Here is a 123,387-nt window from a genome sequence, read left to right on the forward strand (position 1 = left end):
TGGATTTAGGTTACACACAGGTAATCCAGGATGAACTCACCTAGAGATCCTTAACTTAATTTCATCTGCAAAGACCCTTTTACCAAGTAAGGTTGATGAGGGAGCAAAAGGACAAAGCTGAGGACAAAGCACAAGCTGACATGGTCCCACCCCCAACTCCCTGGTGGGATATGTTGACATTCCTCAGGCACTTCTGGCTGCCCTGAAACTAAGGGAAAGGAAAAACAAATGGTTAACTGATAAAGATCACAGTTCTTTAGGACGTGAGTTTCCACCAATTTACAAATGTCTTAGTGATAATCAAGAAAAATAATTCTTATCAATAACATAACTTTCAGAGACCTATAACTCAATTTCCTAGAACCCTAACATCACCTTTCCCTCCATGAGTGATGTGGGAAACAGAGGCAAAAGGGAATGTAAACAAAACTAAATTTCTTTATGACTGGAGGCCCACCAGCAAATACTTGAGATAGAAAGTCCTTTTGGAAACCTCCATTTTCCTTACCTCCCCCAACCCCAAGTATATAATCAGTCACCGCTCACACTTATAATGCATCGCTTTCTGCCACATGTCCTGTACCCACGCTTTAATAAGAATTCTTTCTTGGCCATTGGCTCTGGACCCCAACGTCACCCAAAACTACCTCAAGGACACATTCACAGATCTTGGGGGTTAGGATATGGACATAGCTATGGGGTGCCATTATTCAACCCACTACAATGTGTTACTATGTTTAGTCTTACCTTAATAGATTTCCTTAGAATTCTCATCCTCTCACTACTATAAATGATACCTAGGTACTGACAACACGCAAATGTTTCTCTTTAACATAGACTATCTCAGCGCTTTAGGAGATTAAAGACAAAATTCTTTATCTACCCCCTAAAGCTTGCTCATTCCATAGTTTTTTAAAAAAGATTATCTATCTATCTATTTGAAAGAGAGAGCATGCTTGTGCATGCATGGCACACAGAGGGAGGGGCAGAGGGAGAGGGAGAGAATCCCAAGCAGACTCCCTGCTGCTCCTTGAATATACAGACTTGTACCCAACCCATAGCATTTATGTTTTAGTGTTTTCTCTGTTTATAAATTTGCTTTATCCAAATATGTTCAAATGTTGCTACTCCTTCCTTTTGGTTTGCTCAAATATTTTCATCTTAAACTTTTCCTAACTATTCTATTTAAAATTGCAATTCCCAAAATAAAATAAAATAAAATTGCAACGCCCAGTGTGCCTGGCTAGCTCAGTCAGAAAAGCATGCTACTGGGCGCCCGGGTGGCTCAGTGGGTTAAAGCCTCTGCTTTCAGCTCAGGTCATGATCTCAGGGTCCTGGGATGGAGGCCCACATCGGGCTCTCTGCTTGGCGGGGAGCCTGCTTCCCCCCCTCTCTCTGCCTACCTCTCTGCTGACTTGTGATCTTTCTCTCTGTGTCAAATAAATAATAAAAATCTTAAAAAAAAAAAAAAAGAAAGAAAAGAAAAGCATGCTACTCTTGATCCTAGGGTTGTGAGTTCAAGCCCTACATTTGGTGTAGAGATTACTTAAATAAATAAAAGTTTAAAAAATGTAATTCCTTTGGCACTATCTCATTTTTAACCTCTCTTTCTCTCTACAGAGGTTACCTTTATCTGGAATGCTATATATTTCATTTACACATTCATTGGCCACTTTCCCTGACTAGAAAGTAAACTCCTTGAGGAAAGGAAATTTGGGCCATTTTGTTCACTGATGCTTCCCTGGAATAGAACCTGGCACTTATAAAGGGCTCACTAGGTCACACTGAGCTGCTAAATGAAGAAATACAGTGTTTGGCCGGAACAGGAAATAGGCACTCTCATAAATTTTTTGGTGGAATGGAAAGTGATTCATCTTATGTGAATTGCAAATATTTACACATAACCTCTGGCCCAGCACTTCTTAAAGGAATTTATTACAAAAGTGCATGCACATCTATGCAAAACTGAGTATATATATTATTCCAGAATTGTAGAAACCTGAAAACATCCTAAATATTCACTTACGTGCTATTAAAGTATGACACTTTCCCTACCACAAAACACAATACCACCATACAAAAGAATAATAAATATGTATTAATATGGGATGTCTTCCTTGAAATAATAGTGAGTAAAAAAAAACTAGATGCTTTATAGTATACTAACATTTGTGAAAAATAAAGATGAGGGGCTTTATATACATAGATATGTTGTTGTAAATATAGAATTACTCAAAGTAGTTTACATACAAAACTAGTCACAGTAGATGCAGATGGAGAAGAGAAATTGTTGAGAGACTTTTTTTCACTATAACCTTGTTTAAATATTTAAGATGAATGAGATAATTCCTTCAAAAACAATTGTGAAATTAAAAAAAGTTGGCAGAAAAGAGAGCTAGGAGGAAAGTAGCAATCATTTCTAAGCTAGTAGCTTCAAGCAGTGATGAAAGTTGCTGAAATATGACTGCGGGAAATAAGTGACAATTGGAAATGCAGATGTAAAATATAATCCTGAAACTTTTAGTGATATAAAGATAGAAAATGGAATGTAATGAAAAAGAAACTTCAGTGTGCAACAATACTAGTTTTGAAATACTGCAGATTAAAAAAATTATTTATTTATTTATTTGTTGGCGAGAGAGAGCACAAGCAGGGGAGCAGCAGGCAGAGGGGGAATCAGGCTCCCCACTGAGCAAGGAGACTGATGTGGGAGTCTTTGGGACTTGATCCCAAGACTGGGATCGTGACCCCAGCTGAAGGCAGATGCTTAACTGACTGAGCCAGGCATCCAAGACTGCAGATTTGTGAAGGACTGACTGCATATGTAGACTATGACAATGAAGAGAATATGGTCCTCTAGGATTACTTAAATAGAGGAGGGCACTGATAGAAGAAGAATGATGACAGAAGGATTCACATCAGCTAAGACTCAAGGAGAGTAGAGCCTATAAAGGAAAACCTGAAAAACATTTCAGTGGTGTCAGCTCTCTCACTGAACATCTGTGTTCTGCCTTAACCCAAGCATATCTGCCTGGTTCTCAGTCACTCACTTGGAGAGAACTTCGTTTACATTTCCTCTATTCACTACCCATGGCCTCTTTTCTTGTTCCAACTTAAAGATTTTATCCAGTTTGGTGATGTGATAGCCTATATATAGGAAAATGACATAAGACTGAATTTTAATTCAAGCACCATCCCCCAAAGTTACCACATACAGAGGAATAAAGTAGATACCTTTTACCTTAAAGGTTGAGCATATACAATTATATGGCAGAGGGCTTGAGGATACCTGAAACTTGTTATCTCAAAGCTGAATCTATTATGCTATGTAAAGTTTCTAAATATTTCAGAAATGGAAAAGAGACAACGCTTTACTTTCAAAAGTTGAATTATACAGAGAGCTATCTATGTCTAATATGACTGGGTTGCTCTAGTTCGCCAGCATCACATCCCTGCACAGTTTCCTCTGAACATCTTTTAATTGTGGTTGATACTTCTGGTTGAATTGAACAAGTACATCTCCGAACATTTACCCTACCAATGACTACCAAAGAACAGAAAATAGTAAATGTCTGGGGGCAAGGTTATAGACAAAACAGGTACCCCTATAGCAAAATATGCCCCGTTTAATATGTCATACTGATTTGTTATTCTATTCCAGAGCAAATGGTTGCAATCTTTAGCGTTTATATAAAAATGCTAAAGTTATTTATTATATAAATTAAAATTTAGTTTTTCCCTCTTAAAAATCAAAGCTCCAGGAAGACATACCCTATTATCAATTTGAAGAGAAAATGAGGCTTGTAGGATTCAGATTCCTCCACCATCTCAGGCAGCCATGCTGAGATGACCTACATTCAGGTGATCACGCAAACACTCATACTGGCAGGGATTCAGACGCTGTTGTCCCACTCGTTGCACACAAGTACCTCAACCACACACACCCATGATGTGACCCTCCAGCCTCCCTAAGCCACACATAATCTTGATCCACAACTCCGTCACACTCATCAATTTTACCCACTTGCAGTTTCTCTTTCACTCAACTATCCTCCCTCCCCCCTCAACCAGTCACACACGTAATCTCACCACTGTCTCACATGGGACCTCTTTTGTCCACTTTCACATACATGACTGGGCTTGAAGTTTCCTCCCTTTAAAACTCCCCAGGCTGGGGCACCTGGGTGGCTCAGTGGGTTAAAGCCTTTGCCTTCGGCTCAGGTCATGATCCCAGGGTCCTGGGATCGAGCCCCGCATCGGGCTCTCTGCTCAGCAGGGAGCCTGCTTCCTCCTCTCTCTCTGCCTTCCTCTTCATCTGCTTGTGATCTCTCTCTGTCAAATAAATAAATAAAATCCTAAAAAAAAATTTTTTTTTAAAACTCCCCAGGCTGGTTTGGTCACAGATGCTCAGGTCCACGTTTGGGGTTCTTCTTTTAACAAGGTCCGCAGCATCCTGCCTCAAGAGCATCTTGTTTGTATTCCTAGGGCAAAGCGGAATTCTGAGCATCATCCCCCAGGGCACTTAAGTGCGGCCAGCCTCGCCTCAGTGACTAGACCTCGGCCAGGTACATCGCGAAGTCCAGGACTGCATTTCCCATGAAGCTTAGGGCCCAGTGTGTTGCAGGGTGAGTCGTCAAAGTCTGAGAGAGCTGCCCTGGGGGCTTTGTCAACGAAAAGCTGCACCAGGTAAGTTAAACAGGTAAGGAAGACTTTATTGAAGACTGTCGCAATGGAGAAGAGAGACTGAACCCAACTCAGTATTATTATTTAATAATAGCTGGGATTTTTATCCAAGGGGCACGGTGAAGAAGTCAGTGGATAGAAAACTACTAAGAGGAGCTTGGTTAAATATCAAAAGCAGGGGGATTCTTGCTGAACGAGGGTTAGCAGGTCAAGGACGAGACCTAGTCAAGAGAAGGGCTCGGAGGAGGCTGACTACAGTTTGGTCGACGGAGTCCTAATCGGCTGAAACTCGCAGAAGCCTCCGGTGCTCTGCTCAGCCGGAAGACTCAGTTTTGGCTGAGTCCAGGCTCTTTGCTACCGGAGAGTCCAGATATCCAGGAGACCGCTTTTTAGCAACCGGTCACTACATCTGTACTACATCTCCCAGAGGCCTCTAGGCTCAGTGCTCCTTCCCGCGAGAACTAGCCCCTCTCCGGAGGAGTAGGCGGGATCTTCTGGCGGGTTCGGGCAAACGGCCTCGGTTGCTGCGGGAGCTGTAGCGTTCGAGTAGTTCCAAGTAGAGTAGAGGGGTGCTGACCCTATCGAAGGAGGCGTAGGTGAGGTGGCCTGGAGCCCGGGGTTGGCGCCGGGTGGCTGGAACCTCTGGCCCGTGCGGGGTGTATGGGGGAGCCAGCTGAGCAGGCGAGATTGTGAGGAGGGTGTGTATCTAAATGTGACTGTGTCTCTGTGTCAGTGTGAGCGTGTACGGAACTGTGAGGGCGGGGAGGAGGGCTTGATTTGCGGTTATGATTGTTCATGTGTAATGAGGTTTAATTGTGTGACCGGGTTTTTGCGAGTGTAGTGTTCTTTGACCGCGTTTGTAAAGATAGGTGTCTTCTTCGTGCGTGTGTGTCTATGACCATTTGCTGAACTGTGGGTGTGGGATGCCTTAACTGTGAGATCTGTGATTGTGTTTACCCATGGTGAATATATTTGTGATATTGTTGGTGTAGAGTGCGTGTCAATTCATTGTTGTCACTGTGTCCCCATGAAGTGTGGGAGTGGGAATGGGAGTGAGTGGGTGCCTATGACTGCGACTGTGACTGTTCTGTTCCCGTGGTATGTATGCTTGTGTGACCATGTGTAGCCCGTTGTGTTTAGGTTTGGGGGTGTCTGTGTCCCCGTGGTGTGAGCTGGTGGGACTATGTGTCCGTAGAGCACTGTAGTTGTGGGGCGCCTTTGTCTGCCTTTGTGACTCCAGCGCTCTGCTCCCAGGGGACCTCTGTGGGCTCAGGGACAGAATCTGCCCAGAACTGCAGTGACCCCGCTCTTGTCTTGATGCTGGTATTGAACAGGATGCCCTAGTCTTGCCTGACTACATTTATGCGTGGCGGGGTTGGTTGACCTGGGCTCCCAGAAGAACCTGCTATTTCCTGACTCCTGTCTTCTTCCTCAGCTCTGCTTTGATTAGCGCGCAGTGGCTTCCAGAGTGGAGTAAAGAATGGCTGTTGAACATCCACCAGGCTCCTGCAAGGTAGTTTGTTTCCCCTTGTTTCCGGAAATCCCCCTTTCTTTGTCAGGACTTGACTTGCTTTTTCTCCTTTTGAAAATTCTTTCCCATCCGGTGACTTGATCCCTGGAATTTCCCCTTTGAGAATATAGGATTGTCTGCAAATCCTAAGCCTTCATAGGCATCTGATTTTCTCTTACTAATTTGTCAAGTGGTTTAATTTTCCTTTATGCTTTTTAAAAAAAATGCTGTTTCTTTCTATTTATAAAAGTAAGACATGACTATTTTAAATAATTTCAGAAGTACATCTTTTGAAGAAAATTTCAATTCCCAGTTAAAACCAACGCTAATTTTTTGGTATTTTCTTCCTGGTCTGTTTTATGTACATATATAAAATGTGGTTTTTAAAAATGGAATTCATTCAACATTTACCATTATAGCCATTTTTACATAAAATTATATTTAAGTATTTTCCCACACGATTTAATATTTGAAACATTTTTAGAAGTGCATATTTATTTGAATGCCTGTGGCTTTTTTTTTCTCTCAAATTAGATACAGAAATGGCATATCCTACTCATTTGTGTAATTTAATACATAATTGTAAACACTCACGATAGGGAGTACCTAAGAAATAGAATACAACCATCTCTAAAGAAACCTCTGATATAGCTTTCCACATTCACAAACAATTGTGTTCCCTTGGTGGTGACCACTGTGATCATCTCTTTGCCTTTCATTAGAACTTTAGTGTATGAATTCCAAAATCATAGAAGGTTTAGTTTATGTGTTTTCTTTGTATGAACAGACATTCTTTTGTGCCTTTTTCATAAAAATATGAGCTTCATTCATGTTTCCTATAACTACAGTTCATTTTTTTTCCATTGCTGTATATATATTATCTTGCATGGTAACACCACAATTTACTGTTTACCCATTCTACTTTTCATGGATATATGACTTTCTTCCAGTTTTTAACTATTACAAGTGATGTGACTATGAATATTTTGTGCACATATTTTGGTACATGTGTGCTTGCATTTCTTTAGCATATATGCTAAAATTGTGATTAAATTGCTGAGGAATGTAGTTTGTACGTCTTCAGTTTTACTGACAATGTCAAACTGTTCTCTAAAAATATTGAGCAAGTTTTTACTTGTATCAGCAGTTTATAAAGGTTCTTTTTGCTCCACATCTATGCCAAACCTTGGCATCATCATACTTTTAAAATTTTTGCTAATTTGGTGGATGTTTAATGTTATTAATCACACAGTTAATTGGTATTTCCTTGATTGTCAATGAAAATGGACACCATTCTTGCCCAGTTGGTTGCCTTGTTTTGTAAAATGCTTGTTCAAATGTTTTTCCAATTTTTAATTGGGTTCTTTTTCTCTGATTAAAACATATATATATGTCTATATCTATAGCTATAGATACCTATCTATATATATGTCTTCTGTATGATAGTGACTATTTTCTTCTTCTCTGGTTTGGTTTTTCATTTTTGTGCCTTTTGATGAATAGAGGTTTAGGATTTAAATGTTATGAAATCTTTTTCAGTGGTTAATGTTTATTTAAGAAATTTTCTGCTACCTTGAGGTAATGAAGATTTTCTTATGTTCTTTCTAAAAGCTCCCCAGTCTTTGACTCTAACATGTAGGTCTTTACACTACCTGGAATTGATTTCTGTAGGTAGTGGTGTAATTCCATTTTATCCCCCATATAGGTATTCAGTTGTTCCAGAATCATTTATTGTAAAGTTCATCTTTTCTACACTGATCGGTAGTGCCATTTTAGTAAAAAATGAAGTGATTATATATGTCTGCATCTATTTCTGGATATTATATTCTGTTCCATTGCTCAGTTTTTCTCTTCTTGCTTCAATATCATGCTATCTTATTCATAGTGATGTTATAATATTTGGACCAAATCCTCTTACCTCTTGTTCCTCTCGAGTGTCTTGGCTGCTTGTGTTCCTCTGCATTTAAATTTTTTGAAATAGCTTTGTTACATTCAAGCATCTTTTGTGATTTACATAGAATTGCACTTTATCTATAATTGAGTAGAAATTTGGTGAATCTTCTAATAACATGAACCTCTCAGTTGTTTTAGGTCTTCTTAAGGTTAGCTCAACAAGATCTTGCTTATCTCCTGTAAATAGTCCTAGACAGATAGAAACCATATAATCCATTGTATAGTATTTCCCTTTTGCATTGACAGCCAGGATTCTGAACACTTCAAATAATGATCAGTCATAGTAATAATTTTAGCCTATGTTTATGATATTGAGTACCTGTTACCTATGACCATTGTGTATGATTAGAATTTTTTTTTCTTTAATTCTCAGCCTCCTCAAATACATTTTCAGAAGTGGGGATATAAAGATTAGATAGGGGGTACCTGACTGGCTCAGTCAGTGGAGTGTGCAACTCTTTTTTTTTTTTTAATTTAAAATTCTAATTTTTTTAATTTTATTTTTTCAGTATGGAGTGTGCAACTCTTGATTTCGGGGTTTTGAGTTCAAGCCCCACGTTGGGTGTCAAAATTACTTAAAATTAAAAAAAGAAGAAGTTCCTGGGTGACTTAGTCAGTTAAGCATCTGTCTTCGGCTCAGGTCATGATCCCAGCATCCTGGGAGGGAGCCAGCATCGGGCAGGGAGCCTGCTTCTCTCTCTCCCTCTGCCTCACTCCCACCTTGTGCTCTTTCTCTCTCTCTTGCTCACTTTCTGTCTCCCAAATAAATAAAATCTTTAAAACATTTAAAAAACAGGTATAGCCTGACATACAGATATAAATATCTATTGTCTAAAATGTTTATTTTAATAACATTCTGGTCAAATCAGTTCTGCTTTTTATGGTACCTTTTACTGTTCTTTCCATATTGTATTTCTTTTTTATTTGCACTTTCCTCTTCCCCCTACCTTCTACTGTCCTTTGTCAGATAGTTTTTGCCTTTTCATCTTTGCCATCTGTTCTTATTAACTGTTTGGTTTAAATTTTGGCTTCTTCAGAATAAAAAAAAATCATATCTAGATTATTTTACCTGTGCTAGTCTCTCTGTAACATGATGTAAAAAGCATGTTCTCCAGTATCAGATGTGGCTTCTGATCTCAGCCGCACCACCTGTGAGCTGTTTAACCTGTAAACGAGAGGTGGTTTTTTTTTTTTTTTAAGATTTTATTTACTTATTTGACAGACAGAGATCACAAGTAGGCAGAGAGGCAGGCAGAGAGAAAGGGGGAAGCAGGCTCCCTGCTGAGCAGAGAGCCCGATGGGGGCCTCGATCCCAGGACCCTGGAATCATGACCTGAGCCGAAGGCAGAGGCTTTAACCCACTGAGCCACCCAGGCACCCCAAATGAGAGATTCTTATTCTCACTTAATATTGAAAAACACTTGGTACACATCAGAAGTTCAATAAATGTTAGCTCCCTTTCTCCTCTACTTTTCATTCTTGTGACCTCTGTATCAATTACAGTATAAAGCACTTAACTGAAGGCCTTTTGGTGGTTCCTAAAGGATTTTTTAAAAATTGAGGTATAAATGACGTATAACCTTATATTAGTTTCAGAAGTACAACGTAATGATTTGATATTTGTATATATTTTGAAATGACTAGTTAAACTAGTCTAGTTAACTAGTTAGTTTGGTTAACTAAACTAGTCTGGTTAATATCCATTACCTGCGTAGTTTTTTCTTGTGATGAGGATTTTTAAAATTTAGTCTATTAGGGAGCCTGGGTGGCTCAGTGGGTTGGGGCCTCTGCCTTCGGCTCAGGTCATGATCCCAGGGTCCTGGGATCAAGTCCTGCATGGGGCTCTCTGCTCCACGGGGAGCCTGCTTCCTCCTCTCTCTCTCTGCCTGCCTCTCTGCCTACTTGCGATCTCTCTCTGTCAAATGAATAAGTAAAATCTTTAAAAAAAAATTCAGTCTATTAGCAACATTCAAATATACAGTGCAGTATTATTTACTACCCATGACTAATTTGTTTTATAACTGGAAATGTGTGCCTTTTGAACCCCTTTATGCATTTCGCACCCCCACCCCCAGTCTCTGGCAACTACCAACCTGTTCTCTGTGTCTACGAACTTGTCTTTTATTTGTTTGTTTAAATTCCACGTATAAGTGAAAGTACATGGTATTTATTTTTGTCTGACTTACTTCACTTAGCATAATGACCTCAAGGTCCATCCATGTTGTCACAGATGGCAAAATTTCATTCTTTTTATGACTGAATAATATTCTGGTACTTTATTCTTTATTCATCCATTGTTAGTCACTCAGATTGTTTCCATATCTTGGCTGTTGCAAATAATGCTGCAGTGAACATGGGGGTGCATATAGCTTTCCGAATTCGTGTTTTCATTTTCTTTGGGTAAATACTCAGAAGTGGAATTGCTGGATCATATGGTAATTCTATTTTTAATTTTTTGAGAAACCCCTATACTGTTTTCCATAGTGGCTACACCAATTTATGTTCCTATCAGCACGGCAAAAGGGTTCTCTTTTCTCCATATCCTTCTCAACACGTTATTTCTTATCTTATTTTTTTTTAAGATTATTTATTTATTTATTTGACAGACAGAGATCACAAGTAGGCAGAGAGGCAGGCAGAGAGAGAGAGAGGAGGAAGCAGGCTCCCTGCTGAGCAGAGATCGCGATGTGGGGCTCGATCCCAGGACCCTGGGCAGGACCCGAAGGCAGAGGCTTTAACCCACTGAGCCACCCAGGCGCCCCTCTTATCTTTTTTTAAAAAAATATTTTATTTATTTATTGGATAGACAGAGATCTCAAGTAGGCAGAGCTGCAGGCAGAGAGAGCGGGGGAAGCAGGCTCCCCGCTGAATGGAGAGCCCGATGTGGGGCTCAATCCCAGGACCCCAAGATCATGACCTGAGCCAAAGGCAGAGGCTTAACCCACGGAGCCACCCAGGTGCCCCTTATCTTTTTGTTAATAGCCACTCTAACAGTTGTAAGATGATATTTCATTGTAGTTTTGATTTGCATTTCCCTGATCGTTAGTAATGTTGAGCATCATTCATATACTCTTGTCTGTCTGTATGTCTTTTTTGGAGCAATATTTATTTGGAACCTCTGCCCATTTTTAAAATCAGAATGCTTATTTGCTATTGAGTTGTATTACTTCCTTATATATTATCATTTGCCCTCTAATCTGGTATATAATTTGTAAATATTTTCTCTCCTTCAGTAGGTTGCCTATTTTGTTGATTTCCTTTGCTATTCAGAAGCTTTTTAGTTTGATATGGTCCACTCATTTATTTTTGCTTTTGTTGCCTTTGCTTGTGGATTTTTTTTTTTAAGATTTTATTTATTTATTTGACAGAGAGATTACAAGTAGGCAAGAGAGGCAGGCAGGGAGAGAGAGGAGGAAACAGGCTCTCCACGGAGCAGAGAGCCCGATGTGGGGCTCCATCCCAGGACTCTGGGATCATGACCTGAGCCGAAGGCAGAGGCTTTAACCCACTGAGCCACCCAGGCGCCCCTGCTTGTGGATTTATAACCAAAAAATCATATCTAAGACCAATGTCAAGGAGCTAACAGCCTCTCTTTCCTTCTAGGAGTTTTATAGTTTCAGGTTTTACGTTCCAGTCTTTTATCCATTATGAGTTAATTTTTTGAATGGTCTAAGATAGTAATCTAGTTTCATTCTTTTGCTGTCTAGTTTTTCCATCACCATTTATTAAAGAGGCTGTACTTTCCCTTTTGTTTATTTTTGGCTCCTTTATTGACATTAATTGGCCATAGTTTATTTTTGGGTTTGTGGTGTGTGGGTTTATTTCTGGGTGTCTATTATGTTCCACTGATCTATATATCTGGTTTAATGCCGATACCATACTGTTTTGATTAACTATGTCAAAACAATAATATACTTTAAAATCAGGGAGTGTGAGGTGTCCAGCCTTATCCCCTAAAGGATCTTAGAGGCAAATTTTCTCCCCAAATGCTTTGTAAATCATTGAGAGCCAGGATTATATATTTCAATTTTCTTATATACATAACTTTTAATCTAATTTGAATTTGCTTTGCTGTGTATTGGGTATCTAAATTCAATTTTTTTATTTACTCAGGATTGTTCTGTTTTTATCTAGTAATTACTTATTTCCTTTTCCATTACTTTGCATTGTCTACTTGGTGTTTTATTATTTAAATGCGTTGTATTATTTCCTAAGTTTTAAAAAAATTTATGTCCCTGTGCCTGTACCTGTGCCATGTTTAGATCATTTTAGAAAGATTTTACAAATCTTTGAATACCTGATCAAGTATCACTTTTTTCTGAAAATAGCTGTATTCTCTGTTCCTTTCATTATAAAATAATTCTTTATTACAACGAATTTAGAAGATACAGAGAAGCAGAAATAAAAAACAAAGGTTGTCTGTAGCCCTATCAATTAAAGACTACTGTCAGATTGTTAGAGCAAGTGCTTAGAATTCTTTAGGGCACCTGGGTGGCTCAGTGGGTTAAGCCTCTGCCTTCGCCTCGGGTTATGATCTCAGGGTCCTGGGATCGAATCCGGCATCGGGCCCTCTGCTCAGTGGGGAGCCTGCTTCCCCCTCTCTCTCTGCCTATTTTCGATCTCTCTCTCTCTGTAAAATAAATAAACAATCTTTAAAAAAAAAAGAATTCTTTCTTTAACGTCATCATACCATGGCCACTGACCTGGCATCTTTATCATGCCAAAACACATTATGAACAACTGTCATGCTTTTACACACTTATCTTTACTATTGAGCTGTAATGGTCTCATAGTGTTAGCATCTTATCAAGCCCCTTTTGTTGAATATGGTTTGCTTACAAACTATAATTGCCTTTATAAACAAGTATCTCCTTAGCCTGAATGCTAGTGTTTTCCTTTTTTTTTTTTTTTTTTTAAAGAGGATCAACCCACTGAGCCACCCAGGTACCCCTAGTGTTTTCCTTTTTAAATTGTAATTTTAGTTAAATCATAATTGCATACTTTTCTTATAAAAATAGTTTATATTTTATGGAGGGGCTCACATCCCGTGTGACCATAGTCCCCATTCCCAGGTATCTACCCAGAGTACCCAAAGGTAGCCACTGTTCAAAGTTAATTATTTATTCTTTTTACCCTTATCCTATGCATTTAAATATATGCACACATGTATGTGGTACTGTTTTGTCACATAAAAGTATATCTATATAAATAGAATTATAAGTATAGGCTGCAAAATGTGGAAAGTAACTGCATTATAGGGTTGGTCCAAGGTTTGAGTTGGTTCATGTAAAATCCTTAGAATAGGATTCTTAGAACATTCACTCAGAACATTCACTTCATGTCAGTCATTTGGTAGTTATCGTTACCGTTCTGAAACTTTCTTTTTAAAAAAAAAAAATGTTAGTGCACCTTTTTTTTTTTAATTTGACAGAGAGAGAGAAATCACAAGTAGGCAGAGAGGCAGGCAGAGAGAGAGGGGGAAGCAGGCTCCCTGCTAAGTAGAGAGCCTGATGCAGGGCTCGATCCCAGGAGCCTGAGATCATGACCTGAGCTGAAGGCAGAGGCTTAACCCACTGAGCCACCCAGGCGCCCCTGAAACTTCCTTTTTCATTCTGTGTGGAGAATTGTACACATAAGGATAGAACTACCTCACTTTAATTGCTTCATGTGAGGGCGCCTGGGTGGCTCAGTTGGTTGGGCAACTGCCTTCGGCTCAGGTCATCATCCTAGAGTCCTGGGATCAAGTCCCACATCAGGATCCCTGCTCAGTGGGGAGTCTGCTTCTCCCTCTGACCCTCCTTGCCTTGTGGTCTTTCTCTCTTATCCTCTCTCTCTCAAATAAATAAATGAAATCTTTTTTAAAAATTGCTTCATGTAAGTCCATATTTTGTAGTACTCTGGTATGATTAATCATTTTCTGGTTTTTAAATACTTAGTTTCCTATAGTTATCTCTGTAGCAATCACTGTTCCTATGAACGTTTATGTATAGGCCTTCTCTAAGGTATATACTAAAAGTGGAATTATGGGAACAATAGAGTATACATATTTTAAATTTCAGTAAATATTTACAAGTTAAACTTCACAATAGCTTGTTCACTTCATAGTACAGCTAGCTTTCTGACAGAACCTGTTTCTCCACTTCCTGTTAATTTATGGCTACATGAATGAGGTGCAGAAAAGCATAGGGACAGAGGGCTAATTTTTTCTTCTAATTTATGCCAATTATTCTTAACCTTGGTTAAGGTCCTGGCCGCAGCAATTCTGATTTAATTTGTCTGGGACATGGCTTAAGCATCATCATTTTCAAAAAGCACCATATGATTCTAGTATGCTATCACAGTTGATAATTAATGACTTAAAAGCTTATACAAAGTGGCAAGAAAAACATTGAGATTTAATTGTTCTGGAGTAAGGTTCAAGCTCTAGAATTTTTTTTTTTTAAAGATTTTGTTTATTTATTTGACAGAGAGAGACAGATCACAAGTAGACAGAGAGGCAGGCAGAGAGAGAGGGGGAAGCAGGCTCCCCGCCGAGCAGAGAGTCCAATGCGGGGCTCGATCCCAGGACCCTGAGATCATGACCTGAGCCGAAGGCAGAGGCTCAACCCACTGAGCCACCCAGGCGCCCCCAAACTCTAGAATTTTTTGAAAGCTATTCGATTGATGCTAATTTCAGTAAGAGTTAAGAACCACTGACTTAGGCAAATCATGATTCGTTTTCTAGAGCTGAGTACTGTAACTATTTAAAAAAAAAAACAAACCATTCCGTAGCAAGTAAGTAGGGGAGGGATGAGTTTGAAGGAGGCAGTCATCAATATCTGCCGTACCTGTGTTCTTGCCAACAATTAATCTTATGAAACTATCATTGTTTGGTCATTTTAGTGGTGTTTTGGGAGAAAACCTAAAACATATGGTATACAGACTTGTTTAATCAGGAGTCTTTGTGCCTTTTTTTTTTTTTTTTGGTAAGATTTTATTTCTTTATTTGACGAAAAGAGACACAGTGAGAGAGGGAACACAATCAGGGGGAGTAGGAGAGGGAGAAGCAGGCTTCCCACTGAGAAGGGAGCCCAATGTCAGACTCTATCCCAGGACCCTGGGATCATGACCTGAGCCAAAGGCAGATGGTTAATGACTGAGCCACCCAGGTGCCCCTATTCATGTTTGCCTGCCTGCCTGCCTGTCTTCCTTCTTTCTCTCTCTCTCCTTCTTTCTTAATTTTAAATTTTATTTTTTTTTCAGTGTTCCAAAATTCATTGTTTATGCACCACACCCAGTGCTCCATGCAATACATGCCCTCCATAATACCCACCCACCAGGCTGACCCAACCCCCCACCCCCAACCCTCCAAAACCTCACTTTGTTTCTCAGAGTCCACAGTCTCTCATGCTTTGTCTCCCCCTCCGATTTCCCCCAACTCACTTCTCCTCTTCATGCTTTTCAAAGGCAAGTTTTGAGTTTTGTGACTCTTAAATATTTTAAAATTTTTGTATTCTGTTTTTGTCTTAATCCTTTCCTACTGTCTTGTTACAATATTGAATTCAGATCAGTTTTATTTTATTTTTTAAAGCTTAATATTATTATTTTTTTTCTTGTGATTTTCCGTGTCTAGATTTTTTTATATATATTGCTCTCTTTTTCACTTCATTTCTAGGTATTTTATATTTCTATTTAGTTTTCTATTTAACATGAGAATTATTTAATAATATGGCTTGTTTTGGATGACTTTTAAGTTTTGATTAAATTCAAACTTGCAGGGGCACCTGGGTGGCTCAGTGGGTTAAGCCTCTGCCTTTGGCTCAGGTCCTGATCCCAGGGTCCTGGGATCGAGCCCCACATCGGGCTCTCTGCTCAGCAGGAAGCCTGCTTCCCCCTCTCTCTCTGCCTGCTTCTCTGCCTACTTGTGATCTCTCTGTCAAATAAATAAATAAAATCTTTAAAAAAAATAAATTCAAGCTTGTAGAAAAGTTACAAGAATAGTATAAAGTATTCTTGTGTACTTTTTACTCATATTCACCAACAGTTTACTTTTAGCTCATTTGCCTGATCATTCCTGTATGTGCTTGTAGTTGTTCTCTCTATGTATGCATGTGCCCAAACACACATACACAATGCACACATTTAACCTGAACTATTTAAAAATAAGTGGTGGACATTTGCTTCTTCACCTTTAAACATGTCAGTGTGTTATTTCCTCAGAGCAAGAGTATTCACTCACATGAGCACAGTACACTTACTAAAATAAGAAATTTAAACAATTACTCAGAACTCTTTTTAAATAGTCTATATTCAAGATTTTTCACTGGTCCTAATAATGTTCTTTTTAACACCTCACTGTGCCCTCATCCTCTCTTCCTCAGGCACTGTCCGGGATACAGTCTAGGATCACACACTGAATTTAGTATCATCTCTCTTTTAGTCTTCTTTAATCTGGAAGAGTTGCAGTGCCAGAATTGTCTGATCATAAGTTTCCATATGTGTGTGAGTGTATTCCTGGCCCAGTCTCCTGTGCCATACTTCTCTAATTTTTTCTCTGAACCATTGCCACACTTAGTGAGTATTGGTTTGTAGTAAGTCTTGACATCTGATAGAGCAAGTCCTTCCAGCTTAATTTTTAAAGAGTGTCCCTTAGGCTTCTATGTATGTTAGAAAATGATCTTGTCAAGATCCTTGAAAAACTTGTGATTTTGGTTACAACTGCAGTAAATATATAGATTACTCAGGAGAATTGATGGCTTTACAAAATTGATGCTTCCTTTTTTTTTTTTTTTAAGATTTTATTTATTTATTTGTCAGAGAGAGAGACCAAGTGAGCACAGGCAGAGAGAGTGGCAGGCAGAGACAGAGAGAGAAGCAGGCTCCCCGCCGAGCAAGGAGCCCGATGTGGGACTCGATCCCAGGACGCCGGGATCATGACCTGAGCCAAAGGCAGACGCTTAACCAACTGAGCCACCCAGGTGTCCCTTGATGCTTCCTTTTAATAAGAAATGACATTTCCATATATTTAGGTGTTGTTTAATATCTCATTCCACTTTTATAATTCTGTTCACATCAAATACATTTCTAAGTATTTTGCATTGATACTATTTGTGAATAAAATGTGTTTTTTTTCTTTTTTATATTATATTTTATTTTTTTAAAGTTACCTCTGTACCCAACATGGGGCTCAAACCCACGATCCCAACGTCAAGAGTTTTCCACCCTACTGACCAAGCCAGCCGGATACCCCCAAATAAAATATATTTTTCTAACTTTGTTGCTCGTATGTACAGATGCAGTTAGCCTTTGTTTCCTGGTTTATGTCTGAAAGTTCTGTAAAATCTTTTATGAAACACAACAACCAACCTGTTAGAGAATCTTTTACATTTTCTTCCTTGTAGGCAATCATAAGATCTGCAAACATCAGTTTTATTTCTTGCTTTCCAGTGGTTTATATATTTTATATGCCACGACTTTTTTTTTTTTATTTGACAGAGAGAGATCACAAGTAGGCAGAGAGGCTGGCAGAGAAAGAGGGAGAGACAGGCTCCCCACTGAGCAGAGAGCCTGATGCGGGGCTCAATCCCAGGACCCTGGGATCATGACCTGAGCCACAGGCAGAGGCCTTAACCCACTGAGCCACCCAGGCGCCCCTATGTGCCACAACTTTTAAGGATATGCACTTACTATTTCATCATTTCGTCTGTTATTTCCTGTATTTATAGGTACTATTCATCAGTATAAGGAAATTTCCTTCTACTTACAGTTTTTAAAGTTTTTTCTTTTTAATAATTGGATGTTGACTTTCTTCAAATTATTCTCTGTTTATTGGAGATAATTGTGCTTTTTCTCTTTAATTTGTTAACAAAGTTAATTATGTTAATATATTTTATATATTAATATATTTTATATATTTATATTTATATTTATTAATATATTTTATATATCTTACCTTCCTTGAATAAAATAAACTTAGGTATAATGTTTTCTTTTTTATTACTTACTGTATTTAGTTTACTAGAATTTTATTTTCAAGTTTCATATCTATGTTCATAAGTTAGATCAGCCTGAAATTATTCTTTTATAGTCGTTTTCTTATTTGGCATCATGGCTATGTCAGTTTTATCAGATAAACTGGGGAATGTACTCTCTAGTTTTTTTTTAAATTTGAAGTTAAAAGTTTTGTACATTCAGGCATGTATGAAATATATTCTAGATTTGAATTTCATGAAGTGTATCCCTCCCCCCAGGTCTGCAAGAGATGAGAAAATAAATTTGACATATAGAGCACTATCTTTATTGCCCATTTGTGTACCTTCAACAATACTGTGCTATGTCCAAAAGACCATGAAATGTGCCCAGGAGGGTGTCCTTTTTATATAACACAAATACTTCTTGCAAAAAGACAAAGGAAAGTATAGTAAGCTCTAACAGTTTTCTAAATACTCATCTTGCCTTTTTCCAAAAATAAATGATAATTACTTAATGTATATTATACATTAAGACTGGGTGAAGTTGGCTGTGCTTTTCTCTGAAAAGGAAAGATCAAAGATAAATCAAAGCCAAAAAAAAAGATCAAATACATCATGATATGATGCTACTTTAAAATTAGATCAATCTCTGTTCACTGATTATTTTATTATCAAATGGGACCTTTGGGAAGGATAAGACATTTGAGAGCCTTACTAACTGAACCAGTGAACACCAACTGGTTTTTCTAAGAGTTCTATAGATCTAGGAGCACCTGGCTGCTCAGTTGGAAGAGCCTGAGACTCTTGATCTTCGGGTTGTGAGTTTGAGCCCCATGTTGGGTGTAGAGATTACTTAAATAAATACAGTTTTAAAAGAAATTTAACTAGATCTAGGTCTCTGGAACAGAAGCCAACAGTGATGACCCATTACAACTTCAGGCAATGTATTTTAACTCTAGGGATACAGCACTATTTATAGAGAATAACCTCTTTTGGCTCTTTAGTGCAGTCAGAAAAAGGAGTTTAGAGACATCCAAGAAAGATGACTTACCTAAGGAGGAATTTGTCTATTTCTCAAATCATATGTAGATTTTGAACATAAAAGAAGAACGTAGCACTCTCCTCCCCAGTATTGATATGCTTGCTATATATTTCCATTTACATATATGTATATGTTAAATCATTTTATAAAGTTGTGACATCTTAAAACCCAACAAGATTTTAAAATTTATTTTATTATGTTTATTTATTTATTTGACAGACAGAGATCACAAGTAGGCAGAGAGGCAGGCAGAGAAAGAGGAGGAAACAGACTTCCTGCTCAGCAGAGAGCTTGATATGGGGCTCGATCCCAGGACCCTGAGATCACGACCTGAGCCAAAGGCAGAAGCTTAACCCACTAAGCCACCCAGGTGCCCCCAAAATCCCATTTCTTGAGCTTTACTATGTGCAAGGCACTATATATAGTACCTTGTAAACTGTAGATTTTTTTCCAATATTCTATAGAGGAGAAAAGTGAGTTTTAGTCAGGCAAATAATTTTCCCAAGGACATAAGTGTTGGTACCTAGATTTTAGGACCTGGATTGAAAGCTGGCTTGTCAGACTTCAGAGCTAATGATTCTCAAGCAAGATAGTTTGGATCTAATTCTCCAGGAAAGATATAAAAAAATAAAATTAGCTAACATATTATGGACAAAATGGAAGTTTATTCTCACTTAGGGAAAGGCAGTTTTCTTGAAGTTTCTCAAACTCTTCTTTTCAGTTGTACTAAGAAAAGCCAAAAAAGATTAGTCTCACTAAACAGTGCTGTACATGTACAACGATTCTTTTTTTTTTTTTTTTAGAGAGAGATCACAAGTATGCAGAGAGGCAGGCAGGCAGAGAGAGAGGGGGAAGCAGGCTCCCCGCAGAGCAGAGAGCCCGATGCGGGGCTCGATCCCAGGACCCTGAGATCATGACCTGAGCCAAAGGCAGAAGCTTTAACCCTCTGAGCCACCCAGGCGCCCCCATGTACAACGATTCTTAATTAAACAGCATGCACACACATATATCTCCAGATATATATATGTGTATGTATACATTGATGAAGGGGAGGGAGACTAGTGAGGGTTCTCCATGGAATCAAAACCAATAGGAAAAATATATAAATATATAATAAGGAATTGTGTCATGCAATAATGGAGGCTGACATGCCCCAAGATCTATAGTCCACGAACTAGAGAACCAGAAGAGCTGATGGTAGCGTTCCAATCCAAAGGCCAATAAGGTTGAGATCTGGGAAGTGCTACTGTTTCAGTTGGATTCTAAATGCAGGAAAAAATCGGATGGTCCAGCTAGAAAGCAGTCATGCAGGAAAATTTCCCTTTATTCACTGGAGTTTCAGACTTTTGTTCTGTTCAGGCCTTTAGTTGATTGTATGAGGCCCACCCACATTACGAAGGGCAATCTGCCTTACCTAGTCATTTATTCACAAGTCAGTTTACTTGTTTAAATGTTGAACTCATTAAAAAACACCCTCACAGGGGCTCCTGGGTGGCTCAGCCGGTTAAGCATCTGCCTCCGGCTCAGGTCATGATCCCAGGGTCCTGGGATCGAGCCCTGTATTGGGCTCCCTGCTCGGCGGGAGTCTGCTTCTCCCTTTCCTCCCCACTCATGCTCTCTCTCACTATCTCTCTCTCTCAAATAAAAAAATAAAATCTTAAAAAAAAATGCTTACAGAAACACTTAGTAATATTTGACAAAAAATATTTTTGAAATAATAACCCATATAACTGTAATGCAGTTTAAAAAATACTTTGCTGTTACTTCACATCCCTCTGCCTGTGCAAACAAAATTAATCTTTTTTAAAATTTCCTACTGAAGTGTAACCATTAACAAGACTTCTGTAAAAATAACTCCTCTGCTATTATAGACATCCATTTTACCAACTTTTTGTGACAACCTAAGGAATGTTTTATAATTTTGCCTGCTTCTAAACTTTTTATAAATTAAATCATCCTGTGTTTTTTGTTAATTTTGTATTTAATATTTTTTAAAATTAATTCATGTGGAATAGTTTAGATGTATCTTGTTTATTTTCACTGCTGTGTGCTAGTTCATGTCAATAGCTGTATGACTGTGTCATACTTTACTTTATCCAGTATATATTTTTTGTGGATATTGTGGTTTTCATCTATTTGCTCTTAATAAAAACTGTTGCTGTAAACATTCTAGGAAATGTTTTTCCTAGGAGTGTAATTGCTGAATCATAGGACTTTGTATATTAACCTAAATAATAACAGTTTCAGAGTGGTTCTATGAGATTCTGTTTCTAACAGTGTATGTTCACCTACTGCTTCATATCTTTGCCAAGATTTGGAATCCTTACAGTTTCTATCTGATGTATTTATAGTGATCTGTCATTATGGTTTTAACTTATAATATCTTAATTACTAAAGAAACAACAGTTTTTCATTCCAGTTTTCTTTTGCCTTTTTTCCCCCAAAGGTTTTTCTTATTTAGGTGAATTCACATAATAGTTAACCATTTTAAAGTGCACAATTCAGTTGTAGTTAGTGTAAATTCCATGATATTTAATCTATCTTCACAATGTTGTGCATATATCAGCTCTCTCTAGTTTCAAAATTTTCTTCATCCCATAAAACACCCTTAGCTGTTTGAAGTACAAAACCTTTGACTTTGATGAATTAAAATGTATTTTTTATTACCTATACTTTTCAAAGTACAAGTAATACTTGTCAAGTACTTAGAATAGTATGATTACTAAGAATATATAGCCAATTCCAAGGTCATAAAGATTTATAAATCCCTATGTTTTCTTGAAAGAGTTTTTTATATGGACAGTTGGGTGTCTCAGTTGGTTAAGTGTTTGCCTTGGGTCCTGGGATCAAGCCCTGTGTTGGGCTTTCTGCTCACTGGGGAGCCTGCTTCTCCCTCTGCCCCTCTACCCTGCTTGTGCCCCTGCCCTCGCACACTCTGTCTCTCTCTCAAATACACAAATAAAATCTTTTCAAAGATAGTTTTATGGGTACAGATACCCCAATGTTTATAGCAGCAATGGCCACAGTCGCCAAACTGTGGAAAGAACCAAGATGCCCTTCAACGGACGAGTGGATAAGGAAGATGTGGTCCATATACACTATGGAGTATTATGCCTCCATCAGAAAGGATGACTACCCAACTTTTGTAGCAACACGGACAGGACTGGAAGAGATTATGCTGAGTAAAATAAGTCAAGCAGAGAGAGTCAATTATCATATGGTTTCACTTATTTGTGGAGCATAACAAATAACATGGAGGACATGGGGAGATGGAAAGGAGAAGGGAGTTGAGGGAAATTGGAAGGGGAGATGAACCATGAGAGACTATGGACTCTGAAAAACAACCTGAGGGTTTTGAAGGGGGGGGGTGGGAGGTTGAGGGAGCCAGGTGGTGGTTATTAAGGAGGGCACGGATTGCATGGAGCACTGGGTGTGGTGCAAAAACAATGAATACTGTTACACTGAAAAGAAATTAAAAAAAATACGTATCTCAGAGGTTGAAATTGATAATAAATAGTTTGAAATAATAAATGATATATAATATATTAAAAAAAGATAATTTTATGGGTTAGCGCTTATATTTGGGTTATTGATCCATTTTGAGTTAATTTTTTAAATTGTTAAGCCAATTTTTATGAAAGAGGACTTTAAATTTTTTAAAATTCTAGTTCAACTAACATACAGTGTTATATTAGTTTTAGGTATACAATAAGTTTATTCAATAATTCTATACATTACTCAGTGCTCATCACAATAAGTGTACTGAATCCCTTTCATCCAGGGATTAATCCACTGTTAATCTATTTCATCCATCCCCCTACTGACCTCTCCCCTGATGACCACCAGTTTGTTCTGTATATTTGAGTCTTTCTTTTGTCTCTTTTTTCTTTCTTTGTTTCTTAAATTCCACATATGAGTAAAATCATATGGTATTTGTTTTTGACTGATTTATTTCACTTAGCATTGTACTCTCTAGATCCGTCCATGTTGTTGCAAATGGCAAGATTTTATGCTTTTTTATGGCCGAGTAATATTTCATTGTATGTATATATACCACATCTTTATCCATTCATCTATTGATGGACATTTGGGTTGCTTCTATAATTTGGCTGTTGTAAATAATGCTGTAATAAACATAGGGGTGCATAGATCTTTTTTTTCCTTTTCTTTTTTCTTTTTTAAATTTAATTAATTTAATTTTTAAATTAATTAACATATGATGTATCATTGGTTTCAGAGGTAGAGGTCAGTGATTTATCAGTCTTACATAATACCCAGTGCTCAGTACATCACATGCCCTCCTTAATGTCCATCACCCAGTTACCCTACACCCTGTCCCCCTGCCCACCCGCCGGCAATCCTCAGTTTGTTCCTATGGTTAAGAGTCTCTAATGGTTTGTTTCCCTCTCTGATTTTGTCTTGTTTTATTTTTTCCTCTCTCTATGATCCTCTGTTTTGTTTCTTAAATTCCATATATGAGTGAGATCATATATATATATTGTCTTTCTCTGACTGACTTATTTCGCTTAGCATAATACCCTCTATTTCCATCCATGTTGTTGCAAATGGCAAGATTTCATTTTTTGATAGCTGAGTAGTATTCCATTATGTATATATACCACATCTTTATTCATTCATCTGTAGATGGTCTATGGGCTATTGTGGACATTTCTGCTATAAACATTGGGATACAGGTGCCCTTTTGGATAGCTACATTTGTGTCGTTGGGGGTAAATACCCACTAGTGCAATTGCTGGTTCATAGGATAGCTCTATTTTCAACTTCTTGAGGAACTTCCATACTGTTTTCCAGAGTGGCTGTACCAGCTTGCATTCCCACCAACAGTGGAGTGCCCTTCCTCTGCATCCTTACCAACATCTGGCCTTTCCTGACTTGTTAATTTTAGCCACTCTGACTGGTGTGAGGTGATAGATCTTTTTGAATTAGTGTTTTCATATTCTTTAGTTAAATACCCAGTAGTGGATTTACTGAATCATATGGGCATTCCACTTTTAAATTTTTTGAGGAGTCTCCATACTGTTTCCCACAATGTTTGCACAAATTTGCATTCCCACCAACAGGGCCCCAATATTCCTTTTTCTCCACATCCTTGCTAACACTTGTTGTTTCCTTGTTACTGATTTTAGCTATTCTGACAGGTGTGATGTAGTATCTCATTGTGTTTTTACTTGCATTTCCCTGATGCTTAGCGATGTCGAACGTCTTTTCATGTGTCTGTTGGCCATCTGTAAGTCTTTGGAAAAATGTCTGTTCTTGGGTTCTGCCCTTTTTTTAATTGGATAATTTGGTTTTGGGGTGTTGAGTTGTGTAAGTTCTTTATATATTTTGTATATGAGCCCTTTATTGGATATGTCATTTGAAAATGTCTTTTTCCATTCAGTAGGTTGTCTTTTAGTTCTGTTGGTTGTTTCCTTTGCTGTGCAGAAACTTTTTATTTTGATGTAGTTTATTTTTGCTTTTATTTTCCTTGCATCAGGAGACAAGTATCTTGAAAAATGTTGCTGTGACTGATGTTGGAGAAATTACTGCTTGTGTTCTCTTCTAGGATTTTTATAGTTTCTAGTCTCACATTTAGGTACTTAATCCATTTTGAGTTTATTTTTGTGTATAGGGTGAGAAAGTGGGTCCAATTTCATGAGTTAATATTTTTAAGGATTTTATTTATTTGACACAGACAGACACAGCAAGAGAGGGAACACAAGCAGGAGGAGTGGAAGAGGGAGAAGCAGACTTCCTGCAGAGCAGGGAGCCTGATGCGGTGCTTGATCCCAGGACTCTGGGATCATGACCTGAGCCGAAGGCAGACACCTAAGACTGAGCCACCCAGGCACTCCTCATGAGTTAATTTTTTATATGAAGTAAGAGTGGGGTTTGACTTCATTCTTTTGAATATGTTTATCCAGTTGTCCTAGCACCATTTGTTAAAGAAATGTTTCTTTCCTCATTGTGCACACACACTCTCTCTCTTTCTCTCTTAAATAAATAAATAAATAAATAAATAAAATCTTTAATAAAAATTGGTTTTTTATATAGGTGGCATGTAAGAATGGATAAATGTGTTAAGCATGTGAGTTCTAGTATATCTGAAAAGGGCTTTTTCAACCAGTACATTGGTTCTTTTACAGGACAGGAATTCTACTTGAAATTACTTTTCTTTAGAACTTTGTAATCATGACTTCCTGCTTAGAATATTATTGGGAACTCCAAAGCTGTTTTCATTCCTGCACTTTTATTTATGCCCTGTTTTTAATTTTTAGAGCCTTTTATGGTTTTTCCTTTGTTCCTAGTGCTCTGGAACCTAATGTAAAATCTATCTTAGTGTGAATCAGATTTATTCTTTATGGTAGGTATCAAATGAGTCCATTAAATGTGGAGATTCATGTCCTTCAAGTCTGGAAAATTTCCTTTTTTTTTTTTAAGATTTTATTTATTTATTTGAAAGTGATCACAAGTAGGCAGAGAGGCAGGCAGGGAGAGAGGAGGAAGCAGGTTCCCTGCTGAGCAGAGAGCCGGATGTGATGTGCCAAAGGCAGAGGCTTTAACCCAGTGAGCCACCCAGGTGCCCCAAGTCTGGAAAATTTCTCAAATGCTACTTTCTAAAACGATCTGTAATTTCTGTTTTCCTTGAAAATTTTCTAATATACAGCAAAATAGAGAGAACATTTCAGTATACCCCATATACCCTATTTGGTCTTCACCTAAAATTGCTAAGTGTTAACATTTTACCACATTTGCTCTATATTTCTAAACACACACAGACACACACACTCACACATGTATTTCTCAACCTCCTCCCCTCCGAATCATTTGAAAATAAGTTGGGGACATCTGGACATTTTAACCCTTAATACTTTTAGCACGCATCTCCTAGATATAAGGACATTTTGCAAACAATAACAATGACATAGCAAATCTATGAAAATTTACATTAACTCATTAATATCACCTCAGGCATTTCGTGTTCAAGTATTTCCAGTGGTTCCCAAAAATGTTGTGGGGTTTTTTTTTTTGGCTTTTTTGTTTGTTTGTTTGTTTGTTTGTTTGTTTTAGCTGGTGTAATGTTTTTTGTTCATTTACTTGGTCACTTGTTTGTTTGATCTAGGATCCAGTCAAGATTCATGTATTATTTTGGTTGTTGGGTCCCTTTAGTCTCTTTTAATCTAGAACAGACTCTCTTTCTTTTTTTTTTTTTTTAATATGACACTGAATGTTTTAGGCAATTCAGGACAGTTGTCTTATAGATTGTCTTAACAACCTCCATTTGTCTTTTGGATGGCTTTCTCATGTAAATTGGAGGCTTAGATTCAGCCTAAGTATTTGGCAAGCATACTATGTAGGTGATAGGATGGTATGCCTTTTATTGCATTACATTGGGAGGTATAGGTTGTTGCACTATTGGTGATGCCCAGTTTTTTTTAACTTAAGATTAAAGGTGGTGAATACTGAATCTTCCCAGTATAAAGGTATACTTTTCCCTTTATAATTAGTAAATAGTCTGTGGAGTGATACTATGAGACCATTGAAAATCCTTTTTCTTAACAACCATTCACTTTCTGGTTTTAGAATTTATGGGGAATAGTTGCCTAAATCAATAATTAGATTGGTGTTTTCAAAATGATGATTTTCAGGTTTTTTAATTCCTACTAATACCCTGAAACTTGGCAAATACTTAACCCACTTTTAAAAATGATCTTTTTCCATTAGATATTGAGCTGCCTTGCATAACCTTCCAATTTTCATTTATTTTCCATTTCCATATCTTGTACTTTTTTTTTTTTTAAAGATTTTATTTACTTGTTTGACAGCAGAGATCACAAGTAGGCAGAGAGACAGGCAGAGAGAGAGAGGAAGGAAAGCAGGCTCCCCGCTGAGCAGAGGGCCCAATGTGGGGCTCAGTCCCAGGACCCTGGGATCATGACCTGAGCAGAAGTCAGAGGCTTTAACCCACTGAGCCACCCAGATGCCCTTGTACTTTTATTTTATTTATTTTTTTTTAAAGATTTTATTTATTTATCTGACACAGAGAGAGAGATCACAAGTAGGCAGAGCAGCAGGCAGAGACAGAGGGGAAGCAGGCTCCCCGCCGAGCAGAGAGCCCAACGAGGGGCTCGATCCCAGGACCCCGCTACCACGACCCGAGCCGAAGGCAGAGGCCTCAACCCACTGAGCCACCCAGGCGCCCCTGCCCTTGTACTTTTAAAAGAGATTTCTTACATTTATCTTTTCATCTTTGTAATTACTTGTTTTTATTCCCACTTTATATTTTCATTTCCTAAGATCCTTTTACCATCTCATTCCTTTTATGTCATCTGATTTTTTAGCATGTAAAATAACTTCTCACGTCCTTCTTAGGATATTAATGGTGGCTTCTGAAAATTTTCTTCTTTTCTTCTGTTGTTTCTCTTTTAAGTTCTTTGGGGCTTATTTATTTAATCCTTTTTTACATTATAGGTTTTCCTTAAGTATATTATGATATTTGCCTCTCTGTAGTTTAGAATGGACACTATGAACCTGACTTTGCTTTCTGTATGCCAACTGGTAAATTTCCATAAGTACATAGTGCCTCCATTTCTTAAGCCTTTCTGGGGGTTCTGCTGCATAAATCCTCCTCCTCTGGGTTTTCCTTTCTGAGTTTGGTTTCATCATTGTTTGGTTTGTTGAGTTAGTCATCATTTATTTTTATGCTTTCCAACTTCAGAAGTTTTGTTGCTTCTATCTCTTCTTTAATTCTCCTTGCCTAAGCATTTGATCCTTTTAAAAAATCCATTTCATTGATTTTAGTGAAGAAAAGGGCAGGAAAAACTGCATGTGATTGACTTGTCTTCTTTGAGAGAACATGTATTCTTTCTAGAGAAATCTTGTTTTTAAATGTTTATTTTTAAGGATAATGAATTTTGAAATTAATTTATTATATTAGGGATCCATTAAGTGTATTTTGATCTTTTTGCATGTGCCAGAGTTCAAGTCGATTAAAGTAACATACATTGTCTATCCTTCCTTCTTGAAGGTTGGTTCTGTTGTAGCCGACAGACATTAAGCAAACATTCAATATGAAATTTACAATTGTATGAGACAAATGTGTAATCAACCTTTACCAAAACAAAAATACAAAGAATGGAAGGAAAAAAAGGGGGGAAAGTCCTTTGAGAGGTAATGATAAGATGTGCATAATTAAGACTGAGTATTCAGAAAAGATCTTAATTAGGATATGCCACTTAGCAGAGACCTTAACAATGTCCAGGAACTGGTAAGGCCAAGAGAGGGCAGTGGAGAAGGGAATATGGACAAATATGTAGAGCAGATGAAATCATTTTGTGTGTGTATATGGTGGGGGGAGTGTAACAATTTAGTGCATTTGAAGAACTGAAAAGACCAGTATAGCTATAAGTTATTGTTGAGGGGAGAGAAGTATCAGGTTGAAGAGGCAGGCGGGAGGCAGATTACTGAGAAATTGTTAAGACCAAGTTAAGGCGTACAGATCTTATCCTAAGGACAATGGGGAATCACTGAAACATTTTTAACAGAACAGTGCCAAGCTGGATATCACTCTGGCTGCTAAGGGTGTAAAACTGGAAAGGCAGACAACTAAATAAAATGCTGCTTTTGTGTCCGAATAAAAGTTTGGGCCTGGATCATCTATTGACAGTGGAGATGGAAAGAATTTGAGGACACATTTAGGCCTACCCCAAATAATCTTGCTGTATAAGTGTTATAAGAAGAGACTAAAGCTCAAATGTTTTCATGTTTGGAGTTTGATGTATGTGCTCAGGGACTTAATTGATATATTTAAATCCATTCTTTTTCCTAGTCTCTTTTCTGGCATGTAGATCTTCCAAAATTATAGCCACTGAACACTGTGCAGTTACTTTATACAACTGCATAAATGTATTATGTGTGATTTCAGAATCATTCAATAATCGTTGGATCCGGGGTTCAGAATACATATCTATTTGCATCCTTGCAACCTGCCAGCAGTATCACATTACCTCTCTCTGCTCTTCCCTTCTCACAGACTTTAAAACTAGATTCTCCATTACAGTAGCTTTTGCTACTTTCTTTGTTCTCCCGAGTTTAGCCTCATAGACTTCCTAGGTAAACGTGGGTTTTACCAAATGGCATAAATAAGCCATATTCTAAATACCATAGATTCTTCCTTCTGCATTGCTCATTCGTCACATTAATCTTTCATTAGGATACTGCTATATCTGGAGTAACATTCTCTTCTATTTCCTTCAGATTATATGCAATTTATGTTTGTTACTTGATTATTTATCCTAGACTTTTCCTTCTAGTTGTAGTTTCTTAATGCTCCAAACAACCCTAAGAAATGGGCTAAATGGTAATTTCCCTCATTTTAAAATGTATATGACGCTAGATTTATTCTCTAACAAAATTGGGGGAGAGTCTAGATGTCTCGAGCTCCCCGTGTTTGAAGGGGGTTTTATTTAAATCACTATTTAGGAACAACTGACTAATCTGTTTTTCTAAATATCTCCTTCATCTTCCAGTGTGACTTCTTTTTACTTTCCTTTTCTATTTGTCAAATTGCCCAATCATATTTGAGAACGGTATAAGCTACTCAGTTTTTATGAAAATTAGTTTCAGTTAAGTCTTTTCATTTCTATTATAAAAGTTTTTTTTCTCCCAGAACACAAAAAAAGTGAATGTTTGCTTTTATATTTTCTTTCAGACTGTGAATCAAGGTTGAGACCAAGAAATTATTTCTGAAAAAGGATATTTATGGAATAGAATCATCCTGATGAGAGATAATGGAAAGACTTATAAAAAACAGCATTGAGTGTTCAAGTTTCAGAGGTGATTGGGAATGTAAAAGCCAGTTTGAGAGAAAACAGGAATCTCAGGAAGGACATTTCAGTCAAATGATATTTACTTCTGAAGACATGCCCACTTTCAATACCCAGCATCAGAAAATACATACTGATGAGAAACTCCTTGAATGTAAGGAATGTGGGAAGGATTTTAGTTTTGTATCAGTCCTTATTCGACATCAGCGAATTCATACTGGTGAGAAACCTTATGAATGTAAAGAATGTGGCAAGGCCTTTGGTAGTGGTGCAAACCTTGCTTACCATCAAAGAATTCATACTGGTGAGAAACCTTATGAATGTAGTGAATGTGGAAAGGCCTTTGGTAGTGGCTCAAACCTTACTCATCATCAGAGAATTCATACTGGTGAGAAACCATATGAATGTAAAGAATGCGGGAAAGCTTTTAGTTTTGGATCAGGCCTTATTCGACATCAGATAATTCACAGTGGTGAAAAGCCTTATGAGTGTAAGGAATGTGGGAAGTCCTTTAGTTTTGAATCAGCCCTTACTCGGCATCACAGAATTCACACAGGTGAGAAACCTTATGAATGTAAGGATTGTGGGAAGGCCTTTGGCAGTGGTTCAAACCTTACTCAACATCGAAGGATTCATACTGGTGAGAAACCTTATGAATGTAAAGCATGTGGGATGGCCTTTAGTAGTGGTTCAGCCCTTACTCGGCATCAGAGAATTCATACTGGTGAGAAACCATATATATGTAATGAATGTGGGAAGGCTTTTAGTTTTGGATCTGCCCTTACTCGACATCAAAGAATTCACACTGGTGAGAAACCTTATGTATGTAAGGAATGTGGGAAGGCTTTTAACAGTGGCTCAGATCTCACTCAACATCAGAGAATTCACACTGGTGAGAAACCCTATGAGTGTAAGGAATGTGAGAAGGCCTTTAGAAGTGGTTCCAAACTTATTCAGCATCAAAGAATGCACACTGGTGAGAAACCCTATGAGTGTAAGGAGTGTGGAAAAGCCTTTAGTAGTGGTTCAGACCTTACTCAACATCAGAGAATTCATACTGGTGAGAAACCTTATGAATGTAAAGAATGTGGCAAGGCCTTTGGTAGTGGCTCAAAACTTATCCAACACCAGCTAATTCACACTGGTGAAAAACCGTATGAATGTAAACAATGTGGAAAGTCCTTCAGTAGTGGTTCAGCTCTTAATCGGCACCAGAGAATACACACTGGTGAAAAACCCTATGGATGTAAGGAATGTGGGAAGAATTTTAGTACAGTCTCAAGCCTTACTCAACATCAGAAAATTCATACTGGTGAGAAACTTTATGAATGTAAGGAATGTGGAAAGGCTTTTGGGAGGGGTTCAGAGATTCAGCAACATAAAAAAAGTCATACTGGTGAGTAGCTCTGTGAATTGGAAGCTTATGTTAGGATTATGTGGTTAAGGAAGGGCACAGGACACATAAGAAAATGTGTATTAGGGAGAGTCACTACAAATGTAATTAAGGTACAAATGCCTTACTTAATGCTTTACAACTTCATCTGAGAGAATTTATACAGGAAAAGAAAAACCACTCTGAAGATCTCTATCTATATTCATCCTTTCATTATTTTTGGAAAATTCATACTTGTGAATATTAAAAATTTAAAAACTGCTTATTGTATTTTGCCTTTATTTTAAACTTTGAGAAATTCATTTGGGGACTAACCCTGCTACTATTGTTTACTGATCCATCTCAAAATTATTTTAAGTTATTTATTGAGTGTCTAAATTTGCCCTTCTCCCTGTTTCTCATTTGAATGCCACTTATTTAATAGCCATATCTATTTTTGTATTTTTTATTGCCTGTTTGATGGTAAGTTATATTTTTATACATATGAAGCATATATATCAGGTCAGTCTTCATTTTCTAAATTTGCATATCTGTGTTTGTATCTGTGTTCCATTTTGTTTGTGTTGTTACTGTTACTTTTAAGTATTCTTTAATATCTTATGGCTCTGTATCTTTTGTTTTGGAATATTGTTTTATTTGCCTTTTATAAAGTCTATACTCTTTTTGCAGTATAGTTCTTCTCTATATTAATGTAGATATGAACAAAAATAGTTATCTGTAATCATACCAACCATAGACAATCATTGTTGGATTTTTGTAGCAAACTCTTTAAGACTATGTCATTGTTTTTGAAAGAAAGTGTGATTGTGCTATACTATGACCAGCCTTTAATATTCTTTGTAAATATATTGTTACTCTTCTATTGGCTTGAAGGTATTCACCTGTCTTTATCAAGCCCCTATTTTGTTAAGTATGGAAAATTTTGCCATTATAAAGAGTTACCTTGATGGCTCCTTTTGAATGTGTCTTTATTTTTTTATTGTTCATTTCAGAGAAAATGTATGGGGTCTTTTCTCCTTTTAAAGATTTATACTATAATGTATAAGTTCTGCTTCCCTTGACCAACATTGTTGACTCTAGTTATTTTCCCAATGTTAACCAACTTACTTATTCTTCCAGATCCTTTTATATGCATATATAATGTGCTTATGGTAATGTGGGCATAATTAGCTTACTTCAGAGGCTTGTTATGTGGATTCTACAATTGTGCCTATCACATAATAAAACTTGCTTAGTATTAGACTTTGTCATTATTATCTTTTCAATTTTGTTATGGAAAAACCTGTAACGAGTATCCATGTTTTACTGAACATTAAAAACATTATAATGGAAAAGAGACATTCATGTAAATGAATATAAGTAAAGTTTGACCAACATCTATTTCTTATGACAAGAGATAATTCATCTTAAAGAAAAATATGTGATGGTAAAGTATAAGAAGGAAAAATTCATATCAAGGTGAAAATAAAAATTCTTCATAGAAATTTGAATTTTGGGGAATGACATCAGCATCATGACAGCATAAGCCGCCTACCCTCAGTTGACCTCCCCATGATTAACAAGTAAAAGTGCCTCTGTGGTTGTTGTTGAATCCAACCCATAAGCTAAGGGACCTAAGAGGAGTCTCACCCACATTGAGTAATAAGCTGACAGTCCTTGATACAGGCTGTGAAACCAGAAGTCTGAATCAGCTCCAGCCCCTCTTAGCACAATTAAGGGCAAATGTGGAAGTGCTGAATTAAGCAGACACTCACAAATGAGAGAGCCTTTGTAGATCTCCAGATTTCCTGAGGAGAGAGTCTAGCACTGTGTTGGAAAAAAGAAGGAGGCGGGGGGTAAAAGGAACTTTACCAGTGCCACCCCTGCCCTAGGGTGGCATACCCTGGAGCTGAACTAGCCAGCAATGACTTCTTCCACAGGGGAAAACAGTGGGTGATTGCCCAGCTTCCCTACTTGTGTAGGATGCTGCTGAAGAAACTTGTTTTTCTCTTGCAGCACCCACAGTATTGAGGCAGTACCTGCATGACTGCAGAGAGAAGAGATGGGGCTATAAGAATATCAGAGTGTATCAAAGGAGTGCAATTCCTCCTAGCTGCATTCAGGACTCCAGGACGAAGCCCACCACAAATCACTGGGAAAACCTTGCGCAAGGATCCCCCACTTGGCCTGCAGGCACCCCCAGTGTCCCAAACGTTAAACCCACACTCAATTCTTCAGCTAGATCTTTGTGTATGCTCCCATGTATGGCAGTAAGGGCCAGTTTTGGTAGACTGAGACCATGCAGGTTTCCAGCAGCCAGACTGGTGAGTTGTAAGCTTGAGAGAAGACAAAGAAGCTTAAGATTTCTGCCACAAAGGGGCAAGAAGCAGGGAACACATGTATTCCTACAGGGACAGAGAAAGTCCCAGTTATAAGCAGGACCGATAAAAAGTATATTTGACCTGAAGGTATCTAGCAATATTTGGAGGAGGTGACTGCTTCAAATGAGAAAACAGCAATGCAGAACTCCAAGAAACATGAGGAATCAATGAAACATGACATCACAGAAAGATTTCAACAATCCTCTAGTAACTGAACTCAAAGACAGAATTCTGTGATTTACCTGATAATTCAAATTAGCTGCTTTAAAGAAACTCAATGAGCTACAATAAAACAAAGAACTGAACAAGCAGGAAAGCAATATATGAATAAAATGAGAAATTCAACAAAGAGAAATAATATAAAAACAAATCTTGAGCTGAAGAATGAATGAAATGAGGAGTGCAAATATAGAACATCAACAGGAGAAGCGTTCAAGCAAATATAAAGTCGGAGGGATAGAGAGGATGGGGGCTTTGAAATACCCGAGTCAGAGGAGAACAAAATAAAAAGGAACGAAAGAGAGTAAGGAAGCCTACAAGATGTGTGGGACACCATAAAACAAACAATATAAAAAATAACTAATCTGTTAATGAATTAATATAAAAAGTAAAAAATAGTAAGATCAAAAACATAAAAAGGGCAGTAAAAGAGTAGAGCTTTCCTATGTGATTAAAGTTGCTATCCATCAGCTTAAAATGGACTGTTTTACAAGATTTTAAAAGACTTATTTATTTTATAGAGAGAGCAGGGAGAGGGGCAAAGGGAGAGGGAGAGAAAGAATTTGCAAGCAGACTTTTCACTGAGTGTGGAGCCTGATGCAGGGCTTGATCCCAGGACCCCAATATCATGACCTGAGCCAAAATCAAGAGCCAGCCACCTAAATGACTGAGCCACCCAGATGCCCCTTATAACAGGTTTTATGTAAGTCTCAATAAGCACAAAGCAAAAATCTGTTAGATTCACAAAAGATAAGTGAAGGGAATCAGAGCATACCGCCATGGAAAAGAGAGAGGGAAAAGAACAATGGAACAACAAAACAGCCAGAGAGTTATTAGTAAGATGGCATTAGTCTACATGTTAATAATTTCTCTAAATGTAAATGAATTGACTTTACCAATCAAAAGGCATGGAATGGCCAGATCAATAAGATTCAACTATATGCTACCTACCAAAAGGCACTTCAGGTTTAAGGTCATACATAGGCTTTAACTGAAGAGATGGAAAAAAATATTCCATGGAAGCAGAAAGTGGGATTGGCCTTGCAGTGTTGACCCAGGCATATGTAAGACAAAAATAGACTTTAAGCCAAAAATTATAACAAGACAAGGAATATCATTATAGAATGATAAAGAGGTCAATTCATCAAGAAGATATAACAATCATAAATGTTTATGCACCCAATATTGGAACACATAAATATGTTAAGCAAATACTGACAGATCCGAAGGTAGAAATAGGCAAAATGAGAACAGTAGGGGATTTCAATACTTTAAGTAACAGATGGATCACTCAAGCAGAAAATCAATGTAGAAACATTTGACTTGAATCATACGTTCGATCCCTGAACCTAACAGGCATATATAAAACATTTCAGTCAATAGCAGCAGTAGAATAGTCATCTTCTAAAGTGCATATGGAATATTCTCCAGGATAGATCATATGATAGGTCACAAAACAATTCTTAGGAAATTTAGACTGACATCATACCAAGTATCTTTTCCAACCACAATGGTATGAAACTAAAAATCAAATAAACAAGAGAAATCTGGAATTTTTACAAATATGTGGAAACTAGGCAACATATTCCAGAATAACCAACGGGCCAAGGAAGAAATGAAGAGAAAAAAAATCCCCTAACAAATGAAAATGGAAACTCAACAGACAAATACATGAATGATGCTGTAAAAGCCTTTCTTAGAGGGAAGTTTATAGCAATAAATACATGTGTAAGGGAAAATGGAAGATTTCAAATAAACAACTTTAAATGTCAAGGAACTAGAAAAAGAAGAATAAACTAAGGCCAAAGTTAGCAGAAGGAGTTAACAAAGATCAGAGCTGAAATAAATCAAATAGAGACTAGAAAGCAATAGAAAAGATTAGCTAATGTTTTTGAGAAAGATAAAATTGATAAAACTTTAGCTAGACTAAGGAAAAAAGCAAAAAGGGACACCTGGGGGGCTCAGATGATTAAGAGTCTAGTCTGCATTTGGCTCAGGTCATGATCTCCGGGTCCTGGGATTGAGCCCCAGGGCCCAATCAGGCTCCCTGCTCAGTGGGCAATCTGGTTCTCCCTCTCTGTCTGCCTCTTCTCCACCCCCACTTGTACTCTCACTCAAATGAATAAATAAAATCTTAAAAAATAAAAATAAAATTATTCTAACAATACATTATAAAAAAAAGAAAAAGGAATCAAAATCATAAATGAAAGAGGAAACATTCTAATGGATATCACAGGAATACAAAAGATCATAAGAGACTACTATGAACACTTGTATGCTAACAAATTGGATAATGTAAAAGTGGATAAATTCCTAAAAACTTATGACCTATCAAAACTGAATTATGAAGAAATTAAAAATCTGGAGAGACCAATTACTATACTATTTAGGTGATTCAGTCAGTTATCAAAAATGTCCAGTGAAGAAAAGCCAAGCACCAGATGGCTTTGCTGTTGAATTTTATCAAACATTTAAAGAATGAATGCCAATTCTCAAACTCTTACAAAATTGAAGAAGAAGGAACACTCCCAAGCTCATTTCACAAAGTTAGCTTTACCTTTATGCCAAAACCAGAGGACACCACAAGAAAAAACTTAGAGGCCAATTGAATATAAATGCAAAAATTCTCGAGAAAATATTAGTATACTGAATTCAACAGGACATTAAAAGGATCATACACCATGATTAAGTGGAATTTATCCCTGTGATACAAGGATAGTTCAACATAGTCACATCAATAAATGTGATATATACCGCATTAATAGAATGAAGAATAAAAATCATGTTATATCTCAACAGGTGCAGAAAAACATTTGACAAACTACAACATCCTTTCATGATAAAAACACTAAAAAAATTCAGGTATAGAAGGAATATTCCTCAAACAATAAAAGCCAAATATGATAAACCCACAGCCACCATCATACTTGACAGTGAAATGTGGAAAGTTTTCCTTCCAGCTCAGGATAACACCAGGATGTCTACTCTCACCACTCCGATTCAACATAGTACTGGAATCTCTAGCCAGGGCCGTCAGAGGAGAAAATAAGTATAAGGCATCCAAATCTGATGAAGTGGAATTTTCTGTGTTTAGATGATATGATCTTATATCAAGAAAATCCTGAGGACTCTACCTTAAAACTGTTAAGAGCTAATAAATAAAGTTTCAGGATACAAAACATACAGAAATGAGTTGTGTTTTTAGGCACTAGCAACAAAATACCTGAAAAAGAAATTTTAAAAAATCTTATTCACAATGGCATCAGAAATAACAAAACATGTAGAAATAAATTTAACCAATGAGGCGAACAATCAGTGTAGTGAAAACTACAGGACTGATTAAAGTAATTGAAGAAGACACGAGAGATATCCCATGTTCATGGATCAGAAGAATTATTATTGTTAAAATGTTCATTCTACCCAAAGCCATCTATGGATTCAACGCTATCTCTGTCAAAATTCAACTGGCATTTTTCACAGAAGTAGAAAAATAATCCTAAAATTTGTATGGAGCCACAAAAGACCATAAATAGCCCAGGTAATCCTGAGTAAGCAGTACAATGCTGAAGGCATCATACTGCCTAATTTCAAACTGTACTATAAAGCTATAGTAAATAAGACTGATTGATACTGGCATAAAAATGGACATATAGTCCAATGGAACAGAATTGAGAACCCAGGAATAAAACCTTGCATATACAGTCAGCTAATATTTGGCAAGGGAACCTAGAATATTCAGTAGGGAAAAGATAATTTCTTCATTAAATGGTGTTGGGAAAATTGAATATTCACATGGTAAAAAATGAAATTGGATCCATATCTGTACCACTCACAAAATTAACTCAAAATGGATTAAAGACTTAAACATAAGAACTAAAACCCTAAGCATCTAGAATAAAACGGGAAAAACCTCATTGACATTGCTCTTGGCAATGATAACTTGGGTATGGCATCAAAAGCACAAAACAAAAGCAAAAATAAATATATGGTACTAAATAAGTAAAAGTTTCCTGCACATCAAAAGAAAAAGTCAACAAAATGAAAAAGCAATCTATGGAATGAGAAAAAAAATTGCAAATCATATTTCAAAATAACTTATATTCAAAATATATAAATGCATACAACTCAGTAGTCAAAAAAAAAAAAAAACCCAATAAATCTAACTAAAAAAATGGCAGAATCAAGGAGACACTTTTCCAAAGAATAGATAAAATAGGTAGCAGGTACATGAAAAGATGCTCAACATCACTAATCAGGGAAAGGCAAATCAAAACCACAGTGAGATTTTCCCTCACACGTGTTGGAATGGCTATTACCAAGAAGTCCAGAGTTAACAAGTCTTGCTGAGGATGCAGAGAAAACTAAATCCTTGTGCACTGTTGGTGAGAATGTAAATTTGTACTATGGAAAACAATATGGAGGTTCCTTAAAAAATTGAAAATAAAACTTCCATAGGATCCAGCAATCCACTTCTGGGTATATCAAAGGAAACAAAAACCGGTATCAATAAGATATCTGTACTTCCAGATTCTTTTTTTAAAATACTATATTTCTTTTTTTTAATGCTGTGTTTCTTTCCTGTTTCAAGTTTTTATTTTATTACTTATTTTATTTTTTTATTTTATTATTTTTAAATTAAATTAAATTTAATTTTTTATTTTATTATTTTATTATTTATTTTATTTATTTTATTTTCTGTTTCAAGTTTTTATTTAAATCCTAAGTTAGTTAACATATAATGCAATATCAGTTTCAGGAGTAGAATTTAGTGATTCATTATTTACGTGTAGTATAACACCCAATGCCTTCTTTAATAGCTGTCACCTAGTTAGCCCATTTCCCCACCCACCTCCCCTATAGCAACCCTTGGTTTGTTCACTATACTTAAGAGTCTACTTTACGGTTTGCCTCTCTCTTTTTTCCTTCCCCTTTGTTCATCTGTTTGGTTTCTTAAATTCCACATATGTACACTTCCATATTCTTGCAGCATTATTTATAATAGCCAAGATATGGAAACAACCTGAGTCAGTCAATGGATGAATGGATAAAGAAGAAGTGGTATATATACAATAGAGTATCATTCATCCATGAGAAAGAAGGAAATCTTGCTATTTATGACAACTTGGATCAACTCTGATGGCATTATGCTAAATGAAATAAGCCAGAGAAAGAAAAATACTATAGAACATCCATCATATGTGGAATCGGAAATAGGTGAATTCATAGAAACAATATAGTGGTTGTTACCACAGAATGGTGGGAAACATGCAGAGATGTTGGTCAAAGGGTAGCAACTTCCTGTTATGAGATGAATAGTTCTAAGGATCTAATGTTCAGCATGGCAACTAAATATTGTATTATATACTTGAAAGATACTGAGTGAGTAGATTAGTAAATGTCTCACTGCAAAAAAAGAAATAGCAATTATGTTACATGATGGAGGTGTTACCTAACCCTGATGCTAATTATTTTGGAATATATGTGTATCATGTCAACATGTTGTATACCTTAAACAACATTATAGTCAATTATATTAATAAAGCTAGAATTAAGTTTAAAAATTTAAAAGCTATAAAAAAATCACATATCTTGAATTGATAGGGAGAAATTATATTTTATGTATATGTGTGTTGCCTTTATTATTTTGAGGTATTTCTTCACCATAACCCCCCTTGTTAAGAATTTTTTATCAGAAATGGATGTTGAATTCTGCCAAATGCTTTTTCTGCACCTCTTGGGATGATTATATGATTTTTATCCTTTCTTTTCTTTTCTTTTCTTTTCTTTTCTTTTCTTTTTTAAAGATTTTTATTTACTTATTTGAGAGAGACGCAGAGAGAGCATGAGAGGGGAGAAGGTCAGAGAGAGATGTAGACTTCTCATGGAGCTGGGAGCCCAATGCAGGACTTGATCCCGGGACTCCGGAATCATGACCTGTGCCGAAGGCCTTTGCTTAACCAACTGAGCCAACCAGGAGCTAGATTCCTTATTTTCTTAATGTGGTGTTTCTCATTGATTTTTGGGTGTTGAGTAAATCCCACTTGATAATATTTGTGAATTTTCCAGTTTTCTTCTTGTAATTGATTCCTACTTTCATAACATTGTGGTCAGAAAAGATGGCTTGATATGAATTCAGTCTTCTTAAAATTATTAAGACTTGTATTGTGGCCTACCATATGATCTAGGGAATGTTTCATATGTGCTTGAGAAGAATGTGCATTGTTTCTTTTGCGTGGAATGTTTTGTATGTCTGTTAAGTCCATCTGGTTTATGTTTAAATCTTTAATCCTTTTTCAGTTGGTTTTTTGTATATAGTGTAAAACAAAGGTCCAATTTCATTGTTTTGCATGTAAATATCCAATTTTTCCAACACCAGTTATTGAAGGAAACTATCATTTCCCCATGTTATATTTGTGGTACCCTTGTCAGATATTACCTGACAGTACATGTGATGGTTTATTTCTGGGCTATTCTATTCCATTGGTTTATGCACCTGTTTTTGTGCCAGTACTATACTGTTTTGATTACTGTAACTTTGTAATGTCTTATGAAGTCAGGAAGCTTAATATCTTCTGTTTTGTAGTTCTTGCTCAAAATTGCTTTCACTATTCAGTGTTTTCTTGTGGCTCCAAATGAATTTTATAATTGTTTTTTTCCTATTATGTAAAAAAAATGCCATTGGTGTTTTTTTTTAATATTTTATTCATTTAACACAGAGAGATCACAAGTAGGCAGAGAGGCAGGCAGAGAGAGAGAGGGGAAGCAGGCTCCCTGCTGAGCAGAGAGCCCGATGTGGGGCTCGATCCCAGGACCCTGAGATCATGACCTGAGCCGAAGGCAGAGGCTTAACCCACTGAGCCACCCAGGTGCCCCGCCATTGGTGTTTTGACAGAGATTGCACTGGCTGTAATTTCTATGTATTTATAAGTTTTCCCATTTTCTTTCTATTACTGATATATGGTTTTATTCCACTGTAATAGGGAATGATGTTTGGAATAATTTTCAACCTTTTGAATTTATTAAGACTTGTTTTATGACTGTGTGTGATGTATCCTGAATAATGTTACATATTTGCTTAAGAAGAAAGAGTAATCTGCTGATGTTCGGTGAAATCCTCTGTATATGTGTGTTAGAGTCATTTAGTCTATTTTGTTGTTCAGTTCTGCATTTTAAAATTGACTTTTCTGTCTGTATGATCTGTATCCACTAATGACAGTGGAATGTTGAAGCCTCCTATGATTGTTGTATTGCTATTTTCCCCTTACAGCTCTGTCAGTATTGGCTTTCTATATTTATATGCTTTGATATTAGGTGCATATATATTTATAATTGCTATATATTCTTGTTGTATTATCCCTTTTATCAAAATATGACATCCTTTGTCTATTGTGAACATTTGTGACTTAGAGTCTATTTTGTTGATATAAGTATAGCCTCTCCTGCTTTGTTTTATTACCACGTCCATGTTTCCACGTCACACTTTCAGCCAATGTATGTTCTTAATTCTGAAGTGAGTCTTTTATAGACAGCATTTATTTGGGTCTGGTTTTTGTTTTTTTCAGTCTATGTTTTTTCAGCCACTCTATGTCTTTTGGTTGGGAAGTTTAGTCCCTCTACATTTAAAGTAATTATTATTTTTTAATTATTTTACTATTATTATCATTGAACACTACATCAAAAACCAATATTATATGCTGGCTAACTGAATATAACATTTAAAGTAATTATTAATAGGCAAGGACTTTAAATTTTGTTAATATTTTGTCTGTTTTGTAGTTCTCTTATTCCTCTCTTGTTTTCTTCATTGTAGTTTGATGATTTTTTTGTACTGATATGCTGTGATTCTTTTCTCTTTGTTTGGTTTACCTACTATATGTTTTTCCTTTGTGGTTACCATGAGGCTTAAATCAAATAATTTATAGTTATAACAGTTACTTTAATCTGTTAACAGCTTAACTTCAATTGCATACATAAACTTTATACTTTATTTCTCTCCACACACACTTTAGGTAATTGGTGTTAAATTTTGCTTCTTTTATATTGTATTTCCATTCGCAAATTTTATCTGGTTATGGTTATTCTTAATACTTATATCTTTTAACTATTTTACTGGTGTTAAAATATACATGACACCATTACAGTATTACAGTATTTTGTCTTTGTCTTTTCCAGTGAGATTTACATCTTCATATGCCTTTTAAAATTAGTTTCAGAGGTAGAATTTAGTGATTCATCAGTAGCATATAATACCCAGTGCTCCTCACATCAAGTTCCCTCCTTAATGTCCATCATCCAATTATCCCTTCCCCACACACACATCCCCTCTCCTTCAGCAACCCTCAGGTTGTTCCCTAGAGTTCAGCATCTCTTATGGTTTGCCTCCCTCTCAATTTTCATCTTATTTTATTTTTCCTTCCCTTCCCCCATGTTCACCCATTTTGTTTTTTAAATTCCACATTTGAGTGAAATCAGATGGTATTTGTCTTTCTCTGACTGACTTATTTTGCTTAGCTTCATACCCTCTAGTTCCATCCATGTCATTGCAAGTGACAAGATTTCATTCTTTTTGATTCCATTGTGTGTGTGTGTGTGTGTGTGTGTGTGTGTGTGTGTATCACATCATCTTTATCCATTCATCTGTTGATGGACATCTCAGCTCTTTCCATAGTTTGGGTATTGTGGACATTGCTGCTATAAACATTGGGGTGTCCATGCCCCTTTGAATCATTATGTTTGTATCATGTTGCTTTTTAAATTCATTTCATTAAAACTGTAAAATGTCCTTTACCATTTCTTATAAGACAGGTCTTCTGGTGACAGAATTTGTGTAATTTCTTGACACATTGCATCTTCATAGATTCACACCCACCTGTTACTGCGTGTGTGTGTGTGTGTGTGTGTGTGTGTGTGTGTGTGTGTGTGTTTAAGACTTTTTTTTAAGAGAAGTCTTAGGTTCATAGCAAAATTGAGAAGGTACATGTATTTCCCATATACTCTCCGGCCTTACATGCATAGCCACCCCCATTATCAACATCCCTCACCAGAGTAGAACATTTGTTATAACCTACATTGACACATCATTATCACCCAAAGTCCACAGTTTCTGTGAGGGTTAGCTCTTGGTGTTGTGCATTCTGTGGTTTAGGACAAATATATAATGACATGTATCTATTGTTATAGCATCCAATGAGTATTTTCACTGCCCTAAAAATCTGTATTCTGCCTATTTATCTCTCTCCCATTGCCACAGCTCGTGGTAATCACTGATATTTTTACTGTCTCTATAGTTTTGCCTTTTCTAGAATGTCATATAATTGGAATTATATACAGAATATAGTCTTTTTATATTGGCTAAGTCTTTCACTTAGTAAAATGCACTTACAATTCCTACATGTTTGTTCCTGTGTTGATAGTTCATTCCTTTTTAGTACTGAATAATATTGTATTATCTCAATGTACTATAATTTATTTACCCATTCATCTATTGAAGGACATCTTTTTTTTCCCCCAAGTCTTGGAAATTGTGAATAAAGCTGCTATGAACATCCATTTGCAGGTTTTTGTGTGGATGTAAATTTTTGACTCCTTTGGGTAAACACCCAGGAGACCAATCTCTTGATTGTGTGCTAAATGTATATTTTGTTTTATAAGAAACCACCAAAGTATGTGAACCATTTTGCATTTCCATTAGTAATGAATAAAATTCCTGTCATTTTTCATCCTCACCAGCATTTGGTGTTGTCAGTGTTCAAGATTTTGTCTGTTGTAATAAGTGTGTTGTAGTATCTCATTGTTATTTTAATTTGCACTTCCCTGTTGATTTATGATGTAGAGCATTATTTCATGGACTTATTTTCTATCTGCCTATCTTCTTTGATGAGATTTCTATTAAGGTTTGGCCCACATTTTTAAATGTGGTTGTTTATTTTCCTATTGAGTTTAAAGTGTTTTAAAAAAATATTTTGGACAATAGCCTTTTATCAGATTGCCTTTCGCAAATACTTTCTCCCACTCTGTGACTTGTGTTCTCATTCTCTTGAAATCATCTTTCAACAGAACAGTTTTTAATTTTAATGAAGTCCAGCTTATCAGTTATTTCTTTCATGGATCACACCTTTGGTGTTGCATCTAGAAATTTATCACCAAACCCAGAATCTTCTAGACTTTCTACAATGTGAACTTCTAGGAGTTTGATAGTTTTACATTTTACATATAAACCTGTTGCCCATTTTTAGTTAATTTTTGTACAAGATACTCTATCTAGATTCATTTTGCATGTGGATGTGCAATTTTTCCAGCACCATTTGTTGAAAAGTCTGTGGTTCCATTATATTTCTTTTGCCCCTTTCTCAAAGATCAGGGATTATATGATTATATTTATGTGCAACTCTTTCTAGACTATATTGTTCCACTGATCTTTTTTTTATTGAATAAATTTGACATGTAACATTGCCTAAGTTTAAGGTGTACAATGTATTAGTTTCTTACATTTTTGTATTATAATATGATGGCCAATGTAGCAATATTTATCCCATAATTATAGTATAATATTATTGTCTACATTCATTATACTGTGCATTGGATTTCTATGGCTTATTTACTACTGACTGCAAGTTTGTACCCTTAAACATCTTTGTTCTTATCTACCCCACCATCCCCTTATACCCATTTTTACCCATTTAGTTTTTTTAGATTCCATATATAAGTGATATCATACAGTAATTATCTTTGACTTGTCTCTTTTAGAATAACATGCCCAGGGTTCATCACTGTTGTTGCAAATAGAAAGATATCCTCTCTCACAACGGAATAATATTCCATTGTGCATACCACATCTTTTCTACTGTTCATCCATTGAGGGGTATTTGGGTTGGTTCCATATCTTAGCTATTGCAAACAATGCTGCAGTAATCATGGGATTGTGTATATACAGTCAAAATCCTGTTTTCATTTCCTTTGGCTGTGGACCCAGCCTCTTGTTGGATTGATTCCTTTATCATCACATAATGCCCTTCTTTTTATCTTGTTACAATCCTTTTTTAAAAGTCTATTTTGTTTAATATAAGTATTGCTACATGTTGTGGTGGTGGTTGTTTTTCACTTGCATTGAAATGCAATAGATTTGTCGATGTTAATTTTATATCCTGGGACTTTACTAAATTCATTTATCATTTCTACCATTTTTTTGTTGGAATCTTCAGGGTTTTCTATATGTAGTATCATGTCACCTGCAAAGAGTGAAAGTTTTGTTTCTTCCTTAATTGGATGCTTTTATTTCTTTGTGTTATCTGATGGCTGTGGCTGGGACTTCCAGTACTATCTTGAATAAAAGTGGCAAGAGTGGATATCCTGATCTTAAAGGAAAAACTCAGTTTTTTCCCATTGAGGATAATGTTAGGTTTTCATGTATGGCCTTTATTATGTTGAGGTATGTTCCCTCTATCCCTACTTTGTGAGGGCTTCATAAATGGGTGTTGTACTTTGTCAAATGTTTTTTCTACATCTAATGAAGTGATCATGTAGTATTTATCCTTTCTCTTTTTGATGTAATGTATCATGTTTATTGATTTGTGAATATTGAACCACCCTTGCATCCTAGGAATAAATCCCACTTGATTGTGGTAAATGTTTTTTTTTTTAATGTATTGTTGGATCAAATTTGCTAGTATTTGTTGAGGATTTTTGCATCTATGTTCATCAGGGATACTGGCCTGTAGTTCTTTTTTAGTGATATATTTGTCTGGTTTTGGTATGAGGGTAAAACTGGCCTTGTAGAATGAATTTGTAAGCTTTCCTTCCTCTTCCATTATTTGGGGTAGTTTGAGAATTAACTCTTCTTTAAATGTTTGGTAGAATTCACCTGTGAAGCCATCTGGTCCTAGACCTTCTGTTCATTCAGAGATTTTTGATTACTGATTCAATTTATTTGCTGGTAATCAGTCTATTCAGATACTCTATTTATTCCTGATTCAGTTTTGAGAGGTTTCCCTCCCTTTCTCTTCCTTCCTTCTTTTCCTTTTTCTTTTCTTTTTTTCTTTTTTCTCTTTTCTCTTTCTTTCCTTCCTTCCTTCCCTTCCTCCCTCCCCCCTACCCTCTCTATCTCCTTCCTTCCCTTCCTTTCTCATTCTTTCACTTTCTCTTTCTCTCTCTTGCTCCCTCCCTCCCATCCTTCCTTCCTTCCTTTCTTTCTTTCTTTCTCTCTCTCTCTCTCTCTCTCTCTCGGAGGTTATATGTTTCTAAGAATTTATCCATTTCTACTAGGTTGCCCAATTTGTTGGTATGTAATTTTGTATAATATTCTCTTACAATTCTTTGCATTTCTGTGGTGTTGGTTGTTATTTCTCCTATTTCATTTCTAATTCTTTAAGTTCTCTCTCTCTCTCCCTTCCCCTGGTCCTCTCTCCCTCCCTTTGATGAGCCTGGCTAAAGGTTTATCAATTTTGTTGATCATTTCAAAGAGCCAGCTCCTGGTTTTATTGATCTGTTCTACTGTTTTGTTTTGTTTTTTAGTTTCTATTTCATTTATTTCTGCTCTAGTCTTTATTATTTCATTTCTTCTATTGGTTTTAGGTCTTGTTTGTTCTTTTTCTGCCTCCTTTAGGTGTAAGATTAGGTTGTTTATTTGAGATTTTTCTTGCTTCTTAAGGTAGGCCTGTATTGCTATATATTTCCCTCTAAGGACCATTTTTTTCCTGCATCCCAAAGGTTTTGGACTGTGGTTTTCATTTCAATTTGTTTTTTATTTCTTCTTTGATTTCCTGGTTGACCCATTCATTGTTTAGTAGCATGTTGTTTAACCTCCATGTATTTGTGGTCCTTCCAAATTTTTTCTTGTGGTTTACTTCAAGTTTCAGAGCATTGTGGTCAGAAAATATGCATGGGGGGCACCTGGGTGGCTCAGTGGGTTAAAGCCTCTACCTTCAGCTTGGGTCAGGATCCCAGGGTCCTGAGATCAAGCCCCACATCAGGCTCTCTGCTCAGCAGGGAGCCTGCTTCCTCCTCTCTCTCTCTCTGCCTGCCTCTCTGCCTACTTGTGATCTCTGTCTGTCAAATAAATAAAAATCTTAAAAAAAAAAAAGAAAAGAAAAGAAAATATGCATGGTATGATCTCAATCTTTTTGTATTTTTGTTGAGGACTGATTTGTGAACTAGTGTGTAATCTATTCTGGACAAGTCCCATGTACACTTGGAAAAAATATGTATTCTGCTGCTTTAGGATGAAATGTTCTGATTGTATCTGTTAAGTCCATCTGATCCAGTGTGTAATTCAAAGCCATTGTTTCATTATTGATTTTCTGCTTAGATGATCTGTCCATTGTCCATATGTTAAAGTCTCCTACTATTACTGTATTATTATCAATGAGTTCCTTCATGTTTGTTTCATTTTATATATTTGGGGTCTCCCATGTTGATGCATAAATATTTGCAATTGTTAGTCCTTCTTGTTGAAATGTCCCCTTTATTATGATATAGTGCCCCTCTTCATCTCTTTGTTTTAAAATCTTGTTTGTGGAGCTCCTGGGTGGCTCGGTCAGTTAAGCCTCTGCCTTTGGTTCAGGTCATGATCCCCGAGTCCTGGGATCAAGCCCCGCATCGGGATCCCTGCTCAGTGGGGAGTCAGCTCCTCCCTCTCCTTCTGCTCCTCTCCCTGCTCATGCTCTCTCTCTCCAATAAATAAATAAAATCTTTTAAGAAAGATTTGTTTATCCAATATAAATATTGTTACTCTGGCTTTCTTTGGACAGCCATTTGTCTAAATGGTTCTCCATCCCCTTACTTTCAATCTGCACCTGTCTTTAGGTGTAAAATGAGCCTCTCATTTTACCTGGGATACCTGGGTGGCTCATTTGGTTAAGTATCTGACTTTGGCTCAGGTCGCGGTCTTGGGGTCCTGGGATCAAGCCCCGTGTTGGAGTCCCTGCTCAGGAGAAGTCTGCTTGTCTCTATTCCTCTGGCTCTGCCCCTCCCTCTGCTTGTGCTCTCTCTGTTTCTCTCTCAAATAAATAAATAAAATCTTTAAAAATAAATAAATAAAATGAGTCCCTTGTAGGAAGCATATAAATGGGTCTTATTTTTTTTTAATCCATCCTGACACCCTATTTCTTTTGATTGGAGCATTTTAGTCCATTTATATCAGAGTAATTACTGATAGATATGTATTTAGTGCCATTTTATTACTTGTTTTGTCATTTTTTTCTGAGATTTTCTCTGTTCCTTTCTTGTTTTTGTCACTTTTGGTCTTTCCTTTCCACTCAAAGAGTCCCTGTTAACATTTCTTGTAGAACTGGCTTAGTGGTCATGAACTCCTTTAGTTTTTGGTTGTCTGGGGGAACTCCTTCTAACCCAAATGATAGCCTTGCTGGAGACAGTATTCTTGTCTGCAGATTTTTCCCATTCAGCATGTTGAATATATCATGCCGTTTGCTTCAGCTTGCTAAGTTTCTGTTGAGAGATTTTCAGCTAGATTTACAGGTCTTCCCTTATAAATTAGGGACTTCGTTTGTCTTACAGTGTTTAGGATTTTTTCTTTATCACTTTATTTTGCAAATTTAGTTACAACATGTCTTGGTGTTGGCTTGCTTTTGTTGATTTTTTAAAAGATTTTATTTATTTGACAGACAGAAATCACAAGTAGGCAGAGAGGCAGGCAGAGAGAGAGAGGAGAAAGCAGGCTCTCTACTCAGCAGAGAGCCTGATGTGGGGCTCGATCCCAGGACCTTGGGATCATGACCTGAGCCGAAGGCAGAGGCTTTAACTCACTGAGCCACCCAGGGGCCCCTTGATATTAGTTCTCTCTGCCTCTTGAATCTAGATGTCTGTTTCCTTCCCCATATAGGGAAGTTTTCAGCTTTTTCTTCAAATAAATTTTCTGCCACCTTTTCTCTCCTTCTTCTGGGACTCCTATAATACAAATGTGATTACATTTGATGAACTCACTGAGTTCCCTAAGTCTATTCTTGTGTTGCATAATTCTTACCTTTCTCTTTTGTTCAGCTTCATTACTTTCCATTACTTTTTCTTCTATATCACGTATTCATTCCTCTGCTTTTCTCAGTCTGATATTTGTTACATCATACATGTTTCTAGTCTCTTATTGCACTCTTCATCTGTGATTAATTCCTTTTTAAATCTTTATCTCTGTTCTAAGTGTCTCATTGATGTCTAATGTTCATATGCCTAGTAGTGATTGTTGTTTTAAATTCTCCATCAGGTATATTATTTATATCATTTCATTTACATCCCTTTCCCTGGCCTGATCTTATTCTTTCATTTGGGATAAATTCCTATCTTTGTGTTTTCTCTAGGTCTCTGCCTTCTTGTCCATGTTAGAAAGCCAGTTATGTCTCCTGCTCCTGAAAGTAATGATTTTCTGAGCGAAGTCATGTAGCGCCTAGAGCCTGGTGCTTCAGGAAGGTCTCTGGCATGTGCTGAATATGCTCTGCTGTTGTGTTTTGGCTGCTCTATCCTTCAGGCCAGTCATCTGCAGAGGCTCTCCTTGTCTGCAGTGAGCAGTGTTTGGCCCCTGGCCTCAATATAAGAAGTTTTAATTAGGTGTGCTCTGGTGTGCTTGTGAAATCAGAACTGACACTACCTCCACCAGAACTGATGTCCTGCAGAACTCTCTTGTTGGGAGACATGGTGTGGTCTGGGGTCTGTCCTGGTCTTCTGGGGGAGGGACCAGCTACACTAGGACTGAGGCAGGCATGACTGAGAAGGGCAGTCTCTCCCAAGCACAGGGGGCTAGGACTTAGTGTTTTCAAGTTAGGCAGCCAGTAGTAGAGCTGTGGTGCTTCCCATGGTTGGCTCTGTGTTTATGCTGAGGGTCAAGGGAGGGAAATGGTACTAGCCATTTGTTTACAGAGAGGTGTCTCTGTGAATGCTGTGTCTTATTGATGCCCTGAGCAGAGTGAATAGTCTCCCCACTCTGTGTCCCAGGTGTTCTTCAAATCACTGTTTCCATGATGTCTGCCCCTGGGTTGTTTGCCTGCCTTCTCTCCAGAAACAGCACGGAGCCTTCCAGACTATCCCAGCCAAGCCTGCTGACTTTAAAAACTCCAGGCTTTAAACTCCACTGATTGCAAGGACTCCCAAAATTCAGCCCCTCTTTTTTCTAAGCCAATGGCTTTGGGGAAACTTTCTCCTTGTGTGTTCCCTTTTGTGCTCCTCTCTCTCACACTTCTTTATGATCATGGCTCCCTCCTCTCTGCAGTACCAACGATCTGTTTCTTACATGAAGCATGTCTCCATACTTCTACCTTCTTCAGTGTGGCCTCTTTTCTCCCTTTAGTTGTGGGGTTTGTTCTGTCAGTCTTCAGGTTGATTTCTGGAGTATTTAGGATGATTTGATAGTTATCTATTTGTGTTCATGGGACGAGGTGAGCCTAGGATCCTTCTACTGTGCCGCCGTCTTCATCTGTCTGTGATTCTATTGAGAGTTTTATCATGAATGCATGTTAGATTTTGTTGAAAGCGTTTTCTGAATCTATTGATATGATCATGGGATTTTTAAAAAAAGATTTTATTTATTTATTTGCCAGAGAGAGATCACAAGTAGGTAGAGAGGAAGAGAGAGAGGGGAAGCAGGCTCCCCACTGAGGAGAGAGCCCGATGTGGGACTCGATCCCAAGACCCTGGGGTGATGACCTGAGCCGAAGGCAGAGGCTTTAACCCACCGAGCCACCCAGGTGCCCCATGATCATGGGATTTTAATTTTTTTAGTCTGGTCGTGTGGTGGATCACGTTAATTTATTTTCAAGGTTTGAACCAGCCTTTAGTACCTGGGATAAATCCTATTTTGTCATGCTAAATAATTCTTTTTATATATTCTTGGATGCAGTTGCTATTATTTAGTGAGGATTTTTACATCTATGTTCATGAGAGATACTGGTCTGCAGTTTTCTTTTTTTTGGTAATGTTTTGTCTGGTTTTGGTGTTAGATTAATATTGGCTTCAGAATGACTTAGGAAGTAATCCTTCTGCTTTTATCTCCTGAAAGATATTATAGAGAATGGGAACAATTTCTTCCTCAATTGTTTGATAAATTCACCAGTGAATACATTTGAGCCTGGTGCTTTCTGTTTTTGAAGTTTATGAATTATTGACTCAATTTCATTTATACACTTAATGCCTATTCAGATTGTCTACTTCATCTTGTATGGGTTTTGACATACTTTATCTTTCTTTCTTTCTTTCTTTAAGATTTTATTTATTTATTTGACAGACAGAGAGACAGTGAGAGAGGGAACATAAGCAGGGAGAGTGGAAGAGGGAGAAGGAGGCCTTCTGCTGAGCAGGGAGCCTGATGCAGGGGTCCATCCCAGGGTCCTGGGATCATGACCTGAGCCAAAGGCAGATGCTTAATGACTGAGCCACCCAAGTGCCCCAGCATACTTTATCTTTCAAAGAATTATTTCATTTCATCTAGTTATCAAATCTGTGTGCATAGTTGTTCATAGTATTATTTTATTATCTTTTCATATTTATGCAATATGTAGTGCTATCCCCTCTTTCATTTATGATATTAGTAATTCATGTCTTCTGTATTTTTTCTTAGTTAGCCTAGCTAGAGGCTTATTTATTTTATTGATCTTTAAAAAATATCCTTTGGTTTTGTTGTCTTCTGTGTTGATTCTCTGTTTTCAATTTCTTTGAGTTCTGCTCTCTTATTATATCTTTTTTTCTCCTTCCTTTGGATTTAATTTGTTCTTTTTCTAGTTTCTTAAGGTGGAATTTAATTTTTGATTTCAGATTTTTCTTCTTCTCTAACATATATGTTAATTGCTATAAATTTCCATCTGGGCGCTGCTTTTGCTGCATCCCATAAATTTTGATAGTCTGTGTTTTCATTTTCACTTAGTTAAAATATTTTAAAATTTCTCTTGAACATTCTTCTTTGACCTATTAGAAGTATGTTCTTTAATCTTCATATATTTTGGGATTTTCTAGTTAGCTTTCTGTTAATCAATTTCTAGATTAATACCATTGTTATTTGAGAGTAGACATTGTATGATTTCTATTCTTCTAAGTGTTAGGGTATATTTTGTGGCCCAGAATGTGGTCTATCTCGGTGAATGTTCCATGTGAGCTTGAAAAGAAGATAATATTTTTTAATAATGCAATCCCAGGAGTCCTTTGTGGAAAAGATTCTCAAGTATGACTTTTTGCCTATTGTACAAGTGACAAACTATGATACATTTGTAGCAAATTATAACTTACTTCTAATCTCAATAAGAGAAAAACACTAACTTCATTAAGAACTGGCCAGAATATAAAAAAATAATTCATACTATAGGAACTGCAATAAAAACTAGGCAGAAGTAGTCAACCTTATAATATTATAAAAATAATTATCAACATTATTTGGAATATAAATGAGAACTTCCACTTTTACTTCTCATATTGGCAACAATATAAAAATTAGGTATTAACTATATCAGCCATAGTATGAGAATATTCTCACACTCTCCTGGTGGGCAGGGTCAATTGGTAGGTACTGCCTCACCAGGGTTCGGTTGGAAATTTCCAAATGTAAGATTCAGTAGGACTTCATTAAACTAAAAATCTTTCTGCGTGTCAATGGAAACAGTTGACAAAATGACAAGGCAATGTATGGAATAAGAAAAAATATTTGCAAACCATATATCTAATAAGCCATTAATATCCAAAATATATAAGGATTTATATAACCCAATAGCAAAAAAAAAAAAATCCCCAAATACCCTGTTTTATAAATGGGAAAAGGACCTGAATAGACATTTTTCCGGAAAAGACATACTAATGGCCAGCTGGCATATAAAAGGTGCTTAACATCACCAATCACTAGAGAAAGTTGAAGATTGCAATGAGGTATAATCTCAGACCTATTAGGATGGCTTTTACAAAAAAGACAACAGATAAGTGTGGGTGAAGAAGTGGAGAAAAAGGAACATTTTTACACTGTTGGTTGAAATACAAAGTGGTACAGCCACTATGGATTACAGTGTGGAGATTTCTCAAGAAATTAAAAATTGAACTACTGTATGATTCAGCAGTCCTACCTCTGGGTACAAATACTAAGAAATCAAAATCAGTATCCTGAAGAGATATCTGGGCTGCCATGTTCATTTTCACTGCAGCATCATTTACAATAGCCAAGGTATGGAAACAACCTAAGTGTCCACTCATCAGTGATAAGTGATGAATGGATAAAATGTACGTGAAGTATCTTTATAGATATCTAAATAGATAGATGATAGATAGATAGATGATAGATAGATACATAGGCAGACAGTGACATATAGTGAAGATTCAGCCATGAGAAGGAAGGAAATCCTTCCACTTGCAAAAACATGGATGGTATCTAGAAGACATCATGCTAAGTGAAATTAGCCAGAGAAAAGCAAATACTGTAATGATCTCACTTATATGTGAAATTAAAAAAAAAGAGTCCAATTCACTGAAACAGAATAAAGTAGAGGTTGCTAAGAACTGGGTTGGAGGAGGTAGGGATATGCTGGTCAAAGGGTACAGGCCTTCAGTTACAGATGAATAAACTCTGGGAATCTAATGTACCTCATGATGATTATACTTAATCATACTGTGTTATGTACTTGAAATTTGCTGGAAGAGTAGACCTTGGGGCGCCTGGGTGGTTCAATTGGGTAAGCATCTGCCTTTGGCTCAGGTCATGATCCCAGGGTGCTGGGATCAAGCCTTGCCTTAGGCTCCCTGCTCAGCAGGGAGTCTGCTTCTCCCTCTCCCTCTGCCCCTCTCCCCTGCTTGTGCTCTCTCCCTCTCTCCCTCTCCCTCTATTTCTCTTAAATAAATAAAATCTTTAAAAAAAAAAAGGGTAGACCTCAAGTGTTCTCACCACACACACACACACACACACACACACACACACACACACAAGGTAACCATGTGAGGTGATGGATGGGTTAATTAACCCAATTGTGGTAATCATTTCACAAAGTATACACGTGTCAAATCATCACGTTGTACACTTTAAACATATATAATCCATTTGTCAATTGTACCTCAATAAACTGAAAAATCTGTTTTAAATAAAATAATAATGTACTATATGTTGGTTAATTGAATTTAAATAAAATAAATAAATAAAAGAATAAAAAACAACAAAAGAGAAAAGGTACATAGGAGATACATATTTGATTCTTTGCTTCTCTAGAAATGTATTATACAACCATACATTTGTGTGAATTTTGGCTGGATAAGTGACTCTAGTCAACGGTTCATTCTCAGTATTGCAAAATTTGTTACATTTTAAATTTTGTTTTATTTATTCATTTCAGGGCACAATTTTTTTAAAAAGATTTTATTTATTTATTTGTCAGAGAGAGAGCACAAGTAAGCAGAGCAGCAGGCAGAGGGAGAGGGGGAAGCAGGCTCTCTGCTGAGCAGGGAGCCAGATGCAGGGCTCGATCCCAGGACCCTAGAATCATGATCTGAGCTGAAGGCAGCCGCTTAACCAACTGAGCCACCCAGGTGCCCCTTCAGGGCACTATTTTGCAAAACATTGTGTTTCTATTTTCTGGTACCTTTCATGTTACCTGCTTTCTGATTGTTGAAAACGTCAGGATTTTCTTTATATTCTTATTATTCCAAAATTTTATCCTCTCATACCCTTCCAAGAGTTTACTAATTATTTATAACTTGATTTTTCAAGGGGAAAAGGGAAGCATAAGGGTACTTCTCTTTACTGAGAATATACTGTATACCAATTAGCTGTTTAACTGGATATCCTTCTTAATTGAATTTAGTATATTTTTAAATGAGAATGGATCTTGGAATTCTCTCTCGTTGTACACAGGAGTTTTTATCTGCAGGAGTTGGGTTATGTGATTGCTCATTGATTAACACTAACTTTAGTTTTCACCCACATCACAGGTATTGAGCCCAACCGGTTTGTGCTTCATTTCTCTCCACTGTAAAATGCTCCTTTATATTTCCTTTTATGTTTCTCATTTCTCCTACCTTGAAGTCATTTATTTTCATTACACGAGTATAACTCAGGGTTGTTTTTTTTTTTTTTCAGGGATTTGTGATATTCAGGGACGTGTCTATAGACTTTTCTCAGGAAGAGTGGGAATGCCTGGACTCAACACAAAGGAATTTGTACAAATATGTAATGTTGGAAAATTATAGCAACCTGGTCTCAGTTGGTAAGTATACCTTTGTCCAAAAAATCTAGAGCCCTTTGGAATATTTGCTTCCCCTGAGAAGACTTTCTCAACTCCTTTCATATATCCTATCCATTTCTTCTCCCTGTTCCTACAGACATGACTTGAGCTTTGTAGAGTTGGGAATGTATAGCTTCATTGGGCCCAAGGCCAAATCTCCACCTTCTCTGCTTTTTTATGGCCCTTCCAATTTATTTGCTGATCACAGAATAGGATTTGTGTCCTGGGACACCTACAACCTAAAAAGTCTCCTTTCTTCTCTTATGAGTAGGTCTTTGCATTCCTAAGCCAGATGTGATCTCATTATTGGAGCAAGGCAAGGAGCCTTGGAGTGTTTTTGACAGTGAGTTGACAAGAGGCTTGTACCTAGGTAAGTGACTGACGATTATATAAGGGAAGAGGAATGTAGGATCTAAACCTGTTGTTCAGTGAGGAGACCATATCTTTGAGATATTTGGAGGAATCTCCCCTCAAAGGCCCACAACTTTTAAGAAAAGTAAAGTCATCATGAACTTCCAAATGCCCACACCTTCACCCTAATACTATCCATGCTGCTTTTCTCTCATATTTTCTGCCTATTCTTGTAAGTGATTCTAATGAGAAACATCTACTTTTAAGTGAGATCTAATTCCAGTTCCCTAGTTCTCTCTCTCTTGCCTTTTGATCTATACACGGGTCACTCCTTTAAACATTTTGGTATTAAATATGTTCAGGTTCATGTATTGATTCTTTCAGCCAACACTTCATTATATTCTGTTAAGGAGAATATTTTTCTTTTCTTTTTTAATATTTTATTTACTTATTTATTTGACACAGAGAGAGAGAGACCACAAGTAGGCAGAAAGGCAGGCAGAGAGAGAGAGGGAAGCAGGCTCCCTGCTGATCAGAGAAGCCAATGTGGGGCTCAATCCAAGGACCCTGAGATCATGACCTGAGCCGAAGGCAGAGGCTTAACCTACTGAGCCATCCAGGCGCCCCTGAAGAATATTTTTCTGGGAGACATAGATATTATAAAATATATCAGCTATTAAGAAACTTGTAGCCTAGGGTTTGAGAAAAATAGGTGATGGGAATTAAGGTGTGCATTTGCTGTGATGAACACTGGGTATTACATGCAAGTGTTGAATCACTATATTATACACCTGAAATTAATATTACACTGCATTTTAACTCACTGGAACTTAAATAAAAAACTTTTAAAAATACATAAAAATCTTTCGAAATGTAGAATTAATTGTAATTGTGAAATTAATTGCAGTTCAAATACCACAACCAGGAAAAATGGCTAAAGATTGAAAAGTGGAAAACCTCACAGAGCTATAATGGTTGGAGTCCTGGGAGTGATTTCAGTCACCATGGTAGAGTTTTGGGTATAAAAGTTATATGCTTGCAGTGGGATAGCAGAGGTTGCAGACAAGAAGAGATTGAGGCGAAGGAGGAGGATCAAGCAATTGCGTGATGCATGTAATCAACATAAAATAGAATGGGAGAGAGGGAAAAGGTCATAAACATGGATGATTCAGAGTAGAGGGCACAGTAAATATGAAAGTCTTGAGGCAGGCAGTCTCATTGTGTATAAGGAGCCCAAAGGTGGCCAGTATGGGGGCAGTGAGTAAACAAAGAGGAGAGAATCTGTGATCTGTGATCAGAAAGATATATGCTGGAAAGAGTTGTTTTATAATGACCTTATAAATTGTGGTTGAACTTTTTCTGAGTGAGATGGAAATAAGTAGATTTAAGCAGAGCTGTGACAGGATTAGATTTTTATTTTTCAAAAATACTATTTTTTCCTATTTACAGAAGAGGAAACTGAGACACAGACACTTGAAGTAACTTGTCCAAGGTCAACAACTAGTAAGAGTTGGAAATAAGTTATACATCTCTTAGCTCCTAAGCTATTTTTCCTCTCCAAGTTAAATCAAAGGGGAGTAGATACAGTGGATATGATTTCCTCTGAAATGCAGGTGAACGGATAGAAGTTAACTTTTTAAAATCAATTTTTAAGTGAGTTTTTAGGTCCCATAAATAGTCAGCTATAGCATGCATACTACCTGCATTTGTATTACATATAAACATTAGATGCATATAAATGCATCATGAATCTTCTCTAAAACACTATATTATATACCTTCCTTTCTTAATAATCTTTTTGATATATTATATCAATATTATAATATGGATATACTTACATAATGAGGTTGTCTTCCAGATTCTTCCAATTTCAATTTCTTTTCTTTTCTTTTTTTTTTTTTAAGATTTTATTTATTTGACAGAGAGAGACTCAGCGAGAGGGGGAACACAAGCAAGGGGAGGGGGAGAGGGAGAAGCAGGCTTCCCATTGAGCAGGGAGCCTGATGTGGAGCTTGATCCCGGACCCTGAGATCATGACCTGTGCCGAAGGCAGAGGCTTAACCCACTGAGCCACCTAGGGGCCCTCCAATTTCAATTTCTAATTGAAACTTCCTTTCTTCTATACATTCTTTTGTAAATGAATTTTCCCATATTTTTTGATTGATTTTTTTAAAGACAATTTTAAAGGCTTTTTCCAGCAATGTACATAATGCATATGTTCAATTTTTTGCATCAATTTCAGGAATGTGTACCTTTAAAAAAAAAAGATTTTATTTATTTATTTGAGACAGAGAGAGAGACAGAGATAGTGACAGTGATAGCGAGAGAGAGCACAAGCAGGGAGGAGAGGGAAAAGTAGGCTCTCCACTGAGCAGGGAGCCTGGGGGATGGGAAGGGCTCCATCCCAGAGCCCTCGTGACCTGAGCCAAATGTAGACGCATAACCAACTGAACCACCCAGGCACCCCGAATTTGCACCTTTTTAAAAATAAATTATTCTATGTTGTTTTAATCTTGGAATCAAGAACAATATTTTGCCTATTTTTTGTTGTTTTTCAAAATAAATTTTTAATAGTGAAAGACAAATTATCCTGTAATTTTTTATATCCAGGATTTATCTAATTGCAACCCCATGATTAGATTCACATTAAGCAATTTTGTCTGATCTGGTATTTAATTAAGGTTGTACACTTAAAAAAAAAAGATCTGGGGCACCTGAGTGGCTCAGTTGGTTAAGCAACTGCCTTTGGCTCAGGTCATGATTCCGGAGATCCGGGATGGAGTCCCACATCAGGCTCCCTGCTCGCTGGGGAGTCTCCTTCTCCCTCTGACCTCTCCCCTCTCAATCTGTCTCTCTCTCATTCTCTCTCTCTTAAATAAATAAAATCTTTAAAAACAATAATGAAAAAAGATATTTATTTTTTAGAGAGAGAGGGAGCTCAAGTGGGAGGAGCAGAGAGAGAGGAAGAGAAAATCCCTAGCAGACTCTGAAGGGAGTGTGGAGCCCAACATGCGGCTCATCTCAGGACCCTGAGATCACAACCTGAGCCAAAACCAAGAGTCAGATGCTTAATCGACTGTGCCACCCAGGTGCCCCTAGGGCTGTGCACTTCTTAATTCATTATACCAGGAGGCAAAGTCAAGTTTTCTCATTATAGTGATGATAATTTTGATCAGGTGGTGGTTAGAGATGACTACCAGGTCTTTCATTGGAAAGGTACATTTTCCCCCTTATCGCTCCTAAATAATCTGTGCAGTGATACTTGGAGACTGTATAATTGTCCTGTAGAAATCTTTTACCCAAAATGTTTGGTATTCATTGGTTCTTATTCAAAACAAATTACACTGAGCTTTGGGAAAAGTGAAGTTCTAATTATATCACTTTTTTCCTGCATTTATTAGTTGGTCTTGCTTTGTTTAAAAAAAAAAAAAAAAGCTTCTCCTCTCCACTTTTGTTGAGAAACACTACAGATTCATTGATTCTTTTCTTTGCATTGATTCTTTTAAAAATCAATATCTTGGTGCGCCTGGGTGGCTCAGTGGGTTAAAGCCTCTGCCTTCGGCTCAGGTCATGATCCCAGGGTCCTGGGATCGAGCCCCGCATCGGGCTCTCTGCTCAGCGGGGAGACTGCTTCCCCCCTCTCTCTCTGCCTGCCTCTCTGCCTGCTTGTGATCACTGTCAAATAAATAAATAAAATCTTTAAAAAAATCAATATCTTATAACCCATTGTAATTGTTCTTCTTTTTGATGATTAAACTGTCATTCATAGTTGGCTACTGAAAGCCCCTTTCAGCAGCTTCCGCATCCTTTTTCATGTATGCATGAGTGTTTAAAGACCTTCTTGTTTTCTAGCACAAAAATATGTTCCAATCTCATCTTGTATTTTTCTTTCCCCCAACTTGGAATAAGCCAACTCATTAAGAAGCCTTAGTTTCTTTTATTAGGAAATGGTGTTCATTGACCAATATCAGTGTCCAATGCATTCATTACTACTGGATTGGCATTGCTTTTATATCCATTAAGTAGAAAGAGACAGAGAATGTATATTTTAGGGATGCCTGGGTGGCTCAGTTGATTAAGCCTCTGCCTTCGGCTCAGGTCATGACCCCAGCATCCTGGGATCGAGTTCTGCATAGGGCTCCGGGCTCAGCAGGGAGCCTGCTTCTCTCTCCGCCTCTGCCTGCCACTCTGCCTGCTTGTGTTCTCTCCCTCTCTTTCTCTCTGACAAATAAATAAATAAATAAATAAAATCTTAGAAAAACATTTTATAACTGGATCATACTAATAACTCTAATTGAAGTCCAAAAGACAAGATTCTGTCTCACTTTTCTATATTTGTTTTGTAACTTTTTCTTGAACAGTGGAAAACCCTATTTCCCACAACATGAGTATATTTATTCAAGTCTTCCTTTCTAAAACCAGGGAATAGTTTCAAAATCAGAATACCAGCACAACTACTGACTGAAAAACCTACCTGAAATCATGTTCAATAATTATTACAGTTTTCTTTTCCTTTCCTTTTCCTTTTTCCCTTAGAATATGTTACACCAAGGATTTCCAGTCAGACTACAGTTCATAAAGTGGCTAGATTAATTCTTTTTTTGTGCATTTTCAACTTAATATACCATTTATCTTAACTGTTAAGTTTAGATTAGTTTTAGTTTATAATTGGAATATATAAAGCACTTATATGCTTTAAAAGTCAATATAAAGATATACTTAGAGGACCACCTGGGTGGCTCTGTGGGTTAAAGCCTCTGCCTTCGACTCAGGTCATGATCCCAGGGTCCTGGGATTGAGCCCCGCATTGGGCTCTCTGCTCAGCAGGGAGCCTGCTTCTTCCTATCTCTCTGCCTGCTTCTCTGCCTACTTGCCATCTCTGTCTGTCAAATAAATAAATAAAATCTTTAAATATATATAAAACATATATATTTAAAGATTAAAGATTATTATTTATTTACATGTATGTGTGTGTGTGTGTGTGTGTGTGTGTGTGTGTGTGTATTTTTTTTTTTTAAAGTTAGGTTTGCAATCCTATCTGCTTCATTCATTGCCACTCTCTCTCTAGGTAACTTTTTGGAAAGAGGGGGTTTGGGGTAGTCTGATTAATCCTTTCAGCCTTTATTTTTTCAGAAATAGAGCATGTTCATATTTATATTCCCAATTCTCCTTCCCTCTTTTACATGAGATATTATACAAGTTGGGGGAAGGGCAGAGGGAGAGAGAAAATCTTAAGCAGGCTCCAATCAACTTGGAGCCTGAGGCCAGCTCCATTTCATGACCTAAGCTAAAATCAAGAGTTGGACACTCAACTGAGCAACCCAGGCACCTGTCCTGGTTTTCTTTTAATAATTGCGAACAGGTTGTTTTGGAAATCATTCCATATAGATACATTGGCAAAAATTTTTTAAATGTATAAAATTGACATCTTTCTTGGTGTTATATATTGATTTTGGGCATAACTAATTAATTATTGGAATTAACAATTCCAATAATTAGTAGAGTTTCCATGCAGACAGTCACAAAATTTGTAAATATTTTCAGTTGTGTTTCTTGCTTTCCTGTGCTTGTAACATAATGCTCGTGTCTAGTCTTATCACTGTGGCTGCACCTTTCAGGAAGTGTTCAATAGAAACAGCACTACTATGTGTTGTTCATCTTTTTTCATGGTTTTTATTGGCATAACCTTTTTTTCTTCTTTAAAATTTTTTGGAACCATTTTATATATTCAAAAAAAGTTGTAAAAATAATATAGAGAATTCTTATATTCCTCACCTAATACCAATTTCCCCTACATTTTTGTGGTATATTTGAATTTACCCATCCCCATTGTTTTCATTCCTTCCAATAAAGTGTACCTTTCATAAACTTCATGATTTATCCTTTCTTTGTTTTGTTTAAGGTGAGCACCTATATCTTCATATATCTCCTTATATAAATGGTAGCAGCATATACTATACAGTTTACTCCACCTTGTTCTTCTACTTCAAAAATCATGAAGATTGGGGCACCTGGGTGGCTCAAATGGGTTAAAGCCTCTGCCTTTGTCTCAGGTCATGATCTCAGGGCCCTGGGATCGAGCCCCACATCGAGCCCTGCATCGGGCTCTCTGCTCGGCAGGGAGCCTGCTTCCCTTCCTCTCTCTCTGCCTGACTCTCTGCCTACTTGTGATCTCTGTCTGTCAAATGAATAAATAAAATCTTTTTTAAAAAAAGAGAAAAGAAAAAATCATGAAGTACATTCAATAGGAATATACAGATACTTCTCATTTCTTTATATAGTTACTTAGAACTCTACTCTGTGCATGTATTATACCGAGTTCAAGTAGTATTAAGTTGGTGGCTATTTGGATTCATTATAGTCATTTGCTCTTACAAATAGTTCTGTAGTGGATAACCTTCTGCATAAACCTCTTCAGATTCTTTCCCAAAAGTATATGTTTGGGTTCCTAGAATTGGAATTGCTTGCTCAAGGAATAAATGCTTACCTAATTTTGCTAGAAACTGGCAAATATCCCTGTATGGTAGTTGTACCATTTTTATTCACTACCCTGAATGTATAAGAGAGGTTACTTACCTAAATAGCCTTCTAACAGACTAAATTATCAGACTTTTGGGGTTTTGCCAAAGTATACTTTGAATTTATTCCAAAATTTAAGAATCATTGACTTCATCTTTTTCTGATCCCTTCCCCCCATGACTTCCTATTTCACTTTTCAATTTCTATACTTTATCTCTCAAATTGCACCACCATATAAGAACTATAAATCCTATTTACATTATAAACATTAATGTCAATATAATTCTGTCTTTTATAAGTTTTGTGTCTTCTTCCTCCCCCCAAAAGTGAATTATTTTATTTGTGCTTTCTTTCAGAATATAAATCTAGGTGTGAGAACAAGAAATTATCTCTGAAAAAGAATGACTATAAAATAGATTCATCCCAATGGGTTATAATGGAAGGATATACAAAGCATGGACTTAAACAGGGATCTCAGGAAAGACATTTTAGCCAAGTCTCATGTGCCTCTGAAGACATGTCCCCTTTCATTCAGCATACATCTCTCCCTCAACATCAAACATTTAATACCAAAGAGAAATCTTATGAATGCCAAAAATATAAAAATGCCTATGGACAGGACTCAAAACTTACTACACATCAAGAAGGTCATACTGTCAAGGAATTATATGACTATAAGGAATATGGGAAGGCCCTTAATAGAACTTCAAAACTTAGTTCATATCATTCAGTGCATATTGGCATGAAACCCTATGAATATGAGGAATGTAGGGAGTCTTTGAATAGTGACTCAGAATTTATGCAACATCAGATAATTTTTACTACAGAGAAATCTAATGAATTTAAGGAAAGTGGGAAAGTTTTTACTAGTGCCTCACAGTTTTTTCTATGTCATAGCATTCATACATGTGAGAAACCCTTTAAGTGTAAGGAATGTGTTAGAGAATTTAGTAATGGTACAGCCCTTATTCGTCATCAGAGGATTCATACTGGTGAAAAACCCTATGAGTGTAATGAATGTGGAAAGGCTTTTAGTACTAGTTCAATATTTAGAGTACATCAAAGGATTCACACAGGTGAGAAACCCAATGAATGTAAAGAATGTGGAAAAGCCTTTCGTCATTCTTCATACCTTACTCAACATCAAAGAATTCATACTGGTGAGAAACCTTATAAATGTAAGTATTGTGTTAGGGCATTTAGTAATGTTTCAGCCTTTATTCGTCATCAGAGAATTCATACTGGTGAGAAACCGTACAAATGTAAGGAATGTGGAAGAGCCTTTAGTACTGGCTCAATACTTACAGCACATCAGAGAATTCACTCAGGTGAGAAACCCTATTTATGTAAGGAATGTGGGAAGGCCTTTCGTCAGTCTTCAGACCTTACTCAACATCAGAGAATTCATACTGGTGAGAAACCCTATGAGTGTAAGGAATGTGGAAGGGCCTTTCGTCGTTCATCAGAACTTTCTCGACACAAGTTAATTCATGCTGATGAGAAATTGTATGAATGTAAGGAATGTGGAAAGATCTTGAGTAGAGATTCAATACTTATAAAGCATCAGAAAATTCACACTGGTGAAAAAGCCTGGGAATGTAATGAATGTGGGAGAGTTTTCACTTGTGCAACATACCTGACCCGGCATCAGCGAATTCATACTGGTGATAAACCATACACTTGTAACAAATGTGGGAAAGCCTTTCTTCGTTCTTCAGACCTTATTCTGCATCAAAGAATTCATACTGGTGAGAAACCCTATGAGTGTAAGGAATGTGGGAAGGCTTTTGCAAGAGGCTCAAATCTTAATCGCCACCAAAAAGTTCATAATGGTAAGAAATAGTATGAAAGAAAGCTTTGTAAGACATTTAGGCATATCTTTCAGGTAACATGAAATGAAAAAGAAACCACAGAAATGTGATAGAAGAAATCCTAAGAATTTATTGGTAAGAAAATATAGAAATATAATAAATGGAGAATGCCTTATGTGTTTCACAGTTTAACTACCATAAGAATAAAATGAATATTGGAAGGCCTCTACCAATGGCTCATTCCTTTCTAAATTTTAAAAACTTCTTATCATGACTGGAGAAAAGTGAAAAATCTTTTGTTGCATTTTTCATATTTTAAAATACTTTAAATCCACTTTATTTTTTATATGGCTATAAGTAGCTTGGTTTATGTATGGCTAAAACACTGTTTTATCATAAGTTGTACATTAAATTTTGAATTTATTTTGTTCTCACCAAAATTCTTTTTTTTTACTATTTTGTTTATTTATTTATTTTATTTTTTCAGTGTTCCAACATTAATTGTTTATGTACCACACCCAGTGCTCCATGCCGTCCTTAATACCCACCACCAGGTTCACCCATTCTCCCACCCTCCTCCCTTCCAAAACCTTCCAAAACCATCAGAGTCCACAGTCTCTCATGGTTCATCTACCCCTCCAATTTACCCCAATTCACTTTTCCTTTCTTCCTCCTAATGTCCTCCATGTTATTCCTTATGCTCCAGAAGTAAATGAAACCATATGATCATTGACTTTCTCTGCTTGACTTATTTCAGTCAGCATAATCTCTTCCAGTCCCATCCATGTTGGCACAAAAGTTGGGTATTCATCCTTTCTGAAGGAGGCATAATATTCCATTGTATGTATGGACCATATCTTCTTTATCCATTCATCTGTTGAAGGGCATCTTGGCTCTTTCCACAGTTTGGCGATTGTGGGCATTGCTGCTATGAACATTGGGGTACAGATGGCCCTTCTTTTCACTACATCTGTATCTTTGGAGTAAATACCAGTAGTGCAATTGCAGTGTCATAGGGTAGCTCTATTTTTAAATTTTTGAGGAATCACCACACTGTTTTCCAAAGTGGTTGCACCAACTTGCATTCCCGCTGACAGTGTAAGAGGGTTCCACTTTCTCCACATCCTCTCCAACACTTGTTGTTTCCTGTCCTGTTAATTTTGGCCATTCTAACTTGTGTAAGGTGGCATCTCAATGTGGTTTTTGATTTAAATTTCCCTGATGGTGAATGATGATGAACATTTTTTCATGTGTCAATTAGCCATTTGTATGTCTTCTTTGTAGAAGTGTCTGTTCATGTCTTCTGCCCAATTTTTGTCATGATTATCTGGTTTTTGGGTGTGAATTTGAAGAGTCTATAGATCTTGGATATCACCAAAATTCTTAACACAGCACAACTTGCTCAGTAACTATTTCCTGATGCTATTTGTGCACAGTTTTGTGACATTTTATATTTTTAGCATTATAAAATTGGACTTAATGAATCTTTTTATACCCCAACATCCAATTTGGAAACTCCTCAATTAATCTTTTTATAATAAACTTTTACCAGCACATCTTGTGTATCTGTACCACTTTATTTAAAATATTGTTATTTTAAGTGGTTCCTGACTGGCTCAGTCAGACGAGCATGCAGCTCTTGATCTCAGGGTTGTGAGTTTGAGCCCTATTTTGAGTGAAGAGATTACTTAAAAATAAAATCTTTTAAAAAATAAAATATTATTACTTTAAGACATATATTTTAATATTGATAAAGTGAAAGAATGATTTCTGTGTATAAATTAATATTTTTATTTCATAAATATGATATTTTATTATAATAATTTTCTCTAAATTTTTAAATTCTACAAAAATCCAATAGAGTTAACTTTCATCCCCCAAAGGGGCTATAACTATTGTCAAATTGTTGGAACAAATCCTCTTATAAATTTATTAAAGTGTAATACATTATTCAAATTGCCTCATAAATTGCCTTTTAATGACAAGATATGTCATATAGGACATTCCATGTGATTAAGTATATTAATAGTGTTAATATATATGACTGTAGCATTATTTTTACCAAGCATCTATGGTCAAATACTATGACTGACTCCACTTTTGGTATTTATAAGGAATGTCATTTTTAGCATCCTACTTGGCATATATATTAGTTTGTCTTTTTTTCATTGTTTTTGAAATAATCCATACATACCTTTTACCATGTACACTTTTTAAACACGACAGATTAAACTGGCTTCCCTTTGATCATACTATGCTATGCCATTTTTCTCTCTTCCATTCTGTGCAGTTTTTCCTAATGATTTTGCCCAAATATAATGTGGGGACATTAAATCTTCTAAAAAATTATTCATTTCCATTGCAATGTATTTCTATTAAAAACATATTCCTATATATTATTATATTTTATGTGAAATGAGAATGACTATATTCACTAGCATACTTGGGTTTTTTAAGGACCAAATGAGTTAATTTACACAAATGCTTATAATTGAAACTTTAACATACTCAGTAAATATAATCCATTGTTAAGATTATTTTTTCCTTTGGCTATTTTATTATTTATGGAAAGGCTTTTAACTATGGTTATATTGGTTATATGGTTATATTTGGTATACTTGGTTTAATATCAGAAATTTAATATTAGAGAAAAATGCTAAACTTCCAGTGAATATATCAAAGTCATCGTCATTCATTCCTTCTTGGTCATGAAGAAAAAAAACATAAAAATATAGTGAGTAATACCTTTATTCATATCTAACCTTATATGTCAAATCCTAACATTTATGTCAGCATGAAACATTATTGAAAATGTTATTGCCCATATTGTCTGGCTGATTAAAAAATAGTACTGGATTATAGGAACATCTGACTCTTGATTCAATGCATGTTTAAACTAACATTTTGCAAAGGATGAAATATGAACAAATTGTGATTTCTTTGAACATAAAGTTTGCTGAGAATCCTACACAGGAAGACCTGTGGGAGGTGGACAAAATTACTCATAGAACTTATAACTCTAAATCCAGACATATAACAAAATAAAAAAATAAATCCAGTTATGTATTGCAACAATTAATACTTGAAATCTCGTACTGGTGCTACAGGGATAAAGAGGAAGTTTCCATTTATCTGGGACTCAAACTGCCTTAAGAATGGGGTTTAGGTTGGTTAGTGCTGGTGTCTCTGAGGAGGTATGATACAGGTGGTTCTGAGAAGTTTGGAACAACTGTGAACTAAAATCAACAGCTTCTACTAGGAACTAAGGCCAATGATAGAACTTACTACTTTTCTATTGCTGCATGACAAATTGCCATGATTTTGGCAGCTTAAATCAACACACGATTATTATCTCGAAGTTTTAATGGGCACATATGAGGGCATGGCTTAGCTGGGTCCTCTGCTCAGGGTCTTACAAGGTGGCAGTTGAGGTGTCAGCTGGGGATAGTGTCTCACTGAATGCACGGGGTCATCCTCCAAGTTCACATGTTTGTTGGCAGAATTAATTTTCTTGAAGCTGTACAATGGTGGCTTGCTTCTTCAATGGCAGCAGAAGATATTTTTCTCTCTCTGACCTATAGATGTTTTAAAAGCTACATCTCTCAGATCCTTCCCATTCAGGATAATCTCCTTTTTGATTCACTTAAACTGTTTAGGGACCTTGATTATATCTTCCCAAATCCTTCACCTTTGCCATATAACTTAACATAATTAGGGAGATGATATACCGTCCTTTTTGCCACATTTTATTCATTAGAAGCAATGTATGGAGGTGTTAGGGTTGATGTACAGAGATAAGATACTAACTGCTTCAGTGGCCTCATTGCTTGTTTTTGAGGCAAGAGGAAAGCAACCATCTTTTCATTCGTGAAGGTAGGAACACACCACACAAAACAACAACTTTTGTTACCAGGTCCCTCGGTTCTTGTCCGAGATGCACCAAAGTATTGGGAAACCTGAGACCAGAAGGGGGAGATACAGTCTATTGAGTAGGTAAGTATAGTACACTCAAGAGAGAAAGCAGGCTAGCCGGAGTGAGAGTGGCAATGACCTCCAGAAGCTCTAGCTGCATCCTTTTAAGCCTGTTTTCTGCAAAGGTAAATTTGGCTTTGATTGACAATTTTCATTGATGGTGGTTATAGAACATTTTGGCCTCTGTGCATGTGCCTACCCATGATGCATTCTGTCATAATTGTTTTTACTTATACTTGTATTTATTTACAAATGTATATTTATGAGTTTCTAGTGAGCTTTTGCTGTGACCTTAATGTTACTTAACCTAAAGTGGCACCTTTTGTGTGCATGCTCAGTTCTTGGATGTCCCCTTGTGGCTTTTGAGCCAGCTCTGTGGCTAGGCAACTTGGAGGTGGCTCTGAAGGCGCGGCTGTTAACTCTTGGGGTTGGCCAGCATCTTCTTTATCCCTCCTTTCTTAAGTCTAACTAGCTGCCTCACACTTTTAAGTAATTATCTAAGAAACAATCCCACTTTTCATCATCTTTGGCATCTTTACTCTTTAGTGTCCAAAGCATTAACCGGTAGATACATGTAGTTAGTTAAATTTAGATTTAAAGTAAATAAAATTTAAAATTCATTTTCTCTCTCATTAGGCACATTTCAAGTGCTCAACAGTTGCATGCAGCCAGTGGCCATTGTGTTGGGCAGCATATTATAGAACATTTTTGTCATTGTAAGAAATTATACCACACAGTCCCGTGGCATAAATTATCTTTCAGTTATTGAATTATAGGAGGAAACTTGGTGTTCATTGGCTCTGCTGCATACCCTACAGTGATATCCACAGACAGGGAGAGTTGGCACCAGGTACTTTGTGACTTCATCTAGATCCAGGAGAAAAAAAGTTGTATTTTATCACCCTTTTGCACATTAAACTATGATGAGAGACCAATTTGAAGTTGCCTTGGTAGAATATTAACATAGAGAAGTCAACGAACCCATGTACAAATGTTCTTTTCTAAAATTTTTTAAAACAGATTTTATTTATTTTTGAGAGAGAGAGAGAGAGAATGAGCAGGGAGTGGGGAGTAGTGGAGGGGTAGAGGAAGGAGCAGACTCCCCACTGAGCAGGGAGCCTGATGCAGGACTCAATCCCAGAATTCTGGGATACTGACCTGAGCCAAAGGCAGATGATTAACTGACTGAGCCACCCAGGCATCCTCATGTACAAATATTCTTCAAAAATACAAGATCCCATAGGGGAAAAAACATGCTTTTGTGGTAGTCACAAAAAAATGAGCTATGAAGAAAAAAATTAAATAGAAATGTCTATAATCATTATGGAAAATAAATAAAAATTTTCCAAAGCAATCAGAAAATGAAAAAATAAAAGGATATAACATCTGGAATTGTAGTACTGACATCATTAAGAAATCACAATTCCTTAGATTATAAATGTGATGTAATCTCAATTAAAAATACCCAGGAATTTTTTTAGACATATGGGCTAATTCTAAAGTCTATATGGAAAAATAAATCAGAATAACCAGTACAATTCTGAAGAAGGAGGAGAAGAATTGGATAATTAGGACCATCAGTTATTAAGATGTATTATAACCACATAATAATTAGGAGTGTAGCTCTAGCAAAAATATAATAGAACACTAGAACTACTCAAAGTCCAGCTATAGAGCCAAGCATGTAGGAAAGATAGTATATGATAATGAAGGCATTTTGGATCATTTAATACCCTTTGAATCTTGAGATGTATTATATGTATAAGTATATGTAATGTATATGTGTATGTATATGTATATGTATATGTTATGTATAGGTTTTTCAACAAATGTTTTTAGTAGCCATATGGCAAAGATAGGACAAATTTGTATCCATATTCAAACAATCTGAAAGTTCCGTAGTTTACTTAAAAAGAGAAGGTATAGTTTTAAATTGGTAAGACTGTTGACTACAACCTTAAGGAAATAAATTAACATCAGGAATGGGAAAAAGTGACATCAAGTGGCCTCTGATAATGTACATTGGGAAGGGCACAATATCACCCATGGAGTGTTCTTGTCAAAAATATTTAGCCTGAAGTTCAACAAGAGGAAATAATTTTCTTTAATGTGTAGAAGAACATTCTGGGGGAGAAAAGCAGTCGGGATACCAAAAATAGGAAGTTTTGACGTACAAGAGAGCTGTAAACTGTTCTAGATCTAAGCAGACTAATGAGATATGCCAACTCAATGCAATGCATGACCTTTGTATCTTGGATTTTATTTTATTTTATTTTATTTTTTAAAATATTTTATTTTATTTATTTGACAGACAGAGATCACAAGTAGGCAGAGAAACAGATAGAGAGAGAGAGGGAAGCAGGCTCCTGGCCGAGCAAAGAGCTAGATGTGGGGCTCAATCCCAGGACCTGGGATCATGACCTGAGCCGAAGGCAGAGGCTTTAACCCACTGAGCCACCCAGGTACCCCTGTATCTCGGATTTTAAAAGAAACTTTAAAATCATTGTTGGGGGGCACCTGACTGGCCCAGTTGAAACAGTATGTGACTCTTGATCTTGGGGTTGTGAGTTTGAGCCCCACACTGGGTGTAGTGATCACTTAAAATAAGTGAAACTTAAAAAAATTGTTGGGATAATTGGGAGAAATTTGGATATGTACCATATATTAGATTATAATATTGTGTGATCAACTGCTAAATTTCCCAAGTACATTTATTGTGGTTGTATTAGACAATGTGCCAATTTATAGGACATGTGTAAAATATGGACATGTCTGTAAAACATAGATTATACAATTAATGGCCTTATTTAATTGGGTAGCCACATGGGAGAGAGAGAAAAAAATTGGATCCCTAATGCACAGCTCAAAGCAAACTAAAATGCAGATGGATCAAAGATGTAGATTAAGAATTGAAACCGGGGCGCCTGGGTGGCTCTGTGGGTTAAAGCCTCTGTCTTCTGCTCAGGTTCGATCCCAGGGTCCTGGAATCGAGCCCCGCATCGGGCTCTCTGCTCCGTGGAGAGCCTGCTTTCTCCTCTCTCTCTGCCTGCCTCTCTGCCTACTTGTGATCTCTGTCTGTCAAATAAATAAATAAAATCTTTAAAAAAAAAAGTTGAAACCAAGGGGCACCTGAGTGACTCGGTGGGTTGAGGCTCTGCCTTCGGCTCAGGTCATGATCTCAGGGTCCTGGGATTGAGCCCCATATCGGGCTCTCTGTTCGGCAGGGAGCCTGCTTCCCTCTCTCTCTCTCTCTGCCTGCTGCTCTGCCTGCTTGTGATCTCTCTCTCTCTGTCAAATAAATAAAATCTTTTAAAAAAAGAATTGAAACAAAAAAATCCTAGATAAAACCATGGGAGAAAATAATAATGTGAAATTAACTCAAAACCATGAAGCTATTGTAGTAAAATATATTTATCTACTTTGGCCTGGCAAGATATTTGAAACACCATTGAAAAAATATAAATCCCAAGCTGAGAACATTTTTAAACAGAAAACTGTCTACCTGAACCCCTGGGGCTAATAATACATTATATGTTAATTAAAAAAGAAAACTGTCTATATTACTTAATAACAAAAATAGATACTACAAATCATTAAGAGAAAATATAAACAATGATCTAACAGAAAACAGGTGAGTATGAAAAAATATAGAAGAAAAGCTGCAAAGGAATTTTTATTCCTTTGGAAAGATTTTCATCTCCTTTCCCAATAAGATATATGTAATTTAAAGATGTAGTTTTCACTTATCAGACTGAAAAAATAAATGTGATATCTAATATTTTAGCCACAGGCTGGGTAAACAGGGATTTACACATGTTGCTGTTGGACAGTTAAATTGCTCTAACTTAAGGGGCTCAGTAACAAATACCTATCAAAAAAAGTGCAGGTACCCATTTCTCCAAAATTTTTCCAACGGATGCCCGGAGACATATCCACAAGAAACAAGAATATAATTTATGGCACTAAGTTTAGTAGCAAAAGGGGAGTAGGGTCAATTACCAGTAATAAGTTGGTTAAACAAATTATCATACATCTTTTCAATGGACAATATATAGTAAATTGAAAGAACAAGGTATGTATATATTAATATGAAGTTACAACTATTTTAGGTGGTTTATAATGAGCTAATATTTTTGTTAAAAGTCTACCGTATTTATCTACCATATTTATCAGATACACACATATAAACAAGCAACCGCACACCTATTGTCGTGGTTGGAGAGTGGTGAATGCACTGGTTGCTTGGAGAATATTGGGTGTCCAGGAGACAAGTTTGCAAGGTGTTCAGTTTTCACCTTATGTAATTTATCTTCTATTTAGCATATGCAAAAATTAGTCAACCATGGACAAAAAATTTTAAATCATTAAAAAAAATCAATCTTGGGTTGTAATCCGTTTCTACTTTCTGGCTGTCACTAAACTTTTTTGACTCTGGTTTCCAAATCTGTAGAACAGAGTAATGATTCCCCAGATGGGATCGAGTGAGCCAAGGGCATTTGCAGCCTTCTGCCTCTCAGGCGGTGGTCGCTAAATAACATTAACTTCTGATTAGCAACAGTACTCTGGAGAACACTGACCCATCTCACAGCGCTGGTTCACCAAGGAGGGCAGTTGGCCCTTGGCACAGGCAGTTAGAGCCAAGGTGGTGCTGTCAAGGGTAGAGTGCACTCAAAGGATTCTGGAGATTGTAGTTCAGGTCTCGCAAACGCCTCCAAATCGCGCAGGCGCCGATGCAATTTGGTAAAGAGTTTTATCTTTGGCCTAGTTGGTACTTTGGCTTGTGGCTTCCGCTGAGCTCCAGTCCCTTCTTCGCACTGCCGGACTTCTTGGGGCTGAAAGGCTCACTGGTCCGAATGGGCACAAGCATAACCTTGCGACTGGAGGCCGTATATCCGGTCAGCTTGTGCATTTGTTGCCGCGGAGTACCAGCAAGCTTCGCCATTAACATAGGGAGGTTGATTACGTGTGGGGGCTGCTGAGACTGACCAGCTGTGCTTCCGGGAGCCACCGCCTTCTTGAGGACAGAGGTGCCCTCGGTTCTTTGATATGGGACCTGAATTGGGGCGCGTCTCCAGCTCAGGATCTTGATTGCGGCAGGTTTTTCTGCTGTAGATCTAGTCTCCAGGAGTCCTGCTCCCCAGCTGTAGCAGGGACAGAGAAATGCTCAGAAGCAAGGCGGTGCCGGGTAGGGGGCATTCACGTCGGCATCTCCAGACACGGCCAGCTGCCCGGAGGCCATTCTGCTGCAGCTGGAGCCTTGGTCTCGGGCGGAATTTGTCCATTCTCTGTCCATCCCTGTCAGTGTATCTATGTGAAGTGGAGAGAATGGACAAGGGGGAAGCAGAGTATAGGACTGCCCTTTGAACAGGGTTGTTCTGGGAATCGAGGCCCACGTTGCTCCGCTAGCCCTGCAGAGTCAGGACTCTGCCCTTTTCCAGAAGGGGAGCCCCGAGGACGACTGCACGTGGTGCAAGACTGAAAGCCAAGACCCAGGTGAGGTGATGCTTCCTTTCTGTTTCCTGAAACACAGTGAGCATTTGCCTTCTTTATCCCGCTCTTTTCTGGATAGGAGCATCTCTTTCAGGACCTCCTGACCATTTCCTTCCATCCCATTTACTCAGCCGTGTTGCCTAGATGCCCCCTCCGAATGGCAACAAGTTCACGACTTTTTTTTTTTCTTCTCTAAGTCGTTGTTTTTCCACGTGGGGTAAGGAATGTTGATTGAGCAGAAGTGCACAGGGAGGAAAAGGAGGATATTCTTTGCTAAATGAACCTATTTTACCTGGACTATGATGTGATGAGGTCAAGTAGAGCACTTGAGTGGGAGCTCACATCTGGAAGATTATGATCATCTCCACAGACTGTCTAGTAAGACAAAATGGGAGTTGGGTTGGTGTTGTTCAGCGTTCATTGGACCTCAGCCTCCTTGTGAATCTTTCAACAGATTTTGGGAACTCAGAAACCAGGAACATTTGTTACAGTTTAGTGATGCCTAGTTATGGGTTGAATTATACCGGAGCCTAAGTTGTTTGAGAACCTTATTGTTGGAGCCCTGACAGACAGACCTTAAAGGTCTTATTAGTGCCAAATGCCAAAATGAGAAGAAAGATTAAGTCAACTAACTGCCTTCAATATTTATACTGGTATTTCCAATTATTCTCATTTTACTATTTGTGGAGGAATCAAGTGTAGTAGTCATTATTCTTTGGCCTCCTTGTGTGTTGGAGTGGAAAATTAGCTTTTCCCCACATTTCTCTCACCAGGATTATAAATGATTTTTACTTAATTCTATAGTATATGGATGTAGTTATTACTGTGTAAGTATTAGAGCTGAGCCACGTAGTATACTAAACAGATATTATTTCTAGAATAATGTTTGTTTGTTTGTTTTCCTGGAACTAGTTATCTTTTAAAGTTATTTGCTCAGTTTTCCACATTTGTGTGCTAACCCATCAAAATGTGTAAAACTTACTGTCTCTTGGCTATCAATAATATTCTCCATATTGTCGCAGTCATCATTTAGTTCTTCAGTACTTTCTTCTGGTTTCCTTTGTTTTACTGTTCCTGACTCCAGTGGTTGTGCTGCAGACTTGCTACATAGCTGTCATCCTGGTACTTTCCTTTCACAGTAGCACTGAATCTTCTGTTCTCTCTCTCCTGTGACTCTTATTTCCCATCATCCGGATGCCTAACATATCTCTTTGATGGTTTACTCTATAGTTTTTATGGAGCACAACCTGTTACTTCCAAGCAAAGATGCATCGGAAACAGGAGGGGAATCTTTTTTTTTTTTTTTTTAAGATTTTATTTATTTGAGAGAGAGAGAGAGAGAGCAGGGGAGAAGGTCAGAGGGAGAAGCAGACTCCCCATGGAACTGGGAGCCCAATGTGGGACTCGATCCTGGGACTCCAGGATCATGACCTGAGCCGAAGGCAGTCACATAACCAACTGAGCCACCCAGGCGCCCATGGAGGGGAATCTTTTGAGCCTTTGCTTGTCTGGACTTTAAATTGGTTCTCAACCAGGAACAATTTTGCTCCTACCTGCACCCCCTCCAGGGATATTTGGCAATGACTACAGATATTTTTGGTTGGCAAAGTTGGGATGAGAGTGCTACCAGCATCTAGTGGAGGTCAGGGTTGTTGCTAGACAACCAACAAACAGTGCATAGGACAGCACCGCCCCTACCCAAGACAAAGAATTATCCAGCTCCAAATGTCAACAAGGCTAAGTCTGGGAAACTCTCCTCTAAATAAAATATGTCTTTACATCATTTTCTAGAGTTTAACAGTGATAATTAGAAGTCCATTACATTTCTGATTCCTGATTCTTTATATACAACCTGGTTTTTTTCTCTTAATTTTTTAAAGGATCATCTCTTTCTTTTATTATCAAATTTCATTCTAAGATGCTTTTGTAGAGGTGATCACTTTTTCTTTGTTAGGGCTAAATGGGTCAACAGTGAGCGGAGGGAATTACCCTCTACTGACAATTATATACCAAGTGTTATTAGACTAAATGATGGCTTATACTATTTCACATAGTAGAGAAATTTTACTTGGCTGGTCTTTGTACATCCCAAACCTGGTTGGATACTGGAAATATCCTACTGTGAATGGGTGGTTTGATCTATCTTCAGGAACTGGAAAGTTTGAGAACATAAATTAAATCATACTGACATCCAGGCATCCAGACCCAGCCTGTTTGTTCTATCTATCCTTTCCTATAAACACTTATCACCCGTATGTTCACCTTTTTCTTTTCTCCTCCCATGTAAAATCCTTTGTTTTTATTATAACCTTAAAACACAGATTTATTTTTTCAGGGACTGATGTTCAAAGATGCGTCTATGGACTTTACTCAGGAGGAACGGGAATGCCTGGATTCTGATCGGAGAGATTTGTACAGAAATGTGATTTTGGAAAATTATAACAACCTGATCTCAGTCGGTAAGCGTGCCTGTCTCTAAAAATTCAGTCTTGGGGTGCCTGGGTGGCTCAGCGGGTTAAGCCTCTGCCTTTGGCCCAGGTCATGATCTCAGAGTCCTGGGATCGAGCCCCGCATCAGGCTCTCTGCTTGGCAGGAAGCCTGCTTCCTCCTCTCTCTCTGCCTGCCTCTCTGCCTACTTGTGATCTCTCTCTCTGTGTGTCAAATAAATAAATAAATAATCTTCAAAAAAAATTCAGTCTTCCCTCTGGAATATTTGCTCCTCCCATTGTGCGTTTCTCAGCTCCTTTCAACTAGCCTATATATTCCATTTCCATGTTCCCAAAGAGAAAGCTTGAGCTCTGTAGAGTTGAAAATGTGCAGCTATGCTGGAGCTGAGGCTCCATCTTCTCTAAATAATGACCTTTCCTCTTTGATTTTGAATTCTGGGCCTCTCATAGTAAAACAGTGTACCATTTCTCTTGGAAGTAGGACTCTCCATTCCTAAGCCGTGTGTGGTATCTTTACAGGATCAAGGAAAAGAGGCCTGGATGATTGGCTGAGAGCTGACAAGACTTGCTTCCAGGTAAGTGTGTGATGGTCAGGCAAGGAGAGGGCATTGAAGGATGTTACCCAGCCACTTATAAAAGAAAGAACTCTGTGAAATGCTTTCTGGGAAGTTTCTATCAACAATCAAAACCTATAAAGTAAAGTAAGACCTCTGTGCCAAATTGTCTAAATGTGCCTACCTTTACCTCTACCTCCCACTTCCATACTTCTTTTTCATGCTTCCTTCCCATTTCAAAGTGGGAAGTATAACCCTTGTGCCTCTTCAGTGACCAGGTTCTACCTTTATTTTGTATACAGTTTTAACACAGTTGCCCCTCTTCTTTTGCATTTAGGTTTGTGTGTCATTTTTCTCTTTAAAATTTTGAGATTTCTCTTCCCTGAACCAGTTTTCTTTTTAATTCATTATTTCATATATTTATTAATTTCTTCTTCCAACCAACAGTTACTGATTTTATAACTTGTATGAGGTGCATTATTAAGTGATGGAAAGATGATAAGATTTTAAGCTATTAAGTTTATGGACTAAGAAAACCTATGAACATGCCCGTAAGTAATTTTTTAAAAGTAGAATCAACTACAAGAGGAGTTAAATAGGGCAGTCAGAAGAAAGGTGTAAAGATGGGAAAGTCGAAAGCTCCTGTCTTAGAGCATTTGGGCTGCTATAACGAAGTACCAGAGAATTGGTGGCTTCTAAACACAAATTTATTTCTCACAGTTCCAGAGACTGGGAAGTTCAGGATCAAGGCTCCTGCAGATCCAGTGTCTGATGCAACTCCACTGGCTCATAGTTGATCATCTTGCTGTATCCTCACAGGGCAGAAAGGAGATCTCTCTGGGGTCTCTTTTCTATGAGACAACTCTGCCTGCATGACCTAATCACCCACAAAGGCCCTACCTCCTAATACTGTCAGCTGAGGGCTTAGAATTTCAATCTATGAATTTGGGGGAGATTTAAACATTCAGTGCATTATAGCCCCCACAGAGATGTAAGACCTGGTGCATTGGGAATGATTGCAGGCACCTCTGTAGAGAGTATTGGGGATAAAGGGCAAGTGCCTAAAATCCCAAGGCAGGGACGCCTGGGTGGCTCAGTGGGTTAAGCTGCTGCCTTCCGCTCGGGTCATGATCCCAGAGTCCTGAGATAGAGTCCCACGTTGGGCTCCTTGCTCAGCAGGGAGCCTGCTTCTCTCTCCGCCTCTGCCTGCCTCTCTGCCTGCTTGTGTGCTCTCTCTTTCTCTCTGACAAATAAATAAATAAAATCTTTTTAAAAAATAAATAAATAAAATCCCAAGGCAGAGAACACAGGCAAGGAGAGACTGAGGTGAAGGAGAACCTACTGAGCCACCCAGGCGCCCCTGATTTTTCTTAGTAATTTTTAGAATACTTCCACAATTTGTTCTTTCCCTGTAGATAAAAATATTGTCAGGGGCACCTGGATGGTTCAGTCAGTTAAGCTTCTGACTCTTGATTGCGGCTCAGGTCATGATATCAGGATCTTGAGATTGAGCCCTATGTCAGACTCTGTGCTGGGCATGGAGTCTGTTTGAGGATTCTCTCTCTCCTCCTCCCTCTACCACTCTCCCCGCTCTCTCTCCGTCTCTTAAACAAACAAGCAAACAAACAAACGACAACTAATATTGTCAGTTTTTCCCTGTGCTTTCCAATGGTTAGACCTTTCTTTCTTATTCTTTTTCTTTTCTTTCTTTTGTGTGTGTGTGTGTGTGTGTGTGTGTGTGTGTGTGTGTGGGCGTGTCTTAATCTTACTCCAGTGCCTGTAATTTCCAGTAAATGTTAAGGAAAAGTGGGGATAGTAGGTGCATCCATCTTTTTTCTACTGATTTTTTTTTTAGAGCGCATTTTTAACTTTTCACATCACATGTGTTTTTGTCTTAGGTATCTCTAAGTGTTTCTCATTAAAGTCAGAAAAATCTGTTTTATTCATAGTTTACTGAGAGTTGATTTTTATGATTAGACGTTCGGCTTTGTCAAATTATTTCCGTTTTTAGAAATAATTTTTTCTTGGGATGCCTGGGTTGCTCAGTTGGTTAAGCCGCTGCATTCGGCTCAGGTCATGATCCCAGAGTCCTGGGATCGAGTCCCACATCGGGCTCCTTGCTTGGCAGGGAGCCTGCTTCTCCCTCTGCCTCTGCCTGCTACTCTGTCTGCCTGTGCTCGCGCTCTCTCTCTCTCTGACAAATAAATAAATAAAATCTTTTAAAAAAAAAGAAATAATTTTTTCTTGTTAAGTGGTTGATACAGTAAATTTTATAATAGCAACCTTGTGTTCCTAGAATAAAATTAACATGGTCATGTTGGTTCATTTTATAGGACTTGGCAGGATAGAGTTTGTTAACATTTTGTTCAGATTTTGCATGTCTATTTTGTAACTTAGATTGGCCTATAATTTTCTTTCCTTATATGGTTTTTGGTTCATTTTGTTTAAATGCTTTATTAACTTCATTAAATGAGTATAGGAGTGTTTCTTCATATGTATATACATATACATACACATATACATGTATATACTTATGAACAGAAGCAGGGGGAGTGGGAGAGGAAGAAGCAGGCTTCTTGCTGAGCAGGGAGCCGGATGTGGGGCTCCATCCCAGGACCCTGGGATCATAACCTGAGCCAAAGGCAGACACCTAACCACTGAGCCACCCAGGCACCCCATCATTGCTTTTTATAGTTGGAAAATATATTCCACTTAGTAGATGCACCATAGTTTTTCAACCAATTACCTTAGGATAGACATTTGGGTTGGTTCCAGTCATTGTTATTATAAATTGTGCTTTACTGAAGGACATTTTGAGTAAATCTTCTAAAATTTATGTCAGTATATCTTTTTTTAAATGTCAATATATCTTGAGAGAAGAGTCATGTCACTCAGATTGCTAGTTTATAAAAGGTTAGGTAAATATGCAATTTGGCTAGGTAATGCTGAATCCACCTCCACAGTGGGTGTAACATTTTGTCATCCAGCTAGTAATGAAGATTAGTATTTCTGTTACATCAGAGAATTTACACATGTGAGGACCCCTGCTAGTTAAGGAAGGTGGGATGTGTTTTTTTTTTTTATCATTCCTCGGATCTTACTTATCATCAGAGACTTGATGCCATTGAGAAACCTTATCAATGTATGTTATGTGGAAAAGCCTTTAGTAGTAAATCAGCCATTACTCTGCATCAGAGAATTCACATTTGTGAGAAACCATATATATATATGTAGGGAGTGTAGAAAAGCCTTTCATAGCAGTTCAATACTTACAGAACATCAGAGAATTCACACTGGTGAAAAGCCTTATATGTGTAAAGAATGTGACAAAGCCTTTCATTATTCCTCAGATCTTCAAAGGCATCAGAGAATCCATACTGGTGAAAAAACCCTATGAATGTAAGGAATGTGGCAAGAACTTTAAGGGTCATCATATTTTTTTATAAGTCATAGAATTCATACTGGTGAGAAACCCTATGAATGTAAAAAATGTGCTAAGGCATTTGGAAGTAGCTCAGCCCTTAACTGACATCGGAGAGTTCTATGTGAAAAACCCTATACATATAAAGATTATGGAAGGGCCTTTGTAGCAATTAAAAACTTACAGAACATCAGAGATTAAAACAGGTGAGAAACTGTTTGAATGGCATGTGGAAATTATATTCCAGCTATTTAACATACAGTGTAATATTAGCTTCAGGTGTACAATTTAGTTGTTCACTACTTACATACAATACCCAGTGCTCATCAACAGTGCCCTCTTTAATCCCCATCACCCATTTAGCCCATTCCCCCCACGTCTCTTCTGGTAACCATCATTTTTTTTTTTTTTAAGATTTTATTTAACAGACAGAGATTACAAGTAGGCAGAGAGGCAGGCAGAGAGAGAGAGGAGGAAGCAGGCTTCCCGCCGAGCAGAGAGCCTGATGCGAGGCTCGATCCCAGGACCCTGGGATCATGACCTGAGCCGAAGGCAGAGGCTTTAACCCTCTGAGCCACCCAGGCGCCCCGGTAACCATCATTTTATTTGCTATAGTTGAGAGTCTCTTTCTTGGTTTTCCCTTCTCCTTTTCTCCCTATGGTTGTTTGTTTTGTTTCTTAAATTCCACATATGAATGAAATCATATGGCATTCATTTTTCTCTGACATTTCACTTAGCACACTACTCTCTAGCTCCAACCACATCATTGGAAATGGCAAGGTTTCATTCTTTTTCCTGGCTGAGTACTATTCTGTCTGTGGGGGCCATTTGGAAAATATCTGAGCGTGGTCTCCAGCTGACAACAAGTTAGGAAATAGGGACTTTAGTCTTGCAACACAAGGAACTGAAGTCTGCCCTCAAGAATGAGCTTGGAAGTAGGTTTTTTCCAGATCCACTAAATGAGAACTCAGGCCAGCTAACACCTTGATTAAGCTAAAGGGGCCAGGTGACTGCAGTGCGGTGTCCCGGATTGCTGAGGAGTCAGTCCTAGACTACAGCTAAGTAGTTCAATATTTTTTCAATGTTTTTATAATAACTTTTGTTTTGTTTTGTTTCAGCTCTATCCTGAGAGGTGGACATTGGGCAGAAAACCCCATACTTCACCAGAACCTGGATGGTGATGAGAAACTTGCAAAACAGTCTCCCAAGGACTGACATATAGAGCCAGATGGGAGATAGTCTTATCTCTCTCCTTAATGGTCTTCCATTCTCTCATGTTTGGGAGAATCATAAGACATTCTGCCAAGACTCAAATAAGCTATATTTCAAGCCTTTGCCTGCATGGGTACATGCAAGTTGGCCAAGTTGCCATGGTGGGGCTGTTCCCTACAACTCGACCCTCTGACCTTTCAGTATCCAGCTAAGCATTCTCAGGATTGTGGGCTACCCTGTGGGCTACTCTAATTAATTTTACAGGTAAGGGCTTGGACCAAATATGTTCTGTTGTCCTAAGCAACCACAGTGACCACAGTGACTACAACTTCCAGTCTGGAGCCAAGTCAGCTAGATATGTCCCAGCTGCTATCAAGATCAACTTGGGAGAGCCACATTACTTTCTAAGGTGAAAATGGGTTGCTACTTATTAGTTGATCAATTGTAACATGAAATATTAGAAATTGCCCATGTATCGCCTGTACTGGCCAGCAGGAGTCCAGGGAAATACAATCATCATTACCACTTATCTTAGTTTAGAATCATCAATAGTCTGAAAAACAAGAAAGCAGTCAGAATAGGTTAGAGAAAATCATATCAATGTCCAGAATGATAGCCTGTTCTGTCATCTCAGGCAGAGGCTCTTAATTTCTGAAGTCAGTAGTTGTTGGAAGGTTTATCACTTGTTGGTCAACAGTTAAGTTGAGATGATGGTGGCAGTTTGGGATTAACTGGCCAGACGTGAGGCAAGGATAAGAGCAGAAACAGATCGCTGGTCCTTACTTCTACCCAGACCTTAAAGGGTCTAAAGTGCTTTCTACCCAATTTAAGAGTTGTTCCTTTTCTTCTACAACCATGATTGCCCTTCCCCCAACAGTCCATGTAACAATCGCTTCATTCTTTCTCCAGCCTTCCCCATGTCTTAACCCATATGGCATAACTGGTCCCTGGGTTCCTCTGCAATTTCTTTCTATACCTTGGAACAGCCTAGAACCACTTCCACTCTCTGATGTGTATGCCATGCCAACATTACCTTAGGAGTCATCACCTCATATTTATGATCATTGTCATCAATATCCATAATTGCCAAATCCAGCAAGGACAGCCAGGAGACAAAAGAAGTACTAGGTTAAAGTTTTCCAATCCCCTGTTCTCCAGAAGTAAGTGTGGGAGGAAAAATGTGGAGTGAGAAGTTAATTATGTGGATTGGGTTTCTTACAGCCAGCTCGACCTTTTCCCTCCTCTTGCTCATAATTAAACATTTCATTCATTCATTCATTCATTCATTCATTTTAAATTCAATTAACCAACATATAGTACATCATTAGTTTCAGGTGTATAGTCTGTACACATCGTATTTAAATGAAAGGTACCATTTTGGGGGAATTGCCACATTTAGAGTCCAAATTGACCATCTTAAGTGTGTGCTCCATGGAGAGTGGGGCTTGGTTGTCCAATTATCTTTTCCAGTTTCTCTTTTAAGAGTCCATTTGGGGCACCTGGGTGGCTCAGTTGGTTAAGCAACTGCCTTCAGCTCAGGTCATGATCCCGGAGTCCATGCATCGGGCTCCCAGCTCCGTGGGGGAGTCTGCTTCTCCCTCTGACCTTCTCCCCTCTCATGCTCCTTCTCTCTCTCTCTTTCTATCTCTATCTCTATCTCTCTCAAATAAATAAATAAAATATTTTTAAAAGCCCATTCAATCTTTCAGTGGCACTTGCTTAGCTATGACAGGGCCATGAAAGTTCCAGTGAATATCCTAGGTTGCTGCCTACTGCTGCTTTTTTTGTTGTTGTTGTTGTTGTAAGGTGGCACTGTTGTCCGACTGGATATGTTTAGGGAATACAAGTAGATAACTACGTAACACTGTCCATCTAGAACCGTTGAATAGTATGGCCACCCATCTGCTCTGTGGACAGGGATGGAAGTATTGGATGCTGAAAAGGTGTCTATTATCATCAATACTCAGCAGTACCCTTGAGTGGAGGTTAGAGAGCCCATATGATCTATTTTCCAGGACCAGCCTGTTTTGGTACCCCTTGTTATGTGTCCTAGAGTTCTCTCTGCTACTCAACTGCATAGCTGACAGCCTGGTCATATTTGCTGGGCTTTCTTGGCCTCATGTGCTGGAATCACTGTGTCTCATTTTGGGGCTCAGTCTTGAATTATAAATTCTCATTCCCTGTGTAATGGTGTATTCAGGTGGATATGCTCCTTACCTGGGTCCTTATCTGATCATCTTGTGGATTCCCTTAATGTTCATCTTTATAAGGTCCTTTACATCCACATGGTCACAAACAGGATGTGGGTCTTGTGGAATCTGCTGCCATAACTCTTCATTCCCAAAGAGGCTAAAATTTGATCATCCAATTGTCCCATTGCCAGGCACCACACCACATTGCCAGTCCCTTGGCTACTGCCCAGGAATCAGTGAAAATGTAACAAGGTGCATTTGCGGGACTATTTTCCAGGGGAAGCACAACAGTCTACAGCTCCCCCCATTAAGCAGAATTCTCTTTGCCACACACAGTTTTAAGCAGTTTTCTTTGAATCTGCACTGTGGCAGTGGTCCACTACATCCCATCTGCTTTTATCTTAGCTGGTATGTGCAGGAACAAGGCCAGGAATACTCAGGAATGTTAGTGTTCCAAAGCTCCCAAGAAGCCCAAAGTGCTGGTCCAGACACCGCCTCTGATATGACTGCATCTGCAGTGTGACAGGGACTCTTTTGAGCAATCTGATACGATGGGTTCAGCAAGATTCTCAACCTCATGTGAGGTATGGAGTGCCTCCAATACCCGAACAAGACTATCAGAGGTTGTGCCTCATTTTTGTTTGCTAGAGGTTTTAAGACCAACAATTTCTCTTTAACAAGGTCAGGGCTTTTTCTTTGAGCATCAGCCCACATGGTTCCCAGGAGGCTTACTTGTGTGGTTAGGCCCAAGTATCTTGCTGGGATGCTAATCTTCCAGCTCTGGTTCAGATATGGACTCATCTCATGAAAGGCCGTCTATATGCTGTCTTTAGCCCTTTCAGTCAGAATAATGCCATCAATGTCATTGACAAGGACACCTCTGGTGATATTTCAGCCTTTTTTTGAGGCCTAAGCCTATCCACTAGTGATAAGTTATGGAGAATTTAGGATAGCCTGTGACAACATGATAAAATAAAGGTAAGTGGAACCTGGGAAAGCAAATTGGCTCTAATCTTCAGGAGGCAATGGGATGTGAGAAGGCATTAGCAATGTCTACAATTGCAAAACAGACACCTTTGGTCTGCATTATGGATTCTGTGATTGTTAAATCTAGAACTGCATGTGCCAGTATATTACTCCCACATAGAGAGTGGTAGTCCATGGTGAGGTGCCAAATAATATTGGCTTTTTCCCCTGGTCACTGAGGGCTATTATGTGATACAGTTTCTTTAAAAACTTCTGGCTCCATTAGCTATTTGATCATTATAGTGACCTCTGACCTCTTCTACTCCCCTGATACCCTTCCCTGGTCTCCTGTACTGCTTCACAATAACTATGTGAATATACTGGAGAGGTCTTATAGGGTCTGGGTTGTGTGTTTGTGCTACTACCATTATTTTAATTGTGGCATTTCCTATTTGGAACATCCCTATGATCAAGAGAATTGTTACCTGTAATGAACACATCTATTGCCAAAGTACATTCAGCAATATTAGTTACAACCACCTGAGTTGATACTGGGCCAGAGGAACCCACCTATAAAGTTATACTGTCCAACTGGAAAAATGATTTCTAAATCCAGCTCAAGTAATTTTTCTGACCATGACCAAGGGCATTTCCTGGTATCACAGTAACTTACATTCCAAGGTCTGTAAGGGCTTAAGATGTTTGGCAAACTTGGTCACTGTCAAGTCCCCAACATACCTGGACTAATGCATGTGGCCTTGGGTCCCTCTTCAGGATGGAGGCTAAAAATTTGCCTTTACCCCTTTCCTATTCTGTTTCTTTTCTTTTCTTTCCTTCCCTTCCCTTTCCTTTCTTTTTTTTTCCTTTTCTCTTCTTTTCTTTAAGAGAGAGAGTGTGTATGCCCATGCATGTGTGCAAGCACACGGGCCAGGGGCAGAGGGAGAAGGAGAGAGAGAGAATCTTAAGCAGGCTCCACACTCAGCACAGAGTCAAGCGGAACTCCAGCTCTCAACCCTGAGATCATGACCTGAGCATATCAAGAGCTGGAGGCTTAACCAAATGAGCCACCCAGGTACCCCTCCTATTTCTTCTTAAAGGGGTAAGGTTTGGAAAGAGAGGTAGTACTGAAGATGTTGGATCGACACCAATACATACAACACACACCTCTGCAAGTGGACCTAAATCCTCTCGGACCTTCTCTTGTTTGTCCACAGTAAATGCTAAAGCTGGTTGAGTATCTTTGCCTGTTACAGAAGATATACAAATGTATACATCAGGGGAATTCAAAACAACTACCAACCCACCAGAAAGTTTAAAAAACAAAAGGCATACAATATTAAGTGTGCTAGGATGCAGAACAATTCGACTATAATTCAGAGCTGGTGGAATTACAGTAGGGGAACCACTTCAGAAAACGTTTGGCAATATCTACTATAGCTAAACATATGTGTAACCTATGACCCAGCAATGCCCCTCCTGGATATATATGTAACCAAGATGACACATATACGCAGCAAAAGACTACAAACAAGAATGTTCATGGAGCACTATTCCTAATAGCCCCAAGCTGAAAACAAGCCAAGACTGTCAACAATGAGAATAAATAAACTTTACCAATTAATTTCACAAACAATATTTGGCAAAAGAAGTCATACTCAAGGGGTAAAAGTGTACATACAATATGATAGCATTTATGTAAAGTTCAAAATCAGGCGAAACTATATTGTAAATCAGATGGAGACCTTTACAGGTGACAGGTGAGAACTTCGGGGATGCTACACGAGTACACAACTCTGGACAATCTATGAAAATGCATCCGGCTTTATTCTAATGATTTGGGCACTTTTTGTATGTGACATTCAAAAACTGTACTTTAAACACTCAGCTTTTTTTTTTTTTTTTTAAATCGTAAAACAGGCACAGCAACACAACCACACCCAAGATCGTAAATCGAAGCAAACACACACCAGCACTAAAACCTCCCTCTACCTCCCTGTCCTGCCCCACTAAGCCTGGCCGCAGTTAGAGCCCAGGCATTCCTCCGCTGGTCAGACTCGGATCTCCACCCCCGCAGATCTTCCCGGCAATGCGGCGGCATCTCCCGCCCCCAGCTCCAGGCGGGGGCTGAGGGTTCTCCATCGCCCCGCTCCGCCCTCAGGGGCTCCTAGGCGACACTACAAGTCCCAGAAGTCCCCGGGGCGGAAATAAACGTGCGGCTGAAGGCGAGCTGGGGTGACGGGTGCGCCGCGGCGACTGCGGGGTCGCAGCGATTTGTCTTAAGGGTGGAGGAGCACCCGGTTGCAGGCTGGCGCCCGGTGACGATTACTCGGGTCCAACCGCTCTCTGGGGTCTTTCGTGTTCTGGACTACACGCTCCAGAGGCCTCCAGGGGTAACGTCACTTCCTTCTAAGGTGGTCGGCGCCGTTATGCTGGAGCGAGCTGCACAGCGCCCCGGCGGAGGAAGCGCGGCCGGTGGGTTCGCTCTGGTGCGGCGGCACGTGAGCCTGACGCAGGGAAGCTGAAGGTGAGGCGCGTCTTAGCCCGGGCGGGGGACCGAGAGCGGCCGCGTGCGGATCCTCAGGCCTTCACACGTTATTGTGTGAGTGTGTGACGTAATGTGCCTGTGGGACTGCCTGATTATGTGTGACCTCACAAAGGCGTGGTAATAATGTTTCCAGCTGTGTGAGTGCTTGTGGAAAGCTGTGAGACTGACTCCTTTAATTATGTCGTTGACTTTTCATGAGTCTGGCGCCTCCCAACTGTGTCTAGCCGCGAGCCGAATGGGGTGGGGGGCAGCAGTGATAGAGAAATGGTCACCCTGAGGCCAGTTGTGGGTTTGAAGGTTTCTGGAAGCTTGTAGTTGTGGGGTCTCTGTGGCTGGCTGCGTTGCAGAAACCCAGATTGTGCTATTGGTGGCTGGAAAGGCCAATAGTCCACAGAGTTTTGACTGAAAAGGAATCAGATTCCTTTTGAGGAAGGCGGACCACTCGGGAAGAAGGCCGACTCTTGTCCAAAGCCCAGCCCAGGTTATTTCCTGGCCCAGAGATTTTGTTTGTTTTGCTATTTATTTTGGGTCCAGAGATTTTTAAAAGGGCTTAATCACTTAAGGGAGTGCAGTGGTCCGTGACATTTCTTTTCTTTTGAAGATTTTATTTATTTATTTGACACACCGACCGAACGAGACAGAGCAAGCTCAAGCAGGGGAAATGGCAGGCAGAGGAGAAGCAGGCCCCCTGCTGAGCAAGCAGCCTGATAGGGGCTCTATCCCAGGAATGTGGGATCCTGACCTGACCCGAAGGCAGCTGCTTAATTGACTGAGCCACCCAGGCGCACTGGTTTATGACATTTCTTGATCACATGCAGACTTGATGCCAGTTATAGAGTTAATCTTGGGTCCTTGGAGGCTGTGCGAGAAATTCTAGTTCCTTGGTGCTTGGAATTTCGGTGGGTTGTGCTAGAAGGTCTGGTTCCTTCGTACCCGGGGGTTGCACAAGAGTACTGCTTTTTTTCTGAAAAGGAGGGCAAAGTCAGTCTGGGCTCAAGGAAAGGCTTTATCCCTCTTCCTTATGCTTCTTTATCCCTTACCAGTTAATGGACTTGGCTTATACAGGTGACCAGAGACTAAGAGAAGAGCTGATGTTGGACAACTGGGTTTAATCCAAGGTAAATTGTTATTCTTTCTTTTGTCTCTGAAGTGTTTTCTGGTTTTTCACGATATGGGAATATTTGCTTGCTTTCTTTTGAAACTCCATAACAAAGATCCTTTTAGTATTTTGGTCTTTGGGCCTGGTTATTCCAAAGAATAATAATGGAATGGACCCAAAATCTGGCCCCAAAGAGGTTATTCCATTCCATTTTGCTCCTTCTAAGATTTTTGAATGATTTGAAGGAATGAAATACATCTCTCAGAGAGAAATTTGAAAGCTTTCACTTTGAGTATTTTCAATTTTATTAAGAGATCATCTAAGTTTTAAAAGGTTCAAAAGAGTATACAGTGAATTCTCTTTCTCAGCTGCACCTCCCACCCCCGCCCTCACAAGCTTTTCCTACTTAGAAGGCAACCAGTGTGCCTAGGTTCTTGAGTGCTTCCAGGGGAATTCTGTACATCCATTAGTACATGAAGGACTTAATTTATCGCTGCACAGTATTACATAATTCCATAATTTTAAGAATTAATCCTTATTAATGAACTTTCAGCTGGCTATTAATCTTTCGCTGTTATAAACAATGGTGGGGTAAATATCCTTGAATATATATCATTTAGCCTATCAATGAGTTTGTTGGTAGAATGAATGCTAGTTTCTCAGGTGTTTATGTGTACTTTAAATTTTAATAGTTTTCGCTGTGTTGTCTCTTGCATTATCACTTTTCTAAACAATATTTTCTGATTTTATGTTTTATTCAGGGTATTTTGCTCGTTGTTGAAAAATTTAAGGAGATTGTTAATATGCTTTTATAGGGGTTTTCAAGCTATGCGGTTGTTACCTGATTTTTGTGTGTGGTGGAATCAATTTACTAAGATCTGATCACCATTTTCCTTAACTCTTCATTGTAAAAAATACAAACATGTACAAAAATAGACAAAATAGTAATGAATGTCTGTGCAGCACTTTGCTCAGCTTCAGTAATAACTGACTCATGACCGGTCTTGTTTAATCTGTATGTCTACCTACCTAGGATTATTTTGAAGCACATATCAGAAGCTGTATCGTTCCATCCATAAGTGTGTATATAAATGATAGTCTTTTAAAAAGCCAAAGAGAGGTCTGGGCTTTTTACTACTTTTGGGAGGTAATCTCTGGGCCCTTGAAATGAAATACCTTTGCTTGGAAGTCTTAGGTCACATATTATAATCCAACAATATGTTGTAGGGTGGGGACTGGCCACACCTGTATAGAGTTAGGGTAGTGGTTGGCCATGTGAGAAAGGACAACAGTATTACGAAGAATGGGGGCTTTGGGTCACATGGTATCAATTGACCTGGACACAGATTAATAACGTGGTCAATTAAGGAGCCATTCCCACAGCTAAAGCTCTCATAAAAACTCAAAAATTGAGGCTCAGGTGACTTTGCATGGCTGGCAGTACTCCATGCATTTTATCACACGTTGATGTCAGGAGAGTAATACATCCTGACTCTATGAAAAAACACATGGAAGCTCCATATTTGGTATTTCTCCTGAACTTGGCCCTATGTGTTTCTTCTTTAGGTTGATTTTAATTTGTATCTTTTTTTCCTATAATAAACTGTAACTGTGAGCACAATAGCTTTCAGTGAGTTCTGAGTACTAGTGAATTTTGAGCTTGAGAGTGATTTTAAACTCTCAGTGTCAGTTGGCTTTAGTTGGTTTGGGGAGCTTATAGTTTGTTCAGAGTTGAGGGTAGTCTCGGAGGAATTGTACTCTCTAACTTTGTAGTTAGTCTAAACTACAAAATCCTACTCCCAAAAAAGAGTCTATTACTAAGAACATTGCACATCACAGTATCAAAGAAGAAAATGCCCTTGAACTGGGATTTCTACTAAGTTACCCCAAATCTCACATCCTTCTCTAATGACATGTTTATCCTGGTACAGAAAAAAACTAAGACTTAAAACAATGAACAGAAAATAGTAGGAAAAATATATATAAGCAAAACAGTCAGACAACAAAAAGAAATAAAAGGTATCCATATTGGCAAAGAAAAAGTCAAATTTTCACTCTTTGCAGATAACATGACACTCTATGTAGAAAACCCAAAAGACTCCACCAAAAAATTGCTAGAACTGATACAGGAATTCAGCAGAGTTGCAGGATATAAAATCAACACACAGAAGTCTGTTACGTTTTGATACACTAACAGTGGAGCAGCAGAAAGAGAAATCAAGGAATCGATCCAGTTTACAATTGCACCAAAAACCATAAGATACCAAGAAATAAGCCTAACCAAGGAGGTAAAAGATCTGTACTCTGAAAGCTGTAGAACACTTATGAAAGAAATTGAGGAAGACATAAAGAGATGGAAAAATGTTCCATGCTCATGGATTGGAAGAACGAATATTGTTAAAATGTCTATTCTACCCAAAGCAATCTACACATTTAATATATTCCCTATCAAAATATCATCAGCATTTCTCACAGAGCTGGAACAAACAATCCTAAAATTTGTATGGAATCAGAAAAGACCCCAAATAGCCAAAGTAATGCTGAAAAAGAGAACCAGATCTGGAGGCCTCACAATTCTGGGCTTCAAGCTGTATCACAAAGCTGTAATCATCAAGGTGGCATGGTACAGGCACAAAAACAGACGCATGAGACCAGTGGAACAGAATAGAGAACCCAGAGATGGACCCTCAACTCTATGGTCAGCTAATCTTTGACAAAGCAGGAGAGAATATCCAATGGAAAAAAGTCCCTTCAACAAATGGTGTTGGGAAAATTGGACAGCCACATGCATAAGAATGAAACTGGACCACTTTCTTGCACCATACATGAAGATTAATTCAAAATGGATGAAAGATGTAAATGTGAGACAAGAATCCATGAAAATCCTACAGGAGAACACAGACAGTAACCCTTTGGACACTGGCTGTAGCAATTTCTTACTAGATATGTTTCCTGAGTCAAAGGAAACAAAAGCATAAATGAACTGTTGGGACTTCATCAAAATAAAACTTCTGTACAGCAGAGGAAACAATCAGCAAAAGTAAAAGGCAGCTTATGGAGCAGGAGAAGATATCTAGGGTTAGTATCCAAAGTCTTTGAAGAACTTAACCAAACTCAACACCCAAAAAACAAATCATCCAGTTAAGAAATGCGGAGAAGACGTGAATAGACCACTTTTCCAAGGAAGACACCCAGATGGCTAATAGACACATGAAAAGATGTTCAGCATCACTCATCATCAGGGAAATACAAATCAAAACTACAATGAGATATCACCTCACACCAGTTGGAATGGCTATACTTGACAATGCAATAAACAACAGGTGTTGGGCAAGGGTGAGAAAAAAGGGGAACCCTCTTATACTGTTGGTGGGTGCAAACTGGTGTAGCCACTCTGGAAAACAGTATTGAGATTCCTCAAAAAGTTGAAAATAGAGCTACTTTATGACCCAGCAATTGCACTACTAGGTATTTACCCAAAGGATACAAAAATACTGGGGTGCCTGGGTGGCTCAGTGGGTTAAAGCCTCTGCCTTTGGCTCAGGTCGTGATCCCGGGGGTCCTGAGATCCAGCCCCACATCGGGCTCTTGGCTCGGTGGGGAGCCTGCTTCCTCCTCTCTCTCTGTCTGCCTCTCTACCTACTTGTGATCTCTGTCTGTCAAATAAATAAATAAAATCTTTTTAAAAAACCCCACAGAATGCAAGCTGGTGCAACCACTCTGGAAAACAGTGTGGAGGTTCCTCAAAAAACTGAAAATAGAGCTATCCTATGACCCAGCAATTGCACTACTAGGTATATATCCTAAAGATACAAACGTGGTGCTCCAAAGGGGCACGTGCACCCGAATGTTTATAGCAGCAATGTCCACAATAGCCAAACTATGGAAAGAACCTAGATGTCCATCAACAGATGAATGGATAAAGAAGAGGTGGTATATATACACAATGGAATACTATGCAGCCATCAAAAGAAATGAAATCTTGCCATTTGCGACGACGTGGATGGAACTAGAGGGTATCATGCTTAGCGAAATAAGTCAATCGGAGAAAGACAACTATCATATGATCTCCCTGATATGAGGAAGTGGAGATGCAATGTGGAGGGGTTGGGGGGAGGTAGGAAAAGAAAAAATGAAAAGATGGGATTGGGAGGGAGACAAACCATAAAAGACTCAATCTCAAAAAACAGACTGAGGGTTGCTGGGGGGAGGGGGGACGGGAGAGGGTGGTGGGGATGTGGACATTGGGGAGGGTATGGGCTATGATGAGTGCTGTGAAATGTGTAAACCTGGCGATTCACAGACCTGTACCCCTGGGGATAAAAATACATTATATGTTTATTAAAATAAATAAATTAATTTTAAAAAATAACACAAAAATACTGATCCAAAGAAAGGGATACAGGCATCCTGATGTTTATTGCAGCATTATCAACAGTAACCAAATTATGGAAAGGGCCAAATTGTCCATTGATTGATGAATGGATAAAGAAGATGTGGTGTATATATCCAGTGGAATATTTCTCATTCATAAAAATGAATGAAATCTTGACATTTGCAATGACACCGGTGGAGCCAATAGTATTAGGCTAATTGAAATAAGTCAGAGAAAGACAATACCATATGATTTCACTCATGTGGAATTTAAGAAACAAAACAGATGAACATAGGAGAAAAAGTGGAAAAGGGGACTAACTGGAAAACAGATTGTTCACTATAGAGAACAAACTGATGGTTACTGGAGGGAAGATCGGTGGGAGGATGGGTTAAGTGGGTGATGGGTATTAAGGAGGGCATTTGTTGTGATGAACACTGGGTTTTGCATGTAAGTTACAAAATACTAAATTCTATACCTGAAACTAATATTATACTATATGTTAATTAACTGGAATTTAAATAAAAACTTGAAGGAAAAAAAAAGCTAAAACCTTAGAAATGAAGATCTCCATTACCTAGGTTAGTTAATGGTTTCTTTTATATGACACCAAAAGCACAAGCAACCAAAGGAACAAAAATTATATAAATAGGATTTTAGCAAACTTAAAAAACTTCTGAGCTTCAGAAGACACCATGAAATAAGTGAGAATACCGTCCGCAAAATGGGACCAAAATGTGCAGATTATATGTTCAATTAAGTGTATTTTAGGATATAGGATTTAGTGTAACTTAGGATATATGAGGAATTATTACAAAGCAACAATAAAAAGACAGTCAGGTTTTCAAAATGAGTGAGTAATTTGAAAACATATTTTTCCAAAGAAGGGATAGAAATGGTCAATATCATCAGGGAAATACAAATCAAAATCACAGTGATATACCACTTCAAATTTACAATGACTATAACCCCAAAAGGTGGTGAGGATGTGGGATAATTGGAACTTTGACAGATTTTTGCTGGAATTGTAAGATGATGCAGCTGTTTTGGAACAGAATTGGGCAGTTCCTGAAAATGTTAAACATAGACACCACAAATCCATTTCTAGGTATATCTAAGAGAATGAAATATATGTCGACACAAAAACATGTAGCTAAATGTTCTCAATAGCATTACTTATAGTAACAAAAGATGTAAACAGTGCAAATGTCCATCAACTGATGAATGGGGGAAAAAGATCCATACATCGGAATGTTATTTGGCAGTATGTAGGCATGAAGTTCTGATGCTTGCTGAAACATAGATGAAACTTAAAACAGAGTATGTGAAAGAAGCCAGTCACAAAAGACACATATTGTATAGTTTCATTTATACAAAATGTGTAGAATAGGCAAATCTATAGATACCAAGAGTAGATTAGATTAGTAGATTGTGGTTTGCAGGATCTGGGGAAATGAGAATGGAAGGAATAGCTAATGCTTATGGGCTTTATTTTTGGATAATGAAAGTATTCTAAAATTAGATAGTGGTGATGGTTGCACATTTCTGTGAATATATTAAAAACCATTCACTTGTATTTTTAAGAGTATGAATTTATGACATGTGAATTACATGTTAGTAAAGCTGTTAGAAAAAGAAATGAAGCTTCAGGAGAGCGATGGCGAGTCTCTGGAGGCTGGGTGTCCTGTGCGGTGCCCAAGGAGGCCGAGCTCTGTTTGTCCGAATCCCTGTGGTCAGACCTGCTCAGGTCTCAGCATTTCTTCAGGACCAGCCTGCCCCAGGATGGTGTAGCACACAGCATATTCACCTGTCACCCAACCACTATTCTGGTTCTAAGGCTGCGTCTCTCCACTGGACCGGTGAGAGGGTTGTCAGTGTTTTGCTCCTGGGACTAATTCCAGCTGCTTATTTGAACCCTGGCTCTGCGATGGACTACTCCCTATTTTTTAAAAATAAAATAAAAATAAAATCCTATATAAAAAAAAAGAAAAAGAAATGAAGATGCTAGAGCTGGTGGGGGTAGAGAATCGTGGTGGTGGTGGTGGTGGTTAAATTCACAGACTTGTTTGCTGATCAATTAAATGTTAATGTGATTAAGGCATTGAGCACATGATATGCTTGGTGGAAATTATTTCTTGTATAGCCACTTTCTTAAACCATCTTTAGCCGGACATTTAGAGACAGAATGATGTTAAGCAGAGTTCCAAAATTTAGCTAAGGCCATGATCAGTGCAATAGGCAGTTGTTTTCTGTTAGAAAGTACTTTGGACTTGTTCCTTTGTTACTGGGTGAGTGTAGTGAGATTTTATGTGGCCTAAATGAAGCCTGTGTTTTGCATTCACCATGCTTTCTTGCATTGGAATGTGAGAAGGAGCCAGGAAAGCACCTGAGCCATATAGTATGTTGAGACTGGGAGAAAGAGGCAGATCTTAGTAATTGGAAAGTGTTTTTCCTAGGAACTGGCCTATAGAGATACAAATGATTTCAAAGCCTGAGGGCCTCATCAGTGTCCTTTAGGTGGGTACTACTTGGGTAAATTTGGATCAGGGCCCCTAGGTTATAAAAGATGAACTGCTAAGGCCAGGTCAGGAAATCCTAACAACATCATGGGGATTGGGTACTAGTTTAGCATAAATTAATTCTTCTACATTTCTGTTTTCTGGAATTGGGGAAGGGGTGATGATTGTTTAGGCTTCTGCAGATCTCAGTATATATTTTGGGGTGTGGAAGGGTCCAGGCATCATGACAAGAGGAAGTGATACTTAACTTAGTCACTTAGAAGTAGGCCTCTTTTCATGGTTTCCTTTTTCTTCCCTGTCTTCTCAGGACTGCACTTCTCCATGAGGAGAAGCCAGAGGAGGACTCATAAGTGGCAATTCTAAGCCATGCCTTGTGTGAGTTCATGTTTCTTCTTCCCCTTTATATCAGACAGTCATTGTTTTCTAGGATATGAATGTTCAGTATTCTTATTTACAGACTTTCTGCTTCACCAAGTGTTTGCTCTCCTGCTCACTCTCATTCTAGTGAATGATGGGAATGAGTTCCAGGTCTTTCTCAACTGACCTTCTCTTCTCTAACAGTGTTTTAGGGATCCATTTGCAAATCATGAAATGCATTTGAGGAAAGTGTAGAACTCCTGTCAGAACGTGGTTTGCTGGGATGGTACTACACATGAAAAACTTGGTCTTTCTCATTGACCTGGATTTTCTCACGGGTTAAGATGGAAATTGGTGGTAGTTTCAGAATGCGGTGAGATCTGCTCTGTGAAGCTTTTAAGATTGGAAATGTGATCAAACGCAGGATTGAGAACAGAGAATTATGTTGGGGTTAATACAATGACAAGGTTCATTTTGAATTTGAATAATATGTATAGGTCAGGGACCACGTCTGTGTGAGTGTAGCTCATCTTTCACTAGCTTTCTGTTGCTCATAATAAGCAGAAGTGTACAGTGAGCAGTGGTAAGTGGTAATATGATCAGCCAGATGATAAAATGGTTGAGGATTTTAGAAACAGCTGTGAAGGATGTTAGAAGAGGAATGCAAACTACTACAAAATAAGAAAATGATTACAATCATAATATGGAATATTATCTAAAAATATTACCTAAAAATGATATCTGTGAAAGCGTTTGCCAGAACTAGGAAGAGAGATTATTACTACTAAATTATTCTGAGACTTAACTTGGAAAGAAATTGTGAAATTATATGTAAATTTTATTTTATAAGATAAACATTTTAAAAGACATTTTGGAATGTGCCCATCAAGTTTCTTTTTTCTTTTTTTCCCCCTCCCTCTTGCCTTCTAGCCCTCCTTTTTTCCTGCCCTTCTTTTCTTTATATTTTTGGTTGTTGTTCTTTTTTTTTTTTTTAATTTAGTTTATTTATTTGAGAGGGAGAGACAGAGAGAGCACGAGCAGGGGTAGGGACAGAGGGAGAAGGAGAAACAGGCTTTCTCCTGAGCAGGGAGTGTGACACGGGGCTCAATCCCAGAACCCCAGGATCATGACCTGAGCTGAAGGCGGATGTTTAACTGACTGAGCCAACCAGGCGCCCAGTTCTTTAAAGGATTGGGGAGGAAGGAACTTTCCGTTTATTTGAGGATTTGCATGTGTTTTATGCTAGCACACATTATTTCATTTAATCACAAAACTACACTTACCTGGCTTTTGTTCATTCCCTTTGCTCTTCCCAAGAGGCTATGTGATAGAGTAATAGAAATGTTCAAGAATTGTTTAGGTGCTCTGTATTTCCCACTCACTTCCCTTCTTTTACCTACCCACATTGCAAGCTTCTGTCTTCAACGTATTTTTAACTGTTTTGGACCCCGTATGTAATACTTTTCTCCTCCTCTTATTACTGTGTGTTGTGTGTTCTTCTCATTACTTTTAAACAGTATTTCTTTATTTTGCCATTAACACCTGGACTTGTCATTTCAGAGATTGGTGTTGTTCAAAGATGTGGCCGTAGACTTTTCCCAGGAGGAGTGGGAGTGCCTGGACTTGGAACAAAAGGACTTGTACAGAGATGTGATGTTAGAAAACTATAGCAACCTGGTCTCACTGGGTGAGTTTGGTCCCAATAATTCGACTTCAGTCTTTGTGAAATTTATGAACGATTTCAAGTACCTAGCTGAATTTCACCCAAGTTATTTATGGCTTATAGACTTTAAAGTGGACAGCTCCATTGAGTACCATTATCTTCTCTATTCTTCAGATATCCTTCCTCTGAATTTTTTTAAAAGATTACATATTTATGGGGCACCTGGGGGGCTCAGTGGGTTAAAGCCTCTGCCTTCAGCTCAGGTCATGATCCCAGGGTCCTGGGATCGAGCCCCGCGTTGGGTTCTCTGCTCAGTGGAGCCTGCTTCCTCCTCTCTGCCTGTCTCTCCGCCTACTTGTGATCTCTGTCAAATAAATAAATAAATAAATCTTTAAAAAGATGACGTGTTTATTTATTTGAGTGTGAGAGAGTGACAGAGAGAGCATGTGAACGCAGAAGCCATAAATAACTTGGGTGAAATTCAGCTAGGTACTTGGGTGAAATTCAGCTAGGGCAAAGGGAGAGGAAGAAGCAGACTCCTCACTCAGTAAGGAGCCCAGTGCCGGGCTCGATCCCAGGACCCTGAAATCGTGACCTCAGTTAAAGGCCAGCGCTTAACTCACTGAGCCACCAAGGTGCCCCACTCTCTGAATCTTTCTGTAATTGACCTTCTTACTTCATGAATAATGGACTCAATTTTAATTCTGGGCAAGCAGAGTATAATTATCTCTTTTTCCATTCTTATAAGCAGGATTTTCCATTTCTAAAGCAGATGTGCTTTCCTTATTGAAGCAAGGGAAAGAGCCCTGGAAGGTTGTGCAGGATGTGTCAAGAAGTCAGAGTTCAGGTGAGTAAGAGATGATTAAACAAGGGGAGGCCATTCTGGAGAACAGTCTAATCGCTTAATTTGTTGGCTACAGCTTTGAGATAATAGCTGAGAAGTTCTCCTCAAAGACCAGACCAAGACCTGTGGAGTAGAAGCTTGAAGGAATACTGGAAGGCAAAATAGCTTTAGCATCAGTTCTTCACCCCTTCTTCACCCCATTTACCACTTCCTTGTTTTTCTTTCACATTTCCTTATATTTTCAAATAGGAAATAGCCCTCCTTCTCCAGTGATAACAATTTTACCTATATTTTTGATCCAGTGAGTGAGGGATAATAAAAGTTGAAAATGAAGGCTGCCTGGGTGGCTCATCTGGTTGGGCCACTGCCTTTGGCCCTGGTCATGATCTCAGAGTGCTGGTATCAAGTCCTGCATCAGGCTCCCAGCTCCGTGGGAAGTCTGCTTCTCCCTCTCACCTTCTCCCCGCTCATGCTCTCTCTCACTCACTCACTCTCTCTCAAACAAACAAAATCTTTAAAAAAAAAGTTGAAAAGGAAGAGGTGGGGCTAGGTCATGTAGGGACATGTGTGCCATGACAAAAGAATTAGGATTACATTGAAACTACAGTAATGACTGGCTGATTTCAAGCAGGAGAGTGATGTGGTTAAACTTGTTATTTTCAAAGACAGCTCTGGATACTGTGTAGAAAATAAAATGGGAACAAGAGTGAAACAGAAAGACCTACCTTAGATATCTCTCCCCTTTCTCATTAGACTCCAGCCAAAGGAGCCTTCATTCATTATCTCAGATACAACTAGTATCTACATATCTGGTACATGTGCTCCACCCCCTTATATCACTCGCTCTGTCTGGAATGCCCTACTCATCTGACTAACTGCTCTGCTTCTTTGGGTCTCAGCATGTATATCTATTTCATTGCATCCTGAGAAATCTTCCCTGCTCTCATTCTGAGTAATGATCTTTTTCTTACAGTAATTTCTTACAGTAATTTCTTACTGTAATTTCTAAGCTATAATCGTATAATAGTAATCCTCGTAAGACCATTCCTCTTGGGCCGCAACACATTTGTAAAGGAGATCTGCAGAAATCAGTGTGCCTCTGATTTAAGTGAGCCTTCAAAATCCCATGTGCTCTTGGCAAAATATGTCTTCCATATTTTAAAAAAAAATTGTGCTTGATGTTACATTTTCCATTTCATTACTCTGCTCTCATTGATAGCCATGAATAAGCTATACTTCTTCACCTCCCATTCTTCCTTGCCTCTTTCAGCTACAGGTATAGCCATTGCTGGATGCCTTTTCTCTTCCTCGCTGGACAGTTTTATAACATGCCCATGAAATTACTTATTTTAAAAAATTAGATTGTAACGCATTTCATACTTTAGACATAGAAGAATCCCTTTGATCTCTAATTGATGCCAGACTCATTTAATAAATTTGGTATCGCTTAGTCTAATTTTTTTTAAAGATTTTTATTATTTATGTATTTGTCAGAGAGAGAGAGCACAAGCAGGCAGAGTGGCAGGCAGAGAGAAGCAGGTTCCCCGCTAAGCAAGGAGCCCGATATGGGACTTGATCCCAGGACCCTGGGATCATGACCTGAGATGAAGGCAGTAGCTTAACCAACTGAGCCATCCAGGCATCCCAACTTAATCTAATTTTTTATATGGATTGCCATCTCTTTACTTCTTGTTCTACCACACTGGGCCAACTCAAACTTCTTCAGTTGAAAGGAGAATACAAACATCAGGTTCCAGATTTGCTCTGGCTCCTTACAGGGAGCTTTAGGGGGAAGCCAGTGTTCTTATTTACAGAATTTTCATTTAGTCAGTATTGCTAACATTTAAAAAACCAGCCACGTAATTTTTAAAAAATCTATTTGAATAGTGAAATACACAGGAAGGTGCATAAAACATAGGTACAGTTTGATGAATAACCACCCATGACAAGAAACAGAACATTGCCAGGACTCCAGAAATACCCTATGAATATATATATTTATGACCTATGTATACATTTCAAAAAGTATTGTTTAATTTTGTCTGTTTTAGAATTTAGGTGAGTGACATCATATTGTACGTATTCTTTTGTGTAGTGCTCCTTTCATGCATTGTTTTATTTGTGAGAGTCATCCACATTCGTAGCTCCAGTTCATTCATTTTTGTAAGAATTCCATTGTTTGAATATACCAAAATTAACTCTTGGTTATTAACTTTGTATTCTTGGTTAAAATTTGGGTCATTTTTAATTTGGCTATTAGAGTAATGTGACAAATACCACTTGACATGTTTACTTATATACCTGAGCGTGAGGTTCTCTGGGATATCTATCTAAGAATAAAAGTGCCAGGTCAGAAGATATGCATATTCTTGATTTTACTAGATAATGCCAAGCTATGTTCCAAAGTAATTGTACCTGTGTACACTCCTATCAATAGTATATGAGAATTTGGTTGCACCACATCCTTGAGTGCAGATTTAAAAATTTTTGCGACTCTAGTGGGTTTATATCTGTCATTGAAATTCTGTTTCCATCTCCTTGATTACTAATGAGTTTGGGTGTGTGTTTGTGTGTTGTGTATGTATATATACATGTACCATTTAGAACTTTTCTTTTATAGATTCCTGTTCATGTCTTTGGCTTATTTGGTTTGGTTTGTTTGTTTTTCTCTTCTGGTTAGATGGTTTTTTTGGTATATTGTAGTTACTATATTTGTGTTTTAGGTATCTTTTGCTGGGTGGCTTGGCTTTTCACTCTTTTTTTTCTAGAACTTTTGATGAATAAAAGTTCCTAGTTTTAAAGTAGTAGAATTATTAATCTTTTACTTTATGATGGATATTTTTAGTGAGCTGTTACAAAATATCCTTCTGGGAGCACCTGGGTGGCTCAATTGGTTGAGCATCTGACTTTTGATTTCAGCTCAGGTCACAATTTCAGGGTCATGAGATTGAGCCCTGTGCCTGGCTTCATGCTGAGCATGGAACCTGCTTAAGATTCTCTCTCCTTCCCATAGCCCAGCTAGCCCTCTCTCTCTCAAAAAAAAAAAAAAAAAAATCCTCTGTACCTTTCATTCATGAATATATTCTTCTATATAAGGATTTTTAAAAAGCTTTTTAGTGTTGCCTTCCACACTGAGGTTTTTATCCTACATATACTTGATTTCTCTCATGATCTTCAAATAGGGGTCCAGTTTCTTGTAGTTGTTTTCACAAGATTAATTGTAAAGTTTATTTTCTCCCCCACTAAAATGCTGCTTTTATGAAATACAATTTTCTTTTTTTATGTGTGGGCATATTTTTGTACTTTCTATATTTAAATCTTGTGATAATACCACATTATTTTAATTATACTTGCTTTTAATGCATCTTGCTACCTGGTGGAGAAAATATTTTCATCTTCTCTTTAAGAATGGCATGACTCTTCATGGTTTTATGTCTTTCTAATTAGCTTGACAGCCCTCTCTTCTCAGATAGGTTGGAATTTTTATTAAGATTGCATTGAATTTATAGATCATTTGGGGAGAAAACGGACATGTTTACACTGTTGAGTTTTCTCATTATGTTTCCTAATAATGTCTTGATCACAGAGTTGTAGACAAAGTAGAAGTGGCCATTGTTGCACCTCCCCAGTTCCTGCAAGTCCCTCTCCTTTTGGCTAAAGTGACTTGCAGTGGATTTAAAGGGCTGGCATTCCTTTTCTCAACATGTTCATTTTTCTTTTTCCCATTCAGGAGCCAGATGTTAAAGACTAGGACATTCAAAAACAACTACATATATGGGAAAGTTAGAAAGTGACCATGCATACTCAGGGAAAGGCCCAAAAAAGACCTGAGAAGACCTGAAGTTTATACCCAAGGGTGGTCCTCAGCTCAGAAGACTATAATGATCAAAACAACAAAAACAGTAATAAAAATTAGCAAACCCTGAGGAAGGGGAGAGAATCTGATTTCTAGAGTTAACACATTATTATTAGAATTATATAAAATGTCCAGTGTTCTAGCAAAAAATCATAAGGCATAAGAAACAAGGAAAATATGGCCCATTAAAGGAAAAAAAAAATAAACCAACAGAAACTGTTCCTTAAAAAGACCTGATGATATATATGCTAGACATAGAGATTAAAACAACAGTCTTAAAGATAGACAAAGTTCCTAAAAATATATATGAATAGAATAGAAATATCAATAAAGAAATAGAAAACCTAAGAAGATGCCAAAAAGAAATTCTTGAGCTAAAAAGTACAAAAATCTAAATGAAAAATTCACTAGAGGGATTCAATGAGGGGTTTGAGCCAGCAGAAACAATCAGCGAACTTGAAGATAGGATAATGGGAATTATACAGTCTGAGGATTGAAAGAAGAAAGGTTTAAGGGAAGTAAATAGAGCTTGAGGGACCTTTGGGACACTATGAAGCAGCCAAACATATGCATTGTGGGAGTCCCAGAAAAAGCAGAGAAAAAGACAATTTTTGAAGAAACAATAGCTGAAAAACTTTCCAAATTTTATGAAAGGCCAACATACAAGAAGCTCAACAAACTTAAAGTAGGGAGAATTCAGAGACCCACACCAAGACACATTCTAATCAAACTTTCAACTGTCAAAGACAAAGAATCTTGAAAGCAATAAGAGAGTAGCAACTAATTACACACAAGTGATCCTCAATGAGATGACCAGAACTCATCAGAAACATTAGATATCAGAAGGTAGTGGGATTATATATTCAGAATGCCAAAAGACAAAAACTGTCAACCAAGAATTCTATATCCAGGAAAACTGTGCTTCAAAAGTGAGGAAAAATTAAGTCATTTTCAGATAAAAGCTGAGGGAATTTGTGACTGCTATACCTGATCTGCAAGAACTGTTTATGGAAGGACACTTGACAATAGCTAGAAGCCATATAGAGAAATAAAGAACAAAGGTAAATATATGGGCAATTATAAAAGCTATTATTGTAACAGTGGTTTGTAACTACTTTTTGTCTTCTGTATGATTTAAAAGACCAACACAATTAGTGAAAGCAACCCACAGTTATTAGTCTAAAAGCTAGTATTTATTCTAACTTGGTTTGTAGCTCCAAATCATGTTTTCTGTGTATTTTAAATGACTAATGCATTCAGAGGCAGTTTGTTTTTTGGCACAAATGTATGAAGGTGTGATTTTGTGACACTGACAATCACAGGGGGCGAGGACTGAGATGTAAAGGAGTAAAGTATTTGTATGTTACTGAAATTAAGCTGGCATAAATTTAAATTAGAGTGTTACAACTTCAAAGCATATATTTATAATTTTATAACTTTAGTGTTAGTAAATGTAACACTCCCACCAGTAATAACAAAGAAAATAGGTGTACATAAAAATATATACTGTCAACCCTTGAACAACATATGTTTAAACTGTGCAGATCCATTTATACATGGATTTTTTACAGTACAGTAGTATAAATATATTTTCTCTCCCTTATGGTTTTCTTAATAAATTTTTTTCTCTAGCTTACTTTATTGTAAGAATAGAGTATATAGTATATATATATATATGTATATATATATATATATGAAATTACATGTTAATTAGCTATTTATGTTATCGTTGAGCTTTTGGTTAATGGTAGGCTATTAAGTTTTGGGGGTGTCAAGAATTATATGCATATTTTTGACTGCATGGTACCCTTTAACTCCTTTATTGTTCAAGGGTCAACTGTATATAAAAGGATATGAGAAAGGAATTTAAACATTGTTCTACAAAAATCAACTAAAAGAAGTGAAAATAACAAAAAGAAGACAGTAGTAATGCAGGAAAGGAGAGACAAACTTGACTTCCTATAAACTATAGTAATCAAAATGGCATCATGGTATTGGTGAAAGAATAAATATGTCCATGGAATGGACCTACACAAATATACTCAGGTGATCCTTGAAAAACGAGCAAAGGTAATCCAATGGAGAAATGATAGTCTTTTTTGTAAGTGTTGCTGGAACAACTGAACATACACACGTTAAAAAAAAATCTAGATACGATGTTACAGCTTTCACAGAAATTAACTCAAAATAGATCATAGTCCTTAATATAAAAATGCAAAATTATAAAACTTTTAGAAGATAACAGAGTGAAAAATCTCGGTGATGTTGGGCTCAGAATGAGTTTTCATATAAACACCAAAAATATAATCATGAACAAAAAAGTTGAAAATTGGTTTTCATTAAATTAAAAACTTCTGTTGAGTGAAAGACAGTTATGAGAATGAAAAGACAAACAATGGACTGGGAGAAAATCTTTGTAAAACAAATGTCTGATAAAGGACTTACATATAAAATATACAAAGAACTCTTAAAACTCAACAATAACAAAACAACCCAATTTAAATGTGGCCACGAGATCTGAACAGATGCCTCACTAGAGAAGATAAACTCATGGTAAATAAGTATATGAAAAGTTGCTCAGTGTTGTATGTCATTAGGGTATTACAAATTTAAACAAGCATGAGACATAACTACATATTCCTTAGAATGACTAAAATCCAAAACACTGACAGCTTCGAATGCTATCAAGAATGTGGGCAACAGGAACTCTCTTTTGTTGTTGGCGGAAATGCAAAATGATAACAGCTACTTTGTGTGTTTGTATGTTCGTTTTGTTTTAGAGAGAAAGAGTGTGAGCGTGGGTGGGGGAAAAGAGGCAGGGGAAAACAATCTGAAGCAAAGTCCACAATAAGTGCCAAGCCCAATGTGGTGCTTGATCTCATGACACTGAGATCATGACCTGAGCTGAAATCAAGAGTCAGACACTTAACTGACAGAGCCATCAAGGTGCCCCATGTACAGGCAGTTTGGAAGACAGTTTGGTACTTTCTTATGAAACTAAACATAGTCTTACTGTATGATCCAGTAATTGTGCTCCTTGATATTTACCCAAATAAATTGAAGACTTTTGTTTATACAAAACCTGCCCATAAGTGTTTATGGAAGTTTTGTTCATAATTGCCAAAACTTGAAAACAACTTGTCCTTGTGAATGGATAAACATAAATGTGGTTCATCCATACAAAGGACTATTACTCAGCAATGAAAAACAAATTAGCTACTGGGTGATAGAAAGACATGAAGGAACCTGAAAGGAGCCAGTTTGAAGAATTTACGTACTTTATGATTTCAACTATATCACATTCTGGAAAAGGTAAATAGTGGAGTTAGCAAAACAATCAGTGGTTGCCTGGATTTGGGGAGGGAGGAGGAATGGTTAGGTGGAGTGCAGGGCATTTTTAAGTAAATATAAATATATACCACATCTTCTTTATCCATTCAACACATGATGGACATTCAGGTTCTCTCCATAGTTTGGTTATTACTGATAATGCTGATGTAAACATTGGGGGCAGGTACCCCTTTGAATCTGTATTTTTGTATCCTTTGGGTAAATACCTAGTAATGAATGCAATTGCTGGATCAAAGGTAGTTCTATTTTTAACTTTTGAGGAACCTCCAAACTATTCTCCAAAGTGGCTGCACCAGTTTGCATTTCCACCAACAGTACAAAAAGATTCCCTTTTCTCATCCTCACCAACACCTGTTGTTTCTTGTGTTGTTAATTTTAGCCACTCTGAAAGGTGTGAGGTGGTATTTCATCATGGTTTTGATTTGTATTTCCCTGATGATGAGTAATGTTGAACATCTTTTCATGTGTCCGTTAGTCATCTGGGTGTCTTCTTTGGAAAAGTATTTATTTGTGTCTTCTGCCTATTTCTTAACTGGATTATTTGGTTTTTGGTTGAGTTTGGTAAGTGCTTTATAGATTTTGGATACTAACCCTTTATCAGATATGTTGTTTGCAAATGTCTGCATATCTACAAAAACAGATAGGTCATTTTTGGTTCTCTTGGCTCTGTACCTATGAGTGGGATTTCTGGGTTATGTGGTAACTCTATTTTGGACACTTCTGTTGGGCATATAACTTGGTGTGAACTTGCAAGGTAATGTGGCAACTCTGTGTTAACTTTTTGAAGAAGTGCAAAACTATTTTACAAAGCAGCTGTACTGTTTTGCATTCCCATCAGCAAGCTATGAGAGTTTCAAATATCCTCACTTCCGTGTAGCTTTAATTTGCATTATCTTAAGAGCAAATTTGAGTATATTTTCATATGGTTGGAAGTTATTTACATTACTTTTCTATCAACCCTCCATTTTCCTAATCCATTTTTATGTAGTGCTGATGTCCACTTTTATATAGTAGTCTTTTTAGTGTGATTTTAGAAACTGTTTATATATTAGGTATATAATAGGCATATTGCAATTTTGCAAATATTTGTCATTTATTTACCCTATCTTGTTTTTGACATGCCACCTTTTTTTTTTTTAACTGTGTTGTGGTCATTTAAAAAAAATATTTTATTTATTTGACACAGAGAGAGAGAGATCACAAGCAGGCAGAGAGGCAGGCAGAGAGAGGGGGAAGCAGGCTCTCTGCTGAGCAGAGATCCTTATGTGGGGCTGAGAGCATGACCTGAGGCAGAGGCTGAGGCAGAGGCTTAACCTACTAAGCCACCCAGGTGCCCCTATTGTGGTCATTTTATCAAATTATGATTAGGAAATTTTTCCCCATTCCTAGTTTATAGAAGTAGTCACCCAACTTTTATTCTAATTATTTATATGGCTTCATTTGTATAAATATGGACACCTGATCCATTTGGAATTTGTCCAACTATATTATATGGGGAATCAATGCAATGCAATTTTATCTTTTTTTCTATATGTCTACCCATATGTTTATCAGTTTCATTTATTAAAAAGAGTTCATGTTTTTCCTACTGATTTGAGCTGCTAGCTTTATGGTGTACTAAATTTGCACTTACAATGGTGTCGTTTCTGGATATTTCTTTTCTGCTCCATTGATTCCATTGACATCTTACGAGTATGATAGTCAGTTTGAGTCTACTCTTACTACCTTAGAGATTTTTATTTTTCAAGGAATATGAAAATAACATTTACTTTCTTGTTACCTTACAGACTGGGAATCCAGGTGTGAGACCAAAAAGCTGTCTTCAAAGAGAGGAATTTATGAAATAGAATCATCTCGATGGGAGATAATAGAACAGCTTATAAGACATAAGTGTAAAAGTTTTCGAGATTATAGGGAATGCAAAGACCAGGTTGAAAGCCAATTAGGAAATAAAGAGGGACTTTTCAGGCAACTATTAATCACTTGTAAAGAAATTCCCAATTTTAGCCAGACCACATCCCTTACATTAAAACAAAGAATTCATTTTCCTGAGAAATCCTATGAATGTAAAGCATGCAGAAAATACTTTATCCATGGCTTTCAACTTACAGAACATCAGCAAGATCATTCCGATGAAAAATTCTATGAATGTAAAGAATGTGGAAAGGCCTTTATTCAGAGCTCAGAACTTATTTACCATCAGAGAGTTCACGTTAAGAAACCCTATGAATGTAAGGAATGTGGAAAAACCTTTATTTGTGCCTCACAGCTTACTTATCATCAAAGAGTTCATACTGGGGAGAAACCTTATAAATGTAAAGAGTGTGGGAAGGCCTTTATTCGTGGCTCTCATCTTACCCAGCATCAAAGAATTCATACTGGTGAAAGACCCTATGAATGTAATGAATGTGGGAAGGCCTTTTTTCGTGGCTCTCAACTTACTTACCATCAGAGAGTTCATACTGCAGAGAAACCCTATCAATGTAAAGAATGTGGAAAGGCCTTTATTCGTGGCTCCCAACTTACTGAACATCAGAGAATTCATACAGGTGAGAAACCCTATGAATGTAAGAAATGTGGGAAAGCCTTTAGTTATGGCTCACAGCTTACTCTACATCACAGACTTCATACTGGCGAAAAACCCTATAAGTGTAAAGATTGTGAGATGTCCTTTATTCGTGGCTCCCAACTTACTGAACATCAGAGGATTCATACAGGTAGGAAACCACATGAATGTAAGCAATGTGGAAAGGCCTTTAACTATGGCTCACAGCTTATTCGTCATCAGAGGATTCATACCGGTGAAAAACCCTATGAATGTCAAGAATGTGGGAAATCATTTATTCGTGGCTCACAACTTACTGAACATCAAAAAATTCACACTGGTGAAAAACCTTTTGAATGTAAGGAATGTGGGAAAGCCTTTATTCGTGGCTCACATCTTACTCAGCATCAAAGGATTCATACTGGTGAAAAACCCTATGAATGTAAAGAGTGTGGTAAGGCCTTTATTTATAGCTCACAATTGACTCAACATCAGAGAATTCATACAGGTGAGAATTCCTGTGAATGTAAGCAGTGTGGGAAGATCTTTATTTGTGCCTCACAACTTACTCTACATCAGATTTCTCACTCTGGCAGGAAACCATATGAATGTAAGGAATGTGGTAAAGCTTTCATTCGTGGCTCACAGCTAACTTACCATCAGAGAGTTCATACTGGTGAGAAGCCCTATGAGTGTAATGAATGTGGGAAAGCCTTTATTCGTGGTTCACATCTTACTCAGCACCAGAGAATTCATACTGGTGAGAAACCATACAAATGTAATGAATGTGGGAAGGCCTTTAATCGTGGCTCACAACTTACTCAACATCAGAAAATTCATTCTGGTGAAAAGCCTTATAAATGTAATGAATGTGGTAAGGACTTTAGACGTCACTCACACCTTACCCAACATCATAAACTTCATAATTGAGAAAATACAAATTTATTAAATCTTTTGTCTACCCGTTGGTACTCAGTTTTGGAATATCAGATAATTACAGATTATGGAAGTAGGAATCCTTCTTTACTTTCACTCGTAGGTAACTATCAGAAAATTCAAACAAGGGAAGACTAGATTAATACAGTGGAGAATCAGTTTCCATCATATTTCAGTCTTTGTTAGACATTAGTGAATTCATGCAAGAGCAGAACCATAGAATGTAGGGTTTTCTTGTTTGGCATCATTCTCTTGTTTAGCATGATCTGAGCCCCACCATTTACTACATGTGTGTTCCTTTGGGAAAGTTAGTTAACCCCTGTTGCTTTAGTTTTTTTTCATTTGTAAAACTATCATTCACATTATAATGGTTTAAAAGACATAAATACTTAAAAAGCCTTAAAGCAGTGTATAATAAATAGATTATACTTAATAAACATTAGTAGTTATTATTGAAATTTTATTTTTACTCAGTATTTAAAAAAATTTTTTTTCCTCCTGGGCTCAAGAGTAATCTTTCTTTTTTTTTCAATTGAAGTGTAGTTGACATACAATGTTATATTAGTTTCAGATGCACACTGTAGTGATTGGACAGTTCTGTACCTCACTCAGTACTGACCATAATATACTGGTTACCATCTGTCTTTATACAACATTGTTACAATATTATTACTGACTATGTTCTATTAACTATGCTGTACTTTTAGAGTACAATTTCTGGGTCTTACACTAAATTCATGTTTTCTTTTATAAGAATTGGACAAGTTACTTTTGAAAGTGGCTTTACCATTTTATATTCACACCAGTAGCATATGACTTTCTCAGCCTTTGGTGTTGTCATCACTTTTTGTTTTAGCCATTGTGATAGGTGTGTAATGATGTCTCTTCTTGATCTTAATTTGCATTCCTCTAATGGCCTAATGATCTTGAATACCTTTTCATGTGCTTGTCATCTCTCTATCCATTTTGGTGAAATACCTGTGTCTTTTACTGATCTTTGAATTGTCTTATTTTATATTGTTAGGTTTTGAAAGAGTATTTTCTATATTCTTGATGATACTAGTCCTTTGCTGTGTGGTTGTAAATAATTTTTTTTTAAGATTTTATTTATTCATTTGACAGAGATCACAAGTAGGCAGAGAGGCAGGCAGAGACAGAGGAAGGGAAGCAGGCTCCCTGCTGAGCAGAGAGCCCAATGCGGGGCTTGATCCCAGGACCCTGAGATCGTGACCTGAGCCAAAGGCAGAGGCCTTAACCCACTGAGCCACCCTGGCACCCCAATTTTTCTTGATGTGTAGCTTTTTTTTTTTTTCACCTTTTAGTTGGGTCTTTTGAAGAGCAAAAGTTTTCAACATTGTAAGATCTACTTTATCAATTTCTCCTTTTATGGGTTTTGCTTTGGTGTCAAATCTAAAGACTCCTTGCCTACCCAGATTCCAAAGACTTTTCCTGTTTTTGCATAAATTTCTATTATTTTACATATAAGTCTGTAATATATTTTGAGTTAATTTTTCATGTATGTTGTATGCGTTAGCTTAATGTTCTTAGTTTGTTTTGGCTAATGGATGTCTATTTGCACAAGCATCATTTGTTGAAAAGACTGTCTTTCCTTCATTAAATTGCTTTTGTACTCTCTCAGAAATCTATTGAATATATTTGTGTATATCTTACTTCAAGTTTTTCTACTTCCGTCCAATGATCTGTCTTTCCATCTGTCAATATCACACTGCCGTGATTACTGTCATTTTATAGCATGTCTTAATAGGATTTCTCCAACTTTATTCTTTTTCAAGCTGATTTACCTATTCTTAGTTTTTGCCATTTCAAATAAATATTAGAATAAGCTTATATATTTACAAAATCTTGCTGAGGTTTTAATAGGAATTCTGTTTATAAATTTATATCTTTGTTAAGTCTTTTAATCTTTTAAAAGTATTTTAATCTTTTAAAAGTCTTTTAATCCATTAATCTAGTATATTTTTCCATTTTTAGGTTATTGTTGTTAGTTTGTGTTCTTCAAAATACAACTCCCATTACTTATGAGTGTGATCTAATTTGGAAATAGGGTCTTTGCTGATATATTCAAGTTAAGACAGAGATCATATTGGATTAGAGTGGGCGCTGCTGTAATGGCTGGTGTCCTGATATGAAGAGGGAAATGTGGACACAAACTCATAGGGAAGGCCATGTGAAATCAGACAGATTGGAATGATGCATCTACAGGCCAAGGAACACCAAGAATTAGTTGTTACTACTAGAAACTAGAGGGGAAAGAAAGGATCCAACCCCTGCCTTCAGAGATAACATGGCCCTGCCAATACCTTAATTTTGGACTTCTTTTCCCCAAAACTGTAATAGATTTGTGCTGTTTGAAAACACAAAACTTGTGGTAATTTGTTATGGCAGCCCTAGGAAATTGACATCATCTTTTAAAATTTTTTAATTAGGATTTGTAATTTTTGGCATACAGATCTTATACATGATTTGTAAGTGTATATACTTAAGTGTCTCACTTTCTTTGGAAAAGTTCTAAATAGTGTTGTGTTTTTAAATCCAATTTTTACCTGTTCATCATTAGTATATACAAACTATATAAATATATATCTGTATGTTGATCTGGTAATCTGTGACCTTGCTGCAGAACTCACCAATTCATTCTGGAAGGTTTTGTTTCATATTTTAGTACATTCCTTGGGGTTTTCTACATAGACAATCATGTCATCTATGGACAGCGACAGTTTTATATCTTCCTTTCATCTATGGACAGCGACAGTTTTATATCTTCCTTTCCTATAGATATAACTGTTTCCCGACAGTTTTATACCTTCCTTTTTATACCTTCCTTCCTTTATATCTTCCTTATATCTTCCTTTCTAGTCTGTGTCTTTGTGTCTTTTATGTCTTTTGTTTGCGTTATGCTGGCTGTAACTGTTAGTGCTATGTTGGATAACACAGGCAAGAGCAGACATCCTTGTGTTTTTCCAAATCTTAGGGGGAAATATTCAGTCTTTTACCATGAAGTACAATGTAAGCTGTTGGCTTTATGTAGATGTTCTTTTTTAAATTGAAGTTCCCCTCTGCTCCCAACTTCTTAATTTTTGTTTTTTTAAATATTTTTTTATTATGTTAGTCACCATACAGTACATTTGTTTTTGATGTAGTGTTCCATGATTCATTGTTTGCATATAACACCCAGTGCTCCATGCAGTACATGCCCTCCTTAATACCCATCACTGGGCTCACCCATCTCCCCCCACCCCTCCCCTCTAAAACCCTCAGTTTGTTTCTCCGAGTCCATAGTCTCTCATGGTTCGTCACCCCCTCTGATTCCCCCTGTTCATTTTTCCCTTCCTTCTCCTAATATCCTCCATGCTATTCCTTGTGCTATTCCACAAATAAGTGAAACCATATGATAATTGTCTTTCTCTGTGTGACTTATTTCATTTACGGTAATCTCCAGTTCCACCCATGTTGATGCAAATGTTGGGTATTCATCCTTTCTGATGGCTGAGTGATCCGTTATATATATGGACCACATCTTCTTTATCCATTTGTCTGTTGAAGGGCATCTTGGCTCCTTTAACAGTTTAGCTTTTTTAAAAAATAACGAATGCATATTGGATTTTATCCAGATATATGATATGATTATATGACTTTTTTCTTCAACCTGTTTATATGGTGGATTACATGGATTGACTTTTTAATGTAAAACCAGTCCTCATATAACTGTAATAAATCTCACATAGTCATGTTATATAATTTCTTGTTGGAATTGATATGCTAACATTTTGTTGAAGATTTTTCCTAGATTATGAAAAATAATTGTCATATTATTTTTTTCCTTTCTTCCTTCCTCTCTCTCTCTCTCCCCCCTAGTCTTTGTCTAATTTTGTATTGTATAATATCGCCTTAATAGAATGAGTTGGGAGGTGTTTCTTTTCTGTTTTCTGAAAGAAGTTGTATAAAATTTGTGTTCATTTTTCAGTTTGTGAAAATTTGCAAGTGAAGCCTTTTGGGCCTGAGGATTTTTAGGGAGCTTTACAATTATAAATTCAGTTTCTTTAATGGTTATTCATTTATATGGCTACTTAGGTTATCTGTTTCATCATAGTTGAGATTTAGTAGCTTGTGGTTTTTGAGAAACTTAGGCTAAATAGCGTTACACTTAAAATTTTCCAGCCTCTTCCCTCAATAAAAATTTTTTTAAAGATTTTATTTATTTATTTGACAGACAGAGATCACAAGTAAGCAGAGAGGCAGGCAGAGAGAGGAGGAAGCAGGCTTCCCATTGAGTAGAAAGCCCGATCAGGGCTTGATCCCAGGACCCTGGGATCATGACCTGAGCCGAAGGCAGAAATTTTTTAATTTTTTTTTTTAATTTATTCATTTGTTAGAGAGAGAGAGAGCAAGCGAGCACAGGCAGACAGAGTGGTAGGCAGAGGCAGAGGGAGAAGCAGGCTCCCCACCAAGCAAGGAGCCCGATGTGGGACTCAATCCCAGGACACTGGGATCATGACCCGAGCCGAAGGCAGCCGCTTAACCAACTGAGCCACCCAGGCGTCCCCGAAGGCAGAAGTTTTAACGCACTGAGCCACACAGGCGCCCCCCTCAATAAAATTTTTGACGCACATTCCCTTATAATGATAAGAATGGTGTCAAATTAAACAAAAATAACAAAATTAAAGACCAGATTCCCTTATAATGATAGATATAAATATTCTAAATAAAATATAATATCTACCAGTTAAAAGAATACAAAGGAATACCATTCTTCAGGAATGTCCAAGATTTAATCTGTTATAGATTAATTACATTTCAAAAGTCTACAAATTATATATATTTTTTTTAAGATTTTATTTATTTATTTGACAGAGATCACAAGTAGACAGAGAGGCAGGCAGAGAGAGAGAGGGGAAGCAGGCTCCCTGCTGAGCAGAGAGCCTGATGCGGGGCTTGATCCCAGGGCTCTGGGATCATGACCTGAGCCGAAGGCAGAGGCTTTAACCCACTGAGCCACCCAGGCACCCCTACAAATTATATTTGTAAGAGATAATTATGATGGAAAAATGATCTGATACAGCCTCAAGTCATTTGAATTCTCTCAGTGAATGGTTTTGAAATATGTGTTTTTCAATGTTCTTTGAGAGGGGTCCAATTGAAGAAACAGTTTACGTGACCACGTGTACAAAATTTAAGTTAAAAAATTCATACAGTATTATTATCTGCAAAAGCTCTTTGAAAACACATTTTGGCTGAATGATTAGTAGTTGAGTTTTAAAATTAATAATTTGCCTTAAAACCAATGTACTAGCATAGAATCAACTTCTGGCATTCAGAAAATCTCAATTTAATTTTATGATACATTGTTAATTGATTTCAGGGATTTTTTTTCATGATGAAATTTTGAGGTTCTTTGATATTTTGCTTTTAGTTATTTCTTACAATATGAGAATTTGCAAATAGGACTTATTGTTGAGATAATAGCCAAGGTAAAATTAAAATAACATTTTTTATTTTTTTAGATGTTCAAATTATCAATGCTAGTGTCCCAATAGTTCTACAAAGATTTCAATTATGATCTAATTTTTTAAATTTCCTTTTTGATATTTGAATTATAAATTCATTGACTCTGAAAAGGTATGAAGTTCCTCCTAAAGTTATCTATTTTTTTTTAAAGGATTTTATTTTTATTTCTTTGTCAGAGAGAGAGAGAGCGCACACAGGCAGGCAGAGTGGCAGGCGAGAGAGAGAGCTAGAGAGAGCGAGCGAGCACACAGGCAGGCAGAGTGGCAGGCAGAGGCAGAGGGAGAAGCAGGCTCCCTGCCGAGCAAGGAGCCCGATGTGGTACTCAATCCCAGGACATTGGGATCATGACCCCAGCCGAAGGCAGCCGCTTAACTGACTGAGCCACCCAGGCGTCCCTAAAGTCATCTATTGAAGACACATTCTCCTAATATTTTTATTGTTATGTGTCTTATTGTTTAACAAATTTTAGGAGCACTTAGATGACTCAGTTGTTAAGCATCTGCCTTTGATTCAGGTCATGATCCCAGGGTCCTGGGATCAAGCCCCCATGGTTGGGCTCCCTGCTCAGCAAAGCCTGCTTCTCCCTTTCCCACTCCTCCTGCTTGTGTTCCCTCTCTTGCTGTCTGTCTCTCTGTCAAATAAATAAAATCTTAAAAAAAAAAAAAACAATTTTAAACTATTGATACCTACAACTTAAATACATTGTTTATGTGCAACTTGCCAAATTAAGAGTTCAAAGGTTAGTCATTACATACCAAATAAATATTAGAGAACCATAATTCATGAGCATTTAACAGTATTGCTGTGGAGCCACAACAGCTCTTTATTGTTACCTATAGCACCAGTCTGTTTTGCTCAGGTTTTATAATTTATTACATCATAAATAAACCTTTTACTACTCAATGGATTGCATGATTGTCACATATGAAAAATATATTTTTTAAAGTTTTATTTGACAGAGAGAGAGATCACAAGTAGGCAGAGAGGCAGGCAGAGAGAGAAGGGGAAGCAGGCTCCCTGCTGAGCAGAGAGCCTGATGCGGGGCTCCATCCCAGGATCCTGAGATCATGACCTGAGCTGAAGGCAGAGGCTTAACCCACTGAGCCACCCAGTTGCCCCTGTTTTTATAATGATGTAACAGTAATATACCTTGTGCTACCTTAAAATTACTTGTTTTGAATTCTTTTCCTTAGGACCATATCTCTGTGTTGAATTCTACAGATAATACGTTAGCCTAAAATTTCCTGTAGTACTTTTTAAGTAATACGATTCAGATGATATTAGAAAAAAAGATTCTGGGGGCGCCTGGGTGGCTCAGTCATTAAGCGTCTGCCTTCTGCTTGGGTCATGATCCTGGAGTCCTGGGATCGAGGCCTGCAACGGGCTCCCTGCTCTGCGGGAGGCCTGCTTCTCCCTCTCCCACTCCTCCTGCCTGTGTTCCTCTCTGTGTCTCTGTCAAATAAATAAATCTTAAAAAAAAAAAAAAGATTCTGTGGTCAAACCAGCTTGTAAATGGTGGCATATTTCACATCACTTTTTGGAGCAATAAGTTCATTTTATTTTATCAGGGCTATAATAAATATTTTAGTAAAGGAATTTCTCAAAACTTTAACCCCTCATATGCCACTTACTTGACCATGAATCCCTTCTTATAATGCCTATTAAGATCTTTTGCATGTGAACTATTTTTGTAAATGCTGCTCTAGCTACAAAATATAACCAGAGGTGGAAACTCTAGACATTATAGCTGGAGGCCACCTGAGTTTATGAAAGGGCAAGTTGCTTTCTCTAAACCAATCCCATTCTTTTTCTACAGATAGGACCCCTGTCCTCTTAAAAAAGGGAAATTCCTCTGGGACACCTGGGTGGCTCAGTTGGTTAAGCCGCTGCCTTCGGCTCAGGTCGTGATCCCGGGGTCCTGGGATCGAGTCCCGCATCGGGCTCCTTGCTCAGCGGGGAGCCTGCTTCTCTCGCTGCCTCTGCCTGCCTCTCTGCCTGCTTGTGTGTACTTTGTCTCTGACAAATAAATAAATAAAATCTTTAAAAAAAAAAAAAAGGGAAATTCCTCTATGTAACAATCTTCCTTCACAGTCCCTTCTTACTCTTCCATCTACCCCAATTCTTAGTTCAATTTAATGATATTAAAAACAAACAAACAAAAAACAACAAAACAGGTTTGTGAAATTTTAAAGGCATGGTAATGAAATAAATGTCTTTATCATTGATATAGTTAGGCCATAAAGTTCTAGAATTGGAGATTCTTTTCTAAGATGAATTTTATAACAAATACAAGAATAAAGGTGGTCAAATGGGCCATTATGTCATAACTTTGTTCTCTACTTCTAACAGTGTTTTACTTATTCTCAAAAGAAAAGTTAGAAATTCAATGTATTTTTATGTAGCTTTCTTTTTTCATATTTGAATTACCCTTCTGAAATTACATAATGCATTTCCTGCAAAACAGGAAGTTATAACAAATATACACATAATCTAGCTTCCTGGGGCACCTGGGTGGCGCAGTTAAGCCTCTGCCTTAGGTTCAGGTCATGATCCCAGTGTCCTGGGATCAAGCCCCATGTCCCTCGGGCTCCCTTCTTACTGTGGAGTCTGCTTATCTCTTTCCCTCTGTCCCTTGCTTGTGTTCTCTCTCTCTCAAATAAATAAAATCTTAAAAAAAAAAAAAGAAAATCTGACTTCTTAAACTAAACCTAATGAGTACGTTTGTAGCTTTTTGTTTAAATGTACATTTTTATGTTTGTACATGTTTATACATTTTTTTTCCTTGGTTGTGAATATTTATATATTTAAACAGGGTCACTGTATGGACATCAGTCTGCAGCTTTCCTGCAACATACATAATGGACATCTTTCCAGGTACATATAAATCTAACTCATTTTAGTGTTAGTAGCTGCAGAATACTACATATGGAGAGGTATTAAATGTTCAAGTTGTTTCTCTGTTGATGAACAAAGTTGTTTCTCTGTTGATGAACATTCATGTTATTTTGCCTTCCTTGCTATTTCAAACAATTGTCAATAAATACCATTAAACATAAATGCATAGGTATGTTTTTATTTCTGTAAGATAGATTCTTATATCAGGTTTGTGGAACAAAAATAGTGTATGTTTAAAGAAGATTTATTCATTTGAGAGAGAGAGAGAAGGGAAGGAGCAGAGGGAGAGAGAATCCTCAAGCAGACTCCCCACTGCACCAGGAGCCTGACACGGGCCTCATCCCAGGACCCTGAGGTCATGACTTGAGCCAAAATCAAGAGTTGGACATTTAACTGACTGAGCCACCCAGACACCCCTTTATCTATTGTTTTATTGTAATAGTAACATTACTTTCCAGATAAAGCACATTCAGCCCCATCAACAGTGTTTGAGATGCACATTTTCCTACAATTTAACAGCACTTGGTGCTCTTTGTCAATCTAATGAAAAATATGCCATTGCTTTAATCCGAATTTATTTAAATATTGGGTAGACTGAGCATGCTTTCATTTGCTTATTGGCCATCTGAATTTTTTGTAAATTACCTGTCAATAGTGTACAATTTCTAGTGTTTTTCATTAATTTTTAGAATTTTTTTATGTTTATAGGTATTTATCATACGGGTTACAAAAACAATTTCTAGTCTATCTAGTATTTTAATATACCCTTTGTTTTGTACTTTTATAGAATCAAATATAATCTCCATAGAGCGTTTCCTACATAAGATTATTCACATTTTCCTAAATATCTTTTTTTTTGTATTTTAGTCTTTTTTAGCTAAATTTTCCCACCAACTTTTTGTATCGAAAATTTCTAAAAATCACAGGAAAGCTAAAATAATAGTGAAACAAACATCCATCACATCCAAGACTGACTTAGTTAACATCTGACACATTTTATTTTTATTAACATTACATTTCACTCCTAAATACTTCAGGCATAACCTAAAAATGAGATTGTCTTAATTTTAATAGCATGGCATTAGAAAATTAAAAATAATTCCATAATTTCCCAAAGTATCTCAAAAACTGGCTTAGGGACACCTGGGTAGCTCAGTCAGTTAACCGACCACCTTCTGCTCAGGCCATAATCCCAGGGTCCTGGAACCCAGTCCCACATTGGGCTCCCTACTGAGTAGGGAGCCTGCTTTTCCCTCTGCCTGCTACCCGCCCCCCCCTGCTTGTGCTCTCTCTCTTGTTCTCTGACAAATAAATCTTTAGAAAAAAAAAAGATCCAGCAGGGGCCACTGTGCAGACCAGACTTTGCTCGCTTGCGCATCTTGCTCCACTTCTCTGCAGCCATGTCTAACAAACTCAATAATAGCGGAGCTTGAGAAATTCAGTAAGTTGAAATTGGAAGAAGACAAAAATGTAAGAGAATAATCCACTACCTTCAAAAGAAATGATTGAACGGGAGAAGCAAGCAGGTGAATTGTAATGAGACATTGCCACTAATACACACTGTATATTCCACAAGCATTACCTTTTTTGCTTCTTTTAGCTGTTCAACTTTGTAAGATGCACAGAGGTTGGATCAAGTTTAAATGACTGTGCTGCCCCTTTTCACATCGAAGAACTACTGACAATGAAGGTGCCTGCCTCTCCCATCTGCCTGTCCAGCTGGCAGGGAAGAAAAAGAACTTGCATGTTAATGCAGGAAGAAGCTGGGTGGGATGACAGTGAACTCCAGAGTTAAAACAAAGCCGGTCCATGGTGTCCTGTAAGCTGTAAAATGCATTTAATCAGAGTGCCATATTTTTTTGTTCAACTGATTTTAATTATTGGAATGCACAATTTTTTAAATATGCAGTAAAAATTTTAAAACCTTTAAAAAACTTGGCTTATAAAATGTTTTTCTAAATAAGAATCTGATCAAGGCTCTCATAATCTCTTAACTGAGAACAGTCACCACCACCACTTTTTTTGTAATTTTTTTGATACTCCCATTTTTAGAATCTAGGCTTGGTAGAATGTCAAACTTTTAGGATTTGTCTGTTTCCTTAGGAATAAATACAGAAGTAGTAGTTTTGGTAAAAATAATGATGATATGTACTTACTATAGCAAAAGGTATACTATGCATAACATAAAGCATTAAATATGTCATTATATAAATGAAATACGTTGTCCTGGTATTGCTATTGGTATTGCTGAATTTGTTCACCGATTAAGGTATTATTAGACTTTTCCATTATAAACATAATTTTTAACTTTTTCATTAGTGTGCAATGAGTGGGATGGATAAACTTTTGAATAGTTCAAAAAATTTGACAAGGCACTCATGTATTAATGTAGAAAGAATACATGTTCACATGTCTTTGCTTCATATTTTTATAGTAACTATATGAAACATTAACCATAAATGTTAAAGACCCATTGTTTCTCAATCCTATCCCTGTTGTAGATTTACTGTGTATAATTCAGCCCATATACTTATTTACTTAAGATTTTATTTATTGAGAGTGAGCACACATAAGCAGGGGGTGGAGGTAGAGGGGAGAAGGAGAAGCAGACTCTCATTGAGCAGGGAGCCTAACACAGGGCTCAATCTCAGGACCCTGAGATCATGACCTGAGCTGAAGGCAGACCACTGACTGAGCTACCCAGGAGCCCCTCTAAGTGGCTTTTTTTTTTTTTCCCCCATAGACTAGGGCCACATCTGGTCCTTGGGAAACATTCATGCATTCTTGTTCTGGATACACTTTGAGATTGTTGGCTGATAGAAGAGCAGGACTAGTTCAAGCATTCTCATGATATTTAGATTTCCCCAGGAAGTTAGACAGCAATCCACTTTGTTCCCAGGTTGTAGCAATCATAGTGCCCCCTCCCAACAAGCATGAGAGATGGGCAGGCATTCTCTTCTCTCCTGGAAGATGTAAGACTCAGCACACAAAGACTTTTCCCAAATTCTTTCCTCATCTCCACAACCTGATGTTTTGAATGTACTGAATATGGTATATGGGAGTTTCATAGCTCGTTTTTGGCAACTTCCTTTTTGAATCCTATCAGGTGCTCTATTTTACAACTTTTTTTTTTTTTTTAAAGATTTTATCTATTTGACAGAGAGCGAGAGAGGGAACACAAACCTCGGGAGTGGGAGAGGGAGAAGCAGGCTCCCTGCTGAGCAGAGAGCCCAGTGCGGGGCTTGATCCCATGACCCTGGGATCATGACCAATGCTGAAGGCAGACACCTAACCACTGAGCCATCCAGGCGCCCCAACTTTTAAAATCTTGTATCTCTTAAATTCTGAAGACTTAGTATCTTATTTAGCATCTTATTTTTCTTTAGTATCTTGTTAGATATCTTCTTACCCATAGGTATTCAGTATCTACCACACTCAGGTTCAGAAATGTGTTTCTAGGGTGCCTGGGTGGCTCAGTGGTGTAAGCCTCTGCCTTCGGCTCGGGTCATGATCTCAGGGTCCTGGGATCAAGCTCCATGTCGGGCTCTCTGCTCAGCAGGGAGCCTGCTTCCCTTCCTCTCTCTCTGCCTGCCTCTCTGCCTACTTGTGATCTCTCTGTCATATAAATAAAATCTTTTTAAAAAAAATTTGTATTTTTTTAAAAGATTTTATTTGACAGAGAGGCAGGCAGAGAGATCTCTGCCTCTGACAAGAGAGTGATCTCTCTCTCGTCATATAAATAAATAAAAACTTTAAAAAAATTTGTATTTTTTTTTTAAAGATTTTATTTATTTGACAGACAGAGAGCACAAGTAGGCAGAGAGGCAGGCAGAGAGAGAGGAAGGGAAGCAGGCTCTCTGCTGAGCAGAGAGCCCGACGTGGGGCTCGATCCCAGGACCCTGGGATCATGACCCAAGCCGAAGGCAGAGGCCCTAACCCACTGAGCCACCCAGGTGCCCCTGTATGTATGTTTCTAACTGTGCCCATGAAAATTGTTTATTTTCCCCTGAGAGACTGATTAGCTTTATAAATGAAAGACAAGATAAACTATGTAATGAATTTTTAAAATTTTATGTATTAATTTGTTTTTCCTTTGAAAGATTCAAATTTAAAGCTTAACTCTAAATTATTTCTTTTGTATATCCTAATTGCAGTTTTCACTTCGTCTTACTAATTTATATTTTTTCCTGACTGACTTCTATCCACTTAAAGAGTTTTTCATCTTATTGTTGAGATTATTGACCTACTTTATCTGCAGTGCAGAATAAAACAGTAGAAACAAACAAAAAAACCCAACAAACCCCACATCATTTAAACTCACTTTGGACTTGATCATTTCTTCCTGGGAGAGCGTAGCATCCTGAAATGGCCAAAGTGGGAGATGGGTGAAAAGAAGCAGTGAAAAATCAAGCTTACTTAGTAGCTCCAGACAAGTAACACTAGAAACCTCCAGGTAAATAAGGTCAAGCACCCTGTGGGAGAAAAATCTTAAGATTCATCAAAAGCCAAGAATAACCACAGTTTGGAGGCACTAATATATACAAGCATGACTGACAAAAGCCTATGGAGCTTCAATGTGAATTAAAAAAAAAAAAAACTATTTTAAGATTAGAAGTGTAATTCACAAGTATTCAAGGTATTCTTAAAGAACAACCAACACTTTTTCTTTTTTTAAAGATTTTATTTATTTATTTGACAGATACATAGCGAGAGAGGGAACCCAAGCAGAGGGAGTGGGAAAGGGAGAAGTAGGCTTCCCGCTGAGCAGGGAGCCTGATGCAGGGTTCTATCCCAGGACCCTGGGATCTCGACCTGAGCCGAAGGCAGACGCTTAACGACTGAGCCACCCAGGCGCCCCATACTTTTTTTTCTAATCCATCTATCCAATCTCAAACTTAGAGAAAAGTTGCAAATTTGGTGCAAAGAACTTTCTTCCCCTGAAACATATGAAAGTAAATTGCTGACCTAATGCCACATTACCCTGAAGGTGCTGGGTATTTCCTACAAACAAAGACATGTCCCAAAATACAGAATCATATATACATGTAATCGAAATACAGAATCAGAATCAAGAAGTTAACATTAAGGGGCAACTGGGTGGCTCAGTTGGTTAAATGTCTGCCTTTAGTTTAGGTCATGATCCTGAGGTCCTGGTATCAAACCCTGAGTCAGGCTCCCTGCTCAGCCAGGAGTCTGCTTCTTCCCTGTCCCGCTCTGCCCCTCTCCCCTGCTCATGCAAATCTTTTTTTTTTTTTTTATTCCTTTTTAAAAAAGATTATTTATTTATTTATTTATTTGACAGAGAGAGAGAGAGAGAGAGAGATCACAAGTAGGCAGAGAGGCAGACAGAGAGAGGAGGAAGCAGGCTTCCTGCTGAGCAGAGAGTCTGATGTGGGGCTCCATCCCAGCACCCTGGGATCATGACCTGAGCCGAAGGCAGAGGCTTTAACCCACTGAGCCACCCAGGCACCCCTGCTCATGCAAATCTTAAAAAAAGAAATTAACATTAATACATTGCTACCATCTACATTAGATCCCATCCAAGTTTTACCAAGTGTGCCAGTGTCATTTGCACTAAAGAATCCAGTTCAGAATCACACACAGTGTTGAAATGTCATGTCTCTTTAATCTCCTTTAGTCTGAAAGTTTTTGTCTTGCCTTGACTTTTACAATCTTGACACTTTTGATGATTATAAGTCAGTCTTTGGAAAATGTCTCCAATTTGATTTTCTTTGATGTTTCCTCATAAACAGGTTATGCATTTTGGAAGGTTGCCAACAGAACTGATGGTGCATTCTTCTCAGGGCATATCAGGAGGCACATGATGACTTGTCCCCATTACTGGTGATATTCTTTTAATCAGTTAATTAGGCATATCTGCCAGCCTTCTCCACTGTAAAATTACTCTTTTACCCTTTGTAATTAGTAAGGATTTTATGGGAGGGAGTATTCTGAGATGATATAAACGTCCATCCTTCAGCAAAATTTCAGTTGATTAATTTGTATCAACATGGACATGTCATCTGTTTCATTCAAAGTTTATATTACTGTTATTATTTATATTAATATTAGGTTTGTCTCAGATTTGGCACGTGGAAACCCCTTCAATCCAGCTTCTATGGGCTTTTTTTTTTTTTTTAAGATTTTCTTTGTTAGAATGAGCATGAGCAGGGGGGAGGGAGAATCTCCCAAAAGACCCCACACCCAGCACAGAGCCCAATGCAGTGCTTGATCCAAGGACCTTGAGATCAGACCTTAGCTGAAACCAAGTCAGATGCTTCTTTTTTTTTTCAATTTTCTTTCTTTCTTTTAGATTTTATTTATTTATTTGACAGAGAGACAGTGAGAGAGGAACAAGCAGGGAGAGTGGGAGAGGGAGAAGCAGGCCTCCCACAAGCAGGCAGCCCACACGGGCTCGATCCCAGAACCCCGAGATCAAGACCTGAGCCAAAGGCAGATGCTTAACGACTGAGCCACCCAGGCGCCCCAAGAGTCAGATACTTAACCAACTGAGCCACCCAGGTGCCCCTCTGTAGCCTTTTAATAACCAGTCCCTATCATTCCTGATAAGTGAATGTGTCCTCACTTTAACATAAAAGATGTTCTAGGTTCATCTTCTATTTGCTCTGCCCTAAGACTGGAATCAATCATTTCTTGAAAGAGCCCTGGTTCCTTTTAATGAGTATTTGAAGGCCATGATCTGGGTAGCAGCATGCTTATTGCTACTGCAGTGCCATTGTTCCCAGGCCCTCTACGTGGACAAAGCTAATGAATATAAATACACACAGAGTGCATACACATATTTATATCTATACTTATTTTTATA

At 37.7% G+C, this 123,387-nt stretch overlaps 2 protein-coding genes across 2 annotated transcripts; both read left to right on the plus strand.

Moving 5' to 3' along the window:
- The first annotated feature begins 5,160 nt into the window (after nt 1-5,160).
- On the plus strand, nt 5,161-64,219 carry LOC308358053 (uncharacterized protein). The gene is made up of 5 exons (XM_080828052.1): nt 5,161-5,279; nt 6,119-6,196; nt 54,971-55,097; nt 55,387-55,485; nt 62,342-64,219. The coding sequence occupies exons 2-5, from the start codon at nt 6,164-6,166 to the stop codon at nt 63,826-63,828; spliced, it is 1,746 nt and encodes a 581-aa protein (XP_080684178.1). The 5' UTR covers nt 5,161-5,279; nt 6,119-6,163; the 3' UTR covers nt 63,829-64,219.
- A 22,090-nt stretch (nt 64,220-86,309) lies between these two features.
- Nucleotides 86,310-118,775, plus strand: LOC308358585 (zinc finger protein 566-like). Its single transcript, XM_080828840.1, has 8 exons — nt 86,310-86,574; nt 87,639-87,713; nt 94,896-94,963; nt 96,506-96,632; nt 97,360-97,455; nt 106,447-107,208; nt 116,479-116,540; nt 118,162-118,775. Exons 3-7 carry the CDS (start codon nt 94,955-94,957, stop codon nt 116,523-116,525), a joined length of 1,041 nt encoding a protein of 346 aa, XP_080684966.1. The 5' UTR covers nt 86,310-86,574; nt 87,639-87,713; nt 94,896-94,954; the 3' UTR covers nt 116,526-116,540; nt 118,162-118,775.
- The last annotated feature ends 4,612 nt before the right edge of the window (nt 118,776-123,387 follow it).

The sequence above is a fragment of the Martes martes genome (assembly GCF_963455335.1).
Source record: "Martes martes genome assembly, chromosome: 17".
Taxonomy (NCBI): domain Eukaryota; kingdom Metazoa; phylum Chordata; class Mammalia; order Carnivora; family Mustelidae; genus Martes; species Martes martes.

Bases quoted from the DNA above. Each gene is read 5' to 3' on its own strand.
- LOC308358585 (XM_080828840.1), top strand. The intron at 96,633-97,359 runs GTGAGTTTGGTC...TCTTATAAGCAG, and splicing joins TAGCAACCTGGTCTCACTGG to GATTTTCCATTTCTAAAGCA. The intron at 97,456-106,446 runs GTGAGTAAGAGA...GTTACCTTACAG, and splicing joins GTCAAGAAGTCAGAGTTCAG to ACTGGGAATCCAGGTGTGAG.
- LOC308358053 (XM_080828052.1), top strand. From the start codon at position 6,164: ATGGCTGTTGAACATCCACCAGGCTCCTGCAAG. The intron at 6,197-54,970 runs GTAGTTTGTTTC...TTTTTTTTTCAG, and splicing joins ATCCACCAGGCTCCTGCAAG to GGATTTGTGATATTCAGGGA. The intron at 55,486-62,341 runs GTAAGTGACTGA...GCTTTCTTTCAG, and splicing joins GACAAGAGGCTTGTACCTAG to AATATAAATCTAGGTGTGAG.